This window comes from Bubalus kerabau, chromosome 19, assembly GCF_029407905.1.
Source record: "Bubalus kerabau isolate K-KA32 ecotype Philippines breed swamp buffalo chromosome 19, PCC_UOA_SB_1v2, whole genome shotgun sequence".
NCBI classification, from domain to species: domain Eukaryota; kingdom Metazoa; phylum Chordata; class Mammalia; order Artiodactyla; family Bovidae; genus Bubalus; species Bubalus kerabau.
In genome coordinates, this window is record NC_073642.1 from 11,211,619 (window position 1) to 11,355,092 (window position 143,474).

General features: G+C 45.3%; 2 protein-coding genes and 2 long non-coding RNA genes across 16 annotated transcripts; 1 reads left to right on the plus strand and 3 right to left on the minus strand.

Annotated features, from left to right (window-relative positions):
* Positions 1–2,994: 2,994 nt before the first annotated feature.
* On the minus strand, positions 2,995–38,409 carry LOC129634415 (uncharacterized). Of its 10 annotated transcripts, none has more exons than XR_008705619.1 (5): positions 31,702–32,303; positions 13,157–13,269; positions 11,355–11,415; positions 9,105–9,254; positions 2,995–8,687 (listed from the first exon to the last, which is right to left on the minus strand). It is a non-coding gene; the product is annotated as an uncharacterized LOC129634415 (long non-coding RNA). The 10 variants fall into 10 exon arrangements; XR_008705622.1 differs by having other exon boundaries at positions 9,105–9,250; positions 31,702–32,302; XR_008705625.1 differs by lacking the exon at positions 31,702–32,303 and adding an exon at positions 19,742–19,816.
* A 13,139-nt stretch (positions 38,410–51,548) lies between these two features.
* Positions 51,549–58,969, minus strand: LOC129634414 (translation initiation factor IF-2-like). Its single transcript, XM_055556622.1, has 2 exons — positions 58,356–58,969; positions 51,549–51,944 (listed from the first exon to the last, which is right to left on the minus strand). Exons 1-2 carry the CDS (start codon positions 58,937–58,939, stop codon positions 51,917–51,919), a joined length of 612 nt encoding a protein of 203 aa, XP_055412597.1. The 5' UTR covers positions 58,940–58,969; the 3' UTR covers positions 51,549–51,916.
* Positions 58,970–59,564: 595 nt separating this feature from the next.
* On the minus strand, positions 59,565–73,963 carry NR2F2 (nuclear receptor subfamily 2 group F member 2). 4 transcript variants are annotated; one of them, XM_055556618.1, is made up of 3 exons: positions 73,452–73,963; positions 65,121–65,648; positions 59,565–62,388 (listed from the first exon to the last, which is right to left on the minus strand). In XM_055556618.1, the coding sequence occupies exons 1-3, from the start codon at positions 73,492–73,494 to the stop codon at positions 62,114–62,116; spliced, it is 846 nt and encodes a 281-aa protein (XP_055412593.1). In that variant the 5' UTR covers positions 73,495–73,963; the 3' UTR covers positions 59,565–62,113. The 4 variants fall into 4 exon arrangements, with proteins under 4 accessions (XP_055412593.1, XP_055412592.1, XP_055412594.1 ...); XM_055556617.1 differs by lacking the exon at positions 73,452–73,963 and adding an exon at positions 67,261–69,138; XM_055556619.1 differs by lacking the exon at positions 73,452–73,963 and adding an exon at positions 67,187–67,325.
* On the plus strand, positions 69,408–70,272 carry LOC129634416 (uncharacterized). The gene is made up of 2 exons (XR_008705627.1): positions 69,408–69,895; positions 70,023–70,272. It is a non-coding gene; the product is annotated as an uncharacterized LOC129634416 (long non-coding RNA).
* Positions 73,964–143,474: the final 69,511 nt, after the last annotated feature.

Sequence of the window (143,474 nt, forward strand, 5' to 3'; positions counted from 1 at the left end):
ACCTTAGAACAATATCTTAAAACCAAACCACATTCTGTTCCCTAAAAGAAACCTATGGAAATTGACCAGCTGAACTCTGCAAGTGATCTCCCCTTTTTTTTCCATAGGGGTGGAGGTAACGGTGGAGAGTTTGTGTCATAAACTGTGATAAGAGAGGGAAAGTAGAAAGATTTGATTTGAGAGTCTATGTTATTTGATATTCCTCCACACAGAACATTCTGTTCAGTTAAGAAAAAAAAAAAATGCGTTCCTGTCTTCTGCATCAGAACTTCTGGTGGGACACAGTGGGGAGAAGTTTAACACATGTAGGAAAATTTATGCAGTGGCAGCCCTTTATTCCCCAAAGAATAAAAATTAAGAAAAAATTAGGAAAAATATAGACAAATGCAATGGTTTAGCAATCATTTTAGGAATACTCCAGTGCACTGCTTACTGCAGTCTCCCATTTCTCTTTGTTTATTTCCCGAGGTTGATCTCTGGGTCTCTCGTATAACCTTTGACACAAACATGATCAAATGGTAGTTTGCCCTCAGCCAGGCAGGGAGCTGCTGCCTTTATGAAGGTGATGATTAGTGTCTCTTTTAATCTCTGGATGGGGCCAGACTCCTTTTCCTTGTGTGTCCTACTTTTAGAGAGACTATGAGGCCGTAGATCCTGGAAACAGTATGGGTTTAAAACCCTGTTCTGAAATCCTCGACATATTTGAAGATCCTGACAATTATAGTCCTATTCTCCCCAGTTATCTCGTGGACTCTATTCAGAAGGAAGCTATTTGAGGGCATGTAAAAGCCAGTAAATTTCCCAATGCACAAAAGAAAATGGTGCTTTCTGCCTACTGCCTCTTTCCACTCGAAAGTGAATAATGCCCCAGTTACTACCAGGCCTGACTTGATTTATCTTGGTTAATAGGATTAACGTGTCAGCCCCTCTCAAGAATTTCCAAATGCAGATCTGGAGTGTCACTGACTCGCTGGTGTCTTTTTTCCTCTCTGATGGGCGTAATGACGCACCTACAAGCAGAGGGCCTTTGTCCAGTGGGAGCAGACAGATTATCTGTCTCCAGTGAAATAAGGCGTGTTGTGGCCACCTTTGCCAAGACTCAAAGCCAGAACCCAGTCACTATAAAATAATTGTGTCACTACCTCACCAGTGCGCTGTTCGTGTTTCATTTATCTTTTGACTGTAATTGAATGGTTGAAAAGCAAAAATGTAGACAAATTCCAGCTGTATTGAGATCTATTTCTTCCTCCAGTACCTCGGCCCATCATTAGATACTTTCCCTCTCTGCACAGGAGGTCAGAGTGTATAAATATAAATTGCATTTTGCATTACTTCTAGATGAGTGAAGCTGTCAAAGCAATAATATGAGCTTTCAGTCCCACATTCTACCACTTCTTTCCCATTTTTTGGCCAGGAGGTCATGTGCAAATTGAACGTGACAACCCAGAAGACATGTCCAACAGACTCGTATTGTTACCCGGCTCAGCCGCCTGGCTCATAACAACATTAAACCCACATTAGTCTCCAGCCTCCGCCAGGGAGGAGCTCGTAAACTCGGGACCCAGGCTTCTCCAAAAGTTCACTTCAGTAGTGACATTTCATTGGAAAGTCGTAGGCAACACTAACCTAAAATATTCTGCATCCAGGATTCATGAAGGTGTCGTCCTTAGAGACACCAAGCCAGTGTCTTACAGGACAAAGGACAAAGAACAAGATAAAGAGCTGAGGGCCCTCCAACACACACATACACATATACACACACACACACACAGAGGAAAATGCCCACGCTTGTATTGAAATTATGCAAAATTTCCAGAGTCCAAAAGCCATGCAGTTAAAAATCACTTTTGTTGTTGTTTGAACAATGAGGATGCCATCATTCAGGCAGTTACCTTAAAATATGGATTGGCCTTGTACCCTTATTTGCAGGTTCTGCTTAGCAGTGTTTTAAAAAGCCTGTTGCTCAAGAGAAATTAAGGTTTTAGCAGCTTAGTATCACAGTCATTATAAGAGAACCCTCTTGAAACTATATTGCAGTGAAGGAATCAGGAACTTTCATCAATCTGAAGGAAGCTGAATGGCTCAGAGGATTGGTAATTGGCTATCGACGTGACCCGTTCACGTCTTGCCCAGATTGCAGTTAGCAGAGAGCTGTTGTTCCCTGACAGGGTGTTTGATGGTTTCTAGGAAATGAGTGGCTGTTTTCATTCCTGTTCCAAATGGACAGGTGTCTACATCAGAATTGGCAACCTGGTTGGCACACTCAAAGAGTGGCCAAAGAGCGAATTGTTTATGGAGAATAAACTTCCCTCCCGCCTGTGATGCCTGCACATGCATGGGTGGGGAGGGAGCAAAATGGAGATGCTGGAGGCGGAAAGGTTGATTCAAGTCTGTGAACGTAAGCTGGCTGAAGCCCTTTGGTTCCTAGTGGCGCCATATGCAACTGCGTCTCTTCAGCTTTATCTTGTGCTTTACCACGTTGTGCTCTAAATGCACAAATAAAAATCCACGAAAGATGCTTAGGATTCTCTTATCAGTCTCAAAAAGTAAAATGAGCCAAGAATTGTGTTTTTTCACACTTTGTTAAGTAAGCATTGCTTTCATATATCTTTCTTTTCTCAACAAAATGGATCTTTTTTTTTTTCACCCCCTCCTCTGTAGGTCAGATGACTTGCATGTGTTTGATACTGAATGTGAGGTAATAAAACCTGGTTCAAAGTAGGAAGTATTGCTCTTGTCCTTAGTGGATAATATCATATTTTATTGTATTATACCTAAGTGAAGACTCTCAAACCTATAAAAGTATTTATCTCTCCTTTCACTTTCACACATAATCCCTATTGTTCATGCAAATAATTTCTACTTCCTGAGTGTTATTATAAAATAGTATATGAGTCATATTCTTGAAGAAAAAAAAATCATTATAATACTTCAAACTCTGATGTTTTTTATTGTTTAACCTTTAATTTCACAAATATGAAAGTTAAAGTTTGGTATAAGATTTTTAAAAAAGAAAACAAAAGGTAAAAGACCTCAGACTATGAGACTAAAGCAGTCACTGTAGTTGATACTGGAGATTTACATTTAATTTGGGGTAATTTTTATTAGTAAGAATGTTTAATTGTTCCAAACTTTAAAATTTAGGTTTCCAGTTGCAAGATTCTTTAATCCTTTTCCTTGGTTCTAACTTTTCCCTTCTCTTCTTAATGAACTATTTCTGCAAATCTGACATTAATTTTTAGTTCATTTTGACCCATTGCTTTGGGCTCAGAAATTGTACCAATTGGACTTGAGCTCAAGTCTACCTCTTCTGATGAAGAAAGTGGATGAAATAAAACTCAAAGAAGTTGCCTCACTGTTCCAAAATGAGTCTCAAAATCTGAAGGAGATTGTAGAATTGGAACGTATCGTTTCCTTATGGTTATATTAATCCACTTCCAGAAATAGAATCAAACCTTTCTTGAGCTTGCATATAAGGATGGACCCAGGTGCCATTTAAAGATTCATCTTGAAAGAACCCACAGGAACTCTGAAGCCAGCAGCCTCTAGCAGCTGCAGAAAGAGTCAGGCAGTTCTCAGAAAACTGCCTGGGAAGGAGTCATCAATCCTCGTTTTCTGGGAATATCACGTTGAGTCAATATGCGTGTGCGCACTCAACCGCTCAGTCGTGTCTGACTCTTAGTGACCGCATGGACTGCAGCCCGCCAGGCTCCTCTGGCCATGGGATTTTCCAGGCAAGAATACTGGAGTGGGTTGTCATTTCCTCCTCCAGGGGATCTTCCCAACACAGGGATCAAACCCGCGTCTGCTGCATCTCCTGCATTGGCAGGCAGATTCTTTACCACTGAGCCACCTGGGAAGCCCATTGAGTCAATAATTCAATTCTATTAGGGTTTGTGGGGACCCATATATTGAAATAAAATTTCATGTTGGAAACAATATTCCATAGCTTGGAAGATTCCCTTACACCTCAGAGTTCATTGGTATAATCTCCTAGAAAGATGTGCAGCGGTAAGAACTGGAAATTTCCAATCGTAAATCATTTACATGTAACACAACTAAATAAAATCCTTGCCCTAAGCTGATTCTATATATAAAACCAAACATTCCTTAAATGATTATATAGAAAACCAGTTTGTTCAGATAGCCCCTATACTTGAATCCTTATATGAGATTTGGCGTGTGTGTGTGTTTTTCTACTGTATCAACTGCCCAGTGATATTTAAAACTCTCATGTCTTTAGTTCAGCAAGGAGCCAAATGGAGTTGGGTTCATTCCATTCCCTCCAACATAACTGCCTCCTTCTGGAAAGCAAATGAGAAAATTTAATGAATAATGAAAATTAAAATGTAGGCAGAGGGAAGTGAGTTCTCTACCCAGAGTCACCACTGAACACCCACACAAGCAAGGGTTTGGCATTTGCCTGTCATCTGCTTTTCTGGCCATAGGGAGCAGCTCAAGTGACAGGCACACAGATGGACGCCTTGTATGATTAATGGCATCAACCAGGCCTGGTGGTGAGGATGCTGGAGATGGTGACAGACATGAGCTTGTCCCCTTTTTGGTTTAATGGTCCTTCCAAGGTTTGAAGTTGAGAGGGATTGGGAAAAATTCCAGCCCCTTTCTTTTTTACTAGAAAAATCTGAAGGCACCCCTCCTTCTTTCTCCAGTATCACTTGCCAAGACCAGACCTTTAGTAGGAAGCTATACCAGCCTTCAGAATGGCCCACCAAAATTACATTCACCTTCCACTTCCTTCCTTCCTTTGCTCCTTCCTCTCTCTCTTTCTTTGTTCTTTTCTCCTCCCATCCCACTTTGTTTTTTTTTGTTTGTTTGTTTGTTTGTTTGCCTCTTTCTCCCAAGCATTGTCTTATCAGCAAGCTCAGGATACAAACTAGCCCACCAGAACGGGCTCTCCAAAATCTCTGATGAATGTGCAGATTTGAGCAGGGCCTGAGTGGAGCCCTATCATCACTCCCAACCTAACACCTTCTGACTCTACCCCAGCCACCAAGCAGGTGGTTCCTGAGCATGGCTCCTCTGTTGCATCAAGAATACAGGAGACCAAGACTCCACCATTCAAAATAGGCCATAGCCTCAGGATCATGCCTAAAGTTGAGAATTCTTTCCTTAGTCACTCAAATGTGTCCAGTTCTTTGTGACCCCATGGACTGTAGCCTGCTAGGCTCCTCTGTCCATGGGATTCTAGAGGCCCAGGAGTGGAGTGGATAGTGCCCCTTCTCCATGGATCTTCCCAACCCAGGAATCAAACCCAAGTCTCCAGCATTACAAGTAGGTTCTTTACTGTCTGAGCCACCAGGGAAGCCCCCGTTCTTTCCTTTACTGGCTTTTAAATTACCTTGAATAGACATGTAAAAGGTAGGAAAGGGCAACAACACTTCCTCCTATCTCCCAGTCCCTCCCATCCAAGTTCACCAAAATCCTTCCTTTAAATTCATACATTTTTGGAGGAATTTTAGATTTATAGAAAACTTGAGTGAACTGTATAAAGAGTTTCTGTATATCCCTTCATCACTTCCCAACCTTGCCGTGCTATTACCATCTTGCTTTGGTATGGTACATATGTTACAATTGATGCTCCAATACTGATACATTATTATTAGCTGAAGATCTTAGTTTACATTAGGCTTCACTCAGTGTTGTATGTTCTGTGAGTTTTGGCAAATGTATAAAGACATGTATCCACCATTAGGCATCATAGGAAATAGTTTCACTGCCCTAAATATCCCCTGTGTTTTGACCTTGATGTTCAGTGCAGCACTGTTTACCATAGCTAGGACATGGAAGCAGCCTAAATGTCCATCCACAGATGAATGGATAAAGATGCCATGATACATATACACAATGGAATATTACTCAGCTATAAAAAGGAACACATTTGAGTCAGTTCTAGTGAGGTGGGTGAACCCAGAGCCTATTATACAGACTGAAGTAAGAAAGACAAATATAGCATATTAATACATATATATGGAATCTATGGAGAAGGCGATGGCACCCCACTCCAGTACTCTTGCCTGGAAAATCCCATGGACGGAGGAGCCTGGTAGGCTGCAGTCCATGGGGTTGCTGAGGGTCGGACACAACTGAATGACTTCACTTTCACTTTTCACTTTCATGCATTGGAGAAGGAAATGGCAACCCACTCCAGTGTTCTTGCCTGGAGAATCCCAGGGACAGGGGAGCCTGGTGGGCTGCCGTCTATGGGGTCGCATAGAGTCGGACACGACTGAAGTGACTCAGCAGCAACAGCAGCAGCAGCATGGAATCTAGAAAGATGGTACTGATGAAGCTATTTGCAGGGCTGCAGTGGAGACGCAGACATCGAGAACAGACTTATGGACATGGGAGGAGGGAAGGAAGGAGAGGGTGGAAGGAATGGAGAGATTACCATGGAAACATACACATTACCACATGTAAAATAGATGTCTAGTGAGAATTTGCTGTATGACTCAGGGAACTCAAACCTAGGCTCTGCAACAACCTAGAGGGATGGGAAGGGTGGGAAGTGAGAGGGAGGTCAAGAGGGAGGGGACATATGTCTACCTATGACTGACTTATGTTGATGTATGGCAGAAATATTGTAATGCAATATTATAAAGCAATGATCCTTCAGTTAAAAATGAGTAAATTTAAAAGTGAGAAAAAAAAAAACAAAAAAAAAACTGTGTTCTACCTATTCATCCTTCTCTCTCCATGAAGCCTCTAGCAACATCTGGGGATTTTACTACTCTATAGTTTTGCCTTTCCCAGAATGTCATATAGTTGGAATTATGTACAGTACATGTAAGTTTCCTCCATGTCTGTCTACGAGCTCATTTCTTTTTATTGTCACCTGACATTCCACTGTCTGGTCGTGCCATGGTGTTTATCCAGTCACTTACTGAAGGACAACTTGAAAAGGACTAAGTCTTGCCAATTATGAATAAAGCTGCTATATACGGTCATATGCAAAGTTTGGTGTGGACATAAATCTTCAACTCATGTGAATAAATATCATTGCTAGATAATATGGGAAGAGTGTGTTTAGTTTTATAAGAAATGGCCAAACTGTCTTTCAACCCAATGCGTCTCTTATAGTTTTAAATGACATATTAGTTAGGTCCTATTACATAATAGGTCCTTAAGCAAACATGGGGACCTAGGCACTGCCAACAGCTCCTGGTGGACCTCAAGGCAAGAGTTGGGACCATTTGGAGGAGCAAAGAGTCTTTCTTAAGACCATGAACTTGATCAAGCTACAGGGCTTCATGTCTTGCCTTTGTGACTTACTTGCTCTGTGACTTCAGGTAAGTTACTTAACCTTTCCATGCTTCTGTTACCTCAACTGAAATTAACTTGGTAATAGTGTTCTTGCCTGGAGAATCCCAGGGATGGGGGAGCCTGGTGGGCTGCCATCTACGGGGTCGGACAGAGTCGGACACGACTGAAGCGACTTAGCAGCAGCAGCAGCAGTACCCAAATGCTAGGGTTCAGAGGATTACTTGAGCTATCTCATGCATGTCTTAGTATCACTTAGTAAAAGTGCTCAAGAAATGTTCGTTATTCCTATATCTTATTAGGAAAACCAGTGTCTCTTCCATCACTACCACCACCACCCAATGTATAGCCAGTATATTCTTTAGTGACGATTTGTGTAACACTTCAGCCAGGTACACCAAAGACAGAACAGTTGATATATTGTGAAATATGGTGAGGGAAAAAAAAAAATGTGCAGCAGCTAAAATAAAAGGAAATCAAAACTAGAAAGGAAATATCTTTAAGTGCAGAGGTTTTGGTCCACAGAATCAATCTGCTTGTTCTTCCTTAGCCCTTGACTCCCAACACTGTCTTGGCTCAGAACCCTCTCGGGTAAGTTCTTGATTATGAAATGCCCTCTCTCTGGTGGCCTGCCAAAGCCTGCTCTGCAGACTCGCAGGCTAACCTGGCACTGCTACTGGTGAGAAGCCTTGTAACCCTGAGGGCCTGACTAATGCGTGTGTATTTTCCTTTCTCAGACAATTCTGCAGGCAGGTAGGAGGAGGGCCGTTCAGCAATCCACGTGGTAATTTCTTTTTTCTATTTCTTTGGGCAGTTCTTCCAGGATGACATAATGATATGTGCTAACAATGAAAAATAAAGGCACTGTAGCTGTATCTCTTCATACTTGGGTTTACTTTGGAAATCAACAAACAAACAAAAAAGAAATTCTCTCCTGTGCTTTCTTGATGAATAATCCATGGCTCCCACAATGCCCTCCCACCAGTGGGAATGGAAACATCTGAGGGCTTCTACAAGCTGATTTGCCTTCGTGATATCAGATAACTAGTTTTCCTGTTTTAACTGCATGAGCAGGGTTTAGGTGTCACGAGGTCAGAGCGCATGGAATTTTTTTTTAAACTTAGGGTAAACAATGAAACCCAATAACTTATTCAGGGCATATGGCTCAAGAACAAGCAGTCACTAATATGAGGCAAAGCGCATTAATAAAGCATGACACTAAGGGCATATTTGGATCAAAATATTTCAGAGTAACTGTAAAACTGAAATATGACAACAGAGCTCAGACTCCTACTTAGGAATTACAAAGAGGTAGGTTTGAAAAGTTGAACCGTAGGACATGTGGGTCTGCTGGAGTCTTCCACAGGGATGCTGACAGCCAAGCATTAAGTCTGTTTAGCCCATCAGTCCTGTGGGAAGAACAGGAAGAGGGCAGAAGATCAGAACGAGCAGTCTTTCTCAATCGGCCCTCCCACACCCACTCAAGTGTCTTGCAGCGCCTGGCAGAGCTTAATAGAGTCATGAGGAAAAGGAAGAACAAAGGAAAGAAGGAAAGAATTGGCCCCAAGGAAAGGTCTCCCACTCTGAATTTGCTTTGGCTGTTCTGAGGTGCAGGGAAATCTTTCTAGATTTTCTAGAACCTTCTGTGCTTTAAGGTCCGGCCTGGTGAGTTTGGGAAATGATTAACAGCATGGTATCAAGAATCAGACCATAGAAAGCTACTTGAAGTTCTGACTCCACCCCGCACTAGTCCCATGACACTGAGCAGTTCCTCTCTAAGCCTGGGCTTTCTTGGTTGTGAAACAGAAATAATAATAGCAACGTACCTCCTCCAGCTGCTGTAAGAATCACAGAACATCACAGTGCGTGGCCAGGCCTCTGATGCATAGTGGGTGCTCGATCTAGGTCGTTACCACACTACTGTCGTCATCATTGCTATTTTGAGTCAGCCACCCCAGTTATGGACACCTTTCTGTCTGGAACAGGAAACAGGCAGGAAAGAAGTTAGTAGTAGCAGGGTTCAGGCATGGACACGCAAGCTGAGCATTTCAGCATCCTTAGATGCCACCAGCTGCGCTGCTCCATTATTTAATTCAGTTCAGCAAGTGTGCTTTGAGTTCCTTCTCTATAGAAGATTCAGGAAAAAGTTCTAGGAGTGTTCTGGGATCCAGGGGACACAGTAATGTTCCTGCCTCACAAAGGGGTATTTAACAAATATGCCTGTCCAGTTAGTGATGAAATTGGACATAGTCTTTCAAAATATCAGATTAGCCTCTTTGAATCTGAATTAACACACACATAATCCCGACCCCTATTCTCCTTCTCCCCCAAATATAGGTAGATAGATAGATATAGATATAGTATTAGTATGAAAAGTAAAAGTGTTAGTCGCTCAGTCTTGTCTGACTCTTTGCAACCCCATGGACTGAACACCCTCCCCCGCCCCCTCCCAGGCTCCTCTGTCCATGGAATTCTCCAGGCAAGAATACTGGGGTGGGTTGCTGTTCCCTTCTCCAGGGGATCTTCCCAACCCAGAGATCAAACCTGGATCTCCTGCACTGCAGGCAGATTCTTTACCATTTGAGCCACCAGGGAAGCCCATTAATATAGTATTAGAATCATAAGTATAGTAGAGTAGAATTATAGCTAGTATTAGTATAGTATAAAACAATTTCAGTTTAAAATCCCTTTTAAGTTAAATTTTAAATATCAACTAACTGCATTAAATATGTCTAAGCAAAAGAGGTTTTTTTCCTAAATATCCTTTGAGGAAAACATGGTTCCAAATGTTTAAACACTATATCAACCTAAAGCATGGTTGATCCCATTCAGGACCATGGTTGATCCTGGTCCCATTCTGCTTGTCTCTGTACCCAAAGTATTTGTCAGCCTCAGTGAGAACATGGATGAGTCATGCCTCTTTAATGATTTGGCATATAACTTCTGCATCAATGTTTAATATTTTTGGTATAAAAGCATATTAAGGTCAGAAACTGAATGGTGGTCTAGGACCCTACACTGACTCTCCAAACCAAATTTCAGAATATAGTCTTACATCGGCAGACTAGAACCTGTATCTTAGATATCTCTCCTAACCACTTGCCTTCATTAGGCCAAACAAAAACAAAATCAGGGGATCGACTAAGGTAGATAAGCAAGTCGGTAAACCGAGATGTTGAGCTCACTCGTGAAGAGTATGTGGAAGAGGACGGGGGCTCAGATGGCCTTCCTGATGTCCAGCAAGTCACAGCTCCACATGGCAGAACTGTGCTGGGCTCCCAGGAGGCCCAGTCTAGCACAGTGTCTTTTTCCTTGCAGCTGAATGGCCCTTGTCTCCTGTCGGTCGTGGAGACATGGATGGATGGATGGAGGTGCACAGGGTCTTTAGTCTTCAGGTGCAGTCAGGGCAACTATTTTCTGCACCAGTGGGAGGATGGGCAGGGGGATCTTGACTCTGACCTTTATTTTTTAAACTTTATCTTTAATTGGAGGATGACTACAGTACTGCGATGGCTTTGGCCCCATGTCAACATGAACCAGCCATAGGTGTGCACACGTTCCCGCCCCTCTGGAGCCTCCCTCCCACCTCCCTCCCCACCCAATGCCTCTAGGTTGTCACGGAGCACGGGCTTTGGGCTCCCAGCAAACTCCCACTGGCTCTCTATTTTAGGTATGGTCATGCATACATTTCAGTGCTGCCTCACAAATCATCCCACCCTCCCCCTGCCCCACTGTGTCCAAAAATCTGTCCTTTATGTCTGCATCTCCTTTGCTGCCTTGCAAGTTGGATCATCAGGGCCATCTTTCTAGATGTGTTTCATAGATATGTGTTAATATTCAATATTGGTCTTTCTCTTTCTGACTTAACATCACCCTGTATGATAGGCTCTAGGCTCATCCACCTCATTAGAGATGACTCAAATGTGCTCCTGACTCTGATCGTTAATTTCCACTCATCAGCAGACTGATACTCCCCCTGCGTGGGAAAGCGAAAACACCAATTTTTATGACGGTAGTGGCTTTTACCAGCAAAAAAAAAAAAAAGTTTGCAAGTTAGAATGAAAAGTACTACATACCTGGAAAGGTGTTTTCTGTGGTCTCTCTTAGCTGTATGTGCCTGATGCTGAAAGGAGTGCCCTTAAAGAAAAAAAAAAAATCTCTCTGCCCCAGGTGAGCCTCTGTTAGTTTCCAGAGACAGTAAAGGCCATTACACCCAGCTAGTCTGCCAGGCTCCCCATATCCCATATTGTGGTCCCTATCTAGGGAGGGGGATGCATGGATATAAATGTTTGGTATATTCTTGAATCTCTAATGTTCTCTTTTCTGAAGTTCCAAAGCTACTTCAAAAGACTTTATTGTAATTATTTGAACTCAAACTAATCTTGATGAGATTTAGGGAAAAGAACACTTTCTTTTCCCCAAACAGCTTCCCAGGTACTGTTTTTAGTTTTGTTTCCAAAGCAGTAGCTGGCCCCCCTCCCCCGAGCCCTGGTGTCCTTCTTCACCAGTGAACTCTTCCCTGGAACCCTGCCCTGCAGCAACCCAGCCCTCCTGCCCACCCGGACTTCCCTCAGCTTGTCTGCCATGAGCTCCGTCTGTTTTACAGATGACCTTTTCTCTTCCTAACTCCGTCTTCTTCAGGCTCGCTTCTGCGCATCCCTTGAGCATCAGTTTGAACACAGCTCCCCACAGCAAGTCTTCACATCTCGGACAGTGGCTCTTTACCCATGCTCCCAATTCCTGGACGATGACCTCTCAGGCACTTCATGCAATTGCTTCTTGAGTGCAGTTTTCCTGCTCTGAGTTCAGACACTATTTCTGTTTTACTATTGTATCCCAGAACCCAGGACCATGCGTACGTGTGGTAGGTGCTCAATAATCTTTGATGGAAATAAAAGAGAGAAGATAGGAAGAGAGAGAGAGAGACAAAGGGAGGGAAGGAAGGAAGGAGGGAGGGAAGAATGTGAGAGAACGGACAAAACAGCATTACTGCAGAGGCATTCCTGGTTTGTCATACCTCCTTCTCACAGCCTCTCCCCTTCTCTTTTCCCTCTTCCTCCTCTGTGATATCCTCCTCATGGAAACACCATTAAGTAAAGCAAAATTAAAATCATCCTTGCCTCAGTATGTACTCCAATTTGATGTGGGGTTTTTTTGGTCCTTCTGGGTCCTGCCTCCATGATTCAAATATACAATTTCAAAGCCAATTTATTCAACGAGCACAAAGCATCTTGTCTCTCTCATATACACCTCAGTAAATAAATGACAAAATATGTTTTGTTAAGATAGTTTTTTCACTTAAGGTTTGAAAGTCTTACACAAGTTTTCTTGTCATCAGATAAGTCCAATTTGATAGTGGCATTACAAAACTAAGACACTAGAAATAATATTATTTGGGGGTGCAGGTGAAGATGAGGTGTATCCTGGCAAAAATCTGGAGAAAAATGTGGAGTTTGAATAGTTGGATATTATATTATCATTTGATTTCACAAGTAACTAATACTTGAGGTCTCCATTTATTTAAAGAAAATAAATTTTCTTTAAATAAATTTTCTAGTGTTTTAAATAAAAAAAAGGCTTGACAGCCCCCCCATGGGATGTAGAAATTAGAACAAAGATGTGTCGAAGCCCCTTTAGATTATTCTTTATAGGATAAAAAAAAAATCCCAGGGTGTATAATGCTATAAAAGAGAATATTGCACTGTATGTGGATATGAGCTAGATAAAAATTTTTCAAAGCAACTTTTCGTTGTCTTCCATGAATTTCCCTTTTTTGTGTGCAGAGAAGATAGATATGAAAGAGCACAGTAGCACAGCATTATGGAGGAGAGTAATACATGTTCATCTGCGTCATTGTCTCTATTTCTCACTTTCTCACCTGCAAGTATGCAGTTCAGGGATGGCAGAGCTCCAGAGCAGGGCAAGAAATTGAGTGCAGGGTAGATTCACTCATGACGAGAGATTTTGTAAGTTACAATTACAGAGTCAGGGCTAGAAAATAAGAGAGATTTACTTAAGCATTAAAGATAGGTACTGGGCAGTAAAACTGATAGATCCTTGTTACATTGTCCCATAAGAGACTGGGCCACTTGCAGAAGTTAATGCTAAGAAAATTTAAAGCAAGTTAGAGGAAATACGTCTTCACCTGGTAGAATTCATTCTGAGGAATTTGCTGCCAGCGGCAGCCATAAAATCAATCACTGGGATGCATTTTTCCAAAGGGTAGAATAATATATGACCCACTCTTCTGACTAGTTGGGGAAGATAAAAGCAATCAATTTGCCTGCTTCTGGAAGATCACAGTTGATTACAAGTGGGGTCAGCAAAAAGATGTCCCCCACACTTGATCAGGATAATTAAAAACTGTTTGCCCATGCGCACATGTCCTAGAAGAAATGTCGAAATAGGATGCAAAGCTCAAATGACCTGATCTAATATGACAAATGTTTGTTGACAGGGACCAAAAATTAAACGATGAAAAAGAAAAAACTATTCCAGGAAATAATTATAGATATTCCTAAAATATTTTTCATAAAAACATTTTTGTGATACTACAAATACGACATGATGCTTTTGTTTTTGAATCTGATTTGCCTGACTAGTACTCTCAGAGTAAATCTGCTAAGTTTGAAAACAGTTAGCAAGCATGACTTTCTTTTTCCCGATAGAGCATAGAGTTTAGTCAGAAGTTATACATACACTAGAAATGTTAGCAAGGCAATGTTAATTCTGAGGTTGTCCTGTAGCAGATCAGTAACAAACCCCTGGATAAAGGCATCTCAGTTTAAAATTAGCTTCTTTTTTTATGGAATCTGCTCCACTTTTTTAACTTTTTTTTCTTGAAATTGTAATGTATTTTCTAGAATTTCACATTTTGCTACAACCCATGTATCAAAAGTCGTATTCACCCTAACATATGAACTTCTGAACAAGACACCCAAAAAACCATTGTTGGAAGTATGGCTGGAGCCTGCATTTTCATTTGGGGACAAAAGAGTGTAATACAATCTACAAAAAAAAAAAAGAGAGAGAGGGTGAAATTGTGATAAAAATTGCAAAGTAAAATAAAATCCTGAATAAGTCATACTAAAAGCAGATCTCGAATTTCAACAAAATGTAGCCATGCTGAAAAGGCAAAGAAAAGTCTTTGTTGTCATCTCCTGGAAACCAGGAAATGTTACTGACTTTAACGGACAGTGACCTGTCTAGTTTCATTACTCATGTTAAAAAAAAAAAGCAAAAGTAAAGATAAAAGGTGTCTGGAAGTTCTTTGATGATAAACCTCCGTAACTTGCAATGGTAGTTATAAGTTGAGCTTAAGAACATCATTATTTTCATAACCATGTCTTATTAAAACATTATCCTGCCCCAACATTTCAACAATGAAAGAGTAAATGCCATATATGAATTTCAGGAGAGTTTTCTATAGTTGCCGTGGCACTGGTGGAAGCTCTAGAGGAATTCCTGAATCAGCTCACGGGACAGCTTACTGCTACAAGCACTCCTTGCGGAGGGGACTTTCCCTAGAGCCAGCCTCCCTCAGTTTCAGTCCCAAGGAAGCCATCAGCTGAGGGCCTTGGGCAGATCATTTCACTTCCCTTGTCTCAATATCCTTTTCTATAACATGGGTACAACAATAATGCCTATGCCACGGGATTGTTTAAATCGATCCAAAGTAACTAAAACTGTGCCTGGTATATCACAGAGCGCTCAGTCATTGTTATTTTCTTTCAATCCCTTGAAAATCTGGGCTTTAAAGGGAATCATCTTTCCCCTGTTTCCCCTTTGGCTCAGCTGAGAAAGAATCCGCCTGCCATGTGGGAAACCAGGGTTCGATCCCTGGGTTGGGAAGATCCCCTGGAGAAGGGAAAGGCTGCCCACTCCAGTATTCTGGCCTGGAGAATTCAATGGACTATGGTCCATGGGGTCGCAAAGGGTCGGACATGACTGAGCGACTTTGACTTCACTAATCTTTCCCCTGGGAGAGAATGGGACATCAGAGGTCATTTCTTCCTTTGTGGAGTTGGGTGTAGGAATGGGAGAAATTTCCAAGGTTACACTCTCTCCTCATTCTGGTCCCTACTCTTTTTTCTGCCTTCTCTCCTGCCAGTGTGAAAAGTAAAAGTATCAATCACTCAGTCATGTCTGACTCTTTGTGACCCCATGGACCGTAGCTTGCCAAGCTCGTCTGTCTATGGAATTCTCCAGGCAAGAATACTGGAATGCATTGCCATCCCCTTCTCCAGAGAATCTTCCTGACACTGGGATTGAACCTGGGTCTCCTGCATTGCAGGCAGATGCTTTACCCTTGAGCCACCATGGAAGCTGGCTTGCTCCTTAAATTCTGAGCTCCTTAATCCTGCTAAATTTGCTCACTCCTCACAGTCCTTGCATCTCCTCTTAGCCCAAAATAGTTGCCTCTTTTCTCCCCCACCAAATCCTGATGTGGCTGATTCACACTCATCCTCCAGCCCTCTCCTTGGATGTCATCATCCTGGAGAATCGCCCCCATGGCAAATCTATGCTTGGTGCTCCCGTCCACATGCTCATAGCCCCCCTCTTTTAGTCACCACTTCTTATTTTCTGCTGACTCTCTGCCTCCACCATTACACTAGAAACTCTCCTTGGCAGATAGTTGGATCCGCCATGGAGCAGTGCTCCTTGTCGCTGAGCTCCAGTTCTGACGCACTGAGACCACAGAAAGCACCAAGACCAACAGGAAAGCCTGCCCCTTTTCAGGAACATGCTTCCTATTTCCCTTTGCATGTACTCTACAAAATCACTCCTGATGAGGCTCTGCTCAAAAGAAATGGATGTTTTGGCTATCATATTCAAAGCCAGTGTTACAGAAGAACCATGCTGGGGTTTCATGGAAATAACTGGCCTACCTTTTATAAAACAAACACTGGGAAAATCTATAATGCAGCCTGAATTGGGAAAAGTTCAAAACAAAGTAACAGGGAAGAAATAACTTTCTTTGAGGTTTATTTAGTCTGAAAAACAGGACTCCAATGGGTGGTAGTGTTGTTTACATTAGTCTAAATTGTTTAATCATATTGCAGAATTTATACTTATCTCCTAGAATATGCAGGATAGTATTAACCTTATAATCTATTGAGTACAAATAACAAACACTTGGCTTTATAGTGGATGATCAGAAATGCAAAAAAGATAGATCAAGCAATTAGATGCAAGCATGGTGAGGTAAAAGACTGATTCAGGCAATTTGCTCTCACATTTTACCCATACCTAAAAGATGTAGTTAATAGAGACATAAGCGTGGAGCAATCCACATGAATGATTCAAATCTTTATTTCTCTTTGTGAATGAAGGTTAAGTAAGCGCTTAGAGATATATGATGAGAACAATACCTAGACTATTGAAGCATGAATTTACATACAGAGCCTTTGCTAAGCACTGTCCACGTATTATTCTATCACAAGAATCCTATGAGGTATGCAATGGTTAAAACAATACAGTTGAATAATTTGAGGCTAAATGATAAAGAAACTTGCCCAAAGTCATACAACTAACAATCAGCGGTCAGTCTTAAAACCCTCGTTCATTTGACTCCTGAGTTTTTTCTTGAACCTTCCAGTGAACACTACAGCCTTCACCCAAATTCAGATGCAAGATGTAGTGAGAAAAACCTGAGGTCTGGACTCCAAAAACACAGTAGTCATCAGTTTGAGCAGATCACTGAGTCTCTGTTTCATTAGTTTTGACAGGAGAGAAGTAATATTCTTATCTGTCCTTCCTGCCTTCCAGAGCTCTCATGATGATCAAGTGAGATGGTTTACATGCAAGAACTTAGGAAGCAGGGGTGTGCTATACAAGTATCAGTTGACAGTTTATTTACAAGCATAGCCTGTTGATGGATTTGTATTGATTTAGTTGGTATTTAGCGAATATTTTATGTATGAAGGTTGCAAATGAGTTCCACAAAAACCAGATATGACAAGCAGATGAAAATGATGGACTTAGCCCACAGAGATAAATGGACATGATTTGTAGAAGGAACTGGTTGTCCCATAACTGCACTCCAGGCTTGAGGCACCAGTAATTGGCATTTTTAGAAAGTTAGAACATCAAAAATAAGGTTCCTCTTCTGAAGGCAGTTGTACTTGGGATCAGAGCTGCTTACAAATTAAGCAAAGGTAAATCCAATTGAATAACAGGGATCCTGGGGATTGAAACGTGACCTTATCTAAAGAATAGACCAGCATCTCCATGTTTATTTACCTGGAGAAGACAGATCACTTACAAACTTTAAAAACTTTGTTTTATAGCTTATAGACCCCCCCCCAATATATTTTTCTATTAAAAAATTGTGAAAATTATTATCAACTTCTATTACGTGTGTAAAGCTCTGGGAAACTGTAGTATTAAAGAGAAGAAGGTAACTTGAGATTTGACTTCATCTGTTAGATTTTTCCACCTGTCCTTAGCATCCTAGCTCTCTTTGCTTTCAACATAAAATAACACCCATGGTGGTAATCATCTATTTTTCTCTCCTGCATTTGTTGAGTACTTGAGAATATAGTTGAGAACTGCAATAGATATCTGTAATTTTTCTCTGCCCAGCATTCATTCCTTCTTTATGTAATAGAATCTGGATTTTCTGTTAAGATAACACCTTTTTTCTGTATCTCAGTGCTTAAGGTTTATAGAGCTGACTCCACCCACTGGGTCCAGCAGTTGAATGATAACTGAGACCTGATCAATCAAAACGATGGTGACTTTTCCAAAGCTGGGCATGAGACCCAATCAAGCCTATGGTTATTAACCCTGAAATGTTTGATGCAGCAACTACCAAGAAAAAAACAAAAGCTAAATTACAAAGCTATAATCTTTGAGGTACTAGTGGCCATCTTTGCTGCCACTTGAAAAGAACCTACTTGAGAATGACATCAATACAAAGCAGAACCAAAAGATAAAAAAATAATTTCCTAGGGGTATTATTTGCACACTTAGCTTTTCCCTCTTCTTTTCCATTACCAAAGGTAATATATTCTTTTTTTGATCAAGCCAGTTTCTACCCTGGTTCTATTAGCTGCAACTGGAAGCAAGCATTATTATTTCTATTAGTTGCAACCATTAGCCCAAGGTTCTGTTAATTGCAACCATTAGCCCAAGGAGATGTATCAGTTGTACAAAATTTCTACGTATGACATATACTGTCTATCAGTACTCCGATAGCTTCTAAGGAATAGAAAGTAGATATAGAAAGAGAAATTGTAGAGCTGAGTTTACTCCGTTTGTTTCATATTCCTCTTTGCTCTTGATTATCACAGAATATTGAGTAATAAGTAACAGCAAACATGCATATAGTATATGGAATATGAGAGGCATTCTTTTAATCCCATGTCTTAGTTATATTATTATTCCCAACTAAGGAAAATATAAAGAGCAAAAAAAATTTTTTTTGTATTTCAGAAGAGTATTGGAGACATAAGTTGAGCCTCAATGTAACACCCTCCACATGTCAAAGTGTGTTATATTTTTCTCAACATAAGAATCGAGCAAAAGCATCCAAGGTTAAGAGTCAAATTATGCTCCTCCTCCTACCACGGAAAAGCTGCTGAAGCTTGGAGAAAGTAACCTAACTATTTATTTTACACCACAATGCTAGGAAAAAGAATGGAAGCAAACCAGCTTGTGCTTCAGTACCAGTTTTGAAAATCACAGCTTTGAATTTGAGTCCCAGGCTCACCACTAACTGGCTGTGTGAGCTTGTATGCATATTCTCATCGCCTTGGGTACCTGTAAAATTAAGTCAGTGACATGCAACCTCCTTATTTCTCATACATTATGTGTAAAGCACTTGAGAAAAGGTACTTGAAAATGACTTCAGAAGTTTCTGTCTGAGTACATACAGAATATTGTTACTACTTGAGTGTAAAAAAAAAAAAAAAGTAGCTTTTGCTTAAGTAAGAAAAAGAAAACTCTCTACTAGTGAGATATGGCCTGGAACTCCTCTAAGCCACAACAAGAAAATAAACTTTGCCTGGCATATGATTGAAAAGGATAATTTAAAAATCACAGAGAGGTCATCATTCTTCCTTCACGCCTGAGGATTCACTCGGCGTATGCTCTGTGCTGTCACCTCATCATGGCCAAATCTGTGCTACCCCATGAACTGCCATCCACCAGGCTCCTCTGTCCATGGAATTCTCCTCCCCCAGGGGATCTTCCTGACCCAGGGATCGAACCCACGTCTCCTACGTTGGCAGGCAGGGTCTTGACCACTAGTCCACCTGTCCGTGTGCCATTCTTTCCCATAGAGGAAGGAGTTAACTACTGCAAAAATAACCGCAGAAATAATAGCTGGCACCAGAAGAGCTGAGTCCTAGTACTGACTCTGTCACTGGCTTATTTTGAGGCCTAGGACACAGCCCCTTCTAGCCCTTGGCTTTCCTGAAGGGATTAAATTTGTAATGTGGGAGACAACACGGGCACTCACCAGTATCTGGCTTTCCGCTGCTTTCCAACCACACAAAAGACTGTACTTTCGAGACTCCTGGCAGTTATGCTTAGCCAGACGACTAGTTCTGGCCAACAGGGTATGAGAAGAAAGACCAATGCTACTTCTGGTCATGAAGCCTTTCAGTACTTTCTTCCCCTGCTGCAGCCACAGAGGATGCCATTAATTCAAGTGAAAGCGTTAGTCGCTCAGTTTGTCCAATTCTCTATGATCCCATGGACCATAACCCACCAGACTCCTGTCTGTGGAATTCTCCAGGCAATAACACTGGAGTGGGTAGCCATTCCCTTCTCCAGGGATTAATTCAGGGTGGTCCAGCAATAGATAGTAGAGCCTCCCTCATCTTGGGCTCTGTGCAGGTACATGGAACAGGATCCCCTTGCCAACCTGCCACTGATATGTAGAAAAAAACCTTCGTTTTGTTAAATCACTAATACTTTAGTGCTAATTTGTTACAGCAGCATAATCTAGTTTATCCTTACAAATAAAATAATTTCCATGTTTTCTCTAAACTCTCATTGATACAATTGCCATGCAATATGTTTTCTATGCTGAGATAATGGATTTAGAGCAAAAAGAAGCAATGAACCCCACAGATCTTCTAGGATATTTTTCTTTATAAGTTGCAAGGAGAGATAGAGCTATAAAGATAAGGAAAGGCTCCATGGAGTTTCTCTGCCCCTAGGAGGGGGCATTCTACAGAATTTTCTCGATTATGCTTTCCAATTCCTCCCACCAGGACTTTTAAAAAGTTAAAAGGTGTGTTTTATCTTACTAAATATCAAAAACAAATGGGAGTCAAACTTGGAAGACACATGTTAATACAAAAGTGAACAGAACAAAAAACAAACAAAAAATAGTGAACAGAACAGAAATGTAGCTTTAATATCATTAGATGTTACATTTAATTTGTTTGTCATATTTATTTGCAGATGTGTCCCAAAGGGCTTGAATAATATTCTAGTGGCATCTACCTATGAACTCACTTGCTGGGCAAGTTCCAAAGTACCTCTACAATGAAATCACACAACTTGAGTAAGAAGAAAAGAAAGGGAGGAACCAGCATAGCTCCAGGCCCATTCCGGGTTTTCTTCTCTCCTCCTGGAGCAGAAGAGAGAAGGGGAGGAGAGAGGGGGAAAATTGAGGCAGATTATAGGGATGGGTAAGAACAGAAGAAGGAAGTGGCCAAGTGACAAAACATAACAAGATAAAGAGAAAAGGAGAAGAGAATACGCACGCAAAGGCAGACAATATCAAGCATGGCCAAGACTAGGTGAAGCAGCCAGTGGTGAGTGAGAGAACCACTTGTCTCACTCAGTAAACAGCCTTGATATCTTCTGGCTGAACTATTTCTGCAATGGCCCAGGTAGCTCAAACCTCAGAGTTAGCCCTTAGAGATATGCAAGACCAACCATCAAGGTCACATTGATGGTGCAGGAGGAGCCTCCAAATGCATCTGGTCTCTTCAAGAAACCAGTCAAAAGCTAGAACCTAAGAAGAAAGAACACCTAAGCAGAAAGCCATATGGAGCAGAAAGAATAGTAGCATGAGCGTTCAGCATCTTCCATAGTGTCCATCCTTAAAGACTGTAGACGTGTCCATGCTCCCTTTATCTCATCTTACCAGGCTCCTCCTAGAACAGCAGATGAATCCAACCATGTCCTAATTATACTCCGTGACTCCATATTTTCAGATGATCTCAACATGTCACACAGAACCTCATAGGGAGGTTCATGTGAGCAGGAAAGTGGCTAACCACGTAGGAGACATGACAATTCATCGTAAGAAAAGGAAATAACAATTTTTAAAGGATTTACTACATTCCAGGAAGTGGACTAAACCTTTCACCAGTTTCATCTGTTTTAAAATCGTGCATCATACTCTTTGCTTGCTTAATGTGCAGATGAGATTTCAAAGGATTAAATGAGCCCCTTAAGTTCTCACAACTGGTAAATGGAAGAGGTGGGGTTCTGAGCCAGGTCATCTGACCCAAAAGGCAGCTGCTCAGGGCACACATCACACCCCAGAGAGGATGAGAGGCCACACTCCCCCTCACTGTCCACACTCACTGTTGAATGTCTCACACTATTTATATCCCTCACTTCAGTGATGGTCTCATTCTCACCTATGAATACCTTGAGTTTGTCAGTGTAGAGATAAATTTTGTCCTTCTCCTAATCCTTCACTTTTCTTGGTGACTTGTATCTCCCCAACCCCAAACCTAGTTTTCAACTGCTTTAAACAGAGAGAGCTTCCATAACTACTTCTTTTTAAAAGCCTGGCAGATGCTCCAGTGGGCTCACAATATTCCACAGTGGAAGAGTTGTTCATTGACAAACAGCCATGAATATTTGTTGAATGACTGAACTTTTAATAATTGAAGAGACCCTTTCCTAGAAACACTCTGAAGCTAGTTAAAAGGTTGTTAAATAATAGGGACTGCTAGGGAAGGATCTAAATTCAACTTTTCATTTATTCATTTTAATTCATGCACTCCACAAATATTTTTTAGCCTCCTAGACAGCACCAGACACTGTGCAAGTTACTTCTGAGTGATGTACAAGCTGTCTATTGTTGTACAAAATTAGCCCCAAACTTGGCAAGCTGCACAAACACTTGTGATCTCACACAGTTTCTGAGACTCAGGAATCTGAGTACAGCTTAGTGAAGTGGTTTCACTTCTGGATCTCTTGTGAGGATGCAGTCTAGCTATTGGCTGGAGCTCAGGTCATCTTAAGACTGACTGGAGCTGCAGACTCTGGCTCCAAGTTCACTCTCCTACTTGTTGGCAGGCTCAGTGGTTCACTGGCTCTTGGCAGAGACTTCAGTTCCTACTCTTGTGGACCTTTTTGTTAGGCTTCCCAGAGCCAGAGATTCAAAAGAGAGAGAGCCTGCACCCAAATCAGAAGCCACCATTGCTTTTTATTACCTAATTTCCAAAGCAGTTCTGTGTCACTTCTGGGAAAGAGGTTCCGTCCTTCAAAGACAAGCATCAGAGAATTCATGTATACAATTTGAAAACCATGGAGGGGAGTTGATTAGAAAGGAAATTGCTAAAAAAAATTTTTTTCATAGCTTTTTCTTTTTTTTTTTGACTAATTACAATTAACATGTGATATTTTGTAACTTAATTTGCTGCTAATAAACTAGATATAGCCATGTAGTTTCAACCTTTTCCTAGGAGACCCAGAAAGCATCAATCCCTCAAGATATCTGTATCTTTAGATGAAGAATATCATTTTCCATTCATGTGTCAGGAGTTACACAGACCCAAAGTTCTAGTTCCTGGAGAAGGGCATGAGAACCCACTCCAGGATTCTTACCAGGAAAATCCCAGGAACAGAGGAGCCTGGTGGGCCACAGTCTAAGGGGTCACAAAGTATCAAACATGTCTGAAGCTACTTAGCACACATGCATGCATCCAAAGTTCTAGTTAGGCACCTTAATCGCTCAAAGAGAATGAGGAAAACTTAAGATGACATAGAAAAATCTATCAGAAAGATCATCAGGGAACCTAGAAGCTGCCGTCTAAATGTATTTCCCAGTGCAATTCATTTAACTTTTCAATGGTCTGACTGTATTTTGACCCTCTGCATTCTTTCAAAGATTCAAATTTTCACCATTATCTTCCATGTCAAATAATGAATTCTGAAGCAGAATTTCCATCTGTCAGTTTACAGAATGCTGCATCTCATCTCATCTCTGCGTTGAAATCAAGTTCCCCTCACCTTTCAACAGCCAAAGCACCACTTCATCGTCAGCAGTGGGGAAAGCCACAAATCAATTAAACTCACCATGGATTTGAGAGTACCCATGAATTGCACTTACAGTGGTCGTACAAAAAAGATGCAGCACAGGGTTCTCAACAAAAGCACGCAAGTCAGGCAATGGCACATTTGGGGTCAGTGACGCTTTCCCTCTTTGTCCTGTCTGTCACTTGAGCAGGGTTCTTCATTTTGTTTTCCTCGGGCCCACTGCCACATCAGCATTTGCAATAGTCCACATTGCTTTATTTAAATCGAAGAAGCAAACCACACGCAGGTTTCTGAAGAGCCGCGTGTGACTAAGAAAGCCTGGGGTTGGAAGGCAGTGCCCGTAATCCCCTCCCAGAGCTAAAGAGGAAGCTACTCCAGAGAGGGTTCCAAACACAACAAATACCCCTTCGAGCTCAATTTTGCATTTCGTTTTCTGCTTTAAAATCTCTATTGGCTGCACATCTGAGAAGGCTTAAGAACATAATTTATTCCATATAAAGTTCCCAGTAATTTATGCTCACCAAGTTGGCAGCATGGGAAGAAATTTTTCATTGGCTACCATGGAAGATTATTATAGACCTTCTCATGTAAGTAAAGATAGCACCGGCAGCCATACTTTATTATTTTTCTTCATTTATTTTTTTATTGAAGTTTAGTCAATTTACAATGCTGTGTTAATTTCTGCCAGACAGCAGAGTGACTCCGTTTTGCACATACGTACATTCTTTTTTGTTATTTCCCATTATGATTTATCCCGGGATACTGAATACAGCTCCCTGGGCTATACAGTGAGTTCTCAGTTGTTTCAGTTGTGTTGGATTCTTTGTGACCCTGTGGACTCTAGCCCACCAGAATCTTCTGCCCGTGGGATTCTCCAGGCAAGAATACCAGAGTGGGTTGCCATACCCTCCTCCAGGGGATCTTCCTGATGCAGAGATCGAACCCAAGCCTCCTGTGCCTTTTGCGTTGTAGGCCGATTCTTTACCACTGAGCCACCCGGGAAGCTTGTGCTGTACAGTAGGGCCATTCTATATGTAATAATTTGCACCTTCTGACCTCAAACTCTCAGCTCTTCTCAGCCCCCTCTTAATAAATGTGCATTAATTTTTTAAAACACCATCCTTGTAGAGAAGGGGGACAAAAAGGAGCAAATGTAGACAAATATGGGAAACCTATTGAAAATGTGCTCATTTCCCCAGTACCCCCTATCCTTCCCCCATCCGGCAACTCCCCCGATCCTGCAACACAAAATTAGTGCAACTCACTTTTTCATCAAAATTCCACTGTAACTCAAAAAGCAATATGGCTGGAAGTCTCCTGGTCCCTACATGGGAGTGTAGTGTTTATAGATATTAAACAAAAATCTCTAAATTAAATTTGCCTTTATATATTCTTTTAAAATATAGAAGCCCCTGGCCCCAGGCAGCTGCCTTGGCAATCACAAGTCTGCTATGTCTGTGAGACATAGGTTCATTTGAGGCAGCCATAATTTAAACAAAAGGAAATGTACTAGCATCTCAAGTTTTAAATTCAAATGATTTTTATCTTTTTAATCTATAAATTTATAATTTCCTTTCTTGTTATTTCTTAGGAATGCACACATCGAGAATAATAAATTGATATGTTAGTTGTAATAATTACTTAGATTCCTCTCTGTAGGCATATGGATATGAACACAGTTTTCTAAGATGGAAGAGGTTACTGTAACATATTGGTTTCCTATCAGAATCTCAAAAGTGAAGTCTCTACTTTCTATAATCGTGACAGAGCCACCAGAATGCCAAGGGCTGGCAACTGACCTAAAATTGGATTTCCCATCCTTTGCATTTGTATCATATAATCCCATCTGAATCTCTTATCATGGGTTTTCTGGAATCATATTTTGATACTGCTAATAGGAAAGTTTGATACTCTCCTTGCCCTGAGAGGTCCACAGCCCTCAAAATTTTGCCTTTTTATGAGCAATGTAATCAAGACTGGATGATACTTGTATTGTACCTCAGCTGACTGGGTACCAAGACACAGTATCACTGAGATGATTATCAAGGATAGCACAGCCTCCTCAACTCAAAGCAAAAAAAAAAAACAACTATAAACTTCCTTCCTGAAATATTCTACTGCCCCATTGAGCCAGGAACAACAATGAACATAGTGCTCAAAAATGCATTCTATTTCACCTACGAATTTCTTTGCAATTTGAATCCTAAAAAAAGAATTCACAAGAGAGAAGATGGTGGGGAGGAATTTTTTTTTTTTTTAAAGGAAGAGTGTATTTAGAAAAGAATGAGAAGATGTCTTGCCACTAAGCCAGTGGGAATTTGAAATTACTCCAAGCCAAGGAGCCAATAGACTGGCTAAAACATAAGGTAGAATTCAGAGGGAGCTGATCATGTTTTGATCTCATTTTATGCTTTTCTTCATGCTTGTTTCCAAGACCTAATTGGTGCCTATGTTGGAAAATGTTAACACAGAGCAGCAAAGCAAAAGAAGGGCATCAAAACATCTTAGATGAATCCTTCTTCCAATCTAGATTTTGCCCTCTCCCTGAGTAAGTGGCCATAAGATATTGACTTTTAAGAACCCAGATGATTGCCATTTCTTGGGTCATCTAAAAGTTATACAGAAGCCTTGGGAAGAAGAAGGTATCTTAACCTTTCTTTAGTCCAGCTATGAAAGGATCTTGGCCAATATACAAGTCATACATGAAACGACGAAAACAACAGCAAAACATATGCCAGAATTGAGTTTTGGTTGTATGAAAGTTCACCATGACTCTGAATGGTAGGAAGACCAGCTCAGAGAGAACAGTTAAGTCAAAGCATCATGCTGAGAATAAGGAGAGCAACAAATTGGACAACGCTGGTGTGAAGCCTCTAGTACAGTGGTTTTTCAATTTGTGGCTCTTGAGTGTCTTGTAAGTGAGTGTCCAAGGTCAAGGCAGGGGGTACAGTTTCATAACTATTGTGCTCAAATCTTTCACTTCAACAGGCTAGTTCTACCATGAATAAAAACAAGTTATTATCAGAACGAGTTGTTCCAGTGATTACTCTGTGCGATCACAATTAAAAACCCAAAATGATAAACCTAAGATATTCAGAGTCTCCATCATGAACACAAACTAAAAGCCAACATCCTTACACTTGCAGCATTCATTCATTCAGAATGGACTGAGCTCTTTTTATGTGCCTGGCGCTGTGCCAGGAGCTGGGAAGTAAGTGAAACAGTTCAACTCCCAGCCTCTGAGGGGCTTCCAGCCCCAAGGGAGAGAGAGACACAGAGAACTAACCAAAACAGCATGTTTCATCTGTTCTGAGAGAAGAGGAAGCTCTGAAGTGGAAGCCGACAGTACCCATACTTCTGGCACTCGCGCAAAGTTGGGAATTCATTCTGGCAGGATTTTTTTTTTTTTTTTTTGGTCACTATCCTCCTTATACGAATGTCCTCTGATATTTCCACAACCCTGTCCATGTCTGTTTGTCCTTCTCTCTATCTTAAACCTTCAGGCAAATGCCCAAGGGACAAGGAGTTCAACTTATTCACTCCAGAAGGGAATCTAAATGTGGCTCGTCAGTTAGACTAAAAAGAAAATCATCTCAAATCCACTCCTCCCCCCATGAAAATGACAGGGAGGCAGAAGGCACACTCTACATAAGAACTATGGGAGAAACCTCCAGCTTCTTTATACAAGCCCCAATAATCAAGGAACAGTGAACCTGAGTGTCCCCCAGAGAAATAAGAACCCTGGTCTGACCTTCCCTACCTTTACTCTGTGCCTCTTTCCAGCTGAAGTTCCCGTTTCTCTCTCCTCCCTCTCCTTGCTCTGCCCTACCTCCGATACTTTTTGAATACCAAATGAAATCACCTACCTTGGACATCTGTCCCAAGCAGTTCTCTTTCAAACTTCCAAAGCTCCTTGTTCACATTGTCAGAGAGGATTATGCCCTGTTTGCTTGCCTCACTCGCTGCTGCAAACTTAAAAACTCCTCCAGGCCAGGGCCCATGAGTTACTAATCTTTGTGTCCACAAGTGCCTCATACCACGCTGGGAACATCCTACCTGCTTAATAAGTGGGCGTTAAGTAAAAGCAAAAGTGAGAAAGTCTCCATGGTGAGCAGGAACATAATCACTCTTCCTCCTCCTGGATTCCTGTATTTTCCATGCTACACTCATAGCCCACCCATGCTTCCACCTCCTCCCAACACTGATGACCCACTTCTCAAGCCAGGAAGCTCTAAATGCAGGAAACTGTAAATCCAGAAAGCCTACAGTGTCACCAGGTAGCCACAGCTGATCTTGACTTAACAATATTCCCCTAGGACTGGCTGACCCAAGCTGACCATCTCCTTCCAAATAAGTAATACACTCGCGGGAGGTTCCTTCCTACAAGCTGAAGATGTGAATATTATCTGTCATTTTTCTGTTTTGAATTTTTAAAAAAATGACTACCTCAGTACACTGATTTTTTTCCTACATCGACATTAAAAATATTGGATGCTTAGACTCATGGGGATGTAACTTGTATGTGTATATGGAAAGAGAGAGAGAGACATTAAGGAGAGTATTTTCTTAAATTCACTTCACCCTCATGAGAAAACTGAGAAACAAACAAACAGAAAAATCTGAAAAAGAAAAGAAGAAAAGGTGAAGTCAAATACTACCCACACCAATTTGGTAGGAAAGTTCATAGTTTTTGTTGTGGTTATGCTTAAGGCATAGTATGCTTTTCTAGATGAAAAAAATAATCAATTCTAAAGTCTGATTCCTCATGAAATCCACGAACAGAGCGTGGAGATAGACTAAAAGGAAAAATGGGTGAGATGCTTTCCTTAGTAACTTGCAGTTGTTTAGTCACTAAATGGTGCGGACTCTGTGACCCCGTGGACTGCAGCGCGCCAGGCTTCTTGTTCTTCACCGTCTCCCAGAGTTTGCCCAAACTCATGTTCATTGAGTCTTAGACAACTCTCTGCTCTACCTTGAGGACATTTTCCTGGGATCCCATGAGGAAATGGGACTTCTTAGCAAGAGGGAAGTTCTCATGACTGTGTTCACATCACTGTCTTTCCCCATCAGAACAGGGAGCCTACCGAAATGTTTGAAATGAAACTATTTATTCCGATGTTGCAAATCGTACTGTTGGCCTCCACCAATCTGTGCTCCAGCTCCCAAGATGAATATGCCCAAGTATCTTAGGTACTTTTTTTCCTTTTCCCCCTCCCACCTTTCCCTGACAAATCCAAGTGCTCTTTTAATAAGCTCTTTAAAAGGGATAAGGTCCCAAGCTTCTTTTGTGGGCACACGTAACACAGCAAGCACCCCGATTCACCTTTGAAATCAGAAAGCACAGGGGCATATTGTCTCCCGTCCCTGGAAGCAGCAGGCTGTGCCTTGAAGGGAAATCGCTGGCCCACTAGCTTGCTACCTGTCAGCTGAAGGGTCCACGGGCTACAGCCTGCTAGAAAACCCTTTCCTGACCCCCTTGGCAAGGACAGATGACCGGGGAAGCACCACTTTTTCCCCGGGAGAAGCTCCATTTTACCCTCCAAGTGAGCAGCTTTCTCTCCTAAATCCAGTGTGGAATGGAAGCTGACTTCCAACAAGTTGGCCCGGTTCCATCCAGGCCTGGTCTGTTGCTAGTGGGCTCAACCTAAGGTTCTTAACTTCCCTGAAGCTCAGTTTCTTTAGCAGCAAAGAGGAGACAATGGCAGTTCCTAAGTCCGTGGGGAGGTGGGGTGGGGCGGCTTGTGGGAGTGTTAAGGTGCGGTGCTTAGCCGCGCGCAGGGCTCAGGGCTTGCTTCAGTCTTATTTCTTCTTCTTCTTCGTTTTTTTTTTTTTCTTTTTTTTTTTTTTTGGTCCATGCCTTTTCCTAAAGAATCTTTCTAGCTGTTGGAAATCTTTATTGCGCAAAGGTCAATATCCGAGGAAAATCACTCCTGAGCAGTCTAGAGATGGGAGGGTCAAACCTGCAAAGTAGATATTTCAACTGGGCGGCGAGAGTAGATAGAGCGGAACAATGCAGCGGGAACTCGAACACTCACAAACCCAGCCTTGACTGCGCTCCCAGGTGAAGGGGAGTCTCGAACCAGCCACCCCCCTCCCCCGACCTTGCTATCGACCCTGGGTGAGCAGAACGAGCGCCCTTGACGCGCACCCTCTTAGCCTCGAACCGGAAGGAGGCAGGGGCGCACCTCTTCCGTCTCCAAGATGCCGAAGCGCAAACCTAAGAGCCAGTAGTTTTCGGCAGAGACCACCGGGTACCGGTTACAGATACAGGAGGAGCCTGCTTTTTTCTCCTGCCTTCAACTGAAGCTTGAGTCCCTTTACTCCCAACACTCCCTAGGCCTCCCCATCAAGTCACTTTACCGAGTTCGTGTAGATTTTTATCCCCTCCCCAACTCCACCCCACACTGATCTCAGCTTCAGGAGGCCTGGGAGGACCAGGAGGCATGGCATTCCCCCCAACCCCATCTCCTAACCACGCAGGAGAGCCAAAGAACTTGGTTCTGCCGAAAAGTAGACGTAGGCGGCTAAGGGTTGTGTGTGGCTGGGGCAGGGTCAGGCGAATGCACCCCCACCTTGCAGGACCACAGAGCACGTTCCTGCTCCCAGGGCTGGATGCCTCCAGGAGCACTAGATTTTTGGTTCCAGAGGAAACGTTGAGTCTACCAAGGAGTGGGGGGGGACTTAAGGGGGGCGCTGAAGATTTCCCAGGAAAAGAGAAGTTTAACTGGAGCCACAGTGATGAGTGAGATAGATGCCAACCACCCTTCCCCCACCACGGCTCCTTCTTACCACCACCACCTCAAACACACACACACACAAACACCCCTGTTCGGTGAATCCCAAACTAAGGCCATAAGACTTTCCCCACTCAGTGGCTCAGGGCCAGACCCCACAACACTGTTTCTCCCCCCACCCCCAGGAGCAGTTTCTCCTTCTACACTGTTCTGCCCACTGGTTTCAGTCCCAATTCCTCCTGGACAGTTCGTTCAGCCTGATTCCTACCGCGCACGGCACTGGGTGGTTGGGGAAGCCTAGCGTGGCCACTAGCATCTCAGTTTCTCTGGCTGACCTGGGTAGATGAGGCGCAGACTCCTGGGTTAGCAGCCCAGTGCGCTAGTCCCTCCCAGCCACACTGGGCTCACCTCCCCGGGCCTGCTGAAACACAGCCCAGCCTCTAGTTCTCACCTTTCTCTTTTCCTAGTTTCTTTAAGCTAGCCATAGAGGTCTTACACGGTGGGTAAGGGTGGGGAGATCCCCTTGCACTCCTTCTACACACACACATTTTCGCACACTTCTGTCAACCTGCTACTGCCCAGGCCACCAAGCCAAAGGCTGTCCTGGAGCAGAAAGGGGTGGGGAGGAGGAGGGGGGGAAAAACCAATTAATCAAGTTTGCTCTCTCCACCTGGAAAGTTGTGTCCTGCTGGAGAGAGGAGTCAGCCTGAAGGGAAGGGTACCAGGGAAAAGAGTTGGCTGGCCCTGAGGTCTCAGCGAGGCCACTGCTCCAGGGTAGGAGAGACAGGAGAAGGGTTGGAGGGATACACCTTGGAAGAAGGAGGCCAGGGCTGTTACCAAGAGACTAGAGAGAGGTGATTAATCCTGGGGCCTCCCAGGCTTTGCCGCAGCCCCACGTGGCCAAAATCAGAGGCTGGGGAGGTCGTTGGAGTAGGGGTGGGGGGAACACACGGGGCATCTCAGCACGGGTCCCCAAACTCAGGCTGGGGGAAGGGCACAGGCCAAGGGAGTGCTGTCTGAACCACCCTTGGCGGCAGGCAGCGCGAGAGAATCCGAATCCAGTGGAAGAGTGAAGGCAGAGGCCTTGGTGGCGCTCGGATTACTCTGGATTGCATGTTGCTTTTCCCAGTTTCTACAGTTCCAGGTCCTGTCCTCATCTTTTATTCAGACTAGGCTTCGGGTTCTGGCTCTCGCGGGGTCCCCAGCAACCCCAGAGTATTCGCTGGACTGGGGAGGTGCCCCGCCTGGGCTGGATTCACCAGGGCCCGGGTCCCTCCTGTTCCACCTGCGGGGCACCTCCCATGTCCCCAGTCCCCGAGAGGCAGCTCTGCCCTGCGGGCAGCCGGTGGTAGCAAGAGCAGGAAAGGCAGCAGCAGGCAGGCCGCGCACAACTTTTTTTTGAAACGCATTGCCGTCCCCCTGAAAGGTGTTATAACAGCAATTCAATTACCGTAAATGGCGCGCAGCGTCCTCGCAGCTGGGAAGTCGGTAACGAACTGTGGCCGACGCGTGTAAAGGAATGGGGCTAAACGTACGCTATTTATCTCCCTCTCCTCTTTCTAATATCCTCCTTTTCGCCTTTTCTTCGCTGTGTACTCATCATAGCTGGACCACAGGTTAATTAACTCCGAAGAGCTTAGTCTATCTGGACAGAAACACACTGAGAAATTGGCAGGAGATCCTGAAAACTGGAGGTGGGATCAAAAAGACCACCTGAAATTCCCTGCGTTTCCCTACAGGTCCGCAGCCTTGCCTTCAAGAACAGAGTTCCAGGCGCATGTGGCGAACCGCCGGGAGTGTGGTCACCTGTGCGTGTGGGGAGTAAAAATATTCATGTCTGGTTTTAGATCGAGGAGCCCTGCCCACGAAATCCCACATGGCATGGTGTGCAGGCACCCAAGGAGACTTGGGTTCTGTTGCTGGTGTGTCGCCACTTAAGGCCACTGGAGACAACCCACACACTCGCCATTTGTGCCCTGGCACCGTGTATTTCCGGCTAAACTTTAAGGAGCGGTCCATGAAATTAACAATATCAACAAAAATGAGGCAAAGTGTTGGGGGAGGCAGGAGGCGAGCGGAAAGAGCTGCCTGCTTTCCCGAGTGGCGCTAAATCATTACAGTACTCCATATGTTAAAATCTAGAGGGAGGGCCGGAGGAGGGGGAGAACCCCTCACAAGGCAGCCTGGCAACCATTTAAATAAAGGTAAAATTAACATTTGCTCCTTTGAAGTTAGAGTACAGACAGCTTAAAAGCGGATTTTATTTAGTGGATGTCATGTCAAAAGAGGCAGAAAGGCGTTGCCTCGCCTGGAGTTTTTAGTTTCATATATATATATATATATATATATTTTTAATCATTTTTAGAAAAGGCCAAGACGGCAACATGGGAATTCGAGTGCTTTCTCCCCGCCCCGCGGGGCCGGCCTCTCCCAGCCACCACGGGAGGTTTCCAACAGTGGAAACGCCGAGTTTTCCAAGCTTGTGGTAACGTAGCCAGAAGATGCCTCTGGTTGCTCCCCTTTTCCCTACCCAGCTCTCGGGAAGGTTTGCGAGTTTCACTCCTAGAGAGTGCAAGAGCGTGCGGCCTGGCAGAGGGGTCGCAATGGGGCCCCGCCGTGCGCGCCAGCCTCCAGAGCCGCTGGGCTCCCTCTCTGAGCCCCGAGCCCTCCCTGCCCTGGTCAGCGCCCCCCACAGCCACCCTGTCCGGAAGGGTCCAGCAGCTGCGAACAGGGGTGCACTCTCAGGGTCTCCTCACTCGAGGCGGGACAGGCCGAGGCGCGCGGGGGGCCCAGCCCAGGGTTTGCCTGGGGATGATCCCGGAGCAAGGTGCTCGGCGCACGCGCTACCCTGAACGTCTCGAGATCTGGCTCAGGGGCTCTGGGGTGGTTTTCGGCTTTGTTTACTTTAAAACCTAGAGGCGCGGGTTCCTTTCCCTCTCCCTGAAGCCTCTGACCTGCACTTTGCAGTTCTCCGCTCTGCCGCCCTTTTTTTGTCCCCAAGGCGAGACCAGGACGGGTTTCCCCTGTCCATAGCTCCCAGGGCTGGAGACCTTAGAACGTGGGGACCTGGAGGTCACCCGCAGCCTGTGGTTTGGAGCGACCCCCCCTCTTCTCCATCCCTTAAGTCCCTGTCTAATAGGCTGCTGAAGGGGCACTCCGCGCGGGTCCTTGGCGGGGCCGGCACTCGGGAATTTCACCTTCCTTCCAGGCGCTCTGTGGTGGGCAAAGCGGGAAGTCCTCAAAACCGCGTCCTCGGGGTGTTTCTTGATGGAGCCTCCTGCCAGCTCTGCAGGCTGCAGGGAAGACCCCCCGACGTCCCAGTCAAGGCGCCCCCAGCCCTCTCCGGCCCTGGTGCAGCGGGGATGGCGGTTACTCGGCGCGCCCGCCGTGGGCTTGATCCCCGCCTAACCCTCGCCCCGCCGGGCCCCGGCGCGGCTCCGGCTCGGAGGCGGCGCCGTTTCCTTTCGGCCGAGGGTCCTCTCTAGCCTCCCCGGCTTTCTGTCCGTTAGCCCGCCGGCCCTTTTTCCAGCGCTCCTCCTGAAAGCCAGGACAGGGCCCCGACGTATTCAAGGCACAAAACCCCCGCTTTTAAAGCCCGGCTGGGAGCCTCGGTCCCTCGTAGGAGACAGAGAAAGGGCAGATTGAGAGCCCAGGGGGTGGCCCTCTTGCAATGAAAAGGCTCCCCTTCGTTTGCATCTCTGGTCAAGTGTTTAAAAGTTATACTCAGGGCTGCTGTCTCTTACTTTCCTGTAGGTCTGGAAAAAGATTCGGACATATATATATATATATATATATAGGACATGCCGATCTAGAAGAGCCGCTGCTCTGTAGATATAGGGCCACTGGCTCGCAAATCTCCGGGGCGGGAGATTCTGCCCTGGTAACCTGAGTGTCTGCCAATGGTCTGGATGTGAGATTTGAGGGGCACTCTACTTTTCCCCCGCCTTTCTTCGGAATCCCAAATCCAGGGGGTCCGCAGCCGAGTGTCCCCCGCCTCGGCCTGGTACAGGAGAGACAGTGGCCACAGCTGAGGCCTGGTTCCTTCCCCAGCTGCCACCCCGGTTCAGCCCCTGCTCCCCAACTAGAAGGGGCTGGCAGCCGCTGCTTGGTGGACAGAAGCTAGAGCAGTCAAGGATTTGAACTTGTAAAACCAGTTAGAGCAACTCTTAACACTTTTCCCTTTCTGCCCACCTGTTAAAGAACACATGTTCTTAAACCGTTTGACTTGGTAATTCAGAGAACAGGAGACATTCTTTACTCTGGCCTCTTCCTCCTCTGTGAGGTCACTGCTCTTAACGCATGCACTTAAGAGAAGTTCTTAGGCATCTAACTTCTGCTCATCTTGGTCTCAGACTTAATGAAACCCAACCATAATTTAAATTATTTCCCAAAAGTACCTTGTTGTTTGTCTATGCTAGCTAGGTAAATAGGAAAACTGGCAAATTGATGATGAATTAGCCATTCTTTTTTGATCTTCCTTAAGTTGGCCAAACTAATAGAAATTCATTTTACATGACTCCCATTTTAGCATGACTGGCATTACTTCTGCTTGTTCACAGTCTTCTACAGTTGGGACTGTCAAACCAGCTTCTTCTACTCAGCCTGGTCCCATTTCAGAGTTCCTTAGAACTGTTCTCATAGGACCTACCGTCCCTGTTCCTTTATTTTCTCCCTTCACCAGCCATGGATCAATCAGAGAGACAATTGATTTTCCTGAACCAGAAAATTCTGACATCTTGAGGGGTTGAATTAAATCTGAGTGAGCCCGAAATCCCACAAAATATGAAGCAGCCAGGCCAATCTCCAGGTTTAACAAAGTTCTGTGTGAATATACATGTATATGTGTAAGTGTGTACTTATGTTTATCCACCCCAACTTGCATAAGGTTGACAGTGGGAAGAAATTTTACTCTAATGTAGGGACACAAGCTGAATGAGAAATCATCTTAATAATCTGGATAAATGAAGAGGAGACCCAGACCTACATGTCTAGGAGTAAATCGCTAATTATGAAATCCAAAACTCTTGAGCTAGGGTCCTATGCTTGCCAGAAAATGGTCATTTTCCCTCTCTTTTATTGGAAATAGGATCCAAAATTCCTTTTGACGGAAAAGAAGTTACGAGACAAGATGCAATTTTCTCTTTCTTTTCTGACAACTCTGTCATCCAAAGGATCACAGCTATGTCAGGGTGTCTGTCCTGGGAAGAAAAAAGGGAGGGGGGGGGGCGGAGAGAAAGAGTGCGCTAGTGAGAGAAACCCTGCAGCCCGTGGCCATCTTTGCATCAAATTTTTCCAGACCTCTATTTTTGATTGTGATCCCACTGATCTGAGTTTGAAATGCAAGCACAGTGAAGCCCCTAAGCCTTCAATCGTGTGAAATTTTCAAAAGATCTCTAGAAGCAATCTCAGGCTGCCTGACCCCTGACAGGCACCGATCTCTTTATTCCTCTCTCTGCTGGCACTTCATTTGTTGGAATATCTTTCAGATTTGCACCTCCAGATGACAAACCTGAGTGTTTATTATGTGTACATGAATCGGAAATCTTCAAGCCCGCAGAAAAGCACCATCTTAAACATAATATTTAATTTCCTGGCCTAAGTGTCTGCTTCTTTATTTGCTTTTCATTAGCTTAAATATTTTTTCCAGATCTCCCCATGTGTCACTTTGATATTTAGATGATTCTATCTTTTAATCATCATTTCCCCCTTGGAAAAAAAAAAAATCCCCTGTCGCCTGCGTCTGAGGAACTCACACTGCCACGTCACTGTGTGGCGGGCAGCGAGGCCGCGAAGCTGGACGCAGAGCCGATCCGAGTCTGGGGGGCGCCTCTCCAGGACGGGTGGGGGGCGGCGGTGTCACAGAGAAACGCTTGCTTTGTAGCCGGCGGCCAGGGCTGGGCTGGGCCCGCTGACCACCTCGTGTCTCATTCCACCTCTCCTCCTTCAAGCCTTTTTAGGTTCTTCTTCTTCTCCTTTTTCAAAACAAAACCTCAGGTGGCATGGAAAGGTGCTGCTTTCACCGCTGGGAGTCGGGCCCGGAGCTGTGTCTTGAGCCAGGGCGCCAAGTTTAGACAGCTCACCCCAGTCAAGCGGGCACTCCTTCCGGCCCCGCACCCCCTCCCACCAGGCTCTCTGTGGGCCCCAGATCCTGGGGGTCCGAGGGCACTAGAGGCAGAGGGAGTGTGGGGGAGGGCTTCCTGGGAGACGATTGCTTTGTTAAACTTCCCTCTGTCGAATAATTGCGCGGATAAGATTTTGGGGTGGGGACGTTGCCCACCCTTCCCCCAAGCTCAGCCCCAGAGTGAGCTTTAGAGCCCAGCCCTGCACTCAGGTGGACTGAGACTCACCCTACCCTGCGTAAGCGGGAGGTTGAATCGCCACCCACAAGCCCAGTCCTAGGTCGCGGAGGTGGTGGGCTGAAGCCTGAACGCCCCTCCCTCTGTTTGGATAGGCCGTGTTGCTATGATTAACTTATTAAACCCCCTCGTAATTATTTTAATTCGACTCGAAAAAATACTTTGGGCGACAGTTACGATGTGTTTGTATTTATCCATCCCCCCCATAAAACCTGTGTTAAAACAAATGTTACTTTTCTCTCTCTGTACATAGACCCTCCCTATTTGAAATAGACCGCAGGGACTGCCATTAGATCGAATGGCAAGTCTTTATGGAAAGTGTTTTGCATAATTACATACCAAAGCCAGAACAGTCACCTCCACATTTTATGGGTCACAAACCATCAACAATTGCCACATTATTGTCCACGAAACCTTAGTCCCTTCATTGATGGAGCGGACTCCACTGCTAATCTAGAACGGGAAAGGATGGAAATTTCTTCTAATAAGAACCCGAGAAGATTATGTCCCCACTGACAACGTGTTTACATATAGTTATAAAGTTCAGAGGACCGACAGGGGAGAGGAAAGGAAATCGGGGGAAGCCTGATTAAGAGCCACGCATCGGTCTAATATAGATAGCGCATCAAAAGGAGTGTCTGAATGTCTTCCCCTTTTCAGATACGACCCCTTCCTACCTTTGTCATGCAGTAATTAAGATATTCTTATTTAGACAGACAGTGTCTCTAGTAACTGAATAATATTAGCTCCTTTGATGTCAAACTTTTGACAGTTATCACACCAGCACTGGGCAATTTAGCACAAATGCCCTCCTTTAAAAAAAAAAAAAAAAAAAAAAAAAAAAAAAAACAGAAAACCCCCATTGGCTTTGAAGAAATCTAGTAAGTGTGATCCTTATCACCAAATGATCTAAATCGCTGCCGACAGGCCGCCCAGCTATAAATTACATTTGGTGTTACATAATGAAGCCGAATTTGGGTTTTAGCTCATTGAGGCAGTATTGGTGGGAACTGGGACGCCCCCCCCCCCCGCAATTCCTGTGTCCCCATTCCCGACTCCCAGAGCCTCTGTCCACTGTAAGAGCAAAACCTCACGAAATCGAGGGGTCAGGGCAGAGATGGGGGATCCAGCCGAGGCGCGGGCGCGGAGCTCAGTGCCCTCGCTTCGGCTCCAGAGCGCAGGGCAGGTTCAGCCAGCCACCTACTCCCGGATGCCACTTCGCCGTGGCTTTCAGAGCTCGGGCGCCAAATTTGGGATTTGCCAGATGGCAGGATTATCTTCGCGTCTGTTATATTGTGTGTGTGTGCGTGTGCTTGTGGAGTGTCTCGGGGTGGGGGCGAAGATGAGGATGGAAAGCAGAGCCTGATCCGCCTTTGCCCGAGTTGCCTCTAGCAGCCTGGACCCGTTCCGGGGCTCGGGGCAATCTCCCGGCCGCCCCGCCGCAGGCAGCAGGCGGAGTTCCGCCACCCCCCGCCAGTACAGACCGAGGCCCCGAGGCCCAGACGCGAGGAGCTAGGGGAGGGGTGAGGAGAGCGCTTCCCTCGGAGGAGAAACGGGGTGGGGGGGGGCAGGCGAGTTGGAAGTGAAGGGGGCAGAGAGGGCGGGTGGGGAGGGCTGAGACGGCGACGGTGACACCTGGAAGGCATTGTCCTTGCGAGCGACACCTGTCAATCTCCGCTCCGGGGTCCCGGGGCCGGGGGCGGGGAGGCTGATGTCATCGCAGAGTCTCTTCCAGGCCGAGGGCGGGGAGGACTGGGGGAGGCGGGGGCGAGCGGAGCCAGGAGGCCTGGGAGACGGGTGGGGGAGGAAAGAGGGAAAATAAACAGCAGTTGCTCTCTCTCGCCGCGTGCTCTGCTCTGAATTTACACGGCCATCAATATTCCAACTTTAGTTATTATTTCTCATCTCGAAGGGCCTGCCTAGCCTTGTCACTGGGGGAGGGGAACTAGTCCAGGGTCACACTGCATCCTCTACCCCTGGGAGCACCCCGCCATCCCAAAAGCCTGGAGGGGGACTGACCCTCCTTCCAGACCCAGCTCCCTCTTTGCCCGGCGGCTGTTCCCCGCCAGAGGCTGCGGGTTTAAGGAGGAAACACTTGGGATGATTTGTGAAAAGTCTTGTGAGATTGCAGGGGGTGAGGGGAGAGTTAATTAACGTGGGGCTGGCTCAGCGAGTGGGAGAGCGGGCGGCGGCGTGGGTGGGCGGGCCGGGTCGAATGCGGGGATGCGCTTGGTGCGGGGTGCTTGTGATCTGGGGGCCCAGCTTGGAGGCCTGGGCTCGGGGAGGGGGGGATGGGGGTTGGCGGGGGGCGGGAGGAGCAATATGAGGGGTCCTCAGCGGGGGCTGCTGGCGTGCTCCGCGGAGCCTCCGGTTGGTCCCGGGGAAATTCTGATCTCCCACCTACCGGGCTGGCACCCGCACCCCCCTTAGCGCTCCTGGACTCTCCCTCTGCCTATTCTTTTCGGCCCGAGCTAATTAGCAGCCTGCCAGCGGCCTGATTTATGGAAACGCTCAGGCGGGCGGAGACGCGCGGCGAGCCGCTGCCGGGTGCCTCCGGGCGGAGAGGAGGAGGAGTCTCAGCGGCCCCCTCCGCCCGGCCGGAAACTGGGAGTTGCTCTCCCCGCTACCCACCCTCCCACCCCGGCGAGGCCGGGCGCCCCCGCGCCCCCCGAAGCCCCAGCCTGGGAGGCCGGGAACCCTGGCGCCAGCGGGGCGGGCAAGGGGCGGTGGCCGGCGGGGTCCCCGCCGCCGGGTTCCAGCTCGGCTGACCCGGAGGGCGGGCCAAGCGCGAGGAGAGCCCGAGATTTGTGCGCCCGGGTTGGGGCACCTCCTTCCCCACGATGTGGTCTGCAGAGAAGGAAAAGCGACGGGAAGCGGGAAAGGACGCTGCACGGGGTCGACAGCAGGCCCCTGGCGGCGGAGAGCGGGGGCGTCTCAGGCTCGAGTGGGCAGCGTGGAGCCACCAGCCCAGCGTGGCCCCCACGTCGCTAGTGACTGTCCCCGGGAAGGGCATGGTCCCTTTCCTCTCCCTTCCCCTGGGTCTCATCCTCAAAGTCGTGAGTCGGAGCCTCCAGACTAGAGTCGGAGCCTCCGGACTAAAGTTGGAATTTGGAGCTGGGTGAAGGCTGGGGAGCCGGGAACCACAGGACAGGTCTAAGAGCCGCCCCTCCCGGCACTTGCCCGCAAACTCCGGCGCTGTCTCCTCACTGGCCTTGCGTTGCCCCCGATGACCCCAAGAGAGAAGGAGAGGCGCTCCCAGGCTTCCCAGTGGACCCCAGAAGTTGAGGATGGAGAGAGCAAGGGGAGGCGAGTTCGGGGGACAAAGTGCTGGGACCTGTTGCTGGCACTCCCGCAGAGTGGCGCCTCTCCCTGGGGGACAGGGGCAAAGGAAACGGGGGAAACCTCTGGGCCCTCCTCGCCCGGGAGAATTGTTGGAGGAAAGAGATCCTGGCAGACCCAGAGGGCTGGAAGCCCCTGGCATGCTCCTTCAGACTTTGGGGGGGCGGGGATAGGGACTGGGGGTTGAAATCATTGGGAAGGGAACCAGTCCTCCCAAGCCTGGGCCCAAGTTGGAACTGTGGGGAACTTGAGATGTCCAAGAAAATGTGTCAACTTTCTTTTAAAACACCCTACCAGTTCACCTTGCTTAGAACCGCCTCTCCGACCCTCTAACTGGGGGAGGTGCAGAATTAAGACCTTTCTCCCCATCGCAAGACCCCTGGATGCCTGTCCCGGGGGTCTCTGTCTTTTCCAGGTTCCCTCGTAGATAAGGCCATTTGATGTCAGTGAGAACCGGAAGCGCTCCCGGCGCCACCCACCCAGGGCCCCTGGGAAATTTAGTTTTCTGCTCTTCTTCACCTTCCAACTTCTGCTACCAGTTCCAAAGGGTTAGTAATATCGGGGGTCAGGCAGGCCCTGGTCCTTCTGAACCGGGGCTGGAAGTTGACACCCTCAGCTGGGTGGGGAGCTGGGCTGAGCACCCATCTCTCTCACGCATAGCATTTAGTCCCCTGGGGGGTGGCCCCTCTGAATTTCTAACCGTGCTGAGGGCTGAAGTCACCTGCCCAGACAAACTGCGGTGGCCGAAATCTGCCCAAGTCTAAACGGAAAGAGAGACCCATCCCCGTCAAAGTGTTGCCTTTAGGCAGCGCGGGTGCCAGGACTGCTGGGTCACCCAAGGGCCAAGCTTCAGTCTCAGGGCCTCACCAGGCCATGGCTCGCAGGGCAATCACAGGCCGATTTCAGAATCTGCAGCCTGCCCAGCAAACGCTGGCGGTTAGGCGCCCAAGTAGTATTATTCATTCGTCTTTTTCAAAGTTGATTTATCGCAATCGACAGGTTAAAGCCTCATCTGACTTCATTACTTTTAAAAGCTGTCTATTTCACAACTGTCACTTTTCATCGCTTAACTCAAATAAATACTTGAAGAAATGAATTGGAAGAGACTTTTAGATCATGTTTATAATTCTTGGTCGCCACGTTAACATTCTAATGACCTGACCCTCTGAATTTTTGTAGATTCCTAAATCGGACCGAAATTTCCTGCATTTAGATCAGAAAATGTCAGGGAGGCTGAGAGAGCCGGAAATACGGACTAAAGGAAGTGCAGCTGGCGACAAGTCGGCGACTGGGTACAGCTTCAACAGAGTCTCCCCAGTGGGGGCGAGGGCCTAGGCCAGGTACCCAAAGCCCCTAGGTAAGGGGGCAACTCTCAGGTCAGGGCTCCAGGGAATCAAAATGCTGAAAAGAGGGCCCAGCCTGATGTTTGCGCGTGGAGCCCGGGTCCCAGAGAGCCGGGGGCAAACCGCAGAGGAAGTTCACGCAGGATAGAATTTCTGTTCACCGTGACTATTTATGACTCTTATTATTTCTGACATTGTTTCCAAACTGGTTCTAATGGGCCCCACAACCGCAGGTTGAGCGTGACAGGGTGAAAGGCATTTCCTGCCCGTCGTCTTTGACTTAGAGCTCTGAGATACCTACGGAAGGCAAGTGTGGAAACGAAATCGTGTGGATGGAAATAGTTAAATAATTTGAAATAGTTTCTTCTTCCAGTTTGCTGTCATTTGCCCAATGCTGGGTCTTCTGGAGCTAGTATTAATCTCTCTCTCACCCACCAATTCACAAGGAACCAGCTCTCACAAGTATTAATAGGTTGGGGGGGAAAGAAGGGAACACAGAAAGGAGGGGGGAACACCACAGAGGGGGAAAGTTTTTTTTTTTTTTAAAGAGAGAGAGAAAAGGAACAGAAAGGAAAAAGAAAAACCTATCAAACTGGAAAACTGCCTAGTTTGGGGACAAACCAATAAGGAGTGCATTAGATTTTCTTTCCTGTATTTTTTTTTTTCTTAAAATATATGTATGTGTGTAAATTAAGAAGAAGAAAAAGAAAAGAAGGAAGGCTCCCGAGCCCGGGGAAGAGCTGCCTAACCCTCCGCAGTGTCCGGGCCGGGGCTGACCCCGCGCGCGCTCACCGGGCCAGCGAACCCTGCGCCGCCGCGCCGGCCCCGCCCGGGTCCCGCTGCGAATACGAACTTCGCAGCCCTCGGGACCACGGCGCTCTAAACGCGCCCCGGCGGGGCCCCGCCGCGCTCCCCGACCCCGCCAGCTTCGCGGTCGCTGCCGTGGGCGTCCGCTCACCCCGAGAACCCGCAGGCCGAGCGGGTCTGATCGCTCCCCGCCTTTTGGCGCCTAGGCGAAAGGGAGGCGGCGGGAGTGACGCTCGCAGGCCGCGGTCTCTGCGGGAGCGAGGCCGCGGCGCTCGGCGCGGACGGCCGGGCGCTCTGCCGCGCCCTGGAGCGCCACCTCGCTGCGGAAACGGGAACTTCTCGGCCGCCCCGCGCAGCCTCCCGCCTCACTGGACAGTCAAGGAGTTTTCCTTGCATCATCTAAACTTGAAGACAAGTCGAAACGCACAGGCCTTCTTCCCACCGATCTGTGACCAATATACCCCGCAATGTCTGCACTGGGCGAAAGGGCAAATCATAGGAGAAAGAGGAGCAAATATACAGCTACAGCATCACCGAATCTAAGTGGTGATGCTGCTTTCATAGGAAACATAAATGAGCGGTGTCTTCTTGGAGGCCACGGATTTGGGCCGTCGTGTGTTCCAGGGCCACTCAGCTGTGGCGGCTGCGAATATCTCCCAGGAGGCGGGTGCTTATGAAGTCAGACCTTCCCAATTACGATTTCCACCCATATCCACTCATTCTCATCAGATGAACATAAAGAGGGGCTGTGCCATGCCTGTCGCCAGCCTACTGGGACCTTGTCCCCCTCCCAACCTTCAGCTCTGCTGACAAAATAATCACAAAATGCCGCTCCTAACTTGTACACCTGTAGGCCAGTGAAAACAGGAAAGGCAAGAAGCACAAATCACACAGCAATTCTCTTCAAGGTGCAAGTTTGACCTTATTTTATCCGGTTGGTAACTTAACTGTTTTGTCCTACTCTTAAGCTCAAACGACTAAAAATACACAGAAAATTTAACTCACTTATATGTGTATTTGTTCAATTTGTTGTTTCAAAGCGCACTGCCCCAGACACAGGGTGATTAATAAAATATTTCACAAAACAAGATTTTTTCCTGTTAAAAGTAGAGAGTATCTACTTTAGGGGTGATTAGTAAGATATTTCACAAAATAAGATTTTTTTTTCCTGTTAAAAGGAGAGCGTATCTACTTTAGGGTCCTGTGAAGATTTGTGTGGTTTCTTTGTTTTGAGGCAGGTACAGAACCTTTCTCTAATTTAGTTCTGACTGCAAGTTTGCTTTTGTTTAAAGGAACTCGGTGGCTCCCACATAGAATGATGGTTGGACTGGGGACTACAGGGTTGGGGGAGACTGCTTGTGGTGGTGGGTGAGCCCTGGCATTTCCCTGCCTGAGCAAAGGCAACATGGAGAGCCTTTCCCGGAAACTCTGCCCTCCCTGAGTTGGCAGGGTGAGTTCTCTAAGGGCTGGCAGGCAAGGAGGGAATGCTCCTTCTCCCTATAACCAGCACTCCTCAGTGAAGATTAGGGGGCTCTCTGAGGGCCCTTGCTCGAAAATTATAGGGCTGCATCAGGAAAATAGCCACGTTGGCTTCCTGGGTGGTTGTTCCTTCTCTATCAAGCCAGGAAAGATTCCTGAGAGACCCAATGGAAAAGAGGCCCCAATTTCCTAGCAGGACTTGAATGAGAATTCCTCACCCCAGCCAGCTGAGAAAGGGTGGCCCAACCCCTGGGAGTTCTGGGGCTTCCTCACCAGAAGGGATGCTATGTTGGGGGTAGAGGGGAGTAGCTGAGAGACCCTGGGAACTAGGAGATAATTCCTATCAGGGTTCAGGGGCCCACCGAGGGACAAGGATGAAAACAGAGGAGAAGAAAGAGAAAATGATAGGCTTGAATCTATGTGCCTCTAATTCTGAGAAGTTTCTAAATTGGAAAGCTTTTTCTTCTTTCTCCTTCCCTCCTTATCTTCCCTCTCTTCATTTCTCTCTCCTCCCCCTCAGCTTCTCACATTCAGATTTTCCGTCCCCCACCCCCGCCCCCCACCCCCGTCGAATAATGCCTGGAGATGAAAAATGATTTTTATTGCTATTACACTTCCTACCGCAAGATGCAGTGCAAGGCGGCAGAGTTTGTATTACAACTATGTCACGGTGTTTCACTGATGCAAAACATGTAGCCAGAGGGTGTTGCTAATGACTCCTGGATTAGAGAGAGATTGAGACTGGAGGAGAAAGAGAGAGAAAGAGAGGAAGGCAGGAGAGAGAGGAATTTCTATAGAGGAAAGGGGAGGGAGTGTCACCATATAATCAGGTCTAATAATCTCATCAGGATATTTTCGGATTTCGAGATTTTAAGAGTGTGAACTAGAGAGAGCAATATCCTTTTAAACACCATAAAGTTTTTTTTTTTTGCATGTTAAATAACTATTAATTATGTTTACAGTCAGTTAAGTGAAGAACTCTCCTCTGGAAAGAATCAAACTTCGGAAAACCCTTAATATCAGATTAAAGGCTTTTCCAGGAGCCGCCCCGCTTGGAGGGAGGTGGGGACCCGGTAATCAACCCGCAGTGTGTGGACCGCTACGGGGCCTGCGGAGGCTCACCGCCCTCGCCCGCGGTCGTGCACACACTTGCACACTTGCCCGGGACGGCCCGTCCGGGCCCGGGGCTCAGTCTCTGCTCGGTCTTGGCCAAACAGTCTCTCCGGGCTCGGAACTCCCCGGCGCCCTCCCCCGAGACCCGCTCTACTTAGGGAAGCGGGAGGTTTCGAGGTTCCTACCGTGGCCCGGGCCGGTCCCACCGCCCTGCGGTCCGCTTCTGCCCCCCGGGGCACAGCGAGGAGGGCATCCCCCTCGGGGCCGCGGCCCTTTGAACTCGTGAGCCCCGGACTCCCGGCCGGCGGCGCGGAGCTCGCTCGGGGCCCGGCTGCGGAGCGGAGTGTGGGTGGCGGGCGGGGTGGAAGGGGAGTGGGGGAGGCGGAGGGGCGGGGGGCGGGAGCGGGGGCGGGAGCCGGGCGCTAAGCCTGGAAGCTTGGCTGTTTACCCAAAAGATTTTCCTTTCAGGCCCGAGACACCAATGAGACAAGATCAAGCTCCCCTCTTCGGGGTGTGTGTGTGTGTGTGTGTGTGTGTGTGTGTGTGTGTGTGTGACAAGATCAAGCTCCCCTCTTCGCGGGTGTGTGTGTGTGTGTGTGTGTGTGTGTGTGTGAGTGTGTGTCGCCTCCTCCAAGCGCGGCTTTGTGAATGGGGGCTCCCGGGACGCCGACGGGGAGGGACCAGAGGCCGACCCGGGCGCCAGCGCCTCCTCCCGGGTGCTGGGAGAAGCCGGGAGGAGGGCGAGGGGTCTGAGCGCATCGCAGGCGCCCCTGACGCTCAGTGTGGTCCCGATGGAGGGAAGCGAGCGACAGGGACACAGGCCGCGGAGAACCAAGGGCCGCATTCGCGAAGGCGGAGCCGGGAGGCGCCTGGTTGTGTGTGTGTGTGTGTGTGTGTGTGTGTGTGTGTGTGTGTGTGTGTGTGTGTGTGTTGCGTGTGTTGGGGGGAGCGGTGAATAAAGTGAATCACATCCTCTTTCCAGTCCCTAATTTCCGATCCCTCCAAAGCCCCAATCTAACTCCTTAGGCCACTGATTTCTTCCCGACTCCCTTGCTTGAGATCTATTAGCTGTAAATTAGGCCAAGGTTTTGGCGATTACGGTACAACGCAGGCCGTGTAATCCGCGCCGCTGGGCTTGAGTCTGGGTCCATCCTTGCTCCGGAAAAAAAAAAAAAAAAAAAAGATTAGAAAGCAGGAGGGGAGGGATGGTCTGTATTGACAAGGCATTTGTCATTTTTAAAGGGCTCCACATCCAAGGATATCCATCAGCCTAGGGGGAGTGGGGAAGAGGCAAGGGACGCGGATGGGGCAAAGTCCCGGGCCCTGCGCAGCAGGTGAGCGCCCTCCTGGGCGTGGCTCCCGCTGCAGTTCCAGGGGACATCCGCCGCCGAAACGTCGTTTGCAAAATAATAACAAGAATATTAGAGGTATTATTGATAATAAGAATCAGGAAGGCGGGGTGATATTTAATTGAGGTCGTAAGATGAAATCCGGCCTGAAGGTGTCTTATGTATATTTAGTGGCAGGTCTCCGACAGCTCAGCCCAGGTACTCAGCCCAGGCCGATGAAAGGCTTACCCAAGAATGTGTTTCTGGAAGAAAAGGGTGTCCTTCCGCTGCTTCTGACTCAGCTATTATTGCTCCTCCTGTCTCGGCCTGCCCCTGCTCCCCCCCAAACCCCACACTGAAGGTCGTCATTTTTTCTTGTTTGCTTTAAAAATCGCACCCCCCGCCCACCTTCCCCAGCAAGTTTTTATTTAATAGAAGTTCCCATCTCCTGGCGTTGACCCGGGCAGAGCTCAGAAGAAACCGGGTAACACTTGGTTCGGGCCTCAGTGTCTTGGGTTCACGGTGGTTCAGACCTGGACAAACACACTCCGAGAGGGAGGAAGGGGGGAGGTCCCCGGGTGTTCTTCCCGTGTGTTAGGGGTGGAGGGCTGTGGCTCTGGGCTCAGAGGGGCCAGAAGCAGCTGTTGGGCATCTAGGTACGAGTTGGGGGCTGGGGGACCGCGGCTGTGCTGTGGTTGATTCAGAATAAACGTGTATGAGAGAGGTGATGCTCACGGAGGAACCGGAAGTGCCTGATAATGCTAAGAGCCACAGCTAACATTTACTGAGTGCTTACTGTGTACCAGACACTGTGTCCTTCCCCTGGGACACCCAGCAGTGGTCAGGGGTAGGCCGCAGACCAGGGGGGCCTGGAGGGGGGAGCAGATAAGTAGCCAGAGAGGTGGGAGCCCGTGGCGGCGGATAAGAGGTTCCTGCCTCGCAAGGCGTCTTCTGCCGGAGAGGAGGGGTCGCGCGGGGCAGCGAGGACCCGGGCCCAGCCGGCCTCCCGCCCTGCCTGTGGTCCTCCACATCCGACCGGCCCCGCGCGGCCACGCACTGTGCGGGGCCCCCAACCTCCGGCCGGAGAGGAGGGCTAGGAGTTCCACTGATGTGCCCACTTTCTCCTGCTGGAATTCAGGAGGCAAGGCGACTGGGCCGTGAGGAGGGCGAAGACCTCGCGAGGGCCGGGGCGAGCGCGGGGCGCGCCGAGACTAGGCCCGCAACCAGGCCCGAGGCCTCCTCCCGCCGCCCAGGCCCCGGGCGCGGCGGCGCTCCGAGCGAGGTGCGCCTCCCCCGCGGGGCCGCGGGCGCTGCACCGGCTCCGAGGCCTCCGCCTTCTTCGCGGCCCCAGGCGCGCCCCGGGGCCGGAGCGGGGCGCAGGCCCGGCCGCTCTCCACGCCCCACCCCGCCGGGGCGCCCCGGCCTCCGTTCCCAGGCGGCTCCGGGGAAGAGGGCTCTGGCTTCCCCCTGCACGGCCTCCCCTTCCCACCCCACCAAACCAGGGGCTGAGACTCGCCGGTGACCCCGTGCCGTGCCCCGCAAGGGTAGAAGAAAACAGACGCTGCGCTCTGTCTGCAGACAAAAGGCCTCCGCGTGCAGGCTCGGCTGGAGCACGTTTCGCACCCGCCTCCACCTAGGCGGAGCAGGTGGTCGGGGTGGTCGGGGTAGAGAGCCCCGACTGATCCCAGAAACGGAACACCTCCGAGGCCCAGGGCATCGGCACGACCCGGGTACCTGCTCCCCAAATACCCAGTCTGCCCCCGCCCGCCCCGATTGCCCCCACCCAGCCACCCTCCTATAAAACGGCCCTCCCCTTCGCTCTTTTTTTTTTTTTCTCTCTTTTGGCTTCTGGTCTCATTGCGAATCACCTGGCAGCAGGGAAACACCGGCTCCTGATATCGACCAGCAGAGGTTACTTCTTTCTCTAAAAAATGACTCTAGCTTCTTCTACTAGACTCGAGGGAAAATTCACATTAAGAAAACAAAACAAAACAAAACAAACTTTAAACCCTCTCTGGGTGCGAGACGTGGTGGGGCGCGCTGAGCTTCCGATCTCTCCACGCTGACTCACCGCCGCACCTGGAAAGCTAGTCCTGAGAAGAAGAAATAGTCTTATCCTGCAGTCTATCATTTTGGTATTACAAGTAACAACCGTGGAGCGAGAAATACCCCCGGCCTAAGAATATTGATAGATGATAGTAGCGATATTCACAATCGATCCTTTAATAGGCAGACGTCATAAATCATGTTCAATTCCCTGACAGCACAGTACTTCACTTAATAATATAATTAAGATGAAAACTCCGGAGGTATTGGAGGCAGCGGGTATTGATAGCTTCAAAAATTGCATTCTGAATATGATGATGGAAGGGAAAAGGACTTTTGGAAAATACAAACCCCCTTCCCAAAGGATGGGGTTTTCAGGGTGCTCTCTTCTGGGCAGCCCTTTTGACCTTTTCGACCCCCAACGCTCAGCATATACCTTTTCCCCCCAGCAGCAATCCCCATCTCTGATTGGGTAGACTGGGGGTAGACCAGGTCTTTCTGAGAAAAGATGTAGAGGAAAATAAGGAGAAATTGGGCTTGGCTTGGGTGAATGTCCTGTGTTTAGGAATCCTATAGAAATCCATTCCTTCAGCCTGGATCTGGAGGGGTAAAACGTTTAGGAGAACTAGGAAATGAAGCTGTTTGGTTGTCTCAATAAAATTAATTTCCTCAACAATGTTTTCAAAATTACACATAAATCACTGGACATACGCAGGTTTAACTGCCTATGAGCTTTTCCATCATTGCTCTCCAGTCAGAATCATGGACCTCAGGACGGAAACCAAAACTTCACTTAAAAAGTAAAAGCAGAGGGGCGAGGTCCTGTGAGTGTGATGATTTGCTCCCTGCTTCTTGAGTAGAGCTGATTTTAAGTGTGGCTAAAATTATTCCAAAGGACAGAATATTAATCAAATCAATCAGAGCTGACAAATGAGAAATATTTGAAAGTCAGGGGTAATTTACAACTTTGTTATTAGTTAAGAATCGCCTGCCTTGTAACAGTAATTAATAACACTTAGGAATGATTTGGAAATCCCCCTCCCATGCTCTTTATTTTCCTCAGTCTCTTAAGGAAGGAAAGAGAAAAAGGAAGCAAATGAGTGATCACTAGAAACAGGAAAAACACTGAGTCGTTTGTGGGGAGAACAAAACTGGAAAATATAAAAGAAAAGGAAAAAAAAGATTAGCCCCATGGGAGGCCATCAGGAAATAAAGAAAATACAGGAGGAGGGATAGTAAATCAGAAAATGAATTCTGTAACCATACCCCATGAGCAGGCTGGCTAAAGGTTGAATTTCAAATGGCCCAGAAACCCCATCAAAATGAACAGTGCTGCTAAAAAATCTTGAAAGTAGCTCAGCTCTGAATCAAGGCAGAGCTCAGGGCATTGTCTGTTTTGTTGTTGTTAACAATGTATTTCTTTATAGCCCAGGAGCAGACGTGTGCAGGCTCTTTCCCAAATTCTATCCCTGGAGACCTGACTGGCTTTCATGTTTCTGATGTTAACTCTCCTCTTGGTCACTGGCAATCCCCTCCCCCCATCTTAGGTTGATTATTAGATTGTCTCAACCCCACCTAAACAGCACACCAAAATAATGACTTGTTGAAAAACTATAAATCATTTCAGTGTCTGAGCTTGGAAAACCACTTCAGTCAACAGGCTTGCTGCGAGAAGGTAAAGAAATCCCCAACCTTCTGCTGAGGAAAAGCTGCTACTTCCCTGAAGTTTTATTTGTTAGATGGGGGAATTTTTCAGGCTGGTTTAAAAAAAAAAAAAAAAAATGGAGAGGGGGGAGAAAAAAAAAAACAAACTTTGGCAAACTTTATCTGGTCTTTATTATAAGCCCCAGTCTTGTCTCATTGAGCTCAGGCTGGGTCTACACAAGGTAGCTAGAGATTGAGATTTATTGGTCTCTAAATGAAAAGATTCATTTGATATAAGAGGTTAACTCAAAGTTCCTATACCCTGACTAGCTTCGGCAAATGTCTCTGTCGAGTCAGCACAAAAGCAGTTCAAAGAAATCTGAAAAATACACACAGATATAGACACACAAACACACTTGCCCACTTAAGCCGCAAATGCAATTCTCTTTTCTTTGTTGTTTCTTCTGTCATTACAAACCTTCAGCTTCTTTCTAGGTGGCTGGGATGGTTGGCTCCCCCCACGCACATGCAGCTGAACTTTGCCATTTTGTATCTTTTCCTTTTACTAGCCCTGAATGAAAGGATAAGGGGAGGGGGAGAAAGTAAAAGAGGAAAAGTGAACTAATTCAAATAAAGCAGAATCCGTTTGTAAATGAGGTGCATAGAGGAAAGGGGGGGGCAAAGAGAGGGGCGGGTGGAAGCTAGGGGCTCTAGGATGAAAATAGGCAAACTGTCTGAAAATGCATGAGATGGGTTTTCAGAGATTAAAGTCCAGGAACCCAGTAGGAACCTGGCAGAACGTGAGGTTGTGAAGAGAGGTCCAGAAGAGACAGCGAAGGTGCCAAAGACTTTTAGAAGGGAGCCGGGAGGTGACATACGGAGGGCCCGAGCTCCTGGGCTAGAAGCAAACTATGGACATGCTAATGAGGGAAAATTAACCTTTGGGTTGGGTCTGTGACATGGGCCCTCTGCTGAATGCCTGACCCAGGGGCTGCAAGCCGCTTCGCTCTGCACCAGCGCAATGAGATAATCGCCCTGAAACCCACCAGCCTTGGTGCACACAGGCGCGGAAACACTGTTGTGGAGAGGGCAGAGTAGCTAGCAGCTAGAAAAGGAAAACAGAGGAGAAGCCACCAGAACCACGGCCAGGCATGAAGAGCAAACCTGCAGACCCTAGGTGCATCTGCTAAGTCCCAAGCCCCTCCAGGCTGGCACATGAAAGAAAGGAGCAGGGCCTGCAAAGTAAGAAGTGTCTTCCTTTCTCTTGCTCCCTTCTGTCGCCAGAAACCCCGGATAACTGGGCCTCGGTGAAGCAACACAAGGGATAAATGGATTTTTATCTCCAGGAACGTGGCCGGTGGGCCAGAGGATTACTGCTAAGACCAAGGAAATATATTGGGGGGGGAGGGGGCAGGGATGGAGAACAGAAAGAAGTTGCAGAGGACAGACTAAAACAGACCAACAGAAAAGAAATTCAAAGGGAAATTTTTAAAGTGGAGTGGCTGTGGTTACACGTCACAGACACTGAGACAGTAAAACACACACACACACACACACAGGGATTTTATTAAACAAACAAGCCAACAACCAAACGCACATCAAAAACACATTGGCTCCTGCTGTCACAGGGAGAGGGGATTTGAAATGATTGTGGGGTTCTGGTAGGGACCCTTATGGCCTTTATTGCAGTCTCTCTCTCTCTCTTAGGGTGTTCCAGAAACCCTGAAAGCCTCGGTGGAGAAGCGGCCTCCCAGAGGCTACGCAGGGAGGACTCCCCATTGGAGGCGGAGGGGTCGTGTTTCCAAGTAGAGACGTCAACAAACCGCAATCTTAGTGACACTGACAGCGCAAAATTATGTTTAATGTTGTGAGGGGGAAAGGGGAAATATAAAATTAGCACAGAGAAAATGCTTCCCAGACCTTCCTCACAATTCGGGCCGCGGCATGGGGGTGGGCACAAGGCAGGGTGGAAGCAGAGGCCCAGGCGCAGCCAGGCCACATTGCTGAGTCCAGGCAAAGGTCCCTCTCCGCCCCGGGAGGAAGAGGAAGGCTTCTGGAGGGAGGCTAATGACATCCCATCCCATCCCTTCCCTGGGTTCAGAGCCTTTCTTTTGGAGAAGCGGGGAGGTTCTGGATGCCACATCCCAGTGGAAATGGCCGTTCACGGACTGGCCTGCGCAATCCCAGGAGCCACAGGGGTTTCAACTCAGTCATGAAGCTGGCCAAGAGCTGCCCAGCCTAGAAAGCAGAAGAGGAAGTGGGTGGAGGTGGGCTGGGCTGGGTGGACAGACGCAAAACCTCAGACACCCCCCTCCTTTCCAGAACCTGGGGTGTCTGCAAAGAGAAGATGCTAAGGGGAAGTAAGAACTATCTAATAAATTAGCAAGCTCCTCTCTGGAACTTGCCAGCAGCCCTGCCTCAGCTGCCTGGTACAGGTGAACTGGACCTCCTACTTTCTCATGATGCTCCAGGTCTCCATAGGCACCCCCAACCCCTGCCAGGACCAAGGACAGGCAGACTGCCACCAGGCAGTCAAGGGGATTGGCCCAGAGAGAGCCAGGGAGGTGGAAAAGGAGTCATTTTCAAGAAGGAAGCAGTTTCTGTTCAATGCAGATTGTTTCCTAAACTGCTTATTGAAAGAGACAGAAGTGTGAGTGAGAGAGAGGGAGTAAGAGAGAGAGAGAGAGAAAGGATGAGTCCCCTATTCTCATCATGTTGTAGTTATAAAGAATAGAATTTTGTCTTTGTCTGGAAACCACTGTATTACTGTGGTTATTAAACAAGCCGGCTTCCCTTCTTAGTGTCAAGGCAAGGAGAGAGGGATAAAGAGAAAGGGTGAGCAGACAATTCATTTTCAAATAATACAAATTAAAAGTAAATGTGTTTTTAAAAAATTAAACCTGACTGATAAAGGCAGATGTGAGATGGCAGTAAGAGAGAGAAACGGGAGGAAAAAACACAGAAAAGAGTCTGAATTTTTAAAAAAGACCAATCTGTGCAGAGTAATCAGGAAAAACAGCCTGGGATGGAAAAAAGCAACTGCCATTTCCTATGTGGTAGCTCCATGACCTTAAGAAAAATGGAGAAGCAGCTCTACCTTGGGGTGGTAGTTTTACACTTTGATTTTAGCAACAAGTATCAAAATATCTAAACTAATTGATTGTCGAGTTCCTTGGCCCTTCTCCAAACAGCAATATAGATTTAATTGTATGTTGTTTAAAACTCCATTTCTCGAACAGTGTGAAACATGTAATAAAAGTCATAAACCGTATCGGAGATTCCCCCCCACCTCCAGTAGCATAAATACCCGACTGACACTTGGAAATCTTAGCTAATACTTTTAATAGGCTAAAAAAAAGGGGGGGGGGAGGCATCTGAGAGGGGTAGCCACATAATAAAATCTAAACTGTTAATCCATTTTAACTCATTCAAAAAGAACCTGTGGTTTTTGCAGAGGAGGGGTCGGGGTGAGGAGACCCCACGTCAGAGATCTGATTTGTTCGAACTCGGTTCAGCTAAACCACACTCCCCTGAAGCAAAGCAAGTAGTGAGTGGCCTTCCAGAAGACTACAGAAGGATCTCTACCGGGGAAAACGGAGCTGAAAGTTGCCAGCGAACTGCCTGGCCCGAGCTCCCCTCTCGCTCACCGAGGCGGGGAAGCCGGTCGGCGGCCGTGGCTCTCCGCAGGCCTGGGCCGGGCTTCCCCGAGGCAGAGAGGGGGGCCGGTGGCGGGCAGGAGCACTCCAAAGCGGCGTGGCCAAGTCCCCCCGCGGCCCCTCCCCGGCGGCCTCCCCGCATTGTCCGCGGTCATCCCCGACCCCCCCCCCCACCCCCACCCCCGGCGGCTGCTCGGGTCCACAGGCAGCACCGGCGCCCCCCTTCCCGGCCCGAGGCATCTCCGAGGAGGGAAGGGAGAAGGGGAGAGCCCCGGCCACGCCTGCGATGTGCTCCGGGATCGGCCGCAGTCCCGGGTTCGCGGCCGCCATGAAGCCGTCGGCGGCGCGCGGGGCGGGCCGGGCCCTGGCGTGGCCACGCGGGCCGACTGCTGGCGGAAATCTGCAAAAATCCACGTGAGCCGCCCCCTCCTCCAGCCGCCCGCGGCCCCTGACACGGCGGCATTGAAGCCGGCCCGGAGGTCCCCGAGGTCTCCGAGTGTGACAGTACTCAGCATAGCGGGTAGATGGCACAATTTTCTAACATTTAGAGAGAGGAACCCACGCTGGGAGCAATAAGTCCATTTAAAAGCCCTTTATTTAAAAGGAACAAAGATAACTGACAAGCGAAGTACAGAGACATCTCAATGAAATTTCCAAAGAAGAAAGAGAAATCAGAGGCCAGAGCAAATGCGAACTGGGCTTGATGGAACAGGCCAGCACTTTTCCTCCCCTCTCCAGAAGAAAGATAAAAAGACAAAAAGAAAGAGGTGGTGGTCCGTGGGGGTTTGTGCGCGTTAATGATCACAGTCCAAACCAAATTCTATAAAACCCACAGCCACAGAAACTTTAAAATGGCCGGGTGGGCTCTGCTAGGGCAGGTGGGAGAGAAGCTAGATCTGTTCAGGGGAAGACACTCTGAAGTTTTGCCCTCTGCCTTAGGGGCTCCATCCTAAACTCGGAAAATAGCCGCCTCTGCTTTGGCTTGGCTGGTCTGGGGAGCCTGGGGACGGCAGGCCCGCCGGGCACCCACTCTGGGCACACCGGGGCCCTCTGAGGGCCTGGCAGCCCAGGCCTCTGTCCTGAAGCCGCCTCTCCTAGAATGGTGCCCAGGGCCCAGCGAGGATCCGAGGACCTAAGATGTGCTTGAAAGCTGGGTACTCGAGAGCCTAATCGCAGGAACAATTGCTCTCTCTTCAAAACTGAGAGGAGCGAAAGGCCGCTCACTGATGTCACCTGGCAAAACCAAGACAGCCCACACTTCATCGCGTGCTCACCCACTGCCATCACCCACTCCCCATGCCCAAACCTGCAAGCCGGGTCCCCCACTCGTCCAAAAGGTGAGACCGAGACCCGAAGGCCCAGAGGAGAGGCAAAAGGCCAGGAGAGGGGCGGTGCCCCTCTGGTCCTCCGGGTGGCGCTGGCCCCGGGCGACCCTAACCGCCCCCCACCCCTCCCCGCCCCAAGCAGGCGGCGGAAGAGGTGAGGTGGCTAATGCCCGCAGGGGGTCAAATGATTGTATTTGGGTGGGTGCTCGCAGACGTATTTGCTGAGTAAACCTCCCTTGCTGAGTTGAAGGCGAATCCCCGTTGATAAATCCATCATTACCGTTCAGATTCAGGGAGGCAGCCGCGCCACTAAATTCATCTTACATTTGTAGCGCTTTAATAGACATTTATTAAATGCTTTTAGAGAGAGGCATGGGGCGCGTGATTACATCCTAGTTATAGACAGAACATAAAGACCCACGTTAACACCCATTTGCAGGAAGGAAGGAAGAGGTGGGGAGCGGGGAGAAAAAGCAGAGGGATGGGGCGAGGGGAGATGGGGCGGGCGGGGACACAGCGCCTGGGCCTTATTAGCCGGGGCTGCCTGGCGGGGAGTGAGGCAGGAGCCGCGGGAAGCCTCCGGCTGCGGGGCGGAGAAGCCCCCGTTCGCCTCGCAATTCCCTGGGCTCCCGTTCGTTCCGCACCCCGACCCCGCTCCGCCTGGGGGGGCTTGTGGTCTCAGTCGCAGCGCAAGGGATGCTCGCACTGCCTCCGCTGACCCTCTGCGGTCCCCAGCCCCCAACTCCTCCTTGACTGTATCCATCCTAGGCCTCTCCAACTGACACTCCTTGGAGCAAGCCAGGGAGAGGCGGCAGGGAAGCCCCGGCACTTGAGGATTCCGAGAGCGCCTTTAAAGCGTCCCCTCCGCCCCACCCACCCCCCCACCAGTTAGCCAGAGAGCTGAACCAGGCCTCCCTCGACACAAAGCAGACCGGCGCCTTGGCCACGGGGCGGGAGAGCCCCGCTCGCTCCAAGGTGTCCCTGGCCCGACCTGCTCGGCCTGTGGAGCCCTCCTCCGTCCGGCGCCAGGAGGGAGCCACGCCACCTTTGCACCTCTGACCATCATCCCGCCTGGGGACCTGCCCCAGGCTAGCCTCACGGCCCTCGACCTGGCCCTCGACCTCGATCTCAGGGAGCTGGGCCTGCGGGAATGCCTGGGCCTCCAAAGGGCCTAACCCTTCCTGAGCGCCCCAGGGCCTCACCTAAAGGCCCAGTCCCCGGCTCCGTCAGTTCTGCGCGCCTCCTCGCTCCCCGGGGACGCGGCCACCAGCCCCGGCCGAGGGCAGCCTCGGTCGGGGCTGCTGGCCCTCCCGGCTCTTGGTGAGGAACACTTCCGCTACCTCAAAGTTACCATAAGAAAATAAATACAAGTGACACTGTGCTGGGCCAAAGCTCATTAGTTCGTTGTCCAGGCCTAATAAAGAAACAGAAGCGCAAATTACAGAGTTCAGCTTCCACACACGCTCTGTCACCCGATATCAGCGGACGGCGAGCCTGATTCCAATTGCTCCGAACTTGCTGCGCAGTTCGGCCCCCACCCCCTCCTCGCAAGCAGGAGGTAGGGTGGAAAAATATAGTTCCAGAGGGGGTAATGATCAAGCTTTTCCTCTCGGAAGCCTGCGCCACCTCATTTCCCATCAGTAATCCCAATAAAATTAACGTCGTGGCTGCAATTGAAAAGAGGAGGGCCCGCGACACTCCTGAAATAACACACTCTCCCCCAGCAAAAGGTAAAAAGCAAAACGGCCCTTTGTTCAGCTAATTAACGAAGGCCCAACTCCGAAAGCAGATGTGTTTGCTTAGCTAATCACAAGCATGTTTCTTTCAAGGAACGTCATTTCGAGGGGGCCGCTCAGGGGAATGGGAAAGGGGGACACAGCAACCCCCCCATCCACGTCCTCTCTGCCTCAGGGGTCTCTCACCCCCAGACTGAGATCCAGAGGCTAAACCAGGCAGCCCATCTCTCACACCTCTCTCCCTCTCGGTCCAACCCCAGAGGCCCACTAGGCACCTCGGGGCTTGCCTGAATGCCAGGCCTGCAAGACGCAAAGGGGGGGAAAATGAAAAAGTTTTAATGACACAGATGCCATATTAAATGAGGCAGTTTTACAGTTCACTTTGAATAAGACGCTAACTTATTACAAGTCTGTTATCAGAAGGACGATAAGATTTATAACTCCAAGAGCCAGCTTTTCCCCTTAATGACAATGGATGTTAAAGAGAGGAAATCTGTTCTCTATTAGAGGAGATGAGAGTCCCTTCCCTGTTTTCGGGCATTTACAGATGCGTCCAGGAGGGCAGATACCAAGTCCCTTTGTGTCTCCTTGTGAAAAATTCGGCCTTTCCCCTTTGGCTATGAAACCGGGTCTCCTGGTTGGGTTAGCACCTCACTCAGCCTTTCAGCTTGAGCTTGGCAGAAGGAAAAAGAGCGAGCGAGAAGGGCAGGGAGATAGATAGAAGTGGGGATGGAAATGGAGCGGGTGGGGGGCGGTCTCAGGCCTTCACGCAGGAAAACTATTTCCCCCTCTTTCTTTGCCATACAACAGATAGCTTTCTCCTAAACCAACACAGTAAGCAAACTTTAAAAAACTGGGGTCCTATTACAAACCAACGCCCAGCACTAACTGCTTTAAAATTACTGCATAATTAGATTTAGTTGAATTTCACCATTAATTAGGCAGCCGCACTGCAGGGAGCCTTTGAAATCTGAGAAAATGGGAAAAAATCATCTGAAGCACGTTTTTTAAACCTAACTTCAATAAATCTTGACGAGGCCCGGAATTCAGAGAGTAACCTCACTTCCCTCCCAGGAGGCTGAGGGTAAGGGTCTCCAGGCCTGGGCTGGAGCTGCAGTGGGACGTTCAGGGCGATTTCCCCCGTCGGCGGAGAGCTCAGCCCGGGCCCAAGCCAGTCTCTTAAGAGGCCCTCAGGAGACCCTCTATGGGCGGCCGGATCTGTCCCACGGCCGACCTCCCCTGCTCTCAAACCTGTTCGATAAAAGAGATCATCCCCCGCTACTGCAGAAGCGCTCCTGTCAGGGGCGCCGTCCACGCCGGCTCGTGCGCTTCTAGGGCCTGAGACCCCCGCCCCCGCGCCCGGAGCCCGCCCTCGACCCCTGAGCGCCCCCAGGCAGCCCTCCACCCGGAAAGCCCCCTTTCCTCCAAGTTTGCCACGGAAGCAGCCAGTTAGCTGTGCCCACGTCCTGCGGGGGGGATGGCCGGCCGGTCCCCACACTCTACCATCCCGCCCCCACCCCACCCCAACAACTCGGAGGGGCTCGCGGGACGACCCCCCCAGCTGCAGCCCCTACATTAACGAGCGCGACGACTGACCGAGGTTTGTTCCTATGGCCTCGCCCCCTCCCCCTCCACCACTCATTGAAGACCAGCGGTCGTGGAGGCCGACTTTCTCTCACTCGGTTCTTGCTGAGGGGGCAGACCTGGAATAACCTCTCCTGGTCATGAGGGGCGGGGGGCGGACGGAGAAGGGGGCCACCGCGTCACCAGCGTGTCCCCTCGCAGTTCTGTCGCTCTAACTACAGGCACCACCGAGGCCCGCACTTACTCGCCGGGGGGAGTTTGAAAAAGAGGGTTCTCTGCCTGCAGAAGCAGCGGCCTTTAGCCCCTAGCCCCCCCGCCCCCGCTTTTTTTTTTCCCCCTTTCGGATACCCAATGTGTTTCCCATTAGCCGGCCCCGCCGCGCCTGGCAGCCCGGCGCTCGCGGCGCGCTGGGAGACGCCATGTTGGCTCCGCTCACAGGACCCAGTCAGGAGCGGGGCTTCGCGGCCGAGTTTCGCACGCGCGCGCGCCCCCCGCGCGCCGCTCGCCGCCTCACGCGCGTCCCGGGAGGGCGGCCCGGCGCGCCCGGCACCCCGGGCCTTCCGGGGAGAGCTGACGGGGCCCCGCCGCGAGTCGGCGGGGGGCGGGGGCCGGGGGCACCTCTCCTGCGGCTGCTCCCGGTCCCCGGCCCGGCGGCCGGCTGGATGCTCGCCCCGGCATCCCGTCTCCGCGGGGCCGGCCCCGGGCGCAGCCTGCGAACTTTGAGCCCCGGCCCCTGGCGAGAACTCGCTGCTGAAGGGCCGAGGCCGGGCGACCGCGAGCCGAGCGCACGGGCTAGGATTCCGCAACCCACCCCCTCCACTACCATCACCACTCCCCTCCCCAGCTCGGTCTGCCCCCGGGTTTGTTTGAAAGTGGCGAGAAGCAGCGGTCGCCCCTTTCTCTCTCTCTCTCTCCTCGGACCATTGTTGCATTTCGCGTCTAACTGGGTTCTCTCACACCCCCCCCACCCCCGAGCACCAACAGGAGGAGGGGCAGCGGGGTTGGGAAAAGAAATAAAGCGAGCTCAGATCAGATGTGGGGGGGCGGGGGGGGGTAAGGGGAAAAAAAAAGCAAGGAAAAAGAGACACTTAAAGGGAAAGAGTCGCCATGTTTAGCAGCTTTTTAAAAAAGATCTCGTCAATTTCACACAGAACGCACTCGCTGGGTCCCAGCCCTCGTCTTTTGTCCAATTCAGTCGCAGCAAAGATCTTTTGTTCTAACTCAGCGTGAAAAGAAAAACTTTCTTTAAATGCTATAAACTTAAACCAAACTCAAGACTCTAAACAGATCCTCCTCCGGCCACTCTAAACATATACAAGGGGTTTTGTTTTAACCGTTTGAAAAATTTTGGGTCCTGTTTTTCTGCCTCGCAGATCCCAAGCTACATTGCTGAAACTTAAGAGAGTGAGAGAGAGATTTCCAATGTCTAGAACACATGCTTAAAGCAGAATAAAACAGGGACTGTCTTTTGCTTTGAAAATCATAAATTATAATTTAATGCCAATAATAATTTACAACAAATGGCTGTTTACAATAAACTAACACAAAACAAACAAGGCAAAGGGCCTGTGTTTTACTTATTAGAGAAAACTTCACACACTCACATGGATAGCACTTGCAAGAGGAGAAAATAAACAACAACCTACGAAACCTCAATCTAGAGGTCAGCAATGTTCTGTCATAAGAACATACTTAGATTTATGTATGTATATATCTACAGAAAGAAGCTGAGGGTCACATGGAGAACTCCGCTCCGATGCACAAATCAGACAGATTTTTCTGGTCTACATGTATTGACTGGAACTGAGTATCAAAGTTTAATACACTTTACAAAATGATCCCTTTTCTTTCACATCCCCTTACCCACCACCCCCTTTTAAAATCAAACCACAACACAGTGATGTATGATGGTGGTGTGGGTACTGCAAAGCCTCAGTAAGAACAAAAATTGCAAGCTCCCACACACTGAGCTTCCTTCAAACCAGGACAAGAGAGAGGGAAAAGGAAAAAACAAACAAACAAACCTCCAAAACAAAATAGTTAATACTTCCAAATCCACACACCCTATAACGTTTCCTTCTTTCTTTCTCTTCTTTTTCTTAATTTGGCTTTTAAGGACAAAGGATCCCAAGAGTAGTACAGATTGTATCTACACAATCTGAAATGTCAGAATGTCGCTGTGTTTTTATGTACAGAACTCCAATGGAAAAGATTTCCTTGACCTGTGGTCATGCTCTCACAGAAGGAACGTATAGGGGGGAGGGGAAGGCAGGCCAACTGCAAGTTATCATATATACATTAAAAATAAACCCTTCAGCCACTCTAAGCTACATCACTGATTTTGAAATCCTCTCAACAACCACCCTAGATGAGAACCACAGAATATTTTTAAAAATCACGCCTACTTAAGGAAAAACTCATTGCAAACAACTGCCTTCTATTGACAAGGCTGGATTAGCTTGCTTGAACCGCCTTCTGCGTAACTGTCAGAAATGTACAAAACAGTATTTTTTCCTGATCATAAAATAGATACTGATCTCCAGATTTCTAATACTTTTCACAATACCTTCCCTAAGCAGGCACTTAAGTGTGACAAATATAAGGGCCCTTTTTTTTTTCCTGGAAAATCCATTTTTAATTAAAAGAAGGATTAGGTGAATGGGGGTGGTTTACCATATCAGTATGGCACTTCCTAAACCATAGATAAACCATTAACTTCAACTCCCCCCACCCCATCACACCCAAATTAAACAGGCAAATACACTAGTCTACCTTTGAACAAACTGGCTGAGGGAAGTGAACAAATAGAGCGAGCCCCTGGCCCAGCTCAGAGAGAGCTAGCTCACAGGGGCTTCTCGATGGAAAGACAGTGGGGACAGCCAAACAGGTTTCAGATATCAAATAATATTTTAATTTCTGAATACTTTCAATTTCCTTGGAATATAACACACAAAGACTCGACCAAACAGTTCAGTTATTATAACTTTTACAGTATACAGAAATGTTGCACTTAAAAAAAAAAAAACCTTCAGTTTTTTTTTTAAAAACACAAACTGTAAACTCTAAGATACTGAATCAATCACGTTACCTATAAGTGCCAACAGTGTTATTTTGTCATGCTGATTTCAATGGTATTTTTTAAAAAGGGAAAATATCAACAATTATAATACAAAGGGTTTGCAAATATACAAACAGATATAGGATTTTCATAACAATTCAAGAACTAAGCGGGACCCAATTCAAATTACAAAAGTTCACTTTTTATTCAAAACCTCAGCATGTGTCTTGGACACATTCCTTGGCTGCCAATAAATTCCACAGTTCATTCTCTTTCTTAAAATATTTTTAAAAAGCTAGGTTTGTCATGGTGTCTTTTGGGGGGCGGGGGTGGGTCAGGGTAGGGGAAGTTTTTAAGTGTTGTATGTGGTTCCTCCAGTTCTCAAATTAGAGTGCTCAACTTCATCTAAAATTTTTGGTCACCACTTGTAAGTGCGTTTCCATCATCTTTGAGTTGCCTTTTAAAGTTTTATGTCTTCCTATGATATTTTCATGGACTCAGTTTTAATTCTTGCAGAACATATATTTTAAGGATACACAGTTTTTAAGAAGCCAAGATTATATCAAAACTTATTATAGAACCACAGAATAAACTGGTTTGGAACCAGAAAAGTACAAAAAAGAACAGCTAGAGGTACATAGACACAGGACAATTAATAATTTGGAAAAAAAAAAAAAAAAGACTTACTTTCTCCATTCTGCTAATTTTCTCCCAATCTCCTTAAATGCACTTTTAGCAATATTTTTCCAAAATTTACCAAAAAAAGAAAAAAGACTAATTTCCTTTTTATACAAAAATGATAAGTAGCAAGTTGTTCTGACCGACACAGGAGTTTTTTTTTTTTAATGCATTCTGTAAAAGTTCATTCGACAGTCTTTTTTTTTTTTGGAAATTCACAGTCCATTAAATTCTTCCCCTCTCTTCTTTTAGCAAACTTGTAACATCCTTTTATATCCTTTCTTAACAGAAGGAATTTAAGCAAACAAACCAGTCTTTTGCCTTTTCTTTCTCTCTGTTTCACTCCCCCTTCTTATTTTGATTGATTTATTTATTGAATTGCCATATACGGCCAGTTAAAACTGCTGCCAGACAGTAACATATCCCGGATGAGGGTTTCGATGGGGGTTTTACCTACCAAACGGACGAAAAACAATTGCTCTATGACTGAGGAGGAGACCGTGCGGAGGGAAGGGAGGCGAAGCAAAAGCTTTCCAAATCGTGTTGGTTGGTTGGGGTACTGGCTCCTAACGTATTCTTCCAAAGCACACTGGGACTTTTCCTGCAAGCTTTCCACATGGGCTACATCAGAGAGACCACAGGCATCTGGAAGAAAGTTTAAAAAAAAAAAAAAAGAAGAAGAAGACGACGAAGAATTCAGTCATCAGATTAAGAGGTTTGAAATGGGTCACATGAAGTGTGTGTACAGTGCTCTGTCAAACTGCCCCAACCGGAGCAGGAGCAAATGCCTACGGACTGAAAACTTGGGGGCTGGGGAGGGGGGAACCGTGTGAGACGGTCCTGGGATATTAGCTTTAAAACAGAACACAATTCAGTGTACTGCAGGCTTTCTATGTCCCACTCCTCAGGCTTGGTGACCGGGAGGCCCAAGCAAAGTGCACCGGGTGAATCCAGCTCAGGTCAGTAAACAGACTGACAAACAGATGAAACCAAAACTACCAGTGCTCCGCCCCTCCTCCTCTGTAAATAATAGTTTGGCTTATAATTATATAGTGGGGGGGGGGGGGTGGGCAATAACCTGGCCCAGCCCCGGGTAATGGCGCCCACGACCCAGCCTCAGATTCTCCCCAAAGAGGGCGACTCATTTTTCTCCAGTCTTTGAAACTGATTTAAGTGGCCCTTTAAAACTGATCTTGTCAGTTTAGCCTATTGAAGGGCAGCCATGCAAACTGTGATCTCTCTGTTCATTTGAGCTGTTTCTTTTCCCTCCTTTTCTTCTCTATCCCTTTTTCTCCTACCCACCCCCCTGATTTTTTTTTTTTGGTAAACCCAGGTCCCTCCGAGAAGAAGAAACCCCCTCCCTGTTATCTTCAGGAAAACACGTTTCTTTTTCGGATATGTGAAAATACAATAAGTGCCTTTGAAATGAGAGGCTTCTCAGTGAAGGCGGTGCAGGTTGTGACCTGACCTTTGGGGGCTCCTCAGGCAAGACTAGGGCTAACACATGCATATTGTCAATCCTTAAAGCAGATATTCAAAAAAAGCCGCCACTGAGTCCACCCCAAGAACCAGAACACACATACAACCTCCTCATGTGTGGATCTAGGGCTCTGCATATCTACAGAATGCATAGGTGTCTGTGATCAGAAATTAAAAGATCTGTTTGCATTGGACTCCTTCTCTCCGCAAGTGCACTGTCTCTCTCAGAATCAGATAACAGGGACCTTTATCTCTTTGTGAGGCGATCTGCATTCTCCACACAGGCCTCTACATTTTACAAACACTAATAAATTAAACTGTTACAAGAGTATCAGGCATTTCTTTCCCTGGAAGACTAAGGTAAGTCTAAGAGCTAACAATGAGCTCAAGAAAGGAACCACCGCCTGGATGGTCTTGGAACATGGGCTGGGTGTTGGGTTGCAGGAAGGGTTGAAGGTGACTCTGGGTTAGGGGACGATCCTGTCTGTACATTTGCATCAGGCAACCGTTCTAGTTGTGACAGGTCCCCCGAGAAAAATAATCCAGATCCAAGCCTCTGCATACAGCCCTTCCTTGCCCAGACACTGCCCTTTAATTGATTACCTAAGGACTTTCAAAGACAGAATTTGGGGGTGATGGTGGAGGGGGTGGATTTTATGCAAAAAGAGGTAATATATAAAAGAAAGTGGGTTAAGGACTCAGAACCTACGACTGACAGACTCAGCTCAAGACTTGGGTCCCCAGATTTCCTTGGAAAAATAAGGAAGAGACTGTGGATCTTTTTGTCTGCTACAGGAACTCCTCAGCTCTCCTGGTGTCCTGACTACAAGCTGCAAAACCTACAGTGGGTGACTAGGTTCCAAGCCCTACCCAGGTCCAAATTTTGTTATCTTGAACCGGGAGCCCCCTTCCTCTCTGAGCCGTGACAAAGGGGGTCAGCTGACAACTCGGAACAAGCATGTGGAAGGGGTGATTTCCACCCACCTGGGCTCTGCTGAACTCAGCCTGGGGGGCCAGCCAAAAGACTCAGGTGTGGCCCAAAGTGGTAAGCCAGACACCTTCTATGATCATTTGACCTCCAGAGTTAATTAACATTAGATCTGTTACTCACACAGGTTAAACTACCTGCAAACTAATTAGATTTCATAATGTAGTCAGTGATGGTTTTATATCTCTGGCAACACTCATATCCAGCCCAAGTTGGAACACACTTTGGGGTGTTTAAAAATTGCCTTAAGTGTTTGCCTGGGCGGGGGAAACGAAAGACCTGAGTCTTGAACCCCCTGCAGACATTCTGAAGAGTGATGATGGCCCCTTTCTTCCTCCTGCCCCTTCCTGACAGCTCTTTCCCCTCTCTGGACAGTCTGCATTGTTTTAAGAAAAAATATGCTTTTGAAAATTGCTGCCCTCAGGTTGGCCGGGCCTGGAGCTCCAACTTGCACTGAGTTAGCAGGCAAACTTTTCCCCCTCCCGCCAGGGGCAAACCTTCCCCTGAGGGGCTGATACCAGGACTGTTCCAGTGCCTACAGGCATCTCCCGTAGGCTCAGCCCGGGTGACTGGAGAGCCATGGGGGTAGAGAAGATTCCCGCTCAGCTGGCCCAGAGTGCCTGAGGTGAGGGAGGGAACAGGAGCGTGCATCCTGGTCTGGCGGAAGGGCAACAGGCCTGCGAGGCTTCCCCATGGCCCATTTTGAGAGAGTCAACAGTCTGAAGCATCCTTCCCGTGGCCCAGCCTTCCTCTCCTCTCCCCAGAACAAGCCTGCCGGAGCCCCACCGCTAGGCAGAGTTCCCATTCCAAGTTTCCCTCGACAGTGTGGCTCTGGGGGCTCCCAAGGGTTTTAGGCCCTAACTCTCAGCTGGGAGCCCCGAGGCGCGGGAGAGGCAGGGTTCCTTCCTACCTGAGGTGAACAGGACTATGGCCTTGAGGCAGCTGTACTCGGCGGAGTCGACGTGCAGCGCTTTTAGCTTCTCCACTTGCTCTTGGAAGATCCGTATGTGGTCCATAAAGGCGACCACCCGGTCGGCGGACATGGGCGAGGCGTGGAGGCCGGCGGCGGCCAGGAGCGGGGCGACGTGGAGGGGCATGGAGCACTGGGCCGCGTTCAGAACGAACAGCTCGCTCCAGGTGAGGCGGAGCAGGGCCACCTGGTCGGTGATCTGCAGGTCAGGGAAGAAGGGGATGTTCCGGGCCCACTCGACGGCGCTGAAGAGCATCCGCGCGGCCAGTTCGCAAATGTTCTCGATGCCCATGATATTGTTGGGCTGCATGCACTGGCTGCCGAAGCGCGACGTGGGGTAGGGCTCCGCGCGCAGCAGCAGGGAAATATATCCGGACAGGTAGGAGTGGCAGTTGAGGGGGTCCCCGTTGGTCAGCGCGAACTGCCCGTGGCTCGGCTGGGTGGGCGGCATCCTGCCCCTCTGCACGGCTGCGGGGAGGAAAGGAGACACTCCGCCGTTAATGCCCAGCCTCGTCTCCCCTGCTCCCATGGCAGGGTCAGCCCCAAGCCCGCCCCCCTCACCCCCCAAAACTCCCGACCCCGACTCCGCGCGGCGCAGGAACCGGCAGGCCTGCCCCTCTCTCACCGGCGAGCCAGGGCCACCGACCCGAGGGGGGCCGGGAGCCCGGCCGCCCTCTCCTCCGACCACCACCCAGTCCAGCTCCGGCGATCAGGGCGGCCCACTGGCTTCAGAGGCCCGTTCCAGGCCGGGAGGCCGCGCACCCAGCATGGACCACTTTGCCTCGGGGCCCCCGGCACTGTGGGAGGGATGGAGCATTGTGGGGGGCATCTTTCTTCTTTTACTGCTGAACGGCTGATATTTTTATTGATTGGAGGAGAAGGAGCGCGGGGTGGGGGTGGGGGGGCCCGAGGCTGGGGGGAGGGGGAGACGCTTTTGCAAAAGACACCGAGGAGCTTCACCCCGGACGGCCTGTGGCCACCCCAGCACCGCTCTCCATACCCCACACCCCCAAGCCCGCAGCCCCGGCCCCACGGGCCACCCCTGGCGAGAGGCGAGCCGAGAGGCGAGCCGACAGCCAAGGTCTGGCGGCAGCCGACTCGGTGTGCTCGCAGGAAGAGAGAGGGCGGAGAGACAGGCCGGCCGAGGCGAGAGGAAGCCGGGCGAGAGGCGGGGAGCAGGCGGCCGGCGGCAGCGCCGCCCGGGAGGGTCGGGGAGGGCCGGCCAGGCTCGGGCACGAGCGGTTATCTGACGCCGGACGGGGAGAGTCGCTCTCGCAGAAACACAAAGAAACCCGGGCGTTCGCTCGCCACAACCCGGAGCCCGCGCCCGGCGCCGAGCGCGCCATTGGCCGAGCAGGGCTCGCGGCGCTCGGCGAATTTCATATCACAAAGACCCAACTCGCGCAGAGCGAAAGCAGCCGCCCCAGGCCCCTCGCCCACCCTGCTCCTACTCCCTATCGCGCTCTCCTCCTTTCAAAAGTGAAAGGAAAAAAGAAAACAGAGGTATTTTTTTTTAGCCGAATGTTAATCCACGGAGGGTCACATGAGCGCTGCCCGGGCGGCAGCGTTAATACGGCGAAGTGCATAAAATTGCCATTTGTAATTTGAACCTCCTGTACAAAAAGTACAATCTCAGGTTGATTTTTTTTTTTTTTTGAGAGGGTGGGGGCTGGGGAGAGGGTTGGGGAGGAGGGACATATGTTGAACATGCAGGGAAAACAAGGAGAGAGAGAGAGAGAAACGGAGAGGAAAAAGAAGTAAACCAGGCTTTAAAACAACCACCATCATCACCACCACCCCATCCCTTGCAAAAAGGCGAACTCGAATGAACTGGCCATCAATGCAAAGGAAATGAAAACAGCCCGAAGAGAGAGTTGAGGAAATCAGTCGGCCAAAGCATGCGGATTTGGGGGGGGTCTGGGTTCCACTGCAGAACTTGCTTCTAGTATAAAAACCCCTTTCAGCTGCAATACGAAGAGAAGAGCTTGGGGCATCTGTGTCCTTACCCAGAGCAGGCTAGCCAAACGCACCCAGGGCCCCGGGACCCCGGGCGAGGGGAGGAGAAATGAGAGGCCGATACCTTCCCGTCTCATGCCCACTTTGAGGCACTTTTTGAGGCGGCAGTACTGGCACTGGTTGCGGTGGTGCTGGTCGATGGGACAGTTCCGGTTGGCGCGGCACGTGTAGCTCAGGTTCCTCCGTACGCTGCGCTTGAAGAAGCTCTTGCAGCCTTCGCACGTGAACTGGCCGTAGTGCTTGCCGCTCGACTTGTCCCCGCACACCACGCACTCGATGTGCTGCTGCTGCTGCTGCTTGTCGCTGCCCGGCCCGCCAGGGCCGCCCTGGCCGCCGGCTGCCGTCTGGGCCGGCGTGCTGGCCGGGCCCCCTTGGCCGGGCGTCTGTGGCGTGTGCGGGGCGCCGGGCGGCGGGCCGGGCACGGGCGGCGCCTGCGAGGCCTGGCTGCCCTGAGAGCCGGGCACCTCGTCCTGGGGGTCGCGCCACGTGCTGACTACCATTGCCATATCTATGGGGGCCGCGTCCGGACTTCCTGCTCCCCTGGCTGCGGGCGGCGGCGGGCTCCCGGGTCTCGGGCTCCGGCGCGCCGCCTTTTGTGTGTGCAAAGGGTGCGAGAGGGCGCGGGAGGGCGCCCCGGGTGGCTCGGGGGGGCTGGTTGGTTGAGGTTGGTTAGTTTTTCCTTTTTTGTTTCTGCTTTTGCAAAGTTTTGTCGATGGCTCGTCTGGCCCGGTGTGTTTGTTTTGTTTGTTTCTCTCGGCTCAGCTTTGTTGCTTTCGGGGGGCTTTCCGCCGGGGAGGGGAGGGGATGGGGCTGGGGGAGAGCAAGTGGGAGCAGAACGTGGAGAGAGAGAGAGAGAGGGAGAGAGAGGGAGGGGAGGGAGAGCTGCAAGTCGATTGTCTGGCTTCAAGACAGAAGTAGGAGGCAAAAAAAAAAAAAAAATCTCTCCAAAGATCTTCCTCGCTCTCACTCTCTCCCTCCCTCTCTTGTTCACTCTCTCGCTCTCAGAGCTGGTGTGTAGCCGAGGAGTTGGAGGAGGAGGAGGAGGAGGAGAGGCGACTGTCCGGGGGCCAAGTCCAGGGCAGCCCACAGTCAGCCATTCAGGAAAGCCATCGAAATCGGGAGGACTCGGAGAGCAGAGGCGCCGGTCTCGGGCGCGCCCAGAGAGCCAGGCAGGCCGGGGCGGAGGCCGGCGGCCCGCGGAGTGGCCGGAGCGCTGCCCGAGTCCAGGGGAATCAGCATGAAAGTGGTCCGCGTCGGGCGCTGAGCGGCGTCGTCCTGGCGCTGGGCCGCCGCCGCCGCCTGCCCCGGGCGCCCCGGCGCGCGCCTCGCTCGCTCCGGCCGCCGCCGCCCGCTTTCGCCGGATAGAGGCCGCTCGCTGCTCCCTGCGGGCCGCCTGGGCCGCCGCCGCCGCCGGAGCTGGAGCTGGAGCCGCCGCCGCCGCCGCCGAAGCCGCCGGGTCGGGCCCGGAGCCGCCGCGTCTAGCGCCGCCGCCGCCGCTGAAGCCTCTGCCGCTGCTGCCGCTGCTGCCGCCGCCGGAGCCGCTGCTGCTGCCGCCGGAGCCGCCTCACACACATAGGGAAAGAGTCAACTCGCCGGCGGCGGGGGAGAAATGATAAAAGAGAGAGAGGAGGGCAGATCACCACCTAGAAGCACATCCTTCGTGCGCAGAGGGGGGAGAAAAAGACGGAGAGAAAGAATGAAAGAGGGGAAAAAAGGCAGCACGGCACCCGGAGAAAGAAGGCAACTCGGGGAGAAGAGGAGGAGGACGAGAAAACACACACGCGCGCACGCACACACACACCGCGGAGAGAAAAGAACAGAGAATCAAAGTGATCAAATATGCTAAAAAGGGGGGCGCGGGAGGGAATGCGATTTATAGGCGCCGGGGCTGGCAGAAGTGGCTTCTCCGCGATCAGCTCACTGAGCTCTCTATATAGTGAACTTTGACACGACTGCTGCAACTTAGCGCACGTTGCCATGGAGACGGCGCGCCTTATAAGGCAGCCGCCGGGGTTGGCCTGGCCAGGCGCGCGCGCGCCGCCCCCTCGCCGTCATTGGCCGGAGCGCGGCGGCCCCGCCATGGCGGCCGCGGGCGCAGCCCGGTCCTAGCGCGAGCGGCGTCGCGGCCGGGGCTCCGGGCGCTCCGGGGGCTCGGGGCGGGGGGCGGGGCGGGGCGGGGGTGGCGATGCCCTCGCCTCAGCCAGGCGGGGGATGGGCCCGCGCCATCCCCGGGCGCGCGGCCACCGCGTTCTGCGCACCCCGCACCCGAGGTTTCCGCCCCGGCGGGGTGAGGAACGCGGCGCGCACGGAACGACGCCTCTTAAAGGCTCCGCGAGAGGCTTTGGATGGAATCGGGGACTTCGATTCTCGCAACTTGGCAATGCCACCGGATCCGCAGCTCGCGCACCACCCGGGGCTCCCGGCGCATCTTGGTGCCCGCGGTGCCAGAGAAAGAGAAAAGCTGCCCGGTTTCTTTGCAGAGGGGTAGTGGGTGAGGATGGGAAGGTACCTAGAGCCCAGCTGGCAGGCATTTTCCAAACGAACCATTTGGTCAAATCCGGGAATAGACCCTTTCCTTATTCAAGTCTGATCACTTGCTCGGTTTGGTGGTTCTTTTTCTTTCTTTCTTTTTTAAATAAAAAGAGCCGTTCAGTGGCTTTTTTTTTTTTTTTTGTCCATGTAGGGTTAACATTTCACAGGTATGTGGCCTGACATTTTAATTGCTCAAATAAAGCATCTCAGATGCTGAGAAGCCGAAGTAGACTTCATCTCATTGTCATGACGCAATTAAAATCAATTTTCTTCAACTTTATTCTCTCCCGTTAGTTTCAGCTAACTCCCAAGCCAGCGAGCGTCCTGACACACACCCAGTCGTGGGGAGAGGTGAAAAGACCTTTCTGCTGGCTGATGGACAAGTGGACGCAGCCTCCAGCGTCCCCTGTGCGTACCCTCTGTACACACATGTAAGCGCACATGTATCAGATGCACATTTGTCAACGTACACAGACAAAGACTTCAGCGACTATGCTCCTAGGTCATAGAACAGTTGAGTAGGACTTCATTGTTCCTCAATTCCTTTTAAGCATTCATACAGCCATTAAAACACACACAGAGATTCTGCCCCAAATTGGCAATAATACCAAGTACAAGTCACAGGAATCACTGCACAAGCCATATTCTACCTCAAGAGATTCGCTGCAATGAGAACAACTTCATTGCCTGTGCCATTCTGCTCAGTGTGCTAAAAATCATCAAGCCGGTTGTATCTCTGAATTCTGGAGCATTTAGTTTTAAACATCAAACATCTAGAATTGTCCCCCAGAACACATTATATTCCAACGCAGTAATCTTTCTGTTCACTTTTGACCAGCTAGTGGATCATCACTATTCAACATTTATAGAACAAAACTGCGACTCCATCATACACTCTTTGCACCAAAAAAATCTATGGACTAGTAATCCAACCAGGTTTATGAACAATTAAGATATTTTACACAAAGCATGCTGAGCTTCAGGAAACATGAACACACATAAAGAGTAAATTAATGACCACAGGAAAGCATCCTTGGTAGTTCTAGAAATCGAGGCAATGAAGACTTTAAAAAAGTAAATTGTACAAATAATTGACATGTGTAGATTGCACTTTGTATTCCCTTTACACACAGGGGCAGAATACGAGGTAAGAACTAAAGGAAGATGTAGGCGGAGAGGGGCTTGGTTTTAGGGCAGAAAAGATCCTCCTTGCTTCATTCTTGAAACCTTCTTAGCCTTCACCGTTTCTCCACTGAAATTAGATATTTCACTAAAGCTGCAGGTGCTGGGATTATTTGAAAGTTTTTTTTTTTTTTTTTTTTTTTAACCTTCAGTGGACACTGAACTATCATGAACCTGGTGTGTAATGAGATTGCCGTAGAGGGAAGCCAGGCAGCAAATTTCAGGATGATTATAGATACAGTATAATTTTCTCCTAAAGAGGACAAGAAGGATGGAAGAGAAATCATTTCAGAGAAGGTTGTGTCTTTTTTCTTCTTTTTCTTTTCAATCACTATGATTCGAGGAGGAATTGCCTAATGCTACAGATGTCAGTAGATTAGGGGCAGACTCAGCAAAGATGTGGTAGGGCTGGGGTTGAGATAGAAAATCTAATGGGTATCCTTATCTCAATTTAATAGAAGATAAGAATAATTGATTACAGAGAAACCCTAAACTTGGCTCTTGGGTGCAGGCATTTCTATGGCAAGATAACCTTCTAGAAACATGCAGTGGGAAAAATTTTGAGGAGCAAGAGTTACCCCGTCCACTTTGAGATTTTTGGTATTTGAAGTACGCTCTGATGGCCTCAGATTTTAAATGAAGGATTTCCCAACCATCTTCAACAGCTCTGGAGTCTGCTAGGCATACGACCCCAGGGCAGCTATAGAGTCAGAGGTGTTTTTATCTTAGGACTCATTCAGTTATGGGGGTGCTAGTAAAAAGCCAAAAACAAACCAAAAAAATGACTATCAATTGCAGTTAATTTTATTGTATAGAAGAAGAGAGAAGATTGCAGACTGAGAATGAAAAAGAGGGGAGCAGGTTTTAAAATGTCTTCTTCAGAGATGTTCGTATTCTTTGAACAAAACAGCTCTAAGGCTAAAAGATAAATATCAATATGTTGTTTTTTTAAAAAATCCAGCCCAGTCTTTTATTGCAGATATAAATTTATTTTAATGAGAAGAATGGCAGGCTTAAATTTGGCCAGAGAAAGTTGAAAAAACATTTGTTTAACTGTAGGGGGAAAAAAAAAACCCACCCAGGAATATGATTTTCTTGCAGAAAGTGCCTGTAATTCTACACAAATTAAATCACAATATGAATACAGACCCCAGCAAATGCTGAGTTTAACTCTGAACTCAGTAGAAACCAGTTCTGTCCACCAGGATTCATTGAAATCCTCCTTCCCCTCAATCTAGTCCGTGTGTGTTTTTCTCTTCCACCACACTGGAGCTCCATGAATAGGGAAAGGGGCTTCCATTGTGTCTCTCTGAACTTCCAAGTCAATGCAATTTTTAACCACTGGCTTGTGGTACTTTGAAAATCACCAGGGGCTGTCAGAGTTGGGTCCTCTGAAAAATTTACAGTGCTAAATCAGAGCATATGCTGGGAGGGAAAAAATTGCTTAAGATTGGAGCTAGTACAGTATCTGTCTGCCCCCTAGTGTAAGAGTCCTCGCTGCCTAAAATTCAACTTTAAAAGAAAAGAGCTCTTAAAGGGAAACGACTTTGAGCTCACGTAGGCATAGCAGAATGAAACTTCTGTACATTTTAATCTGAATAATTCTTCAGGATTTAAAATTAATTGGCTTTGACTTGGTTGGACCGGACTCAGATCTCGCTACCTCTGCGTTTCCCGATTCCCTGGCGGAGAGGTGATGATTTTTTTTTTTTTTTTTTTTTCCTTCCTGAACTGGGTTTATGTGCGTCCCCCTCACCCCCTCCTCTCTTTTTCTTTCTCTGTCTCTGTCGTCTCTCTCGCTGGCTTTTTAAAAATGAGGAACCGTTCCTTGAACGTTTTGGATAGAGCACAGAATTGCTTAAGTCAGCCCGACGCGGTTGCAATAGACAGCAAAAAGGTAAACGTTTGCCTGAAATTCGCACGCCAGCTCCACCACCCCGCCCGATGGTGAGTACCCTTCTCGTCGCGCTTCTCCTCCTAGCTAACCGAACGCTCGCCTCCCCGAGCCGCGGCCGAGGGCGCCGGGCAGCGCTTTCCGCCCTCCCTGCCTGGCTGGTTGTCAGTTGCACAAGGTTGCAAAATGCAGCGCCGAGGCAAATCGAACAGTAAATTCTGACACTTAGTGCGAGCCTAGCAGCTCCTTTGCTAGAAAACCGAGTCGTCTGTTGCTTGGAAAAGCACGCTTATAAGGACTGGCTTTTAGTTTGCTCTAGCGAAGGAAATGAGTTTGAGGAGATGGGAGGCACCGCAGTCTTTACGCTTCGGTTTAATCATATTTTGGCAGCTTTGCAATTGTATATTCCCCCTCTTCCCCCCTCCACCACCTCTCCTACCACACACATGTAATAAAATATGGCAATGCATTGAATTGACGGTCTCCCCTTCCCCAAACCCCTTAAACCACAGTCCTAGGCATTCCATACACGTTAGCATCCGATTTTTTCTTGAAAAACCCCAAGTCATCCCCAACCCCACATAGCACAAGGAGAAAAGTGAGAAAGGAGAGAGAGAGAGAAAAAAAAATACTGTAAGTAAACATACCAAAACCATATTTGCCTTGTTCAAGGTCCCAAACCGCTTGCATCTTCCTTCTAAACAGGAATAACTCTCCTTTAGTTTGGCGGGTGAAATAAACCGCTTTGTTGGCCCCCTGAAAAGATGTGTCTTTGATAATTAAAGAGAATCTCCTCCTCGGTGTTTATCTAAGCGATTGTGCAAACTGATAAAAAGTAGGCACTAGCCTGCAGGGAAAAAGAGGAAAGGTGAAGGGAAAGATCTTCCACCTCAAGGAAGTGCTTCCCCATGTATCAGACGCTCTCAGCCTTGGAAAGCCCTGCACAGTAACTTTAGAGAGACGAGGTTTCAGGGAGCTTTGTACATAGCTGCTGAGGAATGCAAGCCTCGCCTTTAAGAAAAAAAACCCCAAACCGTAGGTAGGAGATGTCTGGAGTGATCCTTGTCTCTCATCTCATTCCTTAGAAGGAAGAGTGCGTTGTTACACCTTGTTTGGGGCTGGAAAGAGGAGACTTTAAAAACACCCGTCCAATTGAAAAAAATCTCCCAACTTAATGAGTTTAGTCGGAGGCTGGGGCTAACGGCTCAGCCTCAGCAGAAAACCGCCAACAACTATAGGCGATAGTGCAGAGCAAAGACGACCCAAGGCACAGCCAAATTCCACTGTTTGGGGTCGAGAGGGATGGAGACTAATCCTAAAGCAAGTTGGAAAAAAAAACAGAGGTGGGAGAGGAGGGGAAAAAAGCAGCAGCCTCACAGACTGGCAGACAGGCTCCCCTCACCCTGGATCAAAGATAGAACTTGAAACAGGAGGGCAACATTTTCCTAGGAATCCGTTGAAATCCTCATTTTCTACTTTTAACTACCCCCCAAAGTGATTTTTCCCTCTCCCCTGCGGATTCATGCCTACCCCCCCTCTTCCCATTTCTGCTTCTAGAACTTTCCTGAAGCCGGAACCTATTTCTTTGGGGGGGGGGAGGGGTTCCCTACTCCAAGTCTTCAGATAATGAATGCCTAATTCACCCCCTCCCTCCATCCACCTCCCAAAATGAATAAAGGAAGCAGGAATACAGTAACTAGTGAAAAATGAGAATAAACTATGCTGCCTCTCAGAGTTTAATACAATTTTAACTAATGGATTTTTGTTTTGTTTTAAGAGAAGAATAATGGGGGAAACACGGATCTTTTATTTTAGGAAACTGTTATGGTAAGATGTATGTCAGAATTAACAAATGGAACTAACGCTCTTCGGCTGCTTCTTGTCCTTGTCTTAAACAGGAATTAAGTTAAACACAGTGCTGAATGTTAATTACATGTTTACTGGCTAATGAAAATTACAAATGGTTTTGCCACCTCAAACAATGATGAAAACTCTGAAGACACTGTAATTATATACTTTGAGGGAAATAACTCAGAATATTGATCATAAGAAGTGTAAATCTTTTTTTAACTATTCATTAATACCATAAATAAGGGCTACAGAAGTTTTTCCTTGCGGTTTGTCTCATCAGTTACACCGAGGGGATGGATGGCGAGGCTCCTCTGGGGAGGTGGTGAACTCATTCTCTTCGAGAAGGAGGCCACTTGTGTAACTGGGGGTGCCCCCCTCCCTTTCGCCCCCGCCCCCTTTAACCCCAGCAGAAGGTCGAGGGATAGCTGAACAGGGGGGCCGGCTCGGGGCAGGTGAAGGTGATCACAGCCCAGCCTCTTCCCTCCCCTTCCCTGGTCCTCGCCTCCCCTCCCCTCCTCCCTTTCCTGCCAGGTCTGATCGGTGACCGCCTTCCCCAGCCAGGGCGCCAGTCGGATAACCTGGCGTTGAGCTCCTAATGGAGGACAGCACATCGCAACCCAAGTTCTGACAACCCAAGTTCCCTCCTTTAGAGGTGACTAGGGCAGTTCATTGCAAAAGAAGAAAGAAGGGGAGGGGGGAGGAAAGTTGAGGGTGGAGGTGTTTATTGGGTAAGATGGCTCAGGCAACCGAACCGGAACTGGTTTCTCTGGGTTTGGGACTAGAGACATATTTTGCTGACTGAACTCCGGCCTGAGTTGTAGCTCTGCACTCCGCAGTGTAGCAGCCACTTCGATCTCGGGGGTCAAAGGTGAGCTCTGCACTAACCCTAAAAGGCTGGTCTGGCCTGGCCAGAAGGCCGAGCCGGCGAAGGAGTGGGCCGCCTGCCGCTTCCGAGGGGGTGCCCGTGAAACCCGCACGCGGCGGACACAGAGTTGAGAGCGGGTTTTCAGTGCAATATTGAAGATTTCTCAAAAGTGCCCTAGGCTCGTGGGACTGGAGTCCTCTTTTCCCCTGAGAATTCCCAAGGCGCTGGTCTTTGTCTTGGAAGGAATGGAGTTTCTGAATGGTGTGAAAGCGACAGAGAGGGTCGCTTCAAATCGATTTTACTTGTCCTTTCTGTCTTTTCGGATCAACGCCCTTCAATGGGCACAGAGGTGCTCTTTCAACCAAAAACTTGTGCTACATTTTCTGCCTGTATTGGTGCTAAATACAATAAGCACTGGGCAGATTTTTTTTCTTTGCTCTCCAAAGCCAGAAAGCACCCTAATTAAATTGTTTTATATGGACAGTCAAGACGGACCAATTAAGTATGCATTAGTATAAAGATATAGTCCGCAGATAAGGCGGTTTAGAAAAATCACGTGTGGGACAAAGGAGAGAGGGCTAGCACTGGGGAGGGGGTGCCTGGGCCAGCAGGGTCGCTCACCTCTCTCCCTGGGCTCCGGGGGATTTGAGGAACCCGGGCCTCAGGTGAGAGGGGGTCAGGGCGGATCACAGGTGGGCCGTGTTGGAGCTTTGCAGGCCCGCGCCCCCGTCCGGAGAGCGGCGGAGCCCAGGGTGTTAGCATCTCTCACAACCTCACCCTCGGCCCGAGGTGGCGGTCCCGAGGAGCGGGCGAGGGTGGTGCTGTGAGTCCAGGTCGGGCCCAGGGCTGGTGTCTAGATCGTGGGCGCGGCCCTGGCATAAGGAAGGAGTGTGCGCCCCGGGGAGGCCCGCGGGGCCTGGGGGGGCCCGGACAGAGCCGCGGCCGCAGCCCTCGGGCATCCGGGATCAGAGTAGGAAGCCCCCTTCCAACTTGTCCAAGCTACGGGCTTTCTCTGCTTCTGAGGAAACGGGAGTTTCTCGGCGAGCAAAGCGAAGTTCCCGCCCGACGCCAGCCGGCCCAAGCGGCGTCGAGGGCCAGTCGCAGAAGTGGGGAAATGACCGGGGGTCGGAGACGAGGGCGCCAGGACAGTAGCTCGAGGGCCGGGTCCCCGCAGCTTCCCCGGGCCTCCCCACACCCCCTCCGCCCTCGGAGGTGTGGGCGGACAAAGTGCAGCGAGCCCAGAAGACGACCTCCGGGGCCGCGGCCTGCGCTTCCCCGCGTGGCGGCGCAGGGCTGTGATAGGTGGTCCCCGGGGCGCGGGAAGGGCGCACGGAGCGCCCTGGGTCCGGGTGGGGAGGGGGGAGTAGGGCGAGAATTAGAGCCTGGGGAGGCGGCTGAATGTCAAAAGTAAAAAGGTTGAAAAGCCAATTTTCCCGGCGCGCTTTCGTCCCCCACCCCCCTCCCCTTTGCTGGTTGCCGAGGCCGTAAATCAGCGGCCGGCGGCGAGGGCGGGAGGAGCCCCCTCGGCGCGGCCCCGCCCGGCCGGTGCGCACCTCCCGGTGGGCCCCGGATCGATCCGCAGCCTAGCTGAGGATGTCACCGCACTAAATATTTACTGATCACACACAAATAGCCGGGGCTCCAACGATTTTCCTCTGTGAGGAGAGCTCAGAGAGAAGGGTAAATCATTTTATTAGTGTGGATAAAGCCCAAAGCACACTCCGGGCTGGAGTGTTTTAAGATGTGTCTTCAACGGGATGAAAAGAGTTAGGGAAATCGATACGGAGTGATTAGAAGCCCCCGGGGTGACCGAGGGGGCCGGGGCTTTCAGGGATTTGGCGAGGCTGAGAGAGGGGGAACAAGCCTCGAGGGGGGCGGCCCGAGCCCTGCCCGGGAGCTTGCGGGCGCAGGCCTGCGTCCCTCCGTCCTCGACGGGAGACGCGAGGGCGCAGCCCGGCTCGGCTGGGCCGGCGCGGGGTGAGCGCAGAGCGGGCCGCCGCGGGGCCGAGGGCTTGGGCTCTCGGGCTGCACGTCGCGCGAGCCAGCGGTCAGGTGGCCGCTCAAGGGGATCGCAGGCCCGGCGCCGGGATGCTGGCAGGTTGGCCACAGCTCGAGCGCTCCAGGCAGCCTCCTGGAGGAACCGTGTGGCCCAAACGGTTGCGTTTCCCCCTCGCCGCGCCACGTAGCATCCCCGAACTTTCTCCTGGATGAATCTCTGGGCGCCCCCGTCTCTCTTAGTGTTCCCGGAGAGGACGCAGCGGCCCAGCCCCGCGGGCTGCCTCTCCTTCCCACCCATCCAGGGTCAAGGGCAGCCGCCGGGTGGCGGGACCCGCTGCGGACCGTAGGGCGAGTGGATTCGGGGTTCGGGGCTCCTGGACAGGTGGGAGGGAGTCTGAGGGCGAGCAGACAGGCAGAGGCGGGGTGACACACACCAGCGACGCCCCTAAGGAGGTCTCCGTCCTCTCCAGGGCTGGGAAAGCAGTTTTTTGGGGGTGGGGGGTCTCAAGCGACTGTCCAGCGAGGGAAATGGGTCTGTGGCCCCAAGGCGAGATGCAGGGGCCTGAAGTGCGAGGGCGCAAAGGCTTGCGGGGCTAGCTGAAGTTAGGGGGGGAGGTTTGCTGGGAAGAAGAGGAAAATCTCCCCAAACTCAAACAGCAAAGTCCTGGAGTTAAAAAAAAAAAAAAAAAAAAAAAAAGGCTTTTCACTTCTGAAGCGGAAGAGGCATCGCTCTCTCCTGTGGACAAACCTTGAGGTTCGAAACAGCTGCAAATAATCAAGAAGGCACAAATTTCGGGGGGAAAAGGGGGACACAGAAGGCAAGAAAGGGAAGAATCTCTATCGTTTCTTCGTCCCTTTCTCGCTCTTAACCTTTCCCTAACAATCTGCTCTTCCTGAAGATGCTGATAGCTCGCTGGCTTATTTATTTATTTACTTTCCCTCTCCCCAAATTTGCTCGATTTCCTTGGCAGCTTGAGGAATTCAGTTCAGGCTGCCCTACTTGGCTCCTCGGCGCAACAGGAAATATAACTGCAGATCCAATTAACCGTTTTTCAGAAGGGAGTTTTTTGTTTTTTTTTTTTTTTTTTTTTTTTTATGAATCCCAGTGGATTGGAGTGATGTGTTCAGGTGTGAAGCGATTGGTGCCTCGAATTCTTTCCTCGGTAATCCTTTAATTCCTGCGATGGAAGCTCGAGAGCATCGCTGACCTGCAGGCTGTCAGGAGCCGGGTCTCTATTAACCCTTCTTGGTCTCGGCCAGAGCGAAGGTTAACTACACTAATGTACCAAAGGGGATGTAGCAAGGAGGAAGGAAGGGTTGAAGGAAGAAGAGAGGGAAGGGTGGGAAGAAGGGAGGGAGGGAGGAAGGACAGAAAGGTAAATTCATTCTAGCTCCAAGGATTTTTAAAGCTCTCACTGGTCCTCCCCCACCCCCACCCTTCCTACGAAAGGGGGTTTCCACTGAGAGAGACCACAGTCTCATCCATCAAGGTACCTCAGTCCACCGAGAGGGACTTTGGGGAATAAGAAAACGCAATGTCGTGAAATATTTTCTTCTATTTAACTGACCACCCAGTTCACTTTAAAAATCATTCTAACATGTAAGCAACAATGAATTATTTGGGGAGGCGTTAAGCAGCCCCCCAATCTTAAAACATATTTTACCTTCTTTAAGTAAAAGCTAATTTAGAATCTTGTCAGTAGTCAAATTATAGCCATAAAATCCAGATGAGATTTGGAAAATACATTCTGCAGTTTTCATACCTGGTGGCCTTTTAATGAGTAGTTATATAATAGTTATGTGCATGAAGGTATATATGCACATGGGTGTGTATATATTCTTGGGGTGGTAGAAGTTCCTTGATGGATTAAAGTTTATATACTCAAGGACTAGATAGAGGCTGTCACTCATGTGTATATGCTGGGGTTCTGGAGGAAAACAGTACAAAAAAGAGTTTCGAATGAGTTCCTTAGAATCACTATTGTTGAAATACAAGCTAAAACAACTTAGTATTGATGAAGCTATTGTGCCTTGCAGAATCGTAGAAAGATACTTCAAAGTAAAAATGTCAGTTTTCAGTTTGGTAGCTTTGGCAGGGCATTTAAACAAAAGGTGAGCATCTTTTGTCTAATATATTTATTTAAAAATTCAACAATACCCTACTGTTTATTTTACTTTTCAATGAACTGAAGAATTAAAAGAGAATAGGCTGTAGTTAGAGATGATAGCATAAGGGATTTGTTGCCCATTTAACCAAGTCTGATGTGGTCTGTATATGCTTTTAATATTATATTGCAAGGCAACTCCTGTTGTAAAAGTTTTAAAGACATCTAAAGCCATGTGGACATCAGTTCTTATTTAGAAGTGAATAGAGTGAGGAAAGATTGTCTGATTCTGTATTTTTTTTTCTCTTAAGAGACTGGTAATGAATTCTTTAAAATGACAGTTCATTTTTGGTATGTCAAAAAAGGCATTAATCAAATGGTATCAAGTGCCAGTCATTTAAATGTGAAGGTGTTAGTAAGGCAACTATCCAGATAAATTAATATTGTTAATTCGCTGCATCAATGTGCTTAGAGAAAATACAAAATAAAACAACAGAGGGGATTTATCTTGTTTAATTTCCTTTAGCCACAAACTTAAGTTGAATTTCAGAAGGAGAAAATACTATAAGGGGTAATTTCCATTCTCTTGGCTTTTAGAAGGTTGAAAAACCCCAGTTTTAGTACAAAGCATATAATTAGAAAAGTAAGTAAATGGACAAAGATATACTGCCATAATAGAAAAGCATAATGTATGAATTTAGAAAACATAATTAATTAGTTAATTATCAACTGTACTTCTCTTAAAAGGATGGTTTCTTGAAATGGTAAAGGTACATATTAAAATAAAGGACTACTGTGCAAAATTAAGAGGAGGCTATATAACAATATTCAGTTTTATTTTTTTGACTGTAGGAAGTATCGCTTGAGGTTTTACAAAGTGTGATGTTTAAATAAAATTTACACTGATCGTTTTTATTTTGAATACAGAATAGAGAAAGTTGCCTTTTCTATCTGTCTATTACAATTTATAATAAATTAGTCAACCTTATCAAAGGGATTACAATGTGCTTGACTGAGGCAAATTGACTGAGATGATATCACTTAAAATAGTTTAAAGAAAAAGTGAAAATGTAAAAGGAAGAGAATATTGACTTCAGTGAAAAATGTCACATTGGGTATTTCTTGACAGGATTACATTACATCACAGGTCAGGGAGAAGTTAAAAATTTAGGCACTCCTATTTCTCTGCAGAATGCATGTTAATAATATATTTATTGACTCCAAAATGTATGGTGAAAATTTTTACTTTTCATATACTTTGTTGTCATATTGCCATCCAAATAGAAAGAAGTGAAATTTAAGTGAGGTTTAAAAAATCTTAAACAATATTTTTCTTTATAGTTTCCAAGAATTATGCTTATTTACTCACTGACTTTTTCCATATGATTTTGATTAATAGGTTTTAAAATCATGTACTATTGTGATGAATTCTACATTGTTTTTACATTGAAAACAAATTTAAAGGCATCGGATCTTTCTCGCAAAGTGTAATTGAATATTCAGTTATTGAAGAGCTACTGTATAAATTTCCCAGGTTCTAAACACCTAAACTTATTCTTTCCTACCAACTTTTAAAATTACAACTGGCACGGCTGTGGATGAATATTTTATATAAGAGCCTTTATTTCTCTTCTTGTTTACCTGGGAAATGCCTCTAATTTGTCTTTTATGGTTAAATACTTTAAAAAAGCATTAGTCCATATGCAAGAATTATTCATGTTCTTGAAAAATAGTGAATAAAATTCTAATTATAGAGAAAAGGTGTGATGTTTACTCTGAAGTTTCAGGAACATGTAAAGTTTTCTTCATAAACTGGAAGAAAGTCTATCCTAGATAAATTTAAATAGGGCAGCTGTTGGGTATGGTTTATATTCGTGTCCTTCTGCCTTTTTGCCTTTGGCACTAAGGTATCTGGGTTCTTGTCTTCACACACTGTCTATTGTTAGCAGATTTTGAGATGAAAATACTTTCAAGTGGTCTTGTCTTTATAGTTTCATACATTATTAAATTGGGAAGTAATATTCAATTCTGTGTTCAAATTTGTATGTCCAGACAATAATGAGGAGGTGACTCTCTGCACTGCTCCGCCCACCCCCCCAAATCCAACAACAACAAAATTATTATATACACAAGTTAAAGAGAAAAAAAAAAAAAACCTTAGGATTCAGTGTGTTGGAAATATAGGACCATTGTTTTTCACAATGGATCTCTTTATAAGACTTTTTTCATCTTAACTATCTCCCAAGATGGGACACTTCAGTTTTATATATAATTTTTGAAGTCTGAGCAACTTTTAACACTATATCAAGTTTTAACAACATGTCACAGGCTTTTTGAAGTGAAGGAAGATTTGAAAAATAAGCCTCCAAAGTAAACACACACACACACACACACACACACACACACGTGACAAGGCTGAGGCTTATCTTCGTTTTTAGGAATGTTATGAAAGTTTTACTTTAAAAAATTACAATAACATGCTTTCTCATCAGGTGCAAAGCAAGATAATTATAGGGAGAAAAGAAAAGATTCCCTCTCATTCTTTTCTACCAAAAAACCAAAGCACCAACAAAAGCCAAAACAAACTCCAATCCTAACCCCCACATAAGAAGCCCCTTACCACTTTAGGGAAAGTTTCTGTGCTAACTGTGGGTCCTGCCCGAGCTCCTGGCTGGTCTACTTTGAAACTCGCCAGGCAGTGGTTCCACTCTAGCCAGTAGCCTGGCAGCCTCAAAAAGGAAGCAGATTCTCTGAGATCACTGCAGATGACCTACCACTTAGAGGGAAAGTTTGGAAAGCAACTGTTGAAAGTCAACCTCTCCTTTCCAAAGAAGGTTTTCAGAGGCAGGACTGTGAGAGTTGATATTACCAATTTTATTATTTTCTAAGGCATTCCTAACTTTTATGATTCCGCCGCCCCCCCCCGCCATCCCCCTTCCTTTACTATCTGTCTTGTGCCTCCAGGGCCAGTGAAAGAGCAGGGCAGATTCTAGATTGCTTTCAGAGTTTGCCTTCTCTGATGATGGATTACCATGTCAATTTAAACGGCATAGGATTAATTTGTTTCAATGATTTCTCTTTAGGCTGAATGCCAGCCGTTTTTCTATCTCTCCCTTTGCTCTTCAGAACCACCACCACCACCACCAAAAAAAAAAAAAAAAGCCTTCTTTACATATTCTAAGTTAGGAGACAATAATAGAAATAGACAAGTTAGGTGTAATGTTGCAACACAGTTATAGGTCTGAGTGTTTTTATCTCTGTCTGAGAGGCTGAAACATAGTCAGTCACATTAAAATGAAATTGGACTCAACATTTATTCAATAAATACTTGTCTTGTAGATAATCCAGTGCCTAGTGCTTTTGACACATAAGGACTTAATTTGTCTTGGATAACAAGTTATTAATATGGCACATTTAAACTTGCCACCTACAATAAGAACTTTGAGATCTATAACAACTCAAATGATCATTGGGAAAAATAATTTATGTGAGGGAAGAAGATCTTTCTGAGAATGACTGTCTTTATTACATAGGAAGATATGTACATACACATACATATGTAGCTACCTACATACACACACACAGAAGTAATACATATATATACATTTCAGATCACATACAAACAAAAAGATACAATAAATTAAAAAAAAAATCCATTCAATATGCAGGTAGATCTAACCCTTCCAAACTAAGAATGTCAGCCAGTTTTCTCTTTTGAATGATTTCTAAAGTGCACAAGAAAAATGCTGTTCAAATGCACCTTCCTTGCAAGACCAAACCCATTATAAGGACGAAACAGCACAAAAAAGCACTTAGGTGCAATCCAAAATCAAACACCCTCTCCACATTTTTCACCTAGACTAACCTTGCAGCTAGAGAGAGCATTTTGCTTGTAGATAGAGGCAATTTAAGTAAAATAATCTACCCCTAAAGTGATTACTGTATTTCTTTCTTAATGGAGGTCCTCCAGCAGATGCAAAGGAACAGGAGAGGGGTTTGATCCTATAGCCTTACTGTGTTGAGTACATGTGGCTATTTTGAACGCTGGGCCTCTTTTTCATTTTTTGGTTCTGTTTTCATAATAACATCTCTTTTTCCCAGCATTCCCCTGTGCTGAAATTAAGCATCACAGTTCAGGATACTACCCTGCATTCTGAATATGAACACAATAGCTTTTCCAGCCTTCCTCTTTTCCTCCGGCCTCTCAAGGCACCAGTGGCTGCATTTGAGCAGGTTCTACTTTTTAAGGACATACGCCATCAGAGGCCAGGGATGGTCAGAACTGTAATCTATATGCAATATTAATTTGTAAAAAAGTTGTTGGTTGTTAACCTTGAGATTGTGCATCTCTAAGAAACCACATCTTTTGAGTGCTCTCCCTGGGAAATGATGTTACACATGAGCAGAAAATCCAGGCAAGAAAGGCTAATTGAATGAAGAGAGAGAATTAGGTTAAAAAATAGAGTACAATCTAGTATCACATTTTCACTAGTGTGACTTGAAATGAAGGTGTCTTCAAGTCGCCAGTGATACCAGAGTGTTTAGATGTTGGCCACAGATGGGAACACCTATTGAAATGTGTCTGAAGAAGATTAATAGGGCTTGTCACTGTTGGGAAAGCACTGCTTTGCTGTAAATTTCTACCAGCACAAGATGAATTACCGATGAATGCTCACTTATCAACCCCATCACTATCGTTCGACAGTAAATCAAATTGAGAAGTTATCTGCAATCAGAAAATTTCTTTTTAAAATAGACATACACCTTTAGGCCCTGACTCTTTACTAATCCTACTCACAAAACAATTACGCATCCCATGATGCTTCTTTAGCTTAAACAAAACTGTATCTTAATCATGTATATACTTTAAAGTTCACATGCAATGGACAGCTGGTCATTGGCAAAGTTTGCCAGTATTTTAACACAGTTATGAAGCCTTCTTGGAAGCGCTCAATGAATATTTCATAAAGTATGTTTTCTTTACTTTGAGATATTTCTTTCTTTCCCTTACTTGAAAGGCAAAGAAGAAAGTGCTGTTTTCAGTGTTCTAAACCCTGTCTCTGCCACTTCAACATCTCCTAATTCCCTGGTAAAATAAAATTATGAGAGAATTACAAGTTTAGGTAGAGAACAGTGGAACAGCACTAAGTGGATAACAGTGATAATTGAGGAAATGCATTTTTTCTTTTATGATTTCATGGTATTGCATATATCTCATTTCTAAGGTGATTTATCTGAGAAACAAATCAGTGGCATTAGTTCCTTTATCACCTGTTAACCGGCTCTAGGCATCGAGAGGCCTTGTGACCTAGGAATAATAATGTTTTAATAAAACCATCAACCCTTGCATTTTTATAGAGCTCTAACTATTTACAAAAGTTATCCTCACATGCATAACTCATTGGATTTTTTACCAAAATCCTGCAAGACTGAGATTTTAAATTCCCATTTTGCTGATGAGTAAACTGAGGCTCAAAGACTTATCTGAGGCTATGGAGCTAATAGGAACAGAGTCAGAATTCATACCTTGGTTTCCTAGGATCCTTTCAGGGTTTTTCATTATTTAAATAAAGAAAATGATGGTGATTGTTAACAGCAGTTAACATTTACTATATATATATATACCAGAACTATAGTGAGTATGCTGCTGCTGCTGCTAAGTCGCTTTAGTCGTGTCTGACTCTGTGCAACCCCATAGACGGCAGCCCACCAGGCTCCGCCATCCTTGGGATTCTCCAGGCAAGAATACTGGAGTGGGTTGCCATTTCCTTCTCCAATAGTGAGTATAGGCATGGATTATTATTATTTTTTAAATTAATTAATTTATTATTTTTGGCTGTGCTAGGCCTTTGCTGTTTTTCCCATGGGCTTTCTCAATTTGCAGCAAGCAGGGGCTATTCTCTAGTTGCCTTTCGTGGGCTTCCCCCTGTGGAGGCTTCTGTTGTTTTCAAGCACGGGCTCCAGGCACATACATGGGGTCCAGTAGTGGCGATGAAGGGGCTCAGTAATTGTGGCACATGAGCTTAGCTGCCTTGTGGCTTGTGGGATCTTCCCGGACCAGGGATGGAACCCATGTCCCCTGCATTGGCAGGTGGATTACTATATACTGCACCATAGGAAGTCCTACACTTGGACTGTTTTATTTAATTTCTTATACAACTCTGAGGGAGATACTGTGGTTATTTTCCATTATCCATGAGAAAACAACAACACAAGCAAACCAAAGCTTATGGAGGTCAGGAACTTGCCTGAAACTCACATTGTTAGTAAGCTGGGACACATAATTCAAATCCAGGGAGTCTACATTCAAAGCCACTGCCCTATCTTATGTTCTTGTTTCCAATTGCAAGGAGTCTTCAGTTGCACTGAGTAGTCACAAGAAATTCTACTTTTTTGGTAATATAAAAATCTCTCAGACTCTGAGGCACTGTGTTTTACAAGAATAGATCTTGGTTTGGAAATAGACCTGGGTTTAAATTCCAGCTTTGCCAGTTACCAAATATTTGACCTCCACTGCTTTGGTTTGATCCCTGGGTCAGGAAGATCCCCTGGAGAAGGGAATAGCTACCCACTCCAGTACTCTTGCCTGGAGAATTCCATGGACAGAGGAGCCTGGTGGGCTACAGTTTGGGGTCTCAAAGAGTCAGACTTGACTGAGCAACTAACACTTTCACTTTCATTTGACCTTGACTTTCTTCATCTCTGAAATGGGGTGCTTTGGTCAAATGAAACTATGGGCATTGCTTTTGGGTGTTTCCTTCCATCTTGGTCTCTAAAAGAGAAGAAGTAAGGAACAGAAAAGTGACAGCCATGCCTGAGGAGGGCTGGGACCAGGGACATTTGAGGTGCTTTGAGAAGATGTGACTACTGTCTCTCAGACACCAGCACTGGGGACCCTCAGCATTGGACAAGATCTCTATTTTCTTCCTCTCTGCTGCCAGAGGACACTGAATATTTAAGACAAGCATTTTATTGTTGTTTAGTTGCTCAGTTGTATCGGACTCTTTTGCAACTTCATGGACTGTAGCCTGCCAGATTCCTCTGTCCTTGGGACTCTTCAGGCAAGAATACTGGAGTGGGTTACCATTTCCTTCTCCAAGGGATCTTCCCCACCCAGAGATCAAACCCACATCTCCTGCATTGACAGGTGGATTCGTTACCACTGCGCCATCTGGGAAGCCCTAAGACAAGGACAGTTCTTTACAAAACCTTAGAATTTAAAACTTACAAGGAAAACTCTAACTCCTTTATTTCTCAGATGAAAGCAAGAAGAAAAACCTTAGGTCTGGAGAAGCTGGGTGACTTCTGTAAGTTCTCTTAGCTGATTGGTGACAGGGTTGAAATTTGATTCCTTTTCTCTTGGTTCCTAAACCAGAAATCCACCCTCCTCCTATATCTTCCAAACACTATGTGCCTATTCATAAATAAAACAAAACAAAGCAAAACCTATTTTAGATGATCTGGTCATGTCCTTATTACAACTATTTCTCTGTTCTAACTATTTTGATATGATAATTTGTGTGGGTTAGTATTGGTTATAACATGAAATCTTCCTAGATCTCGACCACAGTAATTTTCCATAAAATCTATTAAGCTAACCAGCCAAAGAGTTGAAGCTGCAATGAAGAATCATACAATAATAATAATATTCTATAATCTCCATTAGGTCACTGTAATATTCCAATCTGTATTTATTACAACCCTCCTCTGATGCTTACATAACCAAAATTGCTAGATTTATATTCTCTAATGGTTCCCCAATGGGAAAAACCTGTGTTTTTTATCTTCCTTTTCCTGTCCCAAATCACCCTTCCACATACATTGGCTTCTTTGGGAAAACCCGTCTGGGTTTAATCAGAAGTTGCAAGACAAAATGTGCATTATTAAGAAATATAAATATTTTCAGAAGCAATCAAAGGGATGAAAGATTGATTCAGCATGTAGATTGGACCTAATTCGAAGCAGCTTTTTTCTAATGAAGGCTACTGGGATACAGAGTCAGGAGTTCTTGTGGCCACCAGTTGGAAACACCGACCCATTAGAATAATGTCTGAATTTCTCCTGCTAGGCACAGTATGTTGAAATACTTTTTGCAAGGTGTATTCTTTAGTCTCTGGGCTGAGCCACCTTTCTTGCCACCCTTAGGGATTTGGAGTAGTTACCTTTGAGAAATTATGACTAATTCCTTCTCTTTAGAGTTTAGATCAGCAAGTATCTCCCTTTTTACAACTCGGAAGTTGGCTTTGCATTCACTTTCATAAGAACATTTTGGCCCGGAGGCATCTGTATTACAATCTCTTTCTTGGCTTAATAAAAGGTATCACATTATCTACCTGGTCAATCTCTATCGGCTTTCAAAATAGAGACATGGCAAAACCTAATAAGCCTCATTAAGATATCTGCTTTAAAAACAACAGGCCACCTCATTTAGCATGTTGCTTTGAAATGTCCCAGCAGAGCTGGGTGGTCATTGCTTGAATATAGGTATTGCTAATTTGGGAATTTTGTCAGTCTGATAGCTCTGGAAAAAAGCGTCTAATGCGTAGGTGGAATTTTAATATACAAGGGATCAAACCCTGATTGTTGTCTTTTGTTTTTGTTTTATTTTTTTGTCTCCTTTAATCCCACTTTCTGTCCACAGGGCGCTATGTGTGAGAGATGGCTTGATTTTCTTGTTATGATTTACCTATCCACAGATGGAATTCCAAAGATGACTGAAAATGTCTTTAAAATCAACACAACTCAGGGAGCCCAAGTGAACAAGTTTTCCTTTGTTGTAGGGTATAGTATTATTGGCTGTAGGTTTTTTGATATACATTCTAAATTAGGCCTGCAAAGGCATGCTTCATCTTTAATTCATCACTCTCAGCTGAAAGAGATTAGCAATGTCTAGCACGCACCCCTCGTATGGTGCTGACCTCATCAAGTATGGCCTGAAATTAATTAGCCTCATTCATTCCAAATGGAAAAGGATAATGGAGCAGCATTTTAGAGATGACCATCACAAATTGTATGCAGCATATTTAAAAAGGCTCCTATTTTCAATCCATGTAGATTAAAATTCTTTCCAGGGTTTACAATATGCCAGAGTTATCAAGGACCCAGAGCGAAACCCGAGCAGGTTTCGGGTGCATGTATTTGAGTGTGCGCATGCGTGTGCCAGCGTGTGTGCGTGCTCGGTTGTTTGTTGTATGAGTGTTACAGCCTGTGTATAGACGGGTCCATATTTAGCTGACGTGCTGTCTAGGGTGATACCTGGAATACTTGAGCGACAAAAATCTGATGTTTCATGCTGTTTTAAATGATCCGGTAATAAAATATGTTAAGTGGTTTTTTTTTTCTCTTTTCTTTTCTTTTTGTTACCATAAAGTGGGCATGCCAGCACAAACTCGCTGCTATTTTCCAGTTAGATGCTATTCATCCTCGAATTTAGAAACCAAAAGCCTCTTAAAGAGATGCTCGATGTTTCTATTCGGAGTTATTTTTGAAACTTTCTTTGTCGTTTCCCAGTCTTTACTGTTTGATCATATTTCAAAACATGATTGAGGACTAACTTGGATTACAGATTCACTTAAATTTATCATCTTTCTAAGATTAGCTGATTTTTTTCCCTCTTGGGGATTGACTAAGGAAGGCTAAATTTTTGAATATCAAAATTGCTTTCTTTTCTAGCCAAAATAATCTTTACTGGGGTTCTTTGGGATTCTCAAAGACGTTGTAAACTTGATTTTTATGACCGGTCATTTGGGGACTACAGATTAGAGGAGGGAAAAAGACCCATAACTTTTTGTTTATGTCTTTACAGGGATTTTTTTTTTTTACATAATATAAAATGTGATTAATTTATGAAAAGATATCAGCAGCACTTAGAGGAAATTTTATCTAATGCATAGTTCTTTAGGGAATTTTTTTTTTTAATCCCAAAGTGACTTTCTTTAGTTCCATTGAAAAGTAGGTATTCCAAGCAATGCAATTGCAAAGCTTCTACTTAACTATTGGAGTGAAAAATGCACTTTCAGGCAATCTTAATAGAGCTCATTGATATGTTAGTCTCAATTTGTAGGTTATTTAAGGTCATTTTGTCTTAAAACAGAAACGGGAAGCATGTTGCCCATATCTCTGAAAATGTAGGATTTGGAAATTAAGCTCATTCTTGCTTAATCTTCTCATCCTAAGGCCCCTTTATTTAATGGGCATATATCATTTATATGCCCAGGATCATCAATCACAAACTGTGAACCTATCATTTTGACATAAAAGATCTATCCTTAAATCCCCCCAAACATCTAGCATATAATTTGAGGAAATTAGCTAAAGTCTGGGCTTCTGACTTCTTGGGAGAAGATATGTAAAAATGGAGAAAGCTTATATTATACAAATTTGATTCTAAAGTCACGGTTTAGGTGAGCCAGGGATTAAAAACTGATGCAAGTGCAGATCTTTAAATGTTGACAGAAATAGATAATTTTATTAATTATTATCTGGTCAGCTTGGAATTTCATGGCTAATGAACACAGTATGAAATAAAGGAGAATATTTGCAAAAATAGCATGACTCATTAAAGTGTATATTACCAAAACTATATTTTTCTCACAGTTATTTATTATTGAGACAAGGAAATTCATATGCTCTAAAATATTGCAATTTGCTTAAATATTGAACAGCATGCCTCAATTTTTATTTTAAAAATGTTTTTTATCAACTGAGGTGAAAATGGCAGGAAAACCATAAATATAAGGATTAAGGCTGCATGAAATTTGAGTTCATTCAAATGACAAACCCAAAGTAAAACTCAGATGAACCTACCAAATTTCATTTGGTATCCACCTGAAACTATAAATCCTCTTTTGGCATTTGAGAGTAGAAAGGAGGTTCATCTAAAATTCAAACCAGGTTTTCCTAAAGCTAACCCAGACTCACTCACTTTGGGGTAAACTATAGTTGCATTTTGTGTTCATAATAAAACTTTCATCCCACTTTAGCTAATGATGAATAGATGATGGGCTGGGAAAGAGAACTAGATGTTTTTGGAATTACTGTTTTGTCTTATTTTATTTCATGTTTCCTGTAAGGTTCTGAGGTAGGGGAGAACAGTATGTGAAGCTCATTTTCAATGGTACATGAGGAGATATAACCACATAGGAGAGACCAGAGGGGGAATCAGCAGTTAAATACACATATGAGTTTTTTTTTTAAAGGAGAATCTAAATGAAATATCAGTAACTTACATTTCTTGAGTGCTTACTATAACCAGGCACCATTTTAAGTACTTTGCATGTATTAACTCAACTTAGCTGACCATACGGAGAAGGCGATGGCACCCCACTCCAGTACTCTTGCCTGGAAAATCCTGTGGACTGAGGAGCCTGGTAGGCTGCAGTCCATGGGGTCGCTGAAAGTCGGACACGACTGAGCAACTTACCTTTCACTTTTCACTTTCATCCATTGGAGAAGGAAATGGCAACCCACTCCAGTTTTCTTGCCTGGAGAATCCCAGGGACGGGGGAGCCTGGTGGGCTGCCGTCTATGGGGTCGCACAGAGTCGGACATGACTGAAGTGACTTAGCAGCAGCAGCAGCTGACCATAACAGTACCAGACAAACACTATTATCTCCATTTTGAGGATAAGAAAGACTAGGCACGGGGAAATTACGTAACTTGCCCAAGGTTACACTGCTCCTGAAAGGGATTTGAGCCCCAGCATGTTGGGTTCTAGAATCTCTGTACCTAAGCACAGTGCTCTCCTGCCTCCCTAGAGAAATTGTAATTGCAATGTTGTTTGCAGAACAAACTGCTACAATGATTCGTGGCAGAAGCGTTTTCCCATTTTTAACTGCTGAGAATGGTAAAATGTAATGGCAGAAACCAAGGTAGAGAAAGCTCATTCTTGTCTAATCTCCTTATCCCAGAAGTAGGAAGGGAGTTGAAGGCTCAAATCTCCCTGAAGTCTTTGCTGAGCTTCTACTTGGAATGCTACATATGTAGAATACTTTAATGCCACAGAGATGGAGATAAATGGGGTGGAATTCAAAGGAAAAAAAAAGACAAAATGACAGGGTGAGAGGATGACTGGAGAGAGAAGATCAAAAGAACTAAAAAAGGAAAACTTGGAAAAGCAAGAGTTAATCTAGAACTCAGTAGCACTCTAGAGATATTCAGAAGAAAAACCAAGGCCTACAAATGTCACCAGGGAGATTGGAAATAGGTGAAGAGGAAGGCCTGAGAGAAGAACAAATTAAGGGAACTCAGTTAGTAAGATTTTGTTATGTTCTTGAAAGACCAGTAATGAAAGCTATATATTTTTTTGGAATACTAAAGCCCAAGCTGGAAATTTCACAGGAAAACACAAATGTATTCCCTGCCTTGTGTAGATGGAAGCAGAAAGATGTTGTTGCTGTTTAATCATTAAGTTGTGTGCAATTCTTTACAACCCCATGGACTGTAGTCCTCCAGGCTCCTCTGTCCGTGGAATTATCCAGGCAAGAATACTTGCATGGGTTGCCATTTCCTCCTCCAGGGGATCTTCCCGACCCAGGGATCAAACCCATGTCTCCTGCTTGACAGGCAGATTTTTACCCCTGAGCTACTGGGGAAGCCTGAAGCAGAAAGATAGGCTTATATATATATATATATATATATAATATAAATATTGTTATATATTACCATGATAGTAATATATATACATACTATTACTATTATATATACTATTATAACATAAAGAATTTTTAAAACCATATATATGGATTTTAAAAAGTGCTTGACATCATAATCATATGTAGGGAGTGAAAGTCTCTCAGTTGTGTCTGACTCTTCATGATCCCATGGGCTGTAGCCCACCAGGCTCCTTTGTCCAGGGAATTCTCCAGGTCAGAATGCTGGAGTAGGTAGCCATTCCCATCTCCAGGAGACCTTCCCAACCCAGGGATCGAACCCAAGTCTCCCTCATTTTAGGCAGATTCTTTACCATCTGAGTCATATGTGGCCTGCCCCCATAACCTTTATATTAATTTCTCATTTAATCCTCATGGTGAGTTTGTCAGGTTTACATTATTAGCCCCATTTTGCAGACATGAAAACCGAGGAACCAGGAGGTTGTGTTACCTGCCCAGGGTCCTGCAGCCTGTGGTCCCCCCACAGTATCCCAAGCTTCGTCTCCTCCCAGAACATCACACACTGTCTTTTCTCACACAGCATCCCTAGGACTTCTCCCAGAAGATGATGTCACAGAACAATTCGTTTTAGGCCAAATTCACCGCGGTGCATCACTCCCGGGGCACATGCTGATAAGAACATGCTCTGCCGGAATGGGACATAGCCCAGTTTCTGGCGGGCATCCTCTAAGGGCTGGCCTGTCTGCTCAGCTCTTGCAGAAGCCATGTATGTTAAGTAAACCCTCTGAAGTTGGCTTGGATGGGGGAGCAAACGATAGATGGACGAACATTCGAACGTGGACTGGAACGCTCCGAGCGGACTCCCAGCCTCCTGTGTTTACAGGCCCCCAAATGAAATCACCTGGCTGTTTATAGGAGTCTTAGTGCTGATGAAAAGACTGAGTTACGCTCCAAACTTTTCCCTGCCAAAGGAGAAAAGTTCCAGGTTCTTTAAAAAGTATGTAAAGCATCTGATCTGAAAAGTGGCAACAACATTTGGGACCAATTACTCAGATTAAGAGGCAACAATGCTCTGTTTACACTTCGTAGCCAAGAGCCGTTTTGGCTCTGGCCCACAAGCTGGAGATTGTAAATTATAGAAATTTCAGCCTAACTTTGCCGTCTCTTTTGACCTGTGTGTCTGAGGGTAGAGAGAATCAGCTAGAAAAGCCCTGTTGTTACTTGCCTTAAAATGTCAATGAATGGGAAACTGAATGTTGTCTTCCAGGTAAGACATTTAACATAGATCCTCTGCGAGGAGAGCATGCATTTTCTCACTCAGGGAAGGGTCTAATTGACTGAGGATGCTGTGTCAGGATGTGGTTTTTCAGTTTGCTACTCCTCAAAAATTATTTTTGCAAAAGAAGTTAAAACTAAAGGCTCTCTGACATCTTTTGCTTAACTACCATGCATTCCACTTTAACAGTGTTCTCCAGTATGCTGTGGATTAATCATTAACAAGCGGGAGTTGGTGGCATTATTACCGTGAGAACGCATAGACACAGCTCATGTGGGCAAAAAAGAGGCCTCAGTTGGCCAAAATGTGGAGGCTGAAAGGAGTTGGAGTCATTTGGGACTGATATTTCCTTTTCTCCCTTCACTAAGGAGGCCAGCCCCCACTGCATGTAATCCTGATGATTCCAGAAGTTTGAGAAAAATTCTCGTCTTTCTTTTAATGTAATCCTGATGTTAAGGGGTTGACCTTGCCGGGGGGAAAAGGAACCACAGAGGTCAGACAACAAGAAGAAATGAGAGGCATCTATTCCTGAAGCACAGACCTGTGGAAAAGACGAGTCATTATTTTACCAATAGCTGAAATGCACGTGTGTGGAGGTTTATAATTTAACCACTTTCAATGTCATATTTAGACCATCAAGCTGGACACATCACAGGCAGGGAGTGAGTGGGCTCTCTTTTTGAAGTTCTACAGGTTGGATAGTCATTTAGGTGAAAATGTGATCGGGGTTTTGATTGTGAAGTATTATGGAAATCTTAGCATTGGAAAACTTTTTTGTTTTGTTTTGGAAAACATTTGTACCCAAGAATCCAGTGTCCACTTCACGGAGGACTCTCTTCTGAGGAAACTCATTTGAGGACATTCCAGTCCCCTTGGATGTCAGTATATATATGTATATATTTTATAAGAACTGATCAACAATCAACTGTATTCATTTTGGATTCTTCTGACCCTGGCTGGTCTGTCTCAATAATTTACCATTTTCTGCAGTGTCAGAGCTTGCTGACATCTACAATTAACTCACAAATTAACTTAGAAATGATAGTAGGCGCTCAGCCAAATGATATAGTGGCCACTGGGGACTAGGCCAATTTTCTAGAATAAGGTTAGGACCAAGTTACTCTGTAACAATGCTAAGGTTGGTTGTGTAGGAGTAGTTCTTCAAATGTGAGCAGAAATCTAGGTGTTATCAGCATCTAATTCTGTTGGTTACTCAGCCCTCTGATACTTCTTCATCTATGAAACAGGGAAAACCCATTTTTACAGAGCCATGGAAGCCTTAAATGACGGCTCTATAATGGAATCAAGAAGTCATGAAATGGTTCCCTTGGAAGGAAGCTTGGAGAACACTGGTCCAACTTCCCACTAAAGCCAGACATCTGGAAATGGGCAGATGGGCAGGCAGACACGGATTTTTAGGAGTTGTAAACGCAAGTCAGGTCACGTAAACATGTGAAGACCTGGGTGAAGCCTGCCAGTTAGTCCTGGCCGACCACCTAGACAGATGGGAGTGGGAGGGGTCCTTTTTCTGAGGCTGCCACTACTGGGGGCTTCGTTTTTAGAAAGTTTTGTTCCTTCTATGGGAACCAAAGAGCTTCCCAGTTGGTGCAGTGGAAAGAATCTGTCTCCCAACGCAGGAGATGTAAGAGATGTGGGTTTGATCCCTGGGTCAGGAAGATCCCCTGGAGGAGGAAATGGCAACCCACTGCAGTATTCTTGGAAATTCCATGGACAGAGGATCCTGGCGGGCTACAGTCCATGGGGTTGCAAAGAGTCCACGGGGTTGCAGAGAGTTGGACATGACTGAACACACACAAAAGGGAACAAAAACCGTGTCCCTGGAGCGTCTTTCTACAGAGTTGGAGCCTGTCCTCAGAAGCAGTACAGCTGAACCTCATCCCTACACCATATGGCAGACTTTCAAACCCTTCAAGGCAACTTTCATTCTTCCCCCATCCCCTTGGCTAAATTCCCCAGTTTCCCATAGGATATGGACTCAGAAATTTTGTCTTCCTGAGTTGGCCTTAGCTTCTCAGAGTCTCTTAAGAAGCATCCAGAAACAAAATATTCAGAAGTCTCGTGTCCTGTGCTATGTACCATGCATGCCATGTGACTTTAATCAGAACCCTGGTCAGGGAGCAATCCCATACTGTGGAGTCAGATCTCAATCATCAAGGAGCGTGTAAGGAGGGATTTATTGCATTTAAGAATGTCTCATGTTTATCCCCATTAAATTGCATTTTGTTTTGGCTTTTTGGTGGCTTTTAAAGTCTGTCCCTCTCATCTTTTGTTCCTTTACAAATTGCATTAGCGTGTCTCTTACAGTTTTGTCCAATCATTGATCTGCATATTACAGAAGCCAGTGTTTCTGGGGTTTCTAGGTTCTTTCATGTCACTAGTAATTATGTTGAAAATAGTTAGAAGTTTATTTCTCAACTAGCTTATAAGCAGTGGTTAACAGTAGAACCTCCGCAAGCTAGATTTGTCAGGATTTAAGTCCTGGGTCTGCTGATATACCAGGAGCATGGCCTTGGGCATGTTGATTTGCCTGTGTCTCAGTTTCCTCATCTGTAAAATGGGGGATAATAATATATGGCTGTTTTGATGATTAAATGAGTTAATATATGTAAAGCATTTAGACTAGTTTCAGGTACATAGCATGCACTGTTTATTATATGACAAAAATAAATCAAGACAAGGTTCCTAAGGACAGGGGTAGTTTCTCATTGATATCTGTTATCTCCAGAGACTAGCACTGTGCCTGGAATATACTTAGGGCTAAATAAATTGGGTATATGGACAAGTGAGTTTCCATAGTGTTCTGGACACTAGGTGCAGACAGATAATGTAAGCAATGCTATGGTTTCCAATGCTAACAGATTTTCAGTTCCATTCAGTTCAGTCTTGTCTGACTCTTTGCAACCCCATGGACTGCAGCACACCAGGCTTCCCTGTCCATCACCAACTCCCAGAGCTTGCTCAAACTCATGTCTATTGAGTCCGTGATGCCATCGAACCATCTCATGAAACTGTACACCATGCAGCCTCAGGCCATCATCAGACTGGTTATTTTGTCCCTAATTTTTCTAGGAACTGTAATCATTGTCACCAGTGTCTTTACTGATACTAATCTGTTATGTCTCGGTTTAGCTCAGAAGACCAGAAAAATCAGACACTGAAGTTTACTCTCAACACAGAAAAAGGGCAAGGGTACTGTTAAGTTTTGCCTGCACCAAGGGGAGAGGGAACACTATTTTTGGCATGCAAAGTCTCTTAACCCAAGAATCCTAGCGTTCCTCACTCAGATCTTTGTGTTTAAACTTTTGTAGATTCCTTAGCCATAGGCAAACTCATTCCAAAAGACATGCTAAACAATTTAAACGTTTGAAAAGGCATCCACATCCACAGCGTGGAAGTTTCCGCATCTGCGTACCTTTCCATTAACACCCACAACGAAGTGCTAACATCAGGGTAGGTCTTGATTTAAGTGCATAGCAACATAATGCCCGCCCCTCCTCCCGCCCTCCTCCCTCTTCAGTTTCCGGGTGTTAAACCAAGTTCTCCTCGGGTTGCAAATTTAAATCATTCAGAGATACCTTTTACAGGGAGTTCTCTTTGAACTTCTGTCCAGGCTAATTCAAACCCGTTCGGTATTTTCCTCCTTCTCCATTAATACAGTGGAGCTCAAAGAAGAACATTCACCAGTGTTTTCTCCTTTGTACGTGTTCAATAGGTACCCCTGCAGCAATAACCTGGAGGAGGAGCCGGTCTGCGAGAGCAGGGGCCACCGGTAATCGGATCCGGGGTTGTTGTGTGTGTAAAGTGCTAACACTTTTGACAGGCACCATCCTAAAGGGGTGTAGCAAGTCATTGGGAATTTGTACACAGACTGCCCTATCCATTACGCATCGCCCATATCATACCCATAATCTCCCAAGGCAGAGATGCTATTACACTCAGCGGGCCAAGGGCTGCCCGCGCTTAGATACACACAACTCCCACTGACTCTGTGCTACCGACGTACTTCAATGGGACTTGTCAGCGGCATAAATTTAGCTCAGTACAGTCGCCGCCGCAGCGGGCGCAGCCAAACAGAGAGACCAGGCTGTGTGTTAAAAAGGCTGAGGAAGAACAAAAAAGCTGCCAGTTTTCATAGGAAATCTTATCCCTAGAGCATGAAGAACTGGAGCCTGACACCTGCCACACCACCCTCATCTCACAACCTGCAAATTCCAGCCTGGAACTTGGAAGCAGTGGAAACAGAGAGGGCATGAAAAAAAATTTTTTAATGGCCTGCTACAGGGCATAAAACTGTGCTTTGCATCCAACCTGATTATGTGAGGGAAAAATTCCCCATAGATGATTCTAGGAACATTTATCAAAGTTTCAAGGAACATGTTGGAACAAACGAACCTCTTTAAATAGAGAATATTTAAAACACATACCACAAGGTCACAAAGATGGCCAGCTCTTGAAAGCTGCCGCTCTATTTGGAGTCACACACAGGTGTCGTGGGCCTTGTGTATATAGGATAGCATTTCTTTTTGGCCCTTTCATAATGTTTTTGCCATGTTATCTAGTGTAATTCTTTGAGAGGTCTGTCTTGGCTTTTCAGACAACCCCAAATCATACCTGGTAAGCGATGAGTGTCACTGACCACAAGGCCAGCCTACAGTAATTCCAGGGTTTAATCTGTATTCTGAGCCCTTACCACCGCAGACAATGAAGTCTATTCATAATCACAGAACGTTTGGCAAGCAGGGCCTGAGTTGGCCAGTCCATGCTTCGCGTCACACTAATTGTGTGTCTTGGACATATCCCGTAGCATCTCTAAGCCCCGGTTTTCTCACCTGTGCAGAGAGTACCAGAAAAGATGTGCGAAACAGCATGAAAGCTCCATCAAATGGGTGAATCCATGTCATTCTGTGTGGTATACCGTCATACTGTCTGAGCTTCCCAGGTGGTGCTAGTCATAAGGAACCTGCCCGCTAATGCAGGAGATATACGAGATGTAGTTTCAATCCCTGGGTCGGGAAGATCCCCTGGGGGAGGGCATGGTAACCCACTCCAGTATTCTTGCCTGGAGAATCCCCAGGGACAGAGGGGAGCCTGGCAGGTTACAGTCCATGGGGTCACACAGAGTCGGACACGACCAAAACGGCTTACACACAGCACACAGGTACTCAAGAAAAGCCTGCTCCTCCTATTTCTTTTTCCTCTCTTCTTCCCCAAGACAGTCTAAGAAGTTACTGCTCATGCAAACCCAGGTCTATTAAGAAAAATACTGCATTTCAAGAAAATAAATATTACCCCACGAATAATAAATGGTCACATATGTAACAGAGTACATTTAAAGCTATCCTCATCCTTTGATAGTTGTTACAGAACAGATAAGAATAATCTATTCAAAAGGAAAATAAAAAACTAAAGGGTAAGGAAACAAATTAGACATTTACTTAGGTGTGATTAGTGGCTCCTTCCAGTGGTGATTTGAGCTGAGTTAAGACTCTTGAGAGTCCCTTGGACTGCAAGGAGATCCAACCAGTCCATTCTGAAGGAGATCAGCCCTGGGATTTCTTTGGAAGGAATGATGCTAAAGCGGAAACTCCAGTACTTTGGCCACCTCATGTGAAGAGTTGACTCATTGGAAAAGACTCTGATGCTGGGAGGGATTGGGGGCGGGAGGAGAAGGGGACGACAGAGGATGAGATGGCTGGATGGCATCACTGACTCGATGGAAGTGAGTCTGAGTGAACTCTGGGAGTTGGTGATGGACAGGGAGGCCTGGCGTGCTGTGATTCATGGGGTCGCAAAGAGTCTGACACCACTGAGCGACTGGTCTGATCTGATCTGATCTAGGATCCCTGAACTGTTAATGTGCACTGCTGAGAGGTGACCATATTAAGAAGCTGAATGCATAATTCAAAGTTCACATAGATTGTCTTAGTTTGGGAAAGAACAAACTCAGGTGCAATTCCATTAATGCAGCAAAACTAGTATGTTTCATGATAATAAGTTTAGGTATAGAAAACTATCTTTCTCCTGGATAAATTTAGTTTTCTTATCATTGCTTAATTTTTTTTCTTTTCATTTTTTTCAATATGAGGACCCTAGTTCAGAGTAGAATTAATCATGTTAATCATGTGTTAGAAAATTACATCACTCTAAAAGACTTCCATTCATTCTAAAAAAGGTAGTCTTGGTCCTTGGTCAGATTTTTATAAGAATGCATTCTTGAAGAAGGGCATGAGGTTAAATTCGAAAAGTATGAGTAATTCAGGAAAAAAATCATACATTTCTTTTTATGTTTTCCGATATAAAAATATTGCTCTACCATTGTTAAGTAACTCCCATTGGCACATTTAACTCTCTGAAGGCTCTGATGGGAGATGCAATATCATGTTTATTAGAAGTAACAACTGAAGTTTAATACATTTGGAGAGAGCACATGCAAGTTTGTGTGTGTGTAGGAACTGACTTTTTTCAATTATTTCTGGTTTGAAGTTTTGCAGTTAGAAATGTTGAAAGTGAAAAGAAAAATGGAATTTGCACCACGTTCAGGGGATCGGAAGAGCTTGTATGTAAACATTTGGTAGTGGTGGTGACCATGCAGCCAGTTCTATATGTGTAAGAAAATCAGCAGAAATACAACAAGCTTTACTCTAAATATAAGCTGAGGTCATAAATCAGGCTGTAAATGGAAAATAAAATGGATATACACACATCCAAAAATACATGATAAATTCTTTAAATTCTCTTTGTCTCATGAACGAGAATAGAAAAATACTAATAAAATTAAGCTGCCTTTTGCCTTCCTCCTCTCATGTGGACCTGATTGTAATAGTGGCCTCTTCAATCTGGCTAAACTTTGTGGTTAGTAAATTTTGTTTAACAGAAATTGTTTTTAAAAAACAAGGTCTCTCCCCCGTTCATGCACACATTTGCCTCCATCTGACTGATCCCTGCCGTCCGTCTCAGGCAGGTCAGGTCAGAGCATCGCATCAGCCTGCGACGAATGGATTTAGGACACGAAGCATTTCCTCAAAAATAAAATTCCCTGTGAAAACTTTGCAGGAGCAACAAATACATCAGAAATGCGATATGGGAAGAGTGCCAGAAGTCAAGCTAAAATGAAGGCCGAATCCTTGAGATCAGGGAGAAGGGGAAAAGGGTCAGAGAGAGAAGTGAAAGGAAAAGCAGGGCAGGAGGAGAGAAGGGACCCAAATTAGAACAAGAGGCGATGCTTATTAATAACCTTGCTGACCCACGGGCCCCTGACACAAAATGCATTAAGTATTGTTGGGACACTCTGCTCCATCACTCATAGGAGAAGCGTGTGAAATGGTGTTGGAAGCTGCAAACTCTCGAGAAGAGCAAAAAAAAGCCAGGGTAAGGTAAGGGCGTGGACTCACGGGGTTGAGAAATTCCCTTTCTTCTCCTGCAGCATCCTCTCTGGGCAGCCTACCTTACACCTCCACGCTTCCAGCCAGCTAGTGCACTGGGATGACCCAGAGGGATGGTATGGGGAGGGAGGAGGGAGGAGGGTTCAGGATGGGGAACACATGTATACCTGTGGTGGATTCATTTTGATATTTGGCAAAACTAATACAATTTTGTAAAGTTTAAAAATAAAATAAAATTAAAAAAAAAACAAAAAAAATAAAACACACACATGAAACCATGTTTTTCTTGAATGCAAAAAATAACACACATCCTGGAATTCCGTGGCGGTCCAGTGGTTAGAACTCCACGCTTCTACTGCAGGGGCCCTGGGTGGATCCCTGACTGGGCAACTAAGATCCCATAAGCAGAGCAGCGTGGCCAATTAAAAAAAATAAAAATAAAATAGATACACGTTCATCGCAGAACAGTTGGAGATTACGGAAAAGCAAGAAGTCGATGATTCTTCTAGTGCTGCCGCTTGTGTATAATTATTGTCAGCATGTGGATACACATTTTCTCATCATTTTCCTCTGCTTTCTTGCATGCATATATTCGCATGTTGGAAAAGTACAACTGAGGCCCTGGTGTCATCCACTGTTTTGGAATCTGGTTTTCCTATCTGACTAGTCCTAAGAGACTTTTGCAAGGGTTATTAAAACTATTATAAAACACGATTTTTATCTTGGCATCATAATCCCTTATTTGATGGTGAATTCATTTGACCTCTAGATATTCATGGAATGTTGTAAATTTTTGCATTTTAAAATGTTCGTGTGCATCTCTGTTCACTCTGGAAATAACTGTGAGTGAAATTCCTGGGCCAAAACCTTTTGGGGGGGCTATAATTTGCAGAGATGCCCTCTGAAGTACTTATGCCAGTTTATATTCCCACCTGCCATGAAACAGAATCCAGAACTCACAAACCATCATTAATTCTTCCCAAACTGAGATAAGAAACTTAGAACCTACTGTGATCTCTATTTCCTTGATTATTTGTGATGCTAACTTCATGTTTATTGGCTGTCTTGTTTTGTGTGCATGTTATTTGCCTGTTATTTTAATTTCTATTTATTTAAAATTGGAAAAGTTGTATTTAATTTTTTTAATGGTGTTAGATCTTTACATGTTAAGATGTAAAAGTTCTTTGCATAGTGCATTTATTAACCCTTTCACTCTTGCCCATTGCAAACATTTCTCCATTTTGTCACTAGATTTTTTAAATTGTTAATGGATTTTTAATGTGTATGTTTATCAATTTAAATATATAACTATTTTCATTTAGTCTTTCTTCCTCTGCTTTTGTGCTTAGATAAGCCTTGCACATCTCAGGGTCAGAGAAATATTAACCTGTATTTTCTACTAGTATTTTTGTGGCTCTTGTGATTTAAAAGAAAAAAAGAAAAATTTAAATCTCCCATATATTTGGTCTGTGTGATAAGAATCTATTTCCTCACTGATCTAAATGTTGCTATTTATCGGACCTATTTCTGTATTTTAGAATTTTATTCATTATCTTTCTGTCTTTATCACTTCTTTTGCCAAAACCCTCCTTTTTTTTTTTTATTTGTTGTTGTTTTTTTTTTTTTTAATTTTTAAACCTGAAACACTGTATTAGTTTTGCCAGGATATGCTTTCATATTTAGTGATGCAAGTTTTTTTTTTTTTTATTATTTCTTCTTTACAATTAGTTTTCTGGGTTATGCCTCCCTATTTGTTATACCATAAGAACTCATCAAGTTCAAAATGTAAGAGAAGACAATTGATACATCAGTGTGTGAGGATTTGAAGTCTTTAATACTGAGTTTTCTCATTTAGAAGTAAAGCAGGCCTTCTCATTTATTTTTCTCATGTGAACACCTGTTAAAGTTGTAGTTTCTTCATATATTTTTCAATGTGCATGGTGTCAAATTTATTCACTACTATTGTGGATACAATTTCTCTTAAATCCTATAACTGTTTTCTGAGGAAAATGATTTACTTATGCATTTTTATTTTGTATTTTCCTACTTTACTGGTTTCTTATTCAAAAGAATTTGCCAATGGATTCTTTTGAGCCATCTAAGTAAATACTTTTATCTGCAGATAATAAATTTGTCCCTTTCCTTCAAAGTATTTAATTTCTTCATTTTCCCAATCTTTTTAACGAAAGAGTCAACTTCCACAGAATTTAAATTATTCTTTATTCAGAATGCCAACAATATTTTACTACCATATATAATGGCCTGAATATAATGTATTTTGGAAGGACTCTGGCTTTTAGAATGTGTTCAAGGCTTCAAATTTTGATCTCCCTTCCTGAACCTTCTGTCCACTGGTCTCACTGTATATCTCCCAGCCCTCTCTGCCCAGTACTGAACAAGTCTTACACAAGTCAATACACAAGTGTTTTATCTCTATATAGACAGTCTCATCACTTACCCACCTAGTCTAAACACCCACATTTCACTGTGGGAAGGTTCACCTTCAATTCTCAGACCCACACATCTAAACCACTCTTGTTTTACTTAGGGCCTCCCATGAAACTGCCAGGCTATTTTCTGTCAACTTAGAAGTTAGAGTCTTGTGTAAGAATTTTTTTTTTTTTAAGTTTGCATTTTAAGAAAATGCTAAACTATTTTCTCACATAGAAATTATCATTTCATTTGAATTTGCTGACTTTTTGCCAGTGAAAAGTAAAAATAACCTGGATTTTGCATATGCCACGCAAAAGGGCTTGGCTCCCTGGCTTCCACTGGTTAGAACAATGAGTGAAAATAAGAGTGAGGAAAGGAGTAAGAGTTATAGTTGGGGATCTTGCCTGGGGTTACCTATGGGCAGGACGAAGGGTGAGTCCCTGTAAGATGGGAATGGAGCTGGTCTCTGAATCATCTGAGTCTTCATTTCTTCAACTCTAATTTTGGGCCGTCACCTGCCTTGGAAACGTAATTCGGGAATGAGACAACATGTGTAAGGCATTTTGGAGGCCACTTGGCAACTAGTGGGCACTTACTGAGACAAATTGTTGGCTTCTGGCTAGGTTTGAAGGGAAGGATTTGGGCCACATTATAGGTAACAAAATGGAAAGAAGATATCCTTCTTTACTATAAATTTCTGCATAGTTAACCCCAAGTCCACTCAAGGACTCAAGATCTAACTTACTTCTTCTTTAATGGGTCCAGCAGCTATTTATAGTTTCAGCTAAGATTACTGGATTTAGGATTTAGCTAACAGTCGGTGCTTACCTAGGGGTGCCATTCTTAAACAGTGTCTGCCCATCACCACCTCCCAAGGAGACAGACACTGTTACTTGTTTCTTCTCTTCTGTCTGGCGTGGTCTTTGTGGTGAATGCCAAATATCACTGGAATCAACCTTTCATCCCACCTTGATGAAGCAGGGGCTCCCAATGTTTAGATTTCCTCGTTCACTAAGGGGTACCAGAAGGGCTCCTCGTTTTGATAATACAGTAGATAGTCCTTGTGGCCATGTGCCTGGTATTTAAGGACTTTCTTGTCAGCGCGCCTTCACTTTTCCAATTTGTTAGCCTAGAGAACATGCTTATTAGTATCAAACTTAAGCCTTGCCAAGGCAGAGTGAAAAATTTCTTCTTTCTTTTCCAAAGTGAAGCTAGAGATCTGATTTTTTTTTTTTTTTTTTACGTGGTGGGAGGTTTCTGTATTATTATTGTTTAAAATCAATTTCCTTTACTCCATATTCTTTTCCTGTTGTTTATTTTATCTGTCCCTCTCTCCCAGAGGAGCAGCATTAAGGCCCCCATTTGGTTTTTATTAGTGTAATCAGTTAATAGCTGTTCTATAATGCTTTACTTATTGTGTTAATTTTCTGTACTTATGTCCAGAGGCAGCTTCCTGGAAGACCACATTTAAAAAAATAGAAGATCTAACTTACTTCTTCTTTAATGGGTCCAGCAGCCATTTATAGTTTCAGCTAAGATTACTGAATACTGTTGATTTACAAGGTCATTGAAAAGATATATAAACTGCAGCTACAATTTTTTTTTAACTAGAAAAAATATTTTTTCAAATACATAATAGATTCTTTACCCTCAGTTATTTCTATAATAATTTTATCTTTTTATTAAGACTAAATACATATAAATATTAATACATTTCATCTTTTCTCAAATTAATGCCAATGGTATAACTGATTATCTTTTAGCAACCAAAGTCTATTTCCAGAGGTTTGAACTTGATATGAGAAAAACACTGTATCAAGTCCATTGTACCTGATTCGGTGCTGAGGTTGAACTGGTATAATGGTTTGCTCCAGGATCCAGAGGCTATCGTAAGCTTGAAAGCAAAGTGAAACCCTTAAGTTGACCTTAGCTGCTTAAGGATCCTCTGGATGGGGGTGAGGGGTGACTGGTTCTGTTTTGCACAGGACGGCTCATCCTCAGGCTAAGCTGGAATCTCTGGGAACAGTGTGTGTGTGTGTTAGTTGCTCAGTCATGTCTGACTCTTCATGATCCCATGGACTATATAGTCCACCAGGCTCCTCTGTCCATAGGATTCTCTGGGCAAGAATACTGGAGTGGGTTGCCATTTCCTTCACCACAGCTACTATTTTAAATATATCTCTAGGAAGTCTTAAAAACCCACTAGTCTGATAAAAGTACAGACACTAACCTCAATTTCTCAGTCTCTATTATTCCACTTCTCTGTGTTTGTCTTGAAAAAGTCAGAGCTATGGGTATATGCTGGTCTGTGTACTTGTCAGTTTCCATGTTTTAGCCCAGACCTTGGTGGGACCCAAGAGCCAGGAATGGAGATTCCATTCATCATCTTCTCCTCTTTCCTGAGACTTCCCCAGTCTCTGTCCCTTGGGGCCCATGTGTATACTATGCCGGTCACTGCATGCTAAACTCTGGGTCCCGGGACTACTGTCTGCTGTTGGGGATTTTAATGGAGTGTACCTTACACGAACTTTAGTACTCATGGGACTAGTTCTCAAATTAAAACACAAGCTTCAAAGCAGAGCACAGAGACAAACTAACTTACCTGAAGGATGACAGAGAAGATATGGGTAATCCATGAGACAGGTTGGGCTCCCATGTTAGGTTGCAATCAGAAATTAGGTGGAGGCATGGAAGTGAACACAGCTCAGGGATCAACATCGTGGGTTCTAGATCTGCCTCTGGGGTGAATTAGCTTTTAAGGTTTTTAGGGGCCTCGATTTCCTCCTCTGTAAAACAAAAGTTAGGAAGAAAGTTCTAAAGTTCCTCCACTTACAGTCTAGGCAACATTCAGTCAGTGATCTGTCTGGGCATCAACTCAGGGAGGATGGATTATCAACAGGTGACTGGATCAGGATTAGACTGCTTCCCACTCATTGCTGAGTCTCTGTCTTTGATGAGCAAGCTCTTGGCACAAAACAGAGCCCATCCACACTTTTATCCTACGTTAGTTTTTATTGTGAGGCCAAAGTAAATTTCTGTTTGAGACGTGGTTCCTACAGTACTATGACTGTGAGTTGCAGAGAAGGGAACACTCTAAGGAAGTCCTAAGTGCTAACCGTCTGACCCGGGGAAGTCAGCTCCTCACTCTCAGTCTCTTCTCCTTCATCCGTCACATAACGTGTTTGGAGATGAGTCAGCAAAGTAGCTCCAACTAAGAAAGTTAGTTACTTTGTAAGAATTGCCTGCTGTGTCAAACAAGTGCAAAGGGTCAGATGGGCCTCAGCATCTGGTACCCACAGCCGGCAGAGCGTGCTACCTGTGATTCAGTGCTCCCTGAGAAGCTGTACACCACCTGCTAGGGGACAGGCTGAGAAAGAGAGGATGGGAAAAGGATCCGTAGGTGAAGGGTTGACTGAGAATTCTAAACAAACAAGGAAATGACACCTCCCCTAATTGCCTGTTTTTGAGCTGCAGAATGTATCAAATGCTGTGTTTAAATCCTTGCAGTGCCCAGCTCTTAGCACCATGCCCCACGTGTTTTGTGTGTCTGTATCATGCCAGGGATGGTGATGTTTGAGGACTTTCCTTTCAGGCTGTGCCATCAAAGAGGGCGATGGAAGGCAACCCAGCAAAGTCAAAGCAAATTCAAAAGAAAGAGGGGAAAAGCCATATACATTTCAGTGGAAGTACTTTAATGCATTTCAAGTAGGAGTCTGAAAAATAATTACAAAGTTTAAAAAGAAGAATCTTAACTTTGATCTGATTTTCTTCTGTAAAGCAATTAAGCACATCATTTTTCAAATGTGAAACCAAAAAAATTCTAGTGGTTGGACCCAAATGCTTTCATTTGTGTCTTTGGATTTCTATAATTCCCCCCTTCCCCAACCAAAAGTTAAACAAGTTATTGAGGTGATTTTCCAGAGGGATTAATACATAAAGCATCTGCTGGTCAGCTCTCATAAAAACTATAGCAGCACAGACTAGCTAGATTCAAATGATACAAGCATCCAGTTAACAGCACCCAACTAAGAAATCTGTAAAGTTGATTTGATGGAAATGAACTGTCAAGGTACAATTGGAATTTTCCCTTCCAATCATTGTTGGGGTTTTAATGGGAAGTCACCCAGCATGGACTTTAGAAATCCTGGCAGTAGTCCTCAAATTCAAAGAAAGCTTCAAAGCAGAATGTAGGGACAAACTAATTTAATTAAAAGATATCAAGGGAGCTAAATACAAAAAAGGAATGTGATAGATTGAGCCCCAATGTTAGGTTATTTCTTCTCAAAATTTTAAACCCTGAATCCTCCATGAAAAGTGAAAGTGAAAGTCATTCAGTCGTGTCTGACTCTTTGTGACTGTACAGTCCATGGAATTCTCCAGGCCAGAACACTGGAGTGGGTAGCTATTCCTTTCTCCAGGGGATCTTCCCAACCCAGGGAGTGAGCTCAGGTCTCCTGCATTGCAGGCAGATTCTTTACCAGCTGAGCCACCAGGGAAGCCCAACAATACTGGAGTGGTTAGCCTATCCCTTCTCCAGGGGATCTTCCGGACCCAGGAATCTAACCAGGGTCTTCTGTATTGCGGGTAAATTTTTTACCAGCTGAGCCACCAGGGAAGCCCTCCATAGTTCCTGTATATACATGCTAGACTGTCAGTTCCTTGATGGCAGATAAAGGGTACTGTTCTCTTTTTGCTTCCCAGTACCCAGGCTTCTCTTGTGGCTCAGCTGGTAAAGAATCCTCCTGGAATGCAGGAGACCTGGGTTCGATCCTTGGGTTGGGAAGATCCCCTGATGAAGGGATAGGCTACCCACTCCAGTATTCTGGCCTGGGGAATTCCATGGACTGTATAGTCCATGGGGTGGCAAAGAGTTAGACATGACTGAGTGACTTTCACTTTCACCCAGCATGTAGTTCTTCGCACATATTTCTGTTAAATGTTTGTGAAATAGTGGAATAAAAACACTGTGATAATTTTTAAAAGGTGTGGCATGTTTCCCCCCTGCCCCCAGTAACTAGATGGACCTACCACTTGTGCACCCACTAGGAATCTGAGCAGAGTTGGCCTCTGGGCTCAGTTTGGCCAGTGCTTGTCTAACCTTCAGAAAGGGAGAAACTTCAGCTTCACATAGCAGTGTGGGTTTCTGGATTCTTCTGACACCTGAGATGCAGCAGGCTTTGGGCCACAGCTGCACGTGGTGACGCTTAGCTGAGGCACAGAAGCAGCTGCCCCCATTCCTCAGGGCTCCTTCCAAGTTGCCACCATTCCCTAGCATATGACTCCAGGCCAATTTCACTTTTTAATTTACCAGCCTGGTCCACGGGACAGGCTTTCAGATCAGGAGGGAATCTTTGGCCTGCTTTGCATCAATGCCAGTTTCAAATGGAGTTACAGATCTAAGTGTGGGCTTAACTGTTTTCTCCAGGTCCATGAAGAGAAAGCGCGCTTCTAGGTACTAGGCTTGGAGGGTTGGTCTTTACCACGTTCATTGCTATGACTTCTCTGTGCTCCAGGGGCATTAGAGTGGTCTTGGAGTTCTGGATAATCCTCATGGTATAGGATAGGAGCTCACTGGGGCTCTAGTTTGTCAAAGCATATTAAAACGCAACACCCTCACATCATCAAAAAGGGTACAGCAGTCCATCTGTCTACACCTTTCTTTCTGATATTATGTTTGTGTGGGAACTTTTCAAAATTACATCTATTCTCTTACAGTGAATCCAAATGGGGAAAGAATGGAGAGTAAGTCAGAATAATGCCCATTGGTGAAAGTCCAATAATTGAAATCATTATTGCTTAAGATACCATTGCTTTAATCAGCCCTATCATAAATCAATGCTTTTCACAAATGAAGGTTTAAAGTAAAGTGCTATTAAATCAGGACTCTTAAAAGGCATGATGCAATCGGGAAGCTCCGGAAAATGGCTAAAAAAGTGGTTTCTGAATGGATCCACTGGTTCGAGCATTTTATCTTCCACTTAATTAAAAAAAATATTACCTGGTCCTTTCTTAGAAATTACATATCGGAGGTCTGTAATGGCCAAGCCTTTAACCCATTAAAAAAATTTACTCCCAGGAACAGTTCATATTTGACATTTAATTGATTTTTCTTGGAGAGGAAAATATGTTTCTCTCCTTCCTTTCTTGATTGACTTTTCAAAACTCACCTTATGAGCTGTAAAGAGGGAGATGAGTAATTGATTTTCAAAAACTCAAGTGCACGTACACATGTACTCACATATGCATGTGGACACACATGTGTGGACATAAAGTGAAGTTGATCAGTCATGTGTGACGCTTTGTGATCCCATGGACTGTAGCCTACCAGGCTCCACTGTCTGTGGAATTTTCCAGGCAAGAGTCCTGGAGTGGGTTGCCATTCCCTTCTCCAGAGGATCTTCCCAACCCGTGGATCGAACACAGGTCTCTGGCATTGCAGGCAGACGCTTTACCCTCTGAGCCACCAGGGAAGCCCGTGGACATAAAGATCTCCCCTATACTGGGAGCTGGCACTTTCCTGATATAAGTCTGCGAGGCAGGTGTTGCTGTCTCCATTTAACAGAGTAGAAGCAAAGGCCCTGAGAGGTTCATTGCTTGTGGAGGGTCATGTAGGTAGTAATGATGGGAGGCTGAGTCTTTATCCCTTCTACCATGTTGCTTGCTTTTGGGTGCACTTCATACCCAGGTGTGCAGGCATCCATGCCAATGATCCCCACCTTTGGAGTCACTAATCCTTTTAGCCTGTTTACCCGACACCAGGTTCTGGAATTTAACAAATAACTCTACGCCATCTATAAATGTCAAAAGAGCCCAACTCTGGTTTGTACTTTTTCTGTGAATATTGCATTGCGAGTGAGCCAAGAGATGCTGCTGAACTAGCCTCTTAAGTGATAGCATCTTAAAAGAGATTTCTTGTTGAAGAGTTTGGTGTGGATGAGCAGGGAAGTCAGATGTTTTCTTGTTAGAACAATGCCCACACAGATTTCAAGTGAAACTTGGGGCTCCTCAAGATTTGTTTAAAGAGAAAGAGGGAATCAGCAGGACACTGATGTGGAAAGGGAAGAAAAAGCCTCTATTTGGTCACCTCGAGTAACAAAATTTCCATTTCGACGTTGTCAATCCCTCAGCTCTCACATGCAGTAACTTGCCACCAAAGGCCAGAGTATTCTCTTTCTTTTCTTTCCTCTCCTTCCACAAACCCAGCTATTATTTAGTCTCTAGCAAAGCTGCACAAACCAACTGTTCCTCCTCAGATTATCCCTTTCAAGGCTCAGGTGATATGCCTCCTTGGGTTACACCTTCCAGGTTTTGTGGTCAGATGGGGCTGTCAGTCTCCAGTATTCCACCTTGCAAGAAAATATTTATATATGAGTCTCACCAGGTCCCATTTCCTCTGGGAATGGTCCTGCATGCCGTGCCTTCACGCTAGCGGTGACAGTTGGAGCGCTGGTTTTCATGGGACCACTGGCCAGCTGGCAGGAAAACCAGGAAACTGCGCCTTCCCTCTGTGACTTCACTCAGCCTGAAAACTACAAGGTGTGTGACGGTGGGCTGGAAAGTTTCTGAGAGGTTATATGCAACACTTTGAGAAAACACTTGGAAGGAAACTCACTGCTGCTGAAGCAATGGAAATTTGTACCATTCACAGAATATTTATTTTCCTAGATCTGGAAACACCAGAGCTTGCTTGTACAGAGTCTTTTCATTATTATTATTATTATTTTGTTACTGGTAAATAGTAATTCCTGTTATTCACCAAAGGGTCGTGAAACTGACACTTCTATATGGCTGAGAGGCGGGTACATGTGCAAAACCCTTTTGGAACCTCAATTGACCACATGTGTCAAGAGCCACTGGCTTTTTTAACAATGCTTGACTAAATAATTTTACTTCTATGAGTCTGTTCTCAGAACCAAAAAGATAATGCTTGAAGATGTTCATCAAACTATTGCTTACAATAGTTAGAACCTAATATAAACCTACTAGTATGGGAAATGGAAGTATAAAATATTTTCTTTATATTTACTGTTATGCAGCTGATATAATAACATTGAAATAGGATATGCATTCTTAATGATTACAAATATGTAGGCAAAATATCCACAGTTATAAAGTAGATGAAATTTATTGTCTGCTTAATATATGATAGGCAATGTGGCAAATGCTTTATAGTTGTGTCTCCTTTAATCTGTTCATCAGATTAAGCCAAATTTATTATAGCTCCAATTTACAGAGGAGGAAAGAGAGTCATAGGAATTGGTTTATCTAAAGTAATACTTCTGGAGTGAAATTTGAACCTCATCCTAGTTGTCAACAGACCTTCTACAACATACAATTCCTTGTGCTATGTGATTAATTTCAAGTAAAAAACAAACGTCAGCCACCAAAAATAGAGAAAAAAACACCCGAAATCAAAAACAACCCAACACCAATAAATAAAAATCTGACAAGCCCTAATCTTAATGGTAACCACATGAAAAAGTAAGTAGGAAAACTTAAACCAAGAGAAAACATTCAAACTTGAAAAGATTCATCCTACACTAAATAAAATGACAGATAGCTGTCTAAAACAACCTTAAATATTTAAGGTGTTTCTTCTGGATGGAAATTAGATCCCATGTATCTGATTTTCTACTAAGAGAATCTAAGTATTAATGATTGAACGTAAGGAAGCAAATCTTATGAGAGCAACTTTTGTACACAGATGGAAAAGATTGTGTCCAAAATGACTTAAGAATTTTGTTGTAGGATGGGTCCTAGACCAGTGATTCTTAACATACCTTGTGTGAGAACATATTTGAAAATACTAATGATAACTACGGTCCATCTCTGATTCTTTCTCTCCAGAAGAAAACCATGAATATAGTTGTTTCTCGGTCTCCATCTAGGATAGTTTCCTGGATTTCTGAGGATACCAAAATCTGCAGATGCTCAAACCCCTTATATAAGATGATGTAGTACAATTAGCCTTCCATAGCAGTGGGTACCGAATCCACAGATTCATCTAATTGTGGATCAAATTTTGATTGAGTGAACACACAGATGAGGAATCCGTGAGTAACAAGATCCCATAGTATTATCATATGTACATTTTATTGTATATCTATCTACTCTTATTTAGAGATCTTTGAAAACTTTTGGGTTCCTTTCTGGTTTGAGGATTTAAATTAAAATTACCCTTTATGTTTTGGCTTGCAGAATGTTCTTTGTCCCGCAATATGGGAGGTATTTTTTCTTAAATTATTCAAACACTGATACCATTTCTTTGGAGTCTTGTCTACACCTGCATAGCTAAGATTTGTAAAGTAAGTTAGTATAATGAATAATTTAGTTTTGATGTTTTCTTTAATGTGATCACATGTTATTAAGGAGACTTGTATTCCAGTGCGTGGCTGACAACTGCCTTTTTGGTTTTTTCACGTTAGGATGAAGAAAAAATGGAGAATATGCATTTTAAGGGGCTTCCCAAATAGCACTAGGGGTAAAGAACCTGCCTGCCATTGCAGGAGATGTCAGAGACGCAAGTTCGATCCCTGGGTTGGGAAGATCCTGGAGGAGGTCATGGCAACCCACTCCAAGGTTCTTGCCTGGAGAAACCCATGGCAGGCAAGTCTGTAGGGTTGCAAAGAGTTGGACAAAGAGCACTCGCATGCATGCATTATAAGAATTAAAGGAAGTGCCTGGCAGTGTAACTGATTCTCTAACAAAGAGAAAAGCTTCACAATGTGAGTGGACTGCATTATGAACAGCTTTCCTCCCACATCTGCAAAAATGCACTTTCATTAAACACATATGTGTTAAGTGCACACGCAGAAGGCGTAGTGTTAGATGGCTGTGAAAGATGGATGGATGATGCCCTTATACATGATTTTCCCAGGACTCCTGCTGAGGTTTGAAATTGCACAGGTAGCCTCCTAGAGCTGTTGGCTATGCCACTAATAAGATTACAGCTAGAATATGATTTCATTTTCTGAGATAGTTTCATCAAGAAAAAAAAAAGTTATTTTTACTTTTTCTGTTTTCTGAAGTTGAAAAATCTTCAGGTAAAAATCCCCTCCAAATGTATGTGTTTTCTCTACCTTCTATTCAGGACTGTATAACAGGAAGACAGAAATAACCATGGTAAGAGGTCATTGGTCTGACTTCTGCAGAAACTTCCCCTGGGCAGTGGTCTCTACCTCTGTTACAGAAGACTGCAAAAATACCAGCCATTGTGCATCTGGCCAATTATGCAATGCTCTATCACAAGGGGAAATTCCTTCCTCACCCCAGCTGGTGAGCAGTTATGCCCTGGAGCCCAGGACGGACATGCCTTGTAACTTTTTAACCTAGTTAGTGTAACTGCCAATATTATTCCTATTCATATAAATGTCTAATCCTTTCTTGAATCTTGCTAGACTATTTGCCTCAATAATATCCTGCGGCAGTGAATTCCACAGGTAGATTATATGCTGTTTTAAAAAAGTGTTTCCTTTTATTCATTTTAAATTTGTTACCTTTTATTATCACAAGATGGCTCTTGTTCTTGCATTAAGTGGTACAGTGTACAGGCATTTCAAATTGAGCTTTAATTCTTCCAGGTCCTTTCTCCGCCATTATTAAAATCCCATCTTCTTCATGTACTTTCTATTTAGACACATGTAATCTTGATTAAATTTTAAGCCCCCCTTGGACTGGGGCTGAGGCAAACAGTCTCATACTGCTTTGGACACATAGTAGGCACTGGAAAAAGTGCTCTGTGATTTTTAGCGTCATTTATTACACAGATATTTTTAAGCACCTATTCTGGGCAGGAATTGTTTTAAGTGTTGGAGAGACAGCTTTGAATAAGAGGAGGTCCTTGTTCTGAATGACCTCATTTTCTAGAGAGAGAGAAGACAAGTAGTAAAACAGTGGATAAAGATAGGATCTACATCGTTTCAGATGTCTTACACATTCTGGGGAAATTAGACAATTGTCACTAGGAAAGGATGCCAGGGGCCACTTGAGGTCGCCTGGCAAAATATCCACCTGTAAAGGGGACATTTGAGATTGACCATCATGGAGTCATCTATGTGAAATCCCCACGTAGGTGCATTTCAATTCCTAGATCAAGGCCTGGCTCTGGTTGAGATTCAGTTGTGGCTGAGTAAAAAAATGAATCAAGGCTAAGAAGGGAAATCTTAGTTGCAGAAATCATCAGTGTATTACCAACAGACCCAGGAGGAACATTTCTTGAATCCCTGGGTTCAGTAACTCCGAAGACTATTAGAGTAGAAGGAATAGGGCATTTATTCAGTTAGACTCAGCTTTCGAGACCTGTCCATGTCCCTAAATACCCAACTGTATGACTTTGGCCAAGTTGCCGAATTTCTCTCATTCACCGTGTTCCCATTCATACAAAGAGGACTAAAACTTCCTTTCTTCACCGAGTTGGGAGGACTGGAGGTCAGGTTAAATGACAGCCCTTTATAAATGGCTGAATGGTGTGAACACGTTTCTCATTCTTTCAGGAACCCATCCTTCCCAGCACTCTGCTCTCTTTCCTTGTCTTTCACTCTTATCCTTCTACTGTTCCCTATTTGGAGTCTTGCCTCTACCTAACGCTCATCCATGGCATCCATGTACTTGGCTTTCTGCCCCAGAGGTAGCTTAAGAAAGGAGGACGGGGGGTACCTTTCTGACATTCTTGTCTACATTTTAAGGACTTTAAAGATAGAAGAGGATGGAGCTGGTTGTTGTTGGGACAGTAGACTGGAGGCCTACAAATAATCAATAGTGATTATTTGTTTTTATTTTGCTTATGGCTTAATCTTCTAGGGTCAGGTTAATCAAACTTTTGTGTGTAAAGACAGAGGCCTTGCCTGAATTTCTGAGGACATCTTGCCCCAGAAATGGTGCCTTTGATTGAGGATGGTCTGATTACCTGCCTGTAGCTTCCTTTTGTGTGCCAGTCTGACATTTTCTCTGTTTCCTCTTGTTATACTTTCTAATTGCCCCTTCTTTTGTTCCCCCTCCCTTCGCCTGCCCTTCCCCCCCCCTTACCCCACCACCCTTTGAGCAATTTGAAGTAGAGGCGTGTCCAGCTCTGCATAATGATACATTATAAAGGCATTTCAAGGAATGAATGATTTGAATTGTTTACATGCATGGTTCAGATTTACTGGCAAATCGCTCAGGCCTTGGTTTTATGATGTAGCTGCCAGCTAGCTTCCTTCTGGGTAAAACTCTGAAATAGGAGAAGTTTCCTTTTGGTATTCCTCACCAACACTTCCTTTGCCTTGTTCCACTCCTTTCAACACCTCCCTTCCTTTCCCGCCCCCACATAACTCCCGGAGCTGTCAGGCCTTTTACACCTTCATGTGAAGACATATGGGTGCCTGTCCCTGCCCCCACCCAGACTGACCCCCAGGGAAAGTGAGGTGTGCAAAGGAATAAATCTTCGATGGTATAATTTTAGACCCAGCGGCAACTGGGGAGGGTGTCTATTTTGGGCTGTGGGTTTTCTCCTTGACCTGAGATGATATTACTTTGCCTGCTGCTGGTGTGCTGGGCCAAGCCTGCACGTGGTCCTTTTAGCAGCGTGTTTGCCATTCCTGGGGGTGGCTTTTTCCTTTCTCTGCTGGGCAGCTCCATGCGCCTCCGGAATCCCCGTGCGTTCCTGCAGCCGCACGGCTCCGTCAGTGTGCGCCCACGTGGGGTTATCACAGGTGGTGTTTCCAGGTCCCGGCGCGGGCTGCTCCTTGGGGGGCAGCGCAGATGGACCGCACACCCTTGCGCACAAGGGGCCGGGGAATCTTCTGGTCTGGTTTTTGCCTGTCTCTCAGCTTCCATTCTTTTTCAGCTGTTCGGTGACCGTTCAGGGGACACAGTCAGTGCCTCTCCAGGCCAGGTGAGTCATCTCCCGATTACAACGTCCGAGCATCTCTCCTATGAGACCTCTTCGGAAGCGGCACTCAGCATCCTCATCACAGCGGTTCTGACCACCCTGCTTGCTGTCTACCCCTTCAGGCTCCTGATGTGGCTGCTGCCTGCGGACCCCCTGTACTGCCTGGGGAAGCGAGCTGGGACTTCTGCAGCCGACAGGTGGGACAGCCACAGGACGATCCCAAGGTGGCCAAAACAGCTGTGCTTTCCAGGTGTGGGTAAGGTTATGACCAAGAGCATCACAGCTAGAGAAGCTTGCTCCTAATCTTTACAACCTGAAAAGTACACCCAAGACTCAAAGATCATTGGGGAAGGAGGACTAAAGTCAGCAAAGAACAGGAAAAGGAGAACAATTTTTTTTTTTTTTAATGAAGAATTTGGGCTCTTTTACTCCAAAAGAGGACTTCCCTGGTGGCTCAGATGATAAAGAATCTGCCTGCAATGCAGGAGACCTAGCTTCAATCCGTGGGTTAGAAGATCCCCTGGGGAAGGGAATGACAACGCACTCCAGTATGCTTGCCTGGAGAATTCCATGGACAGGGGAGACTGGCGGGTAACAGTTCATGAAGTCGCAAAGAGTCGAATATGACTGAACAAGTAACACACACACACACACACACACACACGTGTACATACACACACACATGCACATACGCTCCAAAAGAGAGAGGGAAAAGCCTTTTATAGGTATGAAGAGAAGCCTGCCTTTCTGGATGGAGCTCTTTTCCACGGGGACAATTGTGGATTTGGAGAGAAAGAAAGAGAGAGAGACTGAGGATATAAGGAGAGCCTGATTATAGAACAGAAAATAATGGAGAGTAAGACAAAAAGGGAGAAAAAGATCAAAAGACAACGTTGCTGTCCCTTGTCTGCTGTTGAATGAAATATAACACATATTTGTTGAGAACCAACAGTGCCTGCTCCAGTTATCTGTTTCTACATGACAGATTCACCCTGACATATACACATATAAAACCACAACAGACATTTTATATTATCCATCATGGTTCTGAGTGTGTGCGGGGTTCAGCTGGGTGGGTCTCAAAGAGCCTTCCAGAAGGATGAGATGGCAGAGACTGGAGTGACCACTGAGACTGCCTTGCTCACAGGTGTGATGGTTGATGCCAGCCCTTCTCCACTGCATTCTCCGCTGGGACTGTCAGCTGGAGCGCTTGCTCATTCCCTGTGACCTGAGCTTCCTGACAGCATTGCTCTTATGCTCCTTTCCTGGACACTCAGGGTTTCAAAGACAGCATCCCAAGAGAACAAGGCAAAGGCTGGAACATCCTCTTCTGTCCTAGCCCAGGCACATCCATCACAGGTCCACCAGTCACTCAGGTCAGCTCAGATTCAAGGCGAGAGCACATAGTCCCCTTCTCTGGATTTGAAGAGTGTTAGAAAGCTTGTGGACACCTCTTAAAATTGCCGATCTCTCATCATAACATTCCAGTCTCCAGGAGCTTCCTATCTAGTTGGAGTTGTAAAAAATTCAATGAAGTAATTAGTGAAAAGGAATGAAATATCTATTCTCCAGGTGAGCAGGGTGATAGGGAAACAAGTACCAAGTGATAGACAAGATGAACGCTTGCCTATAGAAAGGCCACCAGCAGAGTGTGATTAGGGAGGCCCACGGCAACGTACGATTTGGGGAGAATTGGAAGATAAATAAGACAGCAGTGGGTGACATTCCCTAACTCTGAACTGGGGGTGCTTGCCAGCTTTATTTCAGCCCAAATGTCCTCGGTATTGCATTCTCCGGTTGCTTTGCTTTTCTCCTGCTCCACCGTGGTTCCACTACTGTCCCACTCTTCTGTGTACTGTACCTTCTGTGGGCCTAACAATCTTTCCATCCCTTCATCTCCCCCGGCAGCACTTCAGCTTTCCTTTCTGTGCGTGGAAAAGCCTTGCTTCTTGTTCTTCTTCCTCGCTGCCTACAACCACACCGCCATTTTTCAGACCAAAGCAATGAACCTGCTTTCCCTTGTCCATTCTCCACCTGATTGTTTGAAATATGTATTTTCATTTTGGTTTCCCCTTTTATGGACACTGTCCCTTGCCTTCTGCAATGATGTCTTACATTCCATGTAGCTCACGCCTTTCTTCTCTGCTCTGGCTTGTCTATCCTAGGAGCCGTTAGCTCAGCGCGTAGTTATGGAGCGATGGCCTGGGTGCAGTTAATGTTTGCCATCTCCATCAATACAAGTTCTTTTTTTTCTTTTAGAGATTTTTGTTTGTTTGTTTGGACCATTTTAAAAAGTCTTTTGAATTTGTTACAATATCGCTTGTTTCATGTTTTGTTTTTTTGTTTGCAAGGCACGTGGAATCTTAGCTTCCCAGCCATGGATCGAACCTGCTTCCCATGCATTGGAAGACGCAGTGTTAATTACTGGACCACCAGGGAAGTCCCATCAATACAACTTTGACATCTTCAAGGTGAGGTCTTGCTCTACATGCAACGACTTTCAGGTGGGGTCTGCTGTTCAGCTATAATTTATATCTGCTGTAGAAAACTTAGAATGCATAGAGAAGCAAACATAAGCAGAAAAATGTGTATTTAAACTCTGTTAATACCTTGATGTGGGTCTTTCCCATCTTTTTGCCACATATTTTTGGTTTTTAGTTACAAAAAATAGAATCATTTCTTAGATGGACAGTGCTTTCCTCCAGGCCATTTACTGTTTTGTGGATTAGTTGTTAGAGAACTCTAGCTCCAGACCCCAGCTAAGTGGATGAGGGGGAATCTCAGGACCCAGCTGGGTTACACTGAGGTGGGATTACAGAAGAAGGTGGTTTGCAAGAGACAAGTAAACGAGACAGAGGGTGAGAAGCAGAGGAACAAATGGAAGGATGCTAGAGGTACTCCTTGTATCTGGCACTGACCTGCAGTGATTTTTAGTGAGATAGTCTTTATTCTCCCTTCAAATCCTTCTTCAGTGATGGAGCAGTGTATGATAGATTCTCATATTTTCCTCTAACATTGCCAGAGCAAGATGAACTTTTTTGTAATCTGCTTTTCCCACCTTGTAGCAGTCTTGTCTGTATCATCCTATATTCTCCTAGATTATAATTTTGGTGACTTCACAGTGACCACAATGGATGTCAGTTATTTATAGGAGAAGGGGAAGATCCTGCTTAAGCTCTGGTATTAAATAAGTACTGAGTTCAAATGCCCGTGCTATGTGATATGGACCAATTATTTAAACACTCTTGTGTCTCAGAGTCCTCATCTGTAAGATGGATAGAACATTATGGTTAAGTGATAAAAGGAACCCAACATTCCAAGTACATAGCCTGCCACATAAATAAGAGTTCAGTAGATTTCACCTGTTAATAATAGTCATTCATAACAGTAAATTATTAATAATAGTTTATTAATTAATAAATACTAACAATAGTAAATCCTCTATTACTGCTCATGTAACAATTCCTATATTTTTTCAACATTGTAAACAAAGCTGCAATGGACATACTTACAGCCAAGCATTTATGAATGATAATTCCCTAAGTGGCTCAGGTGGTAAATGAATCTACCTGCATTGCAAGTGACCTGGGTTCAATCCTGGGTTGGGAAGATGCCCTGAAGAAGGGAATGACAACCCATTTCAGTATTCTCGCCTGGAGAATCCCTTGGACAGAGGAGCCTGGCAGGCTATAGTCCATGGGGTCACAAAGAGTTGGATGTAATGAAATGATTAACACTTTCACTTTTCATCCCTTGAAGTAAGGACCTCATCAGATCAAAGACTGTGGGCATTCAAAAAGTTAAAAAAATATACTGTCATTGCTTTTGCTAAATCTTCTAAATTGTCCACATCTCAGTCTTCACCATTTTCTTCTTGTCCACAGTTTCAAAGACAGCATGTCTCTGATCCAGCATTTGCTCTCTGGTCACCTTCCAACAAAATTAAGACAGTGTCATGTCTGACACTTGAGTTGGGGTTCTGGCAGGAAGATTTAGCTCATTTATTGAGTTATTCACTTGCATGCCAGGTACAGATTAAGTTTATATGTAGGCTGTGTAGACTAGGTTTATCTTTTCAGGGCTGATTCCAGTGTTACTAATCATGGAGTAGACTTTGAAACTTTGTAGGAAGAGTCCCAGACAGTTCTAAGGAAGTCAGATACTGACCAAGGCTTATGATATCTATAAAATCTTTTCTCTTTAGAAAGAGGGACATTTGGAATGGGAACTCCTTGATTCTTTACCTGCCTGGAACGACCTCCCACCTGCAGACCCTACCCTGTCTTTCAGACTCAGGACACATCAATGTAAACTTCTCTGAGATGCTTTTTTGAGCCACTCGCTGCAGGCATTGGAAAGACAAAGCACGCCCAACATACTCCTTGTCCTTCTTGGAGAAGTCGGTGTGCTAACAATTATAGGCAAAGAACGGAGGGGTGCACCTGTAAGGAAATCCCTAAGTCTGGTGACTCAAGAGCCAAGGTCTGCATACAGTTAGCCATTTGGTCCCCAGAGGGTTTTGTCTGGCCCAAAGTTATAGCATTAATAAACTTTTGGCATGTGTACTAAGTTGCTTCAATCCTGTCTGACTCTTTGTGACCCTATGGCCCGTAACCCTCCAGGCTCCTCTGTTCATGGGATTCTCCAGGCAAGATACTAAAGTGGGTTGCCATTTCCTCCTCCAGGGGATCTTCCTGACCCAGGGATTAAACCCTCATCTCTTATGTCTCCTGCATTAGCAGGTGGGTTCTTTACCACTAGTGCCACCTGGGAAGCAAAAATCCTTTTAGGTGTCAACAGTTAATGACTGGAGATTTCAGGTGAGAATGTAGATTTCTTTCCTCCTTTGAAGCAATGGAAGTTTTGGCAATATTGAATGCTCATTTTCTCATGGCAGTAGTGAGGAGTGGCTGACCCTTTAGCCAGGGCAGGGATTCTCCTTTTCGCCACAGTCCCCACCACTCCCTACTGATCACCTTGTCCTGCTTCACTTAGCTATGCTATCTGTGTGCACCCTGAGTTTGCAACCATTGGCCTCATAAAGGGAACACTATTTTTTTTTCATAGGATGTCAGGGAAGACAGAGAGATCTGCTAGAGAGCAGACCAGCAGGGTCAGCAAACATTGCCTGTGTAGGAAGGTGGAAGGTGAGGCATCCATGTCAGGCAGGGTAACCTGTGGAAATGTGCAGGGGCTGGAGCCCAAAGACCTCTTTGGATGATGATAAGCAGACAAGGATGGGAGGAGAGTCGTGTATTTGAGGGAGGGGATTGAGAGAAAGAATTAGAGAAGCAGGCAAACACCAGCTCCTGAGCAGCCTGGCACGCCAAAATAAGCACATTAGTGTTTGTCTTTTAAAAACCTGGATCTGATGATTGATAGTAGAAGAGCTAAAAGAGTTTCTACCAACAGAGTCCTGACTTTCAAGCACATTCTGTGCAGATTTCATCAATTCCTGACACCAAACCCATGAGATCTGCACTTTGGTTATCCTCACCCTACAGATGAAAAAAATACAGGTTTGAAGGAAGTTGGATTAGTGAATTCCTCAAGTTCACAATCAGTAAATGACAAGGCAAGATATGGACCCAGGCCAAACTAGAGAGCTTGCAACTTAACCAGCTTCCTTTATAGAATCAAGGCTTCAGAACCCCTACCCCAGCAGGAAGACTGATGCTGAAGCTGAAGCTCCAAGACTTTGGCCACCTGATGTGAAGAGTCCATTCATTGGAAAAGACCCTGATGCTGGGAAAGGATTGAGGGCAGGAGGAGAAGGGGGTGACAGAGGGTGAGATGGTGGGATGGCATCACCGATTCAATGGACATGAGTTTGAGCAAACTCCGGGAGATAGCGAAGGACAGGGAAGCCTGGCGTGCTGCAGTCCATGAGGTCTCAAAGAGTCAGACATGACTGAACAACTGAACACCAACAACTCCAGCAGCAAAATGAGGGTTATAATGGGAGTGGGTGGAGGGAAGCTGAGGGCAGAACTTCTAGGAGACCAGTGCAGTGGCAAGCCACAGAGCTGGAGGCCTTCATCAGGGCAACATTGGTGCATGCAGAGGAGCCAATGGGAGGCCTAGAGCAGGACAAGTTAGAGGACTCCTCTTCATGGGACCGGCCAGCCGGGGGAGTTTTCTCGGCCTCCTCTAAGTCCTCAGAGTACTGTGTGTCCGTTTCCCAGGGTCTGCTTTGGCCATGTCCCATAACAGCTGTGTGCATCTTATCACATCTTGTATATTTTAAGTTCTTAAAGGGCAGGAGGAAGTATGCCTTATTAGCCTTCGTAATTTTTTTTTGCATTGTGGGGCACAGGGCTTTCATAAATTCCAAAATTATCTCTTTCAGATCATTTCTCCTTATGTATGCAATTTAGAAGTTCATGGCGAGTTAAACACTTTTTCTTTAAAAATGTGAAAATAGTTTCTTTCCACGATCTGCTTTAAAATGCACGAGGAAAAGGAAAGATTGGGAAGTTGTTTAAAAGCAGCAAACCCTTTAAGAGTCAATGTCACATTTATTGCTATAAAATATTTTTCTCTCTCTGTTAGACATCTGGTTCCCATTATATACAGTATTGGGTACTTGAGTTCACCAGCCATTTTGCATACCAAGCAGCGTGTCTGAGAAATCCCAACTGACATCCGCTAGTACGTATGTGCAGCGTGCACTCTTGCTTTCCATTTACAGACGACCCTTCTATCACCAACTTCATTCTTACCTATATGCTTTTGAGGTTATTTCATTCATACTTAACTCCAGGACCAAACTGCCTATGTCTGAGAAGTGAAGAACTTCAAAAGCATGGAATCTTTGCTTTATATTATCATATGGTCCAACTATCTCTAATCTAGCTCTAAAGTCAATGAAACAGCTAAATCTTAAGTCTATATTTCCTAATAACATTGACCCAGAAATGAGAAACAATATGGAATGTTTGCTAATGAGTCATGAATTTCATGATAATTGCTTCCACATTCAGGAGAGCTCCCTTAAACCATCTAATCTTGACATATCCTGCAACAATCCCATGTGTTGTAAATGATTTTGTTTTATTTCTAAGGTTACTGTTAAGGGCTTATTTTATGGTTCATTTCATTTTCTTAAAGAAAACCACACACACACACACACACACACACACACCCCACAGGGGATTTTGTCTCAATCGGTACTTTTTGAAATAAAATAATTACAAAACCAAAAGGAGCCCTTGTCATTTGGTTTGGAAATAAAAATAAACACAGTTAGGAAGAAAGTGGAAATATGGTCTATTTTAGAGTTCCAATTCAGATCTCAGAATGAAAGCCAGGGTAGAGCAATGCCCTAGCAAGTGGCCGTCTGTCTTCTCTGGACTTGAGAATCTCTAACCGATTGTATGGACACAGCTAGCATTCAGTCCAGTGATAATGGAGAATTAAATACGACTTTTAAAAACTGCTCACATTATAAAGTGATCTATTAGCATTATATGACTTCAGCACTTAACGTGACTGATTCTAATTGCACAATTTGGCCCATGGCAAGCATTAAAGAGCTGTAGAATCTTGCGGGTATTTTATCTCTTTGGGGATATTTTAAAGTGAATTTTCTTTGGAATAAAGCTTTGTTCCCGCCACACAAAAGATCGTGTGGAAGAAATCTCTCAGTTCTGATAGAACCAGAGATAATTATAGTTTCTTCTTCTTTGATTTGTGAATCGATAAGCCAAATATTAAAAACATTCTTGCACTTTCCCCTCCCTTTCTTTTATTAAGTGAAATTCTGTCTCTACAGCGTGTGGCTGTTACCCTGAAGAAGTAAAGATGGATGCCCTTGTCTAATGAGCTTTTCCAGTCATCAGAGAGGCATTCTCCTTCTGCACCTGGTTGTCATACACGGTCCTTCCACCTCTTTTCCAGGCAAGCCTGTGGGTTGCTAAGATGATGTCCCAGTACCATCCCTGGAGCTGAACTTGATTTAAACAGGTTATCACAAAACCACAGGGACTTCTGAGCAGGTACTCGTCTTAGATGTACCTATTCACAGGTTTTCAGTTTTCAGAAAAAAAAAAAAAAAAAGGATGAATATATGGAGGAATGTCATTTATCTTTGAATTTGACTTTATGGTACCTACAGGGTTTGTCATAATTTTCATCACATGGATTTCTAGGAAGCTTATTAATTGAATGGTATTGGAAATTACAGAGTTTTATGCTGGGGAAGTTCTTGTTGACGTTCCATGTTTAAGCAGTTTAAGATAAACTGAATTTCACCTTAATCTGTGTACACAGGGATTTCTTATTGGTGGTTTTCAGATCTTCCATTTGTAGGAAAATTGCCTACCATGCTTCGGATTTTTGAAGTCGTGACCCATATTGTTATCCACGTAACTGACAGTGGACTCTTGAAAATGTAATTTAAAAACTCCAGGAACACCATGAGAGTGTACACACTAAACATTTGTTTAAAACATTGTTTTCTAACATTGACATTTTTTTCAAAGAATGGTGCTCTGCCGAAGGAAGTTTAAAGGCACTCTGGCTTCCTGTGAGTTTTCCACTAACAGTTCCCTGTAGTCTGTAATTGCTCTCTATCTTCCAAAACCGGGGCTCTGCAGAAGGCAGACTTATTGACCTGACTTAGGATAAAAGGAGGAGAGGAGAGAAGATCATAGCCGTCGGCACTTTGTTTATGAAACTACCATTTCGAGGATATGCTTGAATCAGGCAAAAGTAATGCCTCGTGTTCCTCTCCCAGCATATTTTAAATGCCAACCTGTCAGGACCAAAAGAACAGTGCCCAGAATTGGGGAGTTATCTTTCCTGTTTGCTGGTGTAGTGTGTGACAGCATCATTTAAATCATTACATTTTTCTCAGCTATGCTCAAAATAGATATGAAAATTAAAAGTAAAAAATATGAAAATATATAAAGAGGTAAAGAGCAAAAAAATTAAAATTTGTTTTTGAGTCATTATAATCTATTTTAAAACTGTTTTAAATTCACAGGAAGTTGTGAAAAGAATTCAGAGACATCCCCTGTTCCCTTCATTCAGCTTTCCCAAAGATAACATCTTGTGTAACCACCATACCTTGTCAACACTGGGGAACTGATTCACTACTATTAACCCAGTTATAGACCTTATTTGGAGTTCAGCAGTTTTTACATGCATTCTCTTTTTGATTGTGTATTAAAATGTAGAAATGCATTAACTGTCAGTGGTAAGCGAGCATCTTTCATCAGTGAATACTGATGGTATGTAGGATTCTAGAGAGAAGGTGGGTTCATATTAATTACTTTACCCATGCATCACTTAACAGACAATCCTCTATCAAGTGCCAACTGCAGATGCAAACATGGTGACATTGCCCTCAAAGAACTCACAGGGGGAGATTGAAAAAAAAATCCACAATGACAATGCAGTGTTGTAGAACATAAGACAAATGAAACAAACCAACATCACCAGGCACTTACAAGTGTCCAGCACAGTACCAGGCCTTAGTGATTAAGTGGTGACTGAAGATCCCTGCTTCTCCTGCTCTGTGGATCTTCCTGCTGTGTGGAGGAAACAGGCCATTAAGAAGTCCTGCCAGCAGAGTGCTCTAACAGGGGGAATCAGAATGGGTAGGTCCTGACCAGTCAGAGGGTGCAGGACAGGGACTCAGGGGGATGTCATGTAGCCCAGTCAGCATTCTGAAACTGACCGCTGATGGATCTTGGGACCTGTTCTCACTCCATTTCATTCAGAGCCTATGTGTCATCTTTCAGGTTTGCTGCAGCGTTGGAGTAGCTGTCTTGCTCTCCTGAGAGCAGTCACTGTTTCTTAGAACTGACTCAAAAGTCAATCTTTGGTGTCATATCTGCTGGGCCAGAGCTCCTCTGTCAGCACTGGGGACCCTGCTGCTGGGTTCACACACCAGGTAGGTTGGAGAGTGCTCTGTTTTCCAGCAGTAAAGAGGCAGTGGTTTCCTAGAGTTCAGTTGGTACCAGGGCTAGAGAAACAAAACCACTGTGTTTCTTTCTGAACAAATGGAGGTACCTTGCTCAAACTGACAACATTGTCACCAAAGAGCCCACTACAAACGTGGTCAGGGGCCCCTCCTGCTTAGAGACCCTCAGTTGCTTTGCACTAGATTGAAGGTAGCCTCCAGAATGCTTTCTGGGGTCTACAAGCCGCTACACGGACTACCTACCTATGTCCTCAGCTTCAACACATTATCGTTTACTTCCAGTTCTTAGCAGTCCAGTCATGCTGCCCTGTTCAATGGCCCTTTAACTGGCTAAGCTGTGTTGTACTCCTGGGCCTTTGCTCGTTTTGCTTCTAGAAATGTGTCCATTCCTCCCCCCATTCTCTAAACATTCATCTATAACATTCTTCAGGCTTCTGTGTAAGACTTTCTATATGGAAGCACTTTTCTGTATATCAAGATCCCACTATGAGTCCCCATTTTGTACTTTCCATGTGTATTACAGAGCATGCAGTCTTGTCTTCCGGTGTGATTATGTCTGTGTCTCCCTCATTAAACTGTGAGTTCCATGAAGGTAGGGATGACATATGTTTTTGCCATTGTCTCCTGAGGACTCAGTACGTATTTGTTGGATGAATCACTGAATGGAGGGATAAATGACTAAACGAAATAATGACCCATCCCCTCATTTCTCCTACAAAGTTAGGTAATGTCACACCTGGGATTTGGATATCGTACTTACACATTGTTTGGGGATCCTTTGTTTTGGGTCCATTTCTGGTGTCTTCTCTTTCTCCTAATTCAGCCAGGAATAGTTTTTTTTTTCATAGGAAATCATGGCTGGTGTGATTTTATCTTTGACTTTTGCCTACTCCTGTAGGCTTCTGCTTAAGTAGTTTTATTTGATAGAATTGTCATCTCAAGGCCACTTCTACAAGTGGCAAGCCATTGGTCAGGTGCCTGTCTTTTATCAAACTGGTGGCCATTTCTCTCAAAGAACTGCCCAGAACTGCCTTGCTAATCTCAGGGCTCTGAGTCATGAGCATGGCCTGTTAGTGGGGTAGGAAACTTCAACAGATGGGTGCAACACACCCTTGAAAGAATTTGTATTTTCCGGATTCTGGATGTAAATCCCATCTTCACTGGCTTCACGGTGGAGGAGGCCTTTACTGGGATGGATGAGGCTTGCTTGCTGAGATCAAATCAAGGAGGTATTTGCAACAAGGGTAGAGATAGAAGTCAGCCACTCTTTCTGAAGAGAAGTGATCTTTGAGCTGATTCTGGAATGATGGTCAGGGTTGAGTTAGTTCTATGCGAATGTGTGGCAAGGGATAAGGGTGGGGCAGAGGGCATCTTCAAAGGCCATGGAGAGATGTTTGGTGAAAAGAGTCGACCAAGACTCCGGAAAATTAGGATGTAAACCAATAGCTCTTAAAAAAGAGTGGTCTTTGCTCTGTATCTCAAATTTGAATTATCTAGATAACTGCTTCAGTTTTGTGGCTGACATCTCTCCAGTCTCAGCATATGCTTATAATGAAATATAGATTATTTATCTTAAATTTAGGTAGGGAAGTAACCATGCAGTGTGAATTCTACCCTTTCCTTTATTGGTGTTTATCAAGGGGTGTGTGTGTGTGTAACATTCATTTTTCAGTCTTGCCCAAGTATAAATAAAGATCGAAAGGTTTGTTTATGGTAAGAGCTATGAGATTCTGAAGAACTGCTGCTAAAGGCGACTTTGCAGCCAGAAAAGAAACAGTGTGGACTGCCAGAGGGTGCTCAAGGCATGGGGACAAGGACCAACTTTGCGTATACGGACTGGTAACTTTTAGGCAGATGACTAAACCTCGCTGAATGTCACTTATCCCCCTTGTAACTTTGGGGTATTAATGAAATGATTGCTTCATTTATCTCAAAGGATTATTTATATGGAGTAATTTATATGAAAGAACTGCAAAAACTATGAAGCAAGGTAAATGTAAGTCATTATTTTTATAGAATAAATGTACTCTTAAAAAATTGTGACAAGTTTCAGCAAGGAAGTGCTATGGAGGAAACTTTCCTAGACTTAATGCCACTTGAAAGTTTCAGTTCAGTTCAGTTCATTTCAGTCGCTCAGTCATGCCGACTCTGTGACCCCGTGAATCGCAGCACACCAGGCCTCCCTGTCCATCACCAACTCCCGGAGTTTACTCAAACTCATGTCCATCGAGTTAGTGATGCCACCCAGCCATCTCATCCTCTGTCATCCCCTTCTCCTCCTGCCCCCAATTCCTCCCAGCATAAGGGTCTTTTCCAATGAGTCAACTCTTCGCATGAGGTGGCCAAAGTATTGGAGTTTCAGCTTTAGCGTCAGTCCTTCCAATGAACACCCAGAATTGATCTCCTTTAGAATGGACTGGTTGGATCTCCTTGCAGTCCAAGGGACTCTCAAGAGTCTTCTCCAACACCACAGTTCAAAAGCATCAATTCTTCAGCGCTCAGCTTTCTTCACAGTCCAACTCTCACATCCATACATGACCACTGGAAAAACCATAGCCTTGACTAGATGGACCTTTGTTGGCAAAGTAATGTCTCTGCTTTTTAATATGCTGTCTAGGTTGGAAGTTTACAATAGTATATTTCCAAACACAGCACCGATGTGGCAGCTACACAGTTAAACATTTCAAGGAGAAATGAAAATATGCATTTATTATATTTCAGGTCTATATTTTACACAGAGTTCAATATTGTAAAAATTAAGGAGAAAACCCCCACATAAGGACTGATATGAACTTTAGATTTTTAGCAAGAAGGGTATCAAGTAAATTTTTCTGAGACATTTCTGAGTAGCTCATTTTGTGGTACTATTCAGAATTATGTAACATTAGTATCACTTTACAGGATATAGTAATAAACTTTCCCAAAAGGTTTTATTTAACCAGGAACTTGGAGGAAATGCAAACACATTTTATATGTAACAAAAGACTATCGCAAACATTAATTTTAAAATATAACAAATCTAAACATGCATGTCCATTTCAGCATTAAGAAGTCAGTGAGATCCTTTTGCTATAAAAGTGATTTTTTTGAGAAAAGCAAATAAGGTTCACATTAAAGAGGAGAGGGTTGGATTGACCCAGACTACACAAGCCCAGGAAGTGTTTGGTGGGTTATACAAACTGGGTTATTGATGAGTGGCAGGAGGTTGGAATATGGAATTGAAATAGAAATCAACCTCTTGGTAAGTAACCCACCATAAACTATTTTCAACCAAGATAGATTTTTGTCTTGTTCTGTTTTTCCTTCTTTTCTCTTTCTATCTTGCCAGTTGGGACACTTGTTTCTTCCTTGACTCCTGAGACTCTCATGAATGAAATAAAATAGAGATTAAAATATTGCATATGGAGAGCACAAACAGCTTTGGAAATGCACCAGCTGCATTCATTGGCTCGCTGGTCAAAACCTTTGTCAGCCGGCCTGTGTAGGAAGTTGAAGAATGTTTTCTTGACAACTTATGACAGTTTAGCAACTTGAAAAGACAAGGCTTTTTGTTGTGGGGGTGGGGGCTGCAATTCACTTAAAGATGGTTGTATAATGAAATACATGGTGTACGGCTAGCTTTAACCCTAGCTTTAACTCCTCTAACCCAGGAGTATAGACTGAGCTAGTGTTCCAAAACCAAGCACGGGAGATGAAACACACATTTTGGCCACCTGGATGCTCACTGGACTCAAAGTCACCTCTGGACACTTTGCCAGACTCTCCCGGGGTCTTCACTGACTCTGAGTGCTTTCAATGTGTTATCACTTCATCCACCTCGGAGCCAGCAGGCAGTTAGATGGCTCTTGACTATCAGAGTCCTGCTCTCACCACTACCTGGGAATTTCTCTCCTCTTTAGTAGAGTTCTTTCCATGGAGGGTAGCCCAAAGTCAGGGGGTTGCTTACCTCAAGCCTCAGAATGCACACACTGCATCTTTAAGAAATAGTTCACTTGTGAATCAGTAAATGCACCAGACAAAGCAGCCATTACTTATGCATTCCTGCATACCCGGGAAGGTGAAAATAATAGAATAAACATCATATACTTCATTATGATATCGGTTTACACTTCCAGGGTACACAAAAAGAGGCCATTTCATCAAGCTAATTGCCTGAAAGTAAAAGAGAGAGAACTTTAGCTATTAGTCTATTATGGGGCTTTTTTCTTAATCACAAATAGGGGCCGTGTGTCCCTGGGGGGATGTGTATTCTAATTTACAATTGAACTACAGATCAGAGCAATCAATCTTGGGCAGCACTTTTACACTGTAATTGCTGCAACATAACAAATAAAAAAAAAAAGAAAGAAGAAGAAGAAGAAGGCCTGAGCTGCAGTTTGAGGTGGAGATATTTCCAGGCACTAGTTCGGGGTGGGAGGGAGAGAAGAAACGCCATGGACATGAATATGCAATGAGGGCTCATTAGCGGCCAGTGTTGCCATGACGAATGGCATTATCCCCGGCCCGGGGCTGCCTAAACATGAATTTTATAACGACCCATTTATCATGACTTGTCATGGGCTTCAGTACTGTACTTCCTTCCAGCTCACACACCTTTCCCGGTTCTGATGGTGGAAAGCGTCCCTTTTATTATTATTGTTTCCTTTTGCATTGATTTCTGGTTCTTCACAGCAAGTGCTCATCACACAGAGCTACATGCTGATGAGAGGTCTTTGACTTCAGAAAGTCGAGGAGCTAAAACCCGATTCCTCATTCCATCTCCTCTATGGTCACATATTGAGAAAAAAAGTTGCACTCAACTTTGAAAGAAATTTCTTAACGTGGGAGCTTTTTTGTACTGTGGTGTTCTGACACTGTGGATTTTTTTTTTTTTAAATTAAAATTAACCAGGTTTGTCTTCCTTGCATTTATTTTCTTCCCTTTCTTTACTTCAAGAACCTTCCATATTTTAAAAGTAGAACTCAAACATTTTGAGGTTTTTTTTTTTTTCCAAAATCTTGGAGTCATGACAAAAAAGTCTAAGATTAGAATGCTTGAAAGGTTTTTAGTGTTTAGGGTTTTACAAATGCATGAGCTGATTTCTCACTTAGAAACCCTCTTATACTGTAGCAGGAAGGTTGGCCTATTCTTCGATGACAATTTTTTAGGATGCACGTTTTGCTAATAGCACAAAATCGTAAAAGCCATCTCCCTTGATAGAAACCATGAGGTCTGTTTGAATATTTAGCAGCCCACAAAATTACTGTATGCAGATGTTTGAGTCTTTGCATTAGCCAGGAGGGTCAGTGGGTCCATCAAAGTTAAGTGCAACAGTGGGTCAAGAATACGGTTCTAGATCGGCAGGAGTGCCCTATTGTAGTAGAGACCAAATCAATGGGATCTAGGATTAGTCTATTTCGTTACCTAAAAGAATATCCCTACAATCATTTCTCTATTTACCTAGATGAAATGCAGTAAGGGCATAGACGCACGGAGGAGTATAACTGTTGCAGGGAGGAAGCCAATTCTGACTCCACGTTGGAAACTGTTTCTTTGCCTTGCTTTTATTATTATAATCATACTCATGGCTTGCCTGGAGGACCCTGCCCCTCTGCTTGACTGTAAAGTGCCTTTGTTCAGCTCAAGGAGAGAAAGTTTGTCCCTGCCCTGTGAATAGAAGAGATTAACACACCCCTTCTGAAGGCTGGACATTCCCTTGGTGACTCTTCACAGGACTGGAGACCCTTCTACTGCACTTCCTCGCTGCATCTCCCTCTCTATTCTGCCTGTGGACTTTAGTTCCTCATTGCTTCTTTCTCTCTGATCTGTAAAAGAACCTGGCATCCAGACCCCAATAAGATGGCTATTGTGAGGCACTAGCCTGCTGTCTTCTGGGTCTGCTGGCTCCCCAATTAAACTCTCTTCCTTGCCTCGTCTCTTGGATTCATTGGCCTGTTGTGCGTCAAGCAGAGAGAGCGTGGACTCCGTAACATAATCTGATGTTGTTTTGTACACCCAAGAATTACAATCATTTCTGTATACAATTTGGAAACCGTAAATAGCTAATCAGATCCTTTTGTGTGGGTTTTCTTTACTGTTCCCCTGGATTCCATATTAACAGTGACAGTCATTTTCCCTATTAATACTTAAACATTGCATGCTAAGTTGCTTCAGTCCTGTCTGACTCTTTGCAAACCTATGGACTTAGCCTTCCAGGCTCCTCTGTCCATGGGATTCTCCAGGCAAGAATACTGGAGTGGGTTGCTATGCCCTTCTTTAGAGGATCTTCCCAATCCAGGGATTGAACCCGCATCTCTTACATCTCCTGCATTGGTGAGTTCTTTACCAGTAGCACCACCTGGGAAGCCCCACTTAAACATTAATAATACATTAAAATAATTATAAAATATTTTACAACTAACGATAATTTGTACCTGTGGAACATTTTGCGGTTCCAGATTACTTTCATTAGATCCTCAGGTTAACTGAGGGAAGGGTTATTATTCCCATTTTAAAGAAGAGAAAGCTGAGGCTCAGAGCTTAAATGATGAGGTCAGGGTCACCCAGTCAGAAAATGGAAGAGTTGAAGCTCAATGGCAAGTCTTTCAAGTCCAAGGTCAGAGCTTCTACATTCCCAAAGTCACCAGAGCAGAAATTGTTCCTGAAATGTCTCTTCTGGGATTTAGGAAGTTGGGAAAGGAACCCATTGAAAAGATGGCCATCATTTACACTTGAGAGCCTGGGGTTCTCCTATATACTTATTAGAATTGAAATTAGCATGTACCTGTCAATTAAAATTAAGTTGCCATTCCAACCATTTAAGCTGAATTGTCTTTCCTCATTTAAAAATGCACATGGAAAGTGTTTTGCAACAAAAAGACTTGGGCATCATTCTGGCTGGTGGTCTTGTGTTATGAGTCTTCTGGCTGTTAAATTTTTTACTTATTTGTGTTTTCCCCCATGAATGAATTAAACAAAAATTTTAGAAATAATATGGTGAAGAAAGGATCCAAATATTGGCAAATGATATTAAAGAACACTGTGATTACGACTAAACAGATTAAAAGTGTGTCTATATGACACCAAACATCTGGATGAAAATGGGAAAAAAAATAGTAAAAAACCTTGATGTTTTGTTTACTTGACACCATACATCTGGATGCTTAAAAACATCTGGGCTTTTAACTCATTTTCTCCCAGGTTTTATCTGGGTATCTGGCATCATGAACAGAAAGTTGAACAATTTAAAAAAATTTAATATGATTATTACAGAATTAGAGAAAATTATTGTATTTAATTAATCTGCAGATATTAACTAATTATTCTGTTTAGCATAACATTTAATGAGTAAAATTCTCCACCAGGCAAATAAATACAGAAAGATATAATTAGGTGATTTAAGAATAAAACTTGGCTTCAGGCACATTGAAATCTTGGTCATAGTTTACTGACAGCAGATTCCTTGGGTAGAAATCTTTTTAGGTCCTCAGAAAACAATTTTCTCTTCTGGGGAGTAGTTTCCATGTGTTACGAGAATCTGTTAATTTACAATGTGTTTTGACAATAGTAAAATTTCGTAAACACTTAATAACATATGAGATACATCGAGTAATAGACGTTTGCTTTGCCAAGTGAATTACCCAGCCTGATAAAATCTGTGTAAACCCACTCTCTAAGCAGCCTTCTGACATGCCCGAGGCTGAACCCCGAAGAAGAATCCACTGAAACGAACTTCAAAGACTTCATTGCAGGGAAAAGTACCTTATGTGACTGACATTTTTTTGTGATCTCATCTAAAAAAAGTTATCATAATTATTGAACATTTCCTCTGTAGCTTATTCTCAATCCAATCAGTTATAATGAAAATAGTCTGCTTGCTTTTCAGATTCTCAAGTTTTCGAAATGATTAGTGCTTCCTTGAGATATCCCATTAATTGGACACACAACCCAGATGAAAAGCCTGAAACCCAAGAGTATATAAAAAAACATAAGGTTGTTGCAATTTAAGTGCCTTCAAAAGATCTAATTTGATTTTTAAAAGCAATTCTGCAGATGTGAAAATTAAAGGCAGGCAGAAACAAGATATGGTTTAATGAATGTGTAGGTTAAGAAACATTTAGAGGTTTCAGTAGCCTTCCTCTGAATTTTTTTTTTTTTTTTTAATTTAGCTGTTAGGTTGGAAAAATTGGTCCCACTACACAATAGAAATTGCTGAATTTTACGAGTTGCTGTTTCTTTACCAATTGCTCCATTTTTTCTTACCCAGTGTATTTCTGAAGCAACTTGGTGTTTCTGGGTACAGACGTTCAGTCCTCGTACCTGTCAATCCGATTTCAAGTTCTAATAAAGTTAAAGGGTCTCTTCACTGGGTTTGCCTTGGCTATGTTCCCCCTCTCACCAGGAGCAAATTGTGCACTTATTCTCAATAAAAGAAGGAAAGAATGAAAGAAAAAAAAAATTAAAAACCCTTCTACTGGTTCTAATGACATCTTCAGTCATTAATGAGTTAATAAAAATCTCAAAGTCATCTGGGGCTAGATAAGAGGAAGAAAGGAAAGTATTGTACTGTAATGACAGGCTCCCCGACTGCCCTCTGAGATGTCATGAGTCAGTCATGTTAAGAATGTGTGCATCCAATCATCTGGTGATTTTTATCAGCAAGCCCTCCAGCGGGAACTGACAAGGGCCAGTTTGGGAGTCACGATGAATAAACAATGACTTTGGGGATTGTTGGGGGCTGTGGAATAGAGTGAGGGGTTTATGTATACTAAAACATGATGACATTAGCAATCAATATACCAATTACCAGACAAGTTATTGGTCGAGGCATTCACGGGTCCTGGGCCTCCGTGCACTTTGAAGAGGCCCCGGGCACCGAGGCGGCTTCCTCCGCGGGCAGGCAGGCGGGGCGCCCAAGGCCCAGGGCCCTGATTTAAAAGGCAAGCCCTGCTTCTCTGGCTGAGGTAGTCCAGGCCTGGATGTTTCGAAGGGCTTTGCAGCGTTTATTATTATACAAATACAGACTCCCACGTTTCCTTCCTAGAGATGCCATCTCTGGAGTCTGGGGTAGGGCTGCTGTTTGGTGTTTGCAATAACACCCCCAGGTAACTGATCAGGCAAGTTGGGGAGTTGTCGTACAGCTGGAACTCCCCCAGTGCGCTCCCAGACCAGCCTCACCAGCATCGCCAGGGCGCTCCTTAGCCACGCAAATCCTCAGGCCTGTGCTCACACCCGCTGACGCATTTCTGGAGCAATGTGGTATTTCTGTGTACAGACATTCAATCAATCAGACTCTGAAGGTGTGGCCCCAGACCTGTTTTTTTTTAAACACAGCCTCCAGGTGGTTTTGACGCTTCCTCACAGTTTGCAAGCCAAGGCTGTGGAGCCAGGGGTTTGTCACCCAGCACTATCAACCATCTCCTCTCAGGCGCCTCATGGGTAATTTTCTACCCATACAACTTAAGAGGTTGAAGTGTGCAAATGGTTTACTTAAAAAAATTAAATGAGGGCATATCCAACTTCTCTCCATAATCACGGTCACTCTCATTCACTCCCACACACCACTAGGTTTTCTTGAATGATCTTGATGTCTGAGTGACTTTGATTACAGAAAGGAAAGGAGAACCACTGGCTTGTGGCTTATATCTAAAATAGAACAGGGAAGTGGGTTTATAAGTCATCTTAGAAAGAAAAATCAAGGTATGTGAAGAATTTATTTACTAATAAATACAACTAATATTCACCTAGATAGCAATTAAAAAGCATCACTTTGCCAACAAATGTCCGTCTAGTGAAAGCTATGGTTTTTCCAGTAGTCATGTATGAATGTGAGAGTTGGACCTTAAAGAAGGCTGAGCGCCGAAGAACTGATGCTTTTGAACTGTGGTGTTGGAGGAGTCCCTTGGACAGCACGGAGATCAAACCAGTCAATCCTAAAGGAAGTCAACCCTGAGTATTCATTGGAAGGACTGATGCTGAAGCTGAAGTTCCAATACTTTGGCCACCTGAGAGAGCTGACTCATTAGAAAAGACCCTGATGCTGGGAAAGATTGAGGGCAGGAAGAGAAGAGGGCGTGACAGAGGATGAGATGGTTGGATGGCATCACTGACTCAATGGACATGAGTTTGAGCAAACTCCAGGAGATGGTGATGGACAGGGAAGCCTGGTGTGCTGCAGTCCATGGGGTCGCAAAGAGTTGGACATGACTGAGTGATTGATAGCAATATTCATCTGGGCGTTCGGTGCCCGCAGGTACTTGTGTAGATTAGTCAGATCTACTTAAAAACAAAAACAAATATAAGGACTTCCCTTAGTCCAGTGGTTAAGAATCCGCTTTCCAATGCAGGGAATTCGGGTTCAATCCCTGCTTTGGGAAGTAAGGCCCCACGTGCCTCGGGGCAACTAAGCCTGGTGCTGTAACTTACTGAACCTACAGGCTCTGGAATCTGTGAGCCACAACTGGAGAAGGGAAGGAAAGACTGACCTCAAGGAGAGATCCTGTATGCTGCAACTAAGACTCAGTGTAGCCGAAATTCTATATACGTATATAGCCATGCAACTTGTGCCAATTAGGAGAGGAACGTGTGCATGATTCAAGGGTGGTATATGGCAAGGAGGAGGCCTTCTTGCAGTGAGGTTGGAGATTTCTCTTATTTTGCTGGAGAGTCTTACCCGGGGGGCCTTCCAGAACTTGTTAAACTTTCAAACGAGGTGGCCCAGTCTGCTAGATATGCAGCTAGATTTAAATTAGTGTTTCCCACAAAGAGCAATTCCCAGGTTCTAAGCTTAATACAAAAAATAAAAATAATGTCTCGGGTCAAGTGAGAAGCTGTAGGTACACTGAATAGGTAGGATTGTTTGCAACAGGGGTCCTAACACTTTCCTGTGTGTTATGATTCTCCCAAAGAGTGTTGCTTCCCTGGTGGCTCAGTTGGTAAAGAATCTGTGGGCAACACAGGAGACCTGGGTTCTATCCCTCAGTTTGGAAGATCCCTTGGAGAAGGGAAAGGCTCCCCACTCCAGTATCCTGGCCTGGAGAATTCCAGGGACTTGTATAGTCCATGGGGTCGCAAAGAGTCAGATGTGACTGAGCGACTTTCACTTTAATATATTTGATCAGCAAAACCCTTTTATAAAGGATGCATCCATGCATGCTTGCTAAGTCACTTTAGTCATACCCAGCTCTTTGTGACCCTATGGACTGTAACCTGCTAGGCTCCTCTGTCCATGGGATTCTCCAGGCAAGAATACTGGAGAGGGTTACCATGCTGTCCTCCAGGTTTATGAAGGATAACCTTGTAGAATCAGTGTTCCAGGGAGTAACCTTTAGGAAGCATGCATTCACATCTTCTAAGATGGCTCACACCTGTGGGGAGAAGCTAGTTATTCTCTGTGTTGTATAGTAAGGAGTCTCTTTGTTATAATTTATTAAACCCTGTATGTCTGGCATCAACATTAATTATGTGATGGCTTGAAGCCAACAAGAAGGTTCATGTAGCCATCACCAAAGAGTTAAGTAAGTTGTCCAGCTGTTGATGGTCTGGTTAAATCATCTCTGAGTTGTTGGCATATCTCCCAGAACAGGTACTCATTAAAAAAAAGAACAAACTGGATTTTACTACTGAGATTACATTGTGTTTTCACAAACTAGGGATAGTTCCATCATAACTCCTTGCATGTACCCAGAATGTCACAGAAAAGCAGATGTGTACCTAAGCTGGTGTTGGAAAGTCCTGTCCTCTGCCCCTCCCCCCATTCCCCATTGAGGTGCATATTTGCTCAGTCGTGTCCGACTCTGCGACCCCACGGACTGTAGCCCACCAGGCTCTTTTGTCCATGAGATTTTCCAGGCAACAATACTGGAGTGGGTTGCCATTTACTCCTCTGGGGGATCTTCCTGATCCAGGGATGGAACCTGAGTCTCCAGCATTGGCAGGCTGATTCTTTACCACTGGGCCCCCTGGGAAGCCCATCCCATTGACAGCACGGCCCTACTTGTTTCCCACCACACTGAGGTCCAGATGGTGGTGGGTGTGGCAGATCTTGGCTCCTCCTCTGGCTATTCATGAAGGTGACCGGAGGTTGGCGGTGTGTACCACAAAGGTCAGCCCAGCAGGGATCTTAAACATACCTTTGCTTATAAACATCTCCTCTTAAAGCTCTTGCCAGAGCTGTGCATTAATGCCAAATGCTAATTGTTGCTAGGGATGTGATGTCTTGTAAATGTTATGAAAGAATATCATCTTTCTTGTAGAAGTGAAGGTACTTTTAAGGCCACATTAGGCAAAGGATTAGTTTCCCAAGTCACATCTATAGGTCACGTGGTTGCCTACCAGTGGCTTCTTTGCTAAAAACCCCACCCTATCCCCTCCTGGTGACACAAGAGTTGGAAGAAACTCTCAAATGGAAGAAAGAAGAGAACTGACATTTGAAAGATGAGGAGAGATGAACAATACACAAACAAGAAGCCTAAACATAAAACAACCCCATCACCCTTGCTTACATTTGTCATCTTTTCTCCATAGTCCTGCAAGTCTGGCCAAGACATGGGACTCATTGGGTTGTATCTCTGAACTAAAAATAGTAGAGTGGATTCAACTTTGGGAGGTCTCAAAGCCTTGTTTTCTCATCTCCTTTGTAAACATATTGTTGACACCATATGCGTTTCTCAGCTTTGCAACTACAAGGTGTTTAGCCCGAGGAAAGGGCTTCACTCTCCGCCCTTGGAGGAAGGAACAGAAGTTCAGCAGAGTTAACCGAGGTCTACCCACCGCTTGTCTGGTTTGTTATGGAGTTGAATATTTCTCCCTTCTCTATTCTTTGAAATGTTTTGAATTAAAATAGCTTACTCAAGGTCACTGAAGGCATATGGTCCTGCTCAAAACTTTAAACAAAACATTAGTTTTTACAACCTTTTGTAATTTGGTATTGTATACAACATGGTTATATGCAGAGTTTCTGTAATCTTTTCAGTGGGTGACAGAAATATGAGAAGCAAATTTATAAGCCATTTAGTGAAGCATTTAATCAATTTCATGCATAGGAAATAACTCCGATGGCTTTGCTTTATCAATCTTTCTCTCCAGGAGAGCTCCAGTCCGCATGATCTCCAAACGCCGGCTGGGGGTGGAGGTGGGGATGTGGGGGTGGCAGGGAGCAGGGTCAGGGCCGAGGAGGGGTGGGCGTGTTCGCACACCTTGTGATGCGCTTCAGGCGTCAGGGATGTCTGAAGTCTGCCTAACAGGGCTGCCAGCATCTCAGCTTTCTGCAGGCTGTTAATGTATTTCCAAAAGTAAGCACGGGTCTAATGTTTAGAGGAAGTTTTCAAGGCCTTTTACTGCAAAGTTATTCATTAAACACCCTTTTCCCAGAGTGACCCTCATGTGCTCAGCATGGCAGACTGTTCAACTTTTCGGCTCAAAGAAATATTCAGTGGCGATTACTTTCAAACACATGAAAAATAAAACAACTTACGGGAAAACTTACTTCTGAGACTTGAATGAGTCAAAGCAAGGTGACCAAAATAACTAAAAACCCACTGAAGTGGACTGTCGCAGTGGAGATAGTCGAGCATTTTTCAGAATCCTTGAGCTGTCTTTCAGGGTTCATGTTCTGATGCTCTTCTGAATTGCTTAAAAGATTAATCCAGCTCTTGGCTGCATAGTGGGTTAATATTTTCTTTTCTGTTATGTGCTAGAAGCCCTCTTATAACACTTTACCATAAACACCATCAAGTTTTTAAGTGAAAAAGTCCTAAGGGATCAAAAGAAGATCCTGTGATAATCACTATCTGCTAAACTATATTGAAATTTCATCAGCTCTGCCTTGTCCTCAAAAATTAGAATGGGTTGAAATGTACTGCAGACATAGTTTCTAATTTGGAAAATGATTTGCTTCCACTTATTTCTAAACCCCCCAAAAATAGGTGAGTGAATCAATTCCAGTCTAGATTATTTGGAGCTCATTTCAAATCAGCTCAATTGCTGGATTTCATCTCAGGAAGAAATAATATTTCACATTCCCTTTTAAATAGGACATAAATGAGGATGTTCCTGCACCGGCAATTCAGTGGCATGTCTTTGGATATTTATTTTGCCAAATTATTTAAGCTATGGCAGTTGTACCGTTATTTTAAGAGCTGCTTTGGTAATCCTACACACATTTGGTCGGAGAAGGCAATGGCACCCCACTCCAGTACTCAAGCCTGGAAAATCCCATGGATGGAGGAGCCTGGTGGGCTGCAGTCCATGGGGTTGCTAAGAGTCAGACACAACTGAGCGACTTCACTTTCACTTTTCACTTTCATGCATTGGAGAAGGAAATGGCAACCCACTCCAGTGTTCTTGCCTGGAGAATCCCAGGGACGGGCGAGCCTGGTGGGCTGCCGTCTCTGGGGTCGCACAGAGTTGGACACGACTGAAGCGACTTAGCAGCAGCAGCTGCATACATTTGGTAGCTCTAACAGAGTTTGCCAATGAGGGTTTGTTTGTCTATCATCTGTTGCGATTCAACCATTAACTCCTGGATTGTACCTCACTTGATTTTTTAAAAAAAATGAACTATTTTAGAGGAAAAGATGTCTTTGGTATAAAAAATGTGTCATATTGTAAATATCATTATGCTCTTGATTTTTTCACTCGTCAGTGTCTTGGAGAGATTACCTTGTTTGTGGGCAGATACAGATCATACTTTGTTTCTAGATCCACATGTTATGACTAGTAAAATAGCCATATTATTCCCATATATTAGAGGTAGATTCCCTTTGACATTATAAACAGCCCTGCAGTGAATATACCTATACACACTTCCTTATGTGTCCAAGTATTTCTCATGTGCTCCTAAGCATATTAATCATTTGCTATGAGTATTTTTCTAGCATGGCTACTTAGACTGAAGTTGCTGGATCTGCATGTTTTATATTTTAAGTTACTGGCAAATTACTTAGCAATTTTAATTTTCAGTGAAAGTCCTACCAGAATCTCTGATACAATTTTTCTCAACTCTATTTAAACCCACATGTACTCAGCTGCTTTAATTTTTTTCTTTGCCTTTGCTTCTCCAAGAAGATGGAGACTCTCCACAGTACCTTTCACTGAGTTTTCCATCTTCCAGGACAGGTAGGGCCATGCAGCTTAATCACTGTTGCCAGATGTTTAGAAATAGGGCTGTGCATGTCCACCGAGGTGGCGAGCCATTTAGACACTGGGCAACATCAGTCAAAAAGCCAAACCAAATCACACCTGTTGGTCCTTTTCAAATACGGCCACAAAGTCAATGACACATTTCCATTTCAAACAGGACATTGGTGCCCAGGTTCAAATGATGTTTCAGCCAGTTTTATACCTTAGTCTTATAGACTTTTGCTATTTTAGAAGGTGGCTTTGTAAAATCTGGTGTTTTGTTAGGACATAGGGCCTAGGAGGAGATTGTCCAGATAACAACTTTCTAAGAATAACTCTCCATGCCTCCTCTACCCAATGATTTTTGTTCCTCTTACATCCATGTCCTTTCCATTCTTACTGCTGCCTCTTTATCCAGACCCTTCTCACCAGCTCTTAACCATTTGTAGCTCCATATTTGCTCAGCCTTGGCAGGCCCTTCTCTCTTCCATTCACTTCACCAAGCTAAATCTTTACAGAGCACAAATCTGGATCTGATTTACTCTTGCTTAAAATAATTTCTTATTATCCAGACTCTTTGTCCTGTCTTTCAAAGTCGTCTGTGACAAGGGCTCCTCTGGCATTTTATTTTACTTGTTTTGCTAGGTAGAAGATCTAGGCAGGAGAAGGAGAAAATAAAATGTAAAAGATTGCTTGTCCCCAACCCCAAGTTGGGCTATTCCAAGTGGCTTCTACTGTCTTCCTCGTGTTCTACCAAAACCAGTGTCCCTGTCACTGGTGACGGGGCAGGGGCTGGGGGGAGACAAGGACCAGTAAGAGAACAGAAAAGGGAACACAGAAGTCAGATGTCGGGCCAGCTCACAGTAACATGGCTGGATTGAGTGTAGTCAAATAAAGGTTAAACAGATTTTAATGTGTTTTCAATTCTACAGTCTAAAACAGAAAGTGAGAATGCAATCAAATTACAGCTGTATTACAATGTTAGGCTACAGCAAATCTCTGGTTGGCTCTACCCAAGAGAAGGCATCTAATCAGGAAGTGGCCGACTATCTAACCCGTGAATTGTTTGTAACTCAGAACCTTTCGGTGCAATGAAGCCAACCCCGTATATATTAATAACATACTGCATCTATATTATTTAGAGTAAATTGTACGTGAAAAATGATACTTCTGGGTCTCTTAGTAGAACATGTACATTCAGCTGATTTTTAAGATAAAAAGGATCAATCTTATATAGTTTTCTTTATCCTTTTCTGCCTGGTCCCCACTGTGACTAATGATATGCACTTATGAGGAGGCTAATGGAAGTCAGCAAAGTAATCCTGGCCTTGGGCCAGCTTCTTCTTTTCTTTAAGGATAATTGTTCAATATTGGGATTGGATCTCTAAAAATCTCTAAAATTAGCTTTTAGAATGTATTCCTCAAAATGAAAAATTGGAAGCCAACTGGATTTCCAAGAGAAGTAGATTGATTCCATATACATAGCATATCAAGATTGCAATACAAGGCTACGAAATCTGTAGCCATATTCAAAAATGCGACATACTTTTGAAGAAAGTTAAAAAGTAAAAGCAAATCCATATGTAAACTTAGCTCTACATGTGTATGGACCATGAACTTGTCAGGGTGGTAGACTTGAGAGCAATTTTATTTATTTAAACTGTCTCTTACTGTTGCAACAATGAGTCGCAGTGGCTGTGGTGCTCTTAGTTGAGTGTGAGGATTGGACCAGAGGACGGTAATTCCTTCTTCCCTTATCCCAGGATGGAGGCTGGACGGCTTTCCCCAAGTAACTGAAAGCAAGGAGAAACTTCCCCAGGTGCCCTCATGGAGCCTGGTTTAAACGAACACTTGTATGAGAAACCTGAACCTTCAGCATAGGGTAGAATTCATCATGGCGTCCTCAGATACTGCAAACACACCCGGCTCTCGGAATCCAACGGATTGATTGTCATATAAGGGGGCAAAGAAAGCCAGCAGATGGGATTGCCCAAGGGCTTTACTTGTCAAGGAACTGTGGGAAAGGGAGGACTACTGGGAATTTAGAGATGCGCGTGCATGCATGCTGCCGCTTCAGTCGTGTCCGACTCTTTGAGACCCTATGGACTTTAACCCACCAGGCTCCTCTGTCCATGGGATTCTCCAGGCAAGAATACGGGGTGGGTTGCCATGCCCTCCTCCAGGGGATCTTCCCGACCCAGAATCGAACTTGTGTCTCCTGCAACTTCTGCTT

Excerpts from the sequence above, each read along its gene's own strand:
- LOC129634414 (XM_055556622.1), bottom strand. The coding sequence starts at position 58,939 with ATGCAACAATGGTCCGAGGAGAGAGAGAGAGAGAAAGGGGCGACCGCT. Across the intron at positions 51,945-58,355 it reads GCTAATGGGAAACACATTGG|GCTGGGCAGCTCTTGGCCAG; the intron begins GTATCCGAAAGG and ends TCTGCTTTCTAG.
- NR2F2 (XM_055556617.1), bottom strand. The coding sequence starts at position 67,702 with ATGGCAATGGTAGTCAGCACGTGGCGCGACCCCCAGGACGAGGTGCCC. Across the intron at positions 65,649-67,260 it reads AGTGGGCATGAGACGGGAAG|CCGTGCAGAGGGGCAGGATG; the intron begins GTATCGGCCTCT and ends TCCTCCCCGCAG. Across the intron at positions 62,389-65,120 it reads CATAGTCCTGTTCACCTCAG|ATGCCTGTGGTCTCTCTGAT; the intron begins GTAGGAAGGAAC and ends ACTTTCTTCCAG.